This window comes from Onychostoma macrolepis, chromosome 25 (genome assembly GCF_012432095.1).
Source record: "Onychostoma macrolepis isolate SWU-2019 chromosome 25, ASM1243209v1, whole genome shotgun sequence".
NCBI classification, from domain to species: Eukaryota; Metazoa; Chordata; class Actinopteri; order Cypriniformes; family Cyprinidae; genus Onychostoma; species Onychostoma macrolepis.
In genome coordinates this window covers 20494015-20638193 of record NC_081179.1, presented here as the reverse complement: position 1 = coordinate 20638193, position 144179 = coordinate 20494015, and the positions used below count along the sequence as shown (strand labels likewise).

General features: G+C 36.3%; 8 protein-coding genes across 11 annotated transcripts in view; 3 read left to right on the top strand and 5 right to left on the bottom strand.

The window, feature by feature from the left end:
* Window positions 1-44273: 44273 nt before the first annotated feature.
* hic1l (hypermethylated in cancer 1 like) lies at window positions 44274-52089 on the bottom strand. 3 transcript variants are annotated; one of them, XR_009269419.1, is made up of 3 exons: window positions 51744-52089; window positions 47620-49280; window positions 44274-47501 (listed from the first exon to the last, which is right to left on the bottom strand). XR_009269419.1 is itself a non-coding variant. In XM_058767724.1 (2 exons), the coding sequence occupies exon 2, from the start codon at window positions 49247-49249 to the stop codon at window positions 47873-47875; it is 1377 nt and encodes a 458-aa protein (XP_058623707.1). In that variant the 5' UTR covers window positions 49250-49280; window positions 51744-52089; the 3' UTR covers window positions 44274-47872. The 3 variants fall into 3 exon arrangements, 2 of the variants coding, with proteins under 2 accessions (XP_058623707.1, XP_058623708.1); XM_058767724.1 differs by having other exon boundaries at window positions 44274-49280; XM_058767725.1 differs by lacking the exon at window positions 51744-52089 and adding an exon at window positions 51584-51737 and having other exon boundaries at window positions 44274-49280.
* Window positions 52090-53681: 1592 nt separating this feature from the next.
* Window positions 53682-77143, bottom strand: LOC131534850 (FYVE, RhoGEF and PH domain-containing protein 6-like). Its single transcript, XM_058767930.1, has 21 exons — window positions 76465-77143; window positions 71466-73308; window positions 68544-68643; window positions 67448-67509; window positions 67298-67328; window positions 65704-65855; window positions 63862-64018; window positions 63566-63653; window positions 60113-60163; window positions 59966-60024; window positions 59790-59861; window positions 59642-59710; window positions 58837-58920; window positions 58602-58681; window positions 57979-58081; window positions 57726-57872; window positions 55856-55964; window positions 55648-55748; window positions 54795-54923; window positions 54095-54237; window positions 53682-54021 (listed from the first exon to the last, which is right to left on the bottom strand). Exons 1-21 carry the CDS (start codon window positions 76475-76477, stop codon window positions 53985-53987), a joined length of 3630 nt encoding a protein of 1209 aa, XP_058623913.1. The 5' UTR covers window positions 76478-77143; the 3' UTR covers window positions 53682-53984.
* Window positions 77144-78831: 1688 nt separating this feature from the next.
* LOC131534048 (leucine-rich repeat-containing protein 56-like) lies at window positions 78832-97165 on the bottom strand. The gene is given in 15 exon segments (XM_058766675.1): window positions 78832-80165; window positions 80248-80464; window positions 80540-80712; window positions 80867-81009; window positions 81110-81174; window positions 81968-82096; window positions 82171-82192; window positions 82194-82361; window positions 85131-85328; window positions 89579-89675; window positions 90870-90930; window positions 91146-91233; window positions 91350-91535; window positions 91627-91725; window positions 93272-97165. Coding segments are annotated over 13 exon segments (1638 nt in total). The 5' UTR covers window positions 91497-91535; window positions 91627-91725; window positions 93272-97165; the 3' UTR covers window positions 78832-80035.
* LOC131534046 (uncharacterized) lies at window positions 85187-89552 on the bottom strand. The gene is made up of 2 exons (XM_058766672.1): window positions 89108-89552; window positions 85187-87668 (listed from the first exon to the last, which is right to left on the bottom strand). Exon 2 carries the CDS (start codon window positions 87662-87664, stop codon window positions 85823-85825), a length of 1842 nt encoding a protein of 613 aa, XP_058622655.1. The 5' UTR covers window positions 87665-87668; window positions 89108-89552; the 3' UTR covers window positions 85187-85822.
* Window positions 92689-118702, top strand: hrasa (HRas proto-oncogene, GTPase a). 2 transcript variants are annotated; one of them, XM_058766673.1, is made up of 6 exons: window positions 92689-92841; window positions 103562-103703; window positions 109505-109683; window positions 114002-114161; window positions 116296-116420; window positions 117834-118699. In XM_058766673.1, exons 2-5 carry the CDS (start codon window positions 103593-103595, stop codon window positions 116413-116415), a joined length of 570 nt encoding a protein of 189 aa, XP_058622656.1. In that variant the 5' UTR covers window positions 92689-92841; window positions 103562-103592; the 3' UTR covers window positions 116416-116420; window positions 117834-118699. The 2 variants fall into 2 exon arrangements, with proteins under 2 accessions (XP_058622656.1, XP_058622657.1); XM_058766674.1 differs by lacking the exon at window positions 92689-92841 and having other exon boundaries at window positions 103563-103703; window positions 117834-118702.
* A 2037-nt stretch (window positions 118703-120739) lies between these two features.
* Window positions 120740-123837, top strand: zgc:123278 (uncharacterized protein LOC641569 homolog). Its single transcript, XM_058766627.1, has 6 exons — window positions 120740-120969; window positions 121086-121173; window positions 122480-122545; window positions 122662-122825; window positions 122920-123010; window positions 123321-123837. The coding sequence occupies exons 1-6, from the start codon at window positions 120925-120927 to the stop codon at window positions 123422-123424; spliced, it is 558 nt and encodes a 185-aa protein (XP_058622610.1). The 5' UTR covers window positions 120740-120924; the 3' UTR covers window positions 123425-123837.
* Window positions 123838-124084: 247 nt separating this feature from the next.
* On the top strand, window positions 124085-138646 carry tsg101a (tumor susceptibility 101a). The gene is made up of 11 exons (XM_058766624.1): window positions 124085-124287; window positions 124400-124447; window positions 125480-125567; window positions 125635-125700; window positions 125771-125934; window positions 126031-126157; window positions 130794-130851; window positions 131039-131133; window positions 136582-136784; window positions 136883-137122; window positions 137254-138646. Exons 2-11 carry the CDS (start codon window positions 124406-124408, stop codon window positions 137341-137343), a joined length of 1173 nt encoding a protein of 390 aa, XP_058622607.1. The 5' UTR covers window positions 124085-124287; window positions 124400-124405; the 3' UTR covers window positions 137344-138646.
* A 1203-nt stretch (window positions 138647-139849) lies between these two features.
* ldha (lactate dehydrogenase A4) overlaps window positions 139850-144179 on the bottom strand; it is a 7232-nt gene continuing 2902 nt past the window's right edge. Inside the window, exons 3-8 of the mRNA XM_058766625.1 lie at window positions 143954-144071; window positions 141972-142145; window positions 141696-141869; window positions 141478-141595; window positions 141106-141229; window positions 139850-140480 (exon numbers count right to left, since the gene is read on the bottom strand). Of these exons, the coding sequence (XP_058622608.1) occupies window positions 140316-140480; window positions 141106-141229; window positions 141478-141595; window positions 141696-141869; window positions 141972-142145; window positions 143954-144071 (873 nt within the window). The 3' untranslated portion in view covers window positions 139850-140315. The remainder of the gene's footprint in view (window positions 140481-141105; window positions 141230-141477; window positions 141596-141695; window positions 141870-141971; window positions 142146-143953; window positions 144072-144179) is intronic.

Genomic DNA, 144179 nt, shown 5'->3' with positions numbered 1-144179 from the left:
ATTGATAATTTTTTTTATATTACAAAATATTTTTATTTCAAATAAATATTTTTATATTTACCAAAGAATCCTGAAAAATATTACTATTAATTATTAAATTATTAACAATATTAATAAAATATTTTTTTGTAATTTAATTATTATTAATTAATATTAATGTTATTGTTAATATTTAAGCATAATATTAAGCGTATTTCCACAAAAATATTAAGCAAGAATATTAACACAAACTGCTGTCAACATTGATAATATATAAATAAATAAATAAATAAATAATCAGAAATGTTTTGTTTTAGTAGTAAGTCATTTTAGAATATTTTCTGAAGAAGTAATGATGCTGAAAATTCAGCTTTGATCACAGGAATAAATTACATTTTACAATATATTCACAGAATTTTTTTAAAAGTCATTTAAAATTGTAATATTATTTAATAATAACAAAATTTTTACTGTATTTTTGATCAAATGAATGCATTCTCAAAATTTTTAAAAACGTTAAAATGTTCAAAAACCTTAAAACCTTAAACACACACACACATGTTGGTATTTGTGGTTTACGGGGACTCTCCACAGGCGTAATGGTTTTTATACTGTACAAACTGTATGTGCTATTGCCCTACACCAACCCTACACCTAACCCTACCCCTTACAGGAGACTACTGGCAATTTTTGAATTTCACAAAACACTGTTTTGTATGTTTTTTAAGCCTTTTGGGTTACACTTTATTTCGATAGTCCAATTTAGACATTCTACTAACTATAAGTAACTTTGTAACTACATGTCAACTACATGTCAACTAATTCTCATTCATTTGTAACTACACGTCTACTAACTCTCAGACTGTTACGGTAGGTTTAGGGTTAGTAGATTAAGTTGACATATACTTGCAAAGTTTCTTATAGTCAGTATAATCTGTGATTGGACTCGTTAACGATTGTTTAACGTTAACTCAAAGTTAACTTGCTCTTAATCTCCACGTCTCTGTACACAAGCATGGGTCAGTCGGTAAGAGACTCGCGCTGTCAACGCTTAACAACCTCATGCCTCCAGATCGCTCAGCTGCCGTGGCGTTTGTCATTTTCTGGCCGTCATGCCTCCGTCCTCGCACAGACAGCCACGCTACCCTCCCGGAGAAAGCTCGTTTGCATTTTCCCTCTGCTTTCAGAGGCGCAACGCTGCTTATTAGCTCTCCGCGCCTCCAAAGAGGCCTTTTCTCTGGGAGATTTGAGGCAGCGTCACTCTCTTATGAGCTGAAGGATAAAGCTACTGTCATGCAAATGACGAGTCCTGCTACTAATAGGGTCTTTACACCAAAGATTTTAATTCCCTTTTTCAGTAAATGGGTGCAAGTAGAAGTTTTCTCTTTTTTTCAATGGCCAAACAGGATAAATACATCAGTCTTTTGCGCTGAGGGAGAGGTTTGAAGGTGGCGGGGCTTGCATACTGTAGAGTGCAAATCTGGAATCTTTTGAGTTTGTTTAGGGGACGTTTAGGGGGGCATCGGCGTTTTGTGACAAACACACAATGAGCGTATTCATTCAAGGCTGTTTTCAACAAGAGAAACAACGTTGATGTCTAATATGATACAAGAAACATCTTGTATAGGTTCCTGGTCTATTACGAGTAATACGTGCAGAATATAAAGCCAAAATGAGGTTTTAAGGGAACGCCTCTTGAATAGTGTGAATACTGCGGTGGTACCATGGTACAGCAGCTAATGTTACGATATTTACATGACATACTACAGAAATAATATGCTTTAAAAGAATATACTTAAGTGTAATGTTTTCAGATGCTTAACTGCAATTAAATGAAATTGTATTATAGTCTAAATTGATATTCAGTGCAGTTTGTTGAACTTTAAAATTGCTTTTTTGACTCATAATGCATCTTTATATGTAATTTCATAATGACTTCTATTGTCTTTGAAATATGGTTAAAGTGTTTCTGCTGAATGTACCGACAAGCATCTATGATAAACTAAATTATGCTTTAATGTCATTTCTATTGAAACTTGTATGTCACAACGTACCAAAATATTACTTCCGAAATAAATGAATGAAAGAAAGAAAGAGAGTATCATGGTATTGTGCCCAAACACTGCAAGAGTACAAAATAAAACCAGATTAGGTCATCATTTACCATTTTTGTGTAACTAAATAGCTAAAATTATGGTAACTTTGTTCAATACCCAAATACTATTAAAAGTGTATATATATATATATATATATATATATATATATATATATATATATATATATATATTTATTTTTTTTTTTTTTCAGAAAATGACCAATCGTTTCTCTAGATAAGACCCTTATTCCTCAGCTGGGATCGTGTAGAGCCCTTTGAAGCTGCATTGAAACTGTAATTTGGACCTTCAACACATTGCTCCCCATTGAAGAAGCAAGTTCATTTCAACCCTTCATTCAAGTGCTCGGTTCACGCATGCTCATATCAGCGACTCATCGGTCTTCGGTCCGAGTCGAACTGTTTGCTCAGTTCAGTGACTGTTGGAGGAACTGAATCAGTTCATTCATATTTTGGCTAATTTTGAGTCAGAGTGACTGTCAGGAGTCTGAAAGTGAGTTTTGATTGAGTAACTTGTAGTTTCAGACACTTCAGTCTGATTTGCTGAACTGGTTCATCAGATTGTGTGTTCCTTGACATGCTTTTTGACTCTTAAAGTGATGGTATCTGTTGACTTGCATTATATGAATCAACCAAGGTGCACGGTTTCAGCTAAAAATCATCTTTACTGTCCTACTGAAGAAAAAAAGTCACCTACATCTTAGATGGCCTGAAGGTGAGTAAATTAACAGCAAGTCAGTTACATCAGTTTTGAGTGAACTCTGCCATTATGTCCACAAGAAAATCTGCTTCTAATCACAGGTCGAGAGCTGACGTTTTAACCACACTATGATTTGTGATGCTGTTTGAACAGAACTTGCGACCAACGAAACACACCCCTGGATGTTCACAGAGTTCACAGTGTTTGCATTTTTGTGGGAATTAACCTTAAGCATTTAAACATCTTGTGTAGTAAGAATAACTGAGCCACAAAACATTCGCAGGCTTAAGTAATTAGCGTGGTTCTCCTCACTGGAGTCTGGTAATGTGGATGTGGCGGGCAGGTTGGCTCATGCCTCATGAGAAGCGTTACGGATGGGGGTTTCTGGGTGGAGAAGGTTCCCGGGGGCCTGCTTTCGTGACTGCAGGTAACTCTGTTTTGCCTAAATTCCTCTGTGCAGTGTCTCGCTGGAGGGAGGAATCTCGTTCGAGAATGATAAATAATTCAGATTAAAGCCAAGTAAAGGATTTTACTCAACTTGTTCTAATGTAAAGCAATATTATTACATATAGAGCAAGACATAACAAGCAAGCGTATCAATTCTTGGATGATGCTAGTTAGTTGTTTGTGTGCTGGTTTGCCCAGAGCTGTGTTTAAGCGTGACTAATGAAAAGAATAGTTCACTGCTCTTCTAACCAAATGACAGCCTTTCTGAAGTGCGGCGTAGCTGTCCTGTCTTTCCTTTAGGTAGGAATTTGCTCCCTCTGTCCCTACTAAGGATTCCTGAATGATGGATTCTGACAGCTTTGTCAAGCAAAAGAAAGCTCTCGGCTAGCCTGATTAGCTGCTTCACCGGCCTACCGAGGTGACAAAACAGCAAGGCCTGGCCAACAGGGGGAAAAAATAAAAATACCGTAAAGCATTAAACTTCGAAACATAACTCGTTCCATTTTTCAAGGCAACACACACACAAACACATACACATTATTTACATGTTATCAATTATTATTATATTATTATGTCATCAAATATTGTAAATTTACACATATTACAAATGTAATTTATTAGTTCAAGTTTGGGATTTTTTTCATTCTAAGAAATAATACTAAAACATTATACCAAACTGCTAAAAATAATTATTTTGAAGAATTTAACTGTTTTAATGAGGCTTTAATTATTTAAAATAAATAAATAACTAATTAAATAATCAGAAATTAAACACATACCCATCATAGAAGATTGCCAACCTAGAAGATCAGTACACATTAAGTCATTATGTATATGACTTGCATTTTTTATGTATCCAGTCAAAAAAAAATTAATATTTAATTTAATATAAATATAAACTAAAATACATGTTCTTTTATTTGCACTTAACATACATTTAAATGTCAGAATACATTACATTCAGTTCACACTTAAGAATGTTCTTTTATATTATTTCCTTTAAAAATTGCTGTTTTTAAGCTTGCTAAAGTGTATTTCTCAGGAGTGTGTTACTGACAATCAACGGTTCACTGATTCTCATGGCTGACAGCCTTTACACCTGCAGGAATTCTACAGTTAGCAGTTTTCAGAGAAGCGAAAGGGCACGATCCATCCCAGAGTCAAGTTTGCTGGGAATAAAACCAGCGCTGCAGGCTAAACTCCTCATCTCCACCACTTTCAGCCTACAACCGTACTCCACCCCCAAACCACGGCAAACCTCACTGTCCGTCACTTCATCACACGGCCATAAGTCATGCAAAATGAAACATCAACATCCTGAATCATTCTGGCCATTTTAAACAGTTATTGGGAGAAGTGTCTACTTAAAACATAATATACAATGAATAATTATATAATGATATGTGTATTTGCATCAACGTCACTTTGATAAGAAAGGGTCCCCACATATCAATAAACTGAATCTCCATTCATACCTGTATCTCCTTCTGATTTCATCATGAAGTCAATGCTCATTTCTCATACATGGCTGAGGGCTGATGGCTGTTTAACGCTGACAGCAACTCTGCCATCCTGTATTTATTACTACACACCACAAACTCTGAAGCGCTGCATTGTGTGTGTGATGTGTTGTTGTAGTTTCAGGCCTAGAGCTAGTTATATATAGACTCAACAGTCTTTTCCAGACCGCATTCTGTTTCTTTCAACAAGCTGACAGCTTTTACTCACTAGATTACACAAGTACAACATAAATTAAAAATGTGTTTTTACGATCAAGTCTCTAAGATAATGTAGTCTCTATGAAATGAAGTTTCAGTTTTTTTATTGTGAAAAACATAGAAATTTAATATTACACCTCTTTTCAGCAAGCCTCACTATCTAAGGTATCAGTCGCATGGTGCATTTACTAAGTTTAGAGGTTTGTTCAAAACAGCAAAGAATGTTCTTATTGACTGCAGACGCTTTTCTATATTAAAGACATTGACTGTGTTGATGTCTGTTTGATAATAGAGCAGATCGTATCGCTACAGTAGCTCATTGCTGTCCAAAGTGACAGGACAGTGAATGAGACGTGACCTGGAGGGCAAGACAGAGGCACAGGAATGTGTTAATTAATACACTGTCAAGGCAAATGGGAAATAAACAACATGCATTTACATATGCAGTTTCCAGCTGAAATTACCACTAGTTGTAGCAAAACATCAACAAGTTGTATTCCTTTTCACACAAATTATGATTACAGGGGCAGATTAGTGATTAATAAAGATGCACTTTTCTTTGCCCAACATTATATTATGACCTCAAAACACTTTTGCCATAGTGCATGACTTTTGCATCACATAACCAGCTCTATATGTACAGCTTTTCCGAATTAGTAAACTTGCTTGGTAGTGCACCTGGTACAGCAACACTTGCGATGCAAAACGTTCAGATTTGATTGTTGAGAAACACAAAACACAATAAAAGCTGTAAGACATGTGAACACAAGCTAAAATTGCATCATTAGTTCAGAAAATGCATTTATGTCTCTTTTGTTAACACTATCGGTCAGTTTTAGGGTGCATTATTTTCAAACGCTACAGAGCATTAATCTTTTAGGGCCACTCATGGCCATTACATAACATATACGTAATATAATTTGGTTTCACTTTATTTTGATGGTCCCTTTAACACATTATGTTGACTATAAGTAACTTTGCACCTACATTTCTACTGACTCTCATTAGAGCGTTAGTAGTGTATTAGTAGACTGGTAGGGTTAGTGTAAGATTCAGCTGACATGTACTTGCAAAGTTACTCACAGTCAGTAGAGTGTATGTTGGGAGACCAACACAATAAAGAGTTAGCAGATATGAAGTAGACAGCCTACTAATACTCTAATGAGAGTTTGTTGACATGTAGTTGCAACATTACTTAGTGTAAACAGAATGTTCAAAACGGACCATCAAAATAAGGTGTTACCTATAATTTTGTTGAAATTAAAATTTGTACCACATGTGCATATTTCCTATGAGCCTAGGTTGGAAATAAAATCATGTTGTTTATTTACTGTAAATGTGAAGCATTTATTTATTTATTTATTACCTCTCAGATAGATCCTTCAAGGTATTTTGGAGGGGTGAGGTGTCCAAGTCTCAACATCTAGCTACAGGGGTGCCTCAGGGCTCAGTTCTTGGACCACTTCTCTTTTCTGTCTACATGGCATTAATAGGTTCTGTCATTCAGAAACATGGCTTCTCATATCATAAGCTGATGACACTCAACTCTACCTCTCATTCCATCCTGATGATCCGACGATATCTGTTCACATCTCAGCATGCCTAACAGACATTTCTTGCTGAATGAAGGACCATCACCTTCAACTAGCCAAGACAGAACTGCTTGTGGTTTCAGCAAACCCATCACTTCATCACAATTTCATCACCCAGCTAGGCGCATAAACCATAACTCCGTCAAAGACAGCCAGGAACCTTGGAGATGTGATAGAATTTCTGAATTTCTCAGACGACATTGCTAAAACTACCCTGTCCTGCAGATTTGCTTTATACAACATTAGGAAAAGCAGGCCCTTTCTTTCGGAACATGCTATACAACTCCTTGTTCAAACTCTTGTTCTGTCCAGGCTGGACTATTGCAATGGTCTTTTGGCAGGTCTTCCAGCCAGTTCTATCAAACGTCTACAACTAATCCAGAATGCAGTTGCAAGATTAGTCTTTAACGAGCCTGAAAAAAAGCATGTCACACCTCTGTTCATCAGATTGCACTGGCTACCAATAGCTGCTTGCATAAAATTCAAGACATTGATGTTTTCCTACAAAACCACCACTGTCTATGCACCCCTTTACCTAAATTCACTACTTAAGACTAAAGTGCCTTCCAAGCTTGCATTCTGAAAGTGAATGCCGTGTTGTAGTGCCATCCCAAAGAGGCATAAAATCACTTTCACTGACTCTTACCTTAACTGTTCCCTTCTGGTGGAATGACCTGCCCAACCTGATCCGAGTAGCCCGACTCAAGTCTTTGGCCATCTTCAAGACATGGCTAAAAAAAAATCTCTTCCATCTACACTTGACCCTCTAACACTAGCACTCTATATTCTATTTCTATTTTATCTACTTTTTTATATTTATTTAAAAAAATAACTCTCTAACTCTAGCGTTCTCCATTCTTTTTTTGTTCCATCTACTTGTTTTCTTTTTGCTTATAAAAAAATTACCCCTTAACACTAGCATTCTCTAATCTTTTTCTGTTCTTTTGACTTGTTTTCTCTATATTTATTTAAAATAATTACCCTCTAACACTAGCGTTCTCTATTCTTTTTCTATTCTATCTACTTGTTTTCTTTTTATTTATTATAAAAAACAAAAACAAACAAATAAACTTGTACTGTGTTAGACTAATCGAGACTTGTCACAGCACTTAAATATTATTATTGGTTTCTTTGGATAAAAGCATCTGCTAAATGACTAAATGTAAATGTGCAGGTCACCCATAAATGAAAATTCAGTCTCATTTGCTCACCCTCATTTTATTTTAAACCTGTATGATTTTTTTTCTTCTGAGGAGGAGCACAAAAATACATTATTTTGCAGAATATCCTTTCTGCTCTCTTCCATATAATTAAAGTGAATGAGCACTAAGGATGTCAAGCTCCAAAAATGTCCGAAAAGCAACATAAAAGTATCACAGTAGTGGTCTTTACAAGTTCTCACTTCTGTCACTGGTTCTCACTTCTTCCCCAAGTAACACTGATGTAAAAACTACCATGAATGAGAACTGAGAGCAATGTCAAATAACAGCTAATAAAAATTTAACTGTCAGGTCTGTTTGTCACGCAATTCTTTAGAAGACTTGGAATACAGCCAAACCAGGCTCATTTGGAAAAATGCACAAACGATAACATTCTCTACAAAATGCAAATGTGAGATGAAAGCACATTTGCTGAATCAACTATACCATTTTAGATTACGTCTAAAAGTCTTTGGGCTCTTTTATCGAGACTTGTGCCCAAGCACTCTACTTTGCAAATGCTGATGTACCGGGTGCGCTAACGAGCATGTTTACTACTTCAGAAAAGCCAAATATGTGGAGCTGGTTATGTGTTGCAAATGTGAAAATGTATTAGTTTACAAATCATGCACTATGGTAAAAGTTTTTTGAGGTTATAACATAGAATTGGGCAATAGGGGTGTGGGGAAAAAACTATTCTCATATGAATTGCATTTCTATCTTCTACCATTTTGAATCCATTCACATGTATCAAAAAAAAAAAGATTTTCTAAATGTTTGTTAATAGTATGATGTCGGAACAGAGAAGGTGGCAGTCAACTGTGAGAGCAGTACAGTACCTGGACAGTTTAAAGAACGCACAGGGCAGGATTGCAACAAGGAAGCGTTATGAATGAAGCTTACAGGGAACCGTACAAAAGTAAATCTGAAAAATCTCTTATTTTTACGATACTTTTTCGTCATTTTTGTATTTTGGCAGCCAGGAAGTTCTGAAATTAAATCTTTTTAATCTTGTTGTCACTGAGGAAAAAAGGTTGTAGTGGTTTGGAACAACAGGAGGTGAGTAAATGACAGTATTTAATTTCTTAGGTGAAATATCCCTTTCAAACATGTCTTTTTTCCATTAACTGATTGGCAAGTGTAATTTTAGACAAGTAGCTGTTTGAAAAGAATCTTGCTGAAATTAACCGTCTCAATCAGCTACACTGATAACTTATCTGTGAATCTAAATAACTGTAATGGGGCACGCATAGATCTGGGGTCAAATGGTGATCTTTGTTACCCTAGAGATGTGCCAAATTCCTTGTTAGAGTAAAGATCAAATGCGCTAGCTTTAGTTATGATTCCTCCAGGCGTCTACTCAATTGTAGTTATCAATCAGTGAGAGCATGTCAAAGAGAAATGACTGTTGATGGATGGCTTTCTCCTCTGCGCATACATTAATACTTCTGTGAGAACTCGGATTCGGTTGATTTATGTTGCGGTCAGGAAGTGCAGGTTTCTCATGCATAAACATACATTGTATATGTGAATAATATTATTATGTTTATAGTACAGGTAGATATGATCTGAATCCAATAATTTTCATGATCACAATGTTCACAAAATTGTTCAAAGCAGTTTTTACAGGTTGAACTCATGACTCCATCATATATGTAATCTTATTTTATGTCAGTTATTTACCTATTTACCCAGGCAACATTTATCAGTTCATTTTTAGGCTGATGTACTAAGTTGATGTATTAAAATAACTTAAACTAAAGACTAAAACTTAATTAAAAACTATATAGAACAAAAAAAGATAAAAATGACAAAAACACAACAAAATTACTAAAACATAAAATAAAAAATATAACAATAAAATTTAATTAGAAATTTAAAACTGTAATGCCTTTGGCCATTGAATTTCAATGACATTTTAGAACTTTTAATTGATTTTCCATGAATTTTACAAACCAGTGCTGTCTAATGTAACAGCTTACTGTAAATGCACAGCTAAAAATAAACTTTCCAAATGTTGATTTCTCTAGAATCAGTTTATTCATTTCAACTTCCTGGCCAGCCTGGCATAGCAACATCTGTTCAACCAATAGCGTGCGTTTTGGGCATGATCATTTGTTTGCCAGCCAATGGCAAATGAAGGGTGTGTTCAGGAAACATGTTAGGAAACAGTCATTCTCTTGTTAGGTACACTTCACTTATGATACTGAAAAATATTCTCTTTTCTGAACGCTTCATAAATTGCTTCCAGGACACACTGGAAAATGGTTTAATATGAATATGCACAGGTGGAGAATGCTCATGAGAACGCTCTTGTACAGTTGTCGCGTCTGGGCTACTTTTGTGCACTACTGCTCATAACATTCAACCCTCTGGCCATCCTCTGGCAGACAGCCAGTTGGGTGGAGACGGAGCTGTAAATGTGTGTGAGTGTTTAAAATTGCACTGTCTGTTAAAGAGAATGGTTTTTAATAGGTGTCTGTTATACTGAATGAATTACTGGGGGCAAATGCCTCCGAAAATGTTTTAATTTTTTTCAGGGATACACAGGATGACCTTTGTGAAAATCTGCCCAAGGCCAATATCTGTCATGAGGTGTAATGTATTTCAACTTTTTAATGATTTCTCAGCTTGGCTGTGTTGCTTTTAATGACTATGTTTAGATTGTGTGTTTGCTGTGAGTTTAGAGCTAATTGTAGGGCAAATCAATCACAAAACAAAAGTATGTTGATCTGCAAATCTTCTAAAAATGTTGATGCCCTTTCCATGAATATGGCATATTTTGGTATCCCATTATTTTTCAAAGCATTAGGGGTGCACAAAGTCCTATGTTTTTCCTTTTTCTGACATAAAATAACAATACGCTTGCTTGTCAATGGATCCTCTGCAGTGAATGGGTGCCGTCAGAATGAGAGTCCAAACAGCTGATAAAAGCATCACAATAATCCACAAGTAATCCACACAACTCCAGTCCATAAATTAACATTTTGTGAAGTGAAAAGCTGTGTGTTTGTAACAAATGTGTTTGCAAACTAATTATGGGCTAATCTTTCTCATCTGTAAAGATTAGACCAGCTCATCATATTTTACAGTGCTTGCCAAAAATGTTGGCAACCAATCAGAATCCACCTGACTTAAAGAGCTATTTAAAGCAACTGTGCAGACTTATAATAAACAGAACGTTATTGTCCGTTGGCTTGTATGTTAAAATATTTAGTCATCTTGGTATTTATCATTCATGGTGTGAACAGGCCTTTAGGCTTCTTTGTTTAATGCAGGATAAGTGTGCATCCGTCAAGCACAGAATCTTACCCACAATCCCCAAACTTCTTCAATATGCACAGAACAATTTGTTTTGCATCGTGTCACTGGAGGAACACATTGTGCATGTCAGCGAGTGCTTTGTCGGCAATGGGCGTTTGAGTGCAGTCAAAGCCAGAGAAGGTCACACAGTCAGCAGGGGGCGGAGCTGATCGTTGCTCCTCCCCTTGGCTGTGGGTGGATGGATGATGGTCCTGATGTGGAATGTTGGACAGATGGGCTTGGCAGAAAAGACAACTGACCTCTCTCCACTCCCCCTGTGGCCCTGAGCTGTGCCTGGGAAGAACGGATCTAAAGTTTTCCTCCATTAAATGCCGATTATGGGAGACAGACTGCACGGATGGCAGCTTGTAACAAATGCTCCCTTGACCTCTGAAGGTCAAGCTCAAGAGAGACAAAAACAAAGCCATTGCAAATACTACACAAGATGTAGGTATTGAGAAAAGAAATGTAAAAAAATGTATACGACATAAGTAGAGTCAGTTATTATTGGTGGAGTGTAAGATACAAACAAGAACAGTTTATATTAAAAAGAGTATTGTAGATACACTACCTGTAAAAAGTGTTTTTAATGTATTTCAAGAAGTCTCGTATGTTCATATTATTTGATCAAAAATACAGTAAAAATAGCAATATTGTGAAATATTATTGCAATTTAAAAGACTTTATATATGAATATATTTTAAAATGCCATCTATTCATGTGATCAAAGCTCCATTTTCAGTCTTCAGTGTCACATGATCCTTCAGAAATCATTCTAATGCGCTGATTTGCTGCTCAAGACACATTTCTGATTATTAGCATTGCTGAGAACAGCTGTGCTGCTTTATATATATATATATATATATATATATATATATATATATATATTTAAATTGTAAAGAAATGTATACTTTTATTTAGCAAGCATGCATTAATTTGATCAGAAGTGACAGAAAAGAAATGTATAATGTTACAAAATATTTCTATTTTCAATAAACGCTATTCTTTCTCATTTTTTATTCATCAAATTATCCTGAAAAAAAATTATCACTGTTCCTACAAAAATATTAAGCGGCGAAAACAGATTTTAACATTGATAATAATAATAACTATTATTCATAACTGAGAACCAATAATAATTGATAAAAACTGAGCAGTAAATCAGCATATTAAAACGATTTCTGAAGGATCATGTGACACTTAAGACTGGAGTAATGATACTGAAAATTCAGCTTTGCATCACAGGATTAAGATATATTTTAAAACTTATTAAAATAGTATTTTGATCAAATAAGTGCAGAAGAGACTTCTTCCAAAAACATTTAAAAGATATATATATATATATATATATTTATAACTATATTCCAACGTACATACTGTAAAGTTTTACAGAGCGACAATTACATTTAAACGGATTAAATTTAGAAGTGAATCCACAATTATTCTATGTGTGAATGGAGAACAGGAGCGACTCTAGAATGTGTGATGATTGACAGTGATATCTATTGGGAATATGTTTTGGAAATATGGATGCAAACAGTTTAGCTGTTTGAATTTATATAAATTAGTTTGAATTTATAAAAAAAAAAAAAAAAAAAAAGTAGTGTTAGTGACCAGAGATGTATTAATATCCAGCAGTTGTAAATAAACCTTTTGTTTTGTTCTTATGTGTGAGAGTTGAGCGTGTGTGTGTGTGTGTGTGTGTGTGTGCGTGTGCGCATGCATGTATAACATAGGCTTGTTTTATTGTGTGTGGAATGGCTGTGTTGGTTCTGGATTCAACAGATGGTCCAGACACATAAAGGAATCACCTCCTGGTGTGTCTCTACTGATGCTTATGGAATATTAACATTCCCTGAGCCGGTTTCCACACTCATCTGTAGGGAAATGCAACAGGAAAGGGTGGGATGGCAATTAATATATACTTTTTCTTCAAGAATGCCTTTGTAAAAAAAAAATAGTAGTGTGCTTAATTGTACTGAATATGTATTTAAAGTATGAAAGTAAAAAAAAAAAAAAAAAAGTATGAAAGATAAAAAAAAAATTTTTTTAAAGTGAACTTTGTAAAAATGTCACATTATTATTATTATTATTATTGGTTATGCTTTAAAGAAGTACACTTATTTTGAAATGTTGACTTCAAAAATACTTGATTATAATTTTAATTGTAGTGTTTTATTCAATATTATCATATTACATGAGTAAAACCAGACACATTTCCAGATACAGTGTCATTTCTACCACATTCTGCGATAAAAATGACATTTTTGCTAAAATGTTTGACTTAAGGCAAATTTACAAGTAGCATTTTATGTATTCTACTATCAATATGCACAAAATGAATAATATTTTTAAACCTGTCCATAATATGACAAGATTATAGCTAGTTTGGAAATTTCCACTACTGTTTGTCATGATCAGATGCAGGATTTCTACCTGAGCCTTTCTGTGCTAGTTGTGCTAATATTACCCACAACTCCTTGTACAACAGAAAAGAAGTTTGTGACAGTTCATTTTTGACATTTCAGTGGAACAAAAATTAAAACGAAAGCAAGTCTGAAGCAGTTTCTATATGTGTGAATCTTTAAGTATGCGATTTCTTATTTAGGGTAGTAAGTTTAGCTAGATGCTAAATGCTAATTCAAATGCTAACAGTATGCAGCAAAGGAGTTTGTGGTTTCACTTACTAATTTTATGACATTGTAGTATGTTACAACACTGCCAGTAATCTCACAATCTCATTGTACAATCTCACTATAACTCTGCTCAGATTTGCCAAGACGCTAAAATCTGCCTGCAAAAATCTGAAATTTCAATTATAGTAGACACTTCTAGACAAGACTGATTCTTAAATTTATCAACTGAGATGTCCGAAGTCTTGTGAGCGCTGAAAGAACAACCTCCAAGCAATAAAAGCTTCCTCTGGGCTATTGTCGTATGGCTGTTATAAGCAACCGTAAGTTTTAAAGTATTTCCCACTCACCCATCTGTTGGCTACATATGGCCTAGAGATGTGTGTGTCTAGGTGCATTATGTAAACTCCAGAAATCAAGTTCAGCATGTAGACAAGCATTCAGCCCATCCGCCCATGCCTGTTGGCCCCCGTCCCCTGGAAGAGACCTTCACAGGGCCGGCCTTCTCATGCTCCTCTGCCAAGAGATTGAGAGAGTGTGCAGTGTAGATGGTACCCAGCCAGGCAAGGCCCCAGAGGGCCCTCCCCGTGGAGCCCTTTGGGTTAAATCAATTGTTTGGCCCCATTGATCCTTGACTGGCCATATTGTGGCTCTGTGGGATGTCACACGCACAAAAGCAGCAGGCCGCATTGTCTCACACTCCAAATGAAGAAGTTCACTGGAAAGCAAAAAAAATCCGAGCTTGAGGATGTCAGAGGTCGGCCTGAGGATGTGTGTGTGTGTGTGTGTGTGTGTGTGTGTGTTTCTGGCCTAGTTACTTTTGAGGACATAATTGCTGAAAAATGTCTTCAACAGTGTTTTTTTAAGGATGTCATCATGGCAACTATTCATAAAGAGACTAAACAATGTCTTTATTCACTGCATAAAATATTTGGATTAGCCATATTCAAAGCTGTTGTTAAGTAGTTGTAAACAACCTGTAATTGGACTAATTATCTACAGAATTTGGTGGATGAAATGTTCAGTCGAATTATTATTATTCAATAATATTGCTGTTTAGTCATTTTATTAGGTTAATTTTAAGAAGTTACAATGTAATTGTTACAATGTAATATAAATTCACTAACTCTACTATAGGGTTAAGGTTAATCCCATGTGTTAAAGAGATTTTATTTGAATTAGTGTTTGGTTTAGGGTTAGTCACTTGGGTAATGCTTCATTTTAAGGTGTCCTTTTTACACATGTACTTACTATTATAATAACAATTAATTATGCATAATTACATGCAAGTAACCCTAAAACAAACCATAATCCTAACCCCTAACCATATCGTAAGCACATGTAATTAATTAATTTTACTCAGTACTTAAATGTATAATTGCACTGTAACAAGGACACCTTAAAATAAAGTGTAACCGTTTCTTGTAATTATACATAGTTTACAATTATTGGTATTGTAAGTACATGTAATGTGTCACCACGTCAACTTAAAATAAAATGTTACTATTTTATAAGAGTAAGGCCCTCAAAGCCATGTGTTACAGTGATTTTTAATAAGAGTTAGGGTTTGGTTTAGGGTTAGTTACTTGTAATTATGCAGAATACTGTTATTACTCTAGTAAGTACATGTAACGTGTGTAACAGTGTCACCTTAAAATAAAGTGTTACCTTTTATAAACTAAAAGTACTCAAGGCCATTTGTTACATTGATTTTACCAAAGAGTTAGAGTTTGGTTTAGGGTTAGTTACTTGTTATTATGAATAATTTGCCTGTTTACTAAATGCATAATTTACTTATTACTAAAGTAAGTTCATGTAACTTGTAACTACACTTTAAAATAAAGTGTTACCTTTTATAAGACCAGTGCACTCGAGGCCATGTGTTGCAGTGGTTATACCTAGTTTGGGTTGGGTTTAGGGTTAGTTACCTGTAATTATGCACAATTTACTATTATTGCTATAAAAAGTACCTGTAACGTGTGTAACAGTGTCACCTTAAAATCAACTGTTACCTTTTATAAAGGCAAGGTACTCAAGGCCATTTGTTACACTGACTTTACCAAAAAGTTAGAGTTTGGTTTAGGATTAGTTACTTATTATTATGCATAATTTGTTGATTTATTAAATGCATAATTTACTTATTACTAAAGTAAATACATGTAACGTGTAACTACGTTAAAGGGGTCATATGATGCAATTTTAAGTTTCCCTTTCTCTTTGGAGTGTTACAAGCTGTTTGTGCATAGATACGATCCCTGAAGTTGCAAAGATTAAAGTCTCAAAACCAAAGAGATATTCTTTATAAAAGTTAAGACTCGACCATGCCCCCCTAAAACGGCTCATTCAAACATGCCCCCACATGTCTACGTCACGGTGTGGGGAGATTTGCAAAACACCGCCCAAATGTACACACAATGAAAGAGGGCGGGACTTTTATTCTTGCTGTAGTGTTATTGCTGCCGCCGGTGCCATGTCCTGGAGAGGCTGTGTTTTGTTGTGAAAGCGAAACTACTTTGTTTGGGCTTCCAAAAGGGGACACAACTAGAAATCAGTGGTTAAGTTGTATTTACAACACTGTTCCAGAACAGTTCAACCCAAATATTCGAGTGTGTGCAGCACATTTTACGGAGGACTATTTCCTGAACCTGGGAGAGAGTAGCCTGCTAGCTATGCTCAAAGACTGTTTCTATAAAGTGGGGCAATTCCAACTTTGCAAGGACAGTCTGGCACTTCTGACTGTTGACTGTTGCACTGTTGACCCATCCCTTACACCTTAACCCACCCTTAAACTTACCCATACCACCAAACCTGTCCCTAACCTCACCCGTATCCAGCCTCAATAGCAGCAATAGTGTTTTGCAATACAATATGACCACAATAAGTACATTGTACTTATTTTTTTTTATGTAAGTACATAGTAGTTAAGGCCACCTAATATAAAATGTGACCAAAGAATTTGCCACTGACTATTCAAATGCGAGTTTTGAGCTGTGTAGAGTAGCGCTTGTTGTTTGTTATTTCTCCGATCACAAATGCAGACATGGTAATGTTTACGCGTGTGTTTGTTTCCCATGTGCTCCGTGACTTAGTTTCTCCCTGGTGTTTGATTGTTCATTGGTTTCAGCTGTGTTCCATTAATTTCCTCGTTTACTCCCTGGTTATTTAAGCCCTGTGTTTTCCAGTGTCTAGTGTTCAGTGTTAACGTCGATCTCCCCATGTGTGATTTTCCCCTGATCGAGCTGATTAACCTTGTCCTCAATTTAAAGGGTTCAGATTTTGTAGGTAGAGGAAGTAATGGGCCATCCTCATTCAACCCCTCCTGAAAACCATCGCCGGGACTGTCCCCATGCCCAGCCAATGGCTTTGACAACCCATATCCTCCCAGAACCATCCCAGTTCTCAGGACAGAAAGACCGGCCACTCAGCAGTCAAGCCTGCCGGCCGCTGCGCTCTCAAACCTGCTGGCCACTTTACTCTCCAGCCCAGAGAGGGCACCTGTTCCCACGTCCAGCCCAGGGAGGGCTCCTGTTCCCGAGTCCAGCCCAGGGAGGGCTCCTGCTTCTCCGTCCAGCACAGAGAGGGCTCTTGTTCCCAAATCCAGTCCAAAGAGGACTCCGGTTCCCAAGTCCGGCCCAGAGAGGGCTGGTGCTCCTATGCCTGGACCACGGAGGACCTCAGAACCCGAAATTTCCCCTAAGGAATTTTTTTTGGGGGCTATAGGGCTCCAGCTGTAGAGGCCGGGCCGAGCGCCGAGCACCGAGCCCAAGGCCACGGTGGCTGCTCCACCATGGCTCCCTGAGCTCCCTGCTCCACCATGGCTCCCTGCTCTCCATGGCCCCTGAGCTCCTTACTCCTCCATGGCCCCTCAGCTCCCTGTTCCGCCATGGGCCCCTGAATTGCCTAATCCGCCCTGGAGGACTTCCTAGTCTCCATCCTGCACCAGCCTCCAAGGCGCCCCCTCCCCGGTGGAACTGTTACGCCGTGTAATGTTACGGGGGAGTAATATCAGGAATATTGGACTGTCTGTGTGTGGTTGTTTCCCATGTGCTCCGTGACCTAGTTTCTCCCTGGTGTTTGATTGTTCATTGGTTTCAGCTGTGTTCCATTAATTTCCTCGTTTACTCCCTTGTTATTTAAGTCCTGGGTTTTCCAGTGTCTAGTGTTTGGTGTTATCGTCTTTACGTCTGTTTGTTCTCCTGAGTTGCTCCACGTTTTTGTTCCTGCCTGCCCTGTGTTACCCCTTGGATGTTATTAAAGACTGTTGTTTGTGGGTACTCCTCGTCTCCTCGCTCCCCGCTCCCCGCTCCCCGCTCCTTTGAAGTGTGACAAAGGCACTCAAGGCCATGTGTCACAATGATTTGACCAAAGACTCAGAATCTGGTTTAGAGTTAGTTACTTGTAATTATACATAATTTATTGTTATTACTAAAGTAAGTACATGTAACATGTGACTATGTCGCCTTAAAATAAAGTGTTACCTTTTATAAGACCGAGGCACTCCACACCATGTGTTACACTGATTTTACCAAAGAGTTTGGCTTTGATTCTGAGGTTTGGTTATTCTATAAAAAGTCAATGGGAAGTGACTATTCAAGTAAGCTGGTAAACTTGCATGTGTGTTAGCGAGGAAGAGTTTATTTACTCTTCTTCAGTAATACATCAACAGTTATTTGGTTACTCAGACCCCTCACTCAGATGAGTTAAGACAATATTCGAATCTGTAGGAACTTCCTGTTTGCGTGTACAATGTACTGTAAATCTACTAAAAATGATTTTTTGCATTGTGTTAGATTGTCAACAAAACTCTCAATATTTAATTGAGTAATTAAGTCACTTCTTTAAGTTTTTAATGAGTAAATATAAATGCAGATTTCTTGACAGTTCTTTTATTGGAGATTAGCGCAATTAACTTGTATCCACATTGCTAATTCAGTAAACGTTGCTTTACAAACAGCTTGCCCAAATTCTACACTGCATAAGGATCTGGGAAATGGGCATTTGCAGTGCACACAGTTGCACAGTAACATTATGTGTTTTGTACTTCCAAAATCCATAATCTTTAAACCAAACTACTCCACAATGCAAACCACTATCCAAGCCTTGTTTTCACTCACTAAAACAACTGTTTATAAACAGAAGTGTCCTTTGGAGTCACTTCACCTGTTGAGTTTCTTTAGGAATTCCACTGCATAACTTTAATTTACTTTATCATTTATTGTGCAGGCTGGACAACTGGAACCTTTTTAAATTAAATTCAGATTAATTGTCACATCTCACAGGGGAGCACGGGAACCAGGAGCGAGAAGACGAGGAATTAGCAACACGGGAGTTTAATATATAGACAGGAACACAGATCACAGGTAGGGTAGACACTTACGTAGACACTTAGGTTGACGTACAAAGACCGACAAACACTAACTGAAAGGACTGGGGTTTTAAAGACAGGACAATCAAGGAACTAAAGGAGACACACCTGGAATCAAATTAACCAATCAAGGGAGACAGAAACTAGGTCACAGGGCACACATGGGGAGCAAAACACACACAAGACAGTCCAGGGACGTGACATTACTCCCCTCCCGGAAGGTGCGTCCTCGCACCGTGGAACAACAGAGGGGGGAAACGGGTGGGAACCATGGCGGAGGCTCAGGAGGAGGACGGACCACCGGGAGGAGGTCGGCAGACAGAGACCAGGGAGGCAACGAAGGAGGGAGGAGCCAGGGAAGAGACAGGAGGGACCCGGGCAGGAGGAGCCTGGCGGACCCAGGCCACAGCCATGATGATGGCCACGGTGGAGCCGGCGGAGGGAGGAGCCATGGAGGAGGAATGGCCTCCGACTCCAGGGGCCGACCAACGCGGCGGAGCAGGTGGTGGAGGAGCCCGAGGCGGAGACGGAGAGCCGACGAGCCAGGGGAATGCCGAGGATCCGGGGGCCAGGTGGAGCAGAGTGCTCTGGCGACCGAGGCGGGCGGAGCTCCGGAGATCAGCGGGCGGGCAGGCGACTGAGGACCAAGGTGGAGCTGGCGGGAGGAAGGAGCCCAACTGAGCCGGTGGGACGGAGCGACGAGGTGCAGCCGGAGGAGCGGAGTCCTGAGGCGATGGCGGGTCGACGCCCGACCAAGGCGGAGCCGGAGGGACGAGGGAGCCTGGTGGAGCTGGAGGATCGGCGGGTGACGGTGGAGGCGAGGGAGCTAGGAGCCGAGGTGGAGCCGCTGGGTCAACGGGCCGAGGCAGAGTCCGGGCCGAGGAGGTTGGAGGCAGAGGTGAGGATACTCCAGCCCGGCGATGCTGGAGGATGGCAGTCCTGTGGGGCTCGCACCGTATTGATGGTGGGCTGAGGCGAGCAGAGGGGCTGCCAGGCGACAGCGGTGGAGGAGGCAGGAGCGGGTGGGAGGGTGGGCATTTGCGAGGGGCCGGCACTGGGGGCGCTCTTGAAGCGCGGACACTTGGGGCGCTCTGGCAGCGCTGGAGACAGGAGACGCTCTTGCAGCGCTGGAGACAGGAGGCGCTCTTGCAGCGCGGAGACAGGAGGCGCCTTCTTGGTGCAGGCACTGGGGGCGCTCTGGCAGCGCGGTGCTGGACGGGACCAGCGGGGACTCTTGGAAGCGCCGTGGCGCAGGCACTGGGGGCACTGCGAGGGGCCGGCACTGGCGGGCACTGCGAGGGGCCGCACTTGGGGCGCTCTGGCAGCGCGGAGACAGGGAGACGCTCTTGCAGCGCGGAGACAGGGAGGCGCTCTTGCAGCGCGGAGACAGGAAGGCGCCTTCTTGGTGTAGGCACTGGGGGGCGCTCGGGAAGCGCTGTGCTGGACGGAACCAGCGGAGACTCTGGGAGCGCCTTCTTGGCGCAGGCACTGGGGGCGCTGAAGCGCGGTGCTGGGCGGAACCAGCGGAGACTCTTGGGAGCGCCGTGGCGCAGGCACTGGGGGCGCTGAAGCGCTGTGCTGGACGGAACCAGCGGAGACTCTTGGGAGCGCCTTCTTGGCGCAGGCACTGGGGGCGCTCTGAAGCGCTGTGCTGGACGGAACCAGCGGAGACTCTTGGGAGCGCCTTCTTGGCGCAGGCACTGGGGGCGCTCGAGCGCTGTGCTGGACGGAACCAGCGGAGACTCTTGGGAGCGCCTTCTTGGCGCAGGCACTGGGGGGCGCTGAAGCGCTGTGCTGGACGGAACCAGCGGGGACTCTTGGAAGCGCCTTCGTGGCGCAGGCACTGGGGGGGCGCTCTGGCAGCGGTGCTGGACGGGACCAGCGGGGACTCTTGGAAGCGCCTTTGTGGCGCAGGCACTGGGAGGCGCTCTGGCAGCGCGGTGCTGGACGGGACCAGCGGGGACTCTTGGAAGCGCCTTCTTGGTGCAGGCACTGGGGGGCGCTCTGGCAGCGCGGTGCTGGACGGGACCAGCGGGGACTCTTGGAAGCGCCTTCGTGGCGCAGGCACTGGGGGGCGCTCTGGCAGCGCTGTGCTGGACGGAACCAGCGGAGACTCTAGAGGGCTCTTGCGAGGGCAGGCACTGGCGGGCTCTTGCGAGGGCAGGCACTGGCGGGCTCTTGCGAGGGCAGGCACTGGCGGGCTCTTGCGAGGGCAGGCACTGGCGGGCTCTTGCGAGGGGCAGGCACTGGCGGGCTCTTGCGAGGGGCCGGCTCTGGTGGGCTTGCCATACTCTCTGCCGGCGGGCTTGCCATACTCTCTGCCGGCGGGCTTGCCATACTCTCTGCCGGCGGGCTTGCCATACTCTCTGCCGGCGGGCTTGCCATACTCTCTGCCGGCGGGTTTTCCTGGACCGCGAACGGCGGCTGGTGAAGGGAAACGTTGACCTCCAGATCCGCTTTCCCAGTCCAGTAAATCCTCCTCCATGTCCAGCAGCCCCAGATAGATGATCAGCTCATCCTCAGCCGTGATGCAGGGGCGGAGCTCCACTCCGCTCACACCGCCCACGGTTGGCTCCTCGCGATGGGCACCGCCGCCGCTCGCACCTGATCTGACGTGTTGGGCTCAACTTCCGGGCGATCTTCCGCTCAGTCGCTCGGCCGCGCTGGCTCGCAGATCGCAGCGGCAATGGCTCTCCGTCATCGGTGGGCTCGGGCTGATGCTCCGTACCGCTGGGAGTTGGTGGGCTGGGCTCTGGGTCTGGAGTGGATCTGGCGAGATCATCCTCGGAAGAGACGGTGAGGGGTGATCCGTTTCTCACCAGCATCCACTCCACGAAAGCGGCGAAATCCTCTCGAGGACCATCCTCGGACGACAGCGCTCTGCACGCGGTGTTCAGACTTGCGTTGTAGAATGAGCAGGCGTGCCGTCCGGGTAGCTGGTGTCATTAGCTATCATCAGGAATAGTCTGGTGTGGTCCTCGAGAGATCTGTCCCCCTGCTCCAGCAGGAGGAGGAGGAATTCGGGCCGAACATAGGGATCCATCGAACACAACAGAAAGAAAAAACACTGGGTATAACGAGAAAACAAAACGGAGGGAAAAATACGGAGGTTACTGTATAGGTCGGTCTTTCTGTCACATCTCACAGGGGAGCACGGGAACCAGGAACGAGAAGACGAGGAATTAGCAACACGGGAGTTTAATATATAGACAGGAACACAGATCACAGGTAGGGTAGACACTTACGTAGACACTTAGGTTGACGTACAAAGACCGACAAACACTAACTGAAAGGACTGGGGTTTTAAAGACAGGACAATCAAGGAACTAAAGGAGACACACCTGGAATCAAATTAACCAATCAAGGGGAGACAGAAACTAGGTCACAGGGCACACATGGGGAGCAAAACACACACAAGACAGTCCAGGGACGTGACATTAATATTGCATGTCTCATTAAAGTCTCCTTCAAACATAGGATTCCCATAAATTCCATGGAACAAATTTAAGGTTTGCATGTATAGTTTGACTTACAAATACGTAGTACTACTTTACATATTTGATCTCACCGACCCTTACAAAAAAGAAGTTTATTAAAGTGTAATTAATAGAGTCTACAATTAATCTTTTGATTAAGATATGCTTAAGTATAATTAAGTATTTTAAGTGCAATTGGCATGTAGTTGTCTTCACTCTTTTGATGGGGTAGCTTATTTTAAACTAACAGTATACAAGTACACAAGTTAACTTGAAGTATAGTTCACAGTATTGTTGCAATACAAAATAACTTTTAAGATGTTTTATAGTTTACTTCTATTGCATTTAAAAAGTACACTTAAAAGTATATTTTATAAACTAAAAAGTGGGTCAGTTTAGTCCCAAGAAGTAAAAATAATACACCTACCCTACTACAAGTACACTACAATTAAATTGATATACTTTAATATACTAAATAAATAAAGTTTACTTGGAAATACTTGAACGTTACTTAAGTTTACTTAATTAAATGAACTTGAAGTTTACTTGTTTTGTAAGGGGAAGCTAATGGGCAGTTTTTGTTTGGTTTACATTATATAACACAGTAGAACAGTATGATCTGCTCAAAGATTCAATAAATAAATGTCATCTGTTTCTTAAAAGAAACATTCCCAACAGTATGGATTTCTCTATTAGGTCACAATATATCCAGTGGAATCCTGCCATTTATTTGATAGAAAACTGCAGTAACAGGTAGCGACTAGAACCACATATTAGGATTCGAACCCTTGCAGAATCGTTATGAAACTGATAAACAGTGTTGGGTAATGCATTACAAGTAACACAGGTTATGTAATCAGATTACTTTTCAAGTAACTAGTAAAATAACACATTACTATTAAATTTCCAACAAAATATTGGGTTTTTTTTTGTTTGTTTTTTTAAATAAGTAATGCAAGTTACTTTGTTTTTCCATTTATTCACTGACAGCTCTCCTGTGACCATGTTGATTGGTTTGCAGAGGCAGGGGCATTTCCTTCAGCCTGAGGCTTATTAATTTCACTTTTGGTGTGAAAGGGCCTTTACAGTTGCCAAAAATATAACTTTCAGGGTTTTTTGCCCAGCCCAGGTGGCAAAAAGTAATGCAAAAGTAACATTATGCATTACTTTGTAAGCGGTGTTGGGGAAAGTTTCTTTTAAAAGTAATGCATTATTTTTTTCTCTATAAAAAGCAATTAATTGCATTACTTAGTTGCTTTTTATGGAGAAACATAATATTGTAATGCATTACTTTTAAAAGTAACTTTCCCCAACACTACTTACAAACTAATAAAAGGGACGGATTTGGTAAACATACCTGCTCTTAATACATTTTAAAAAATTTAATAAACAATAAAAATACAATGCTAAATTGGCCCTTTAAATTGAATTAGCCTTTACTTAGGTTTAAGTTAATAAGAAGCTAAATGCTAATTAGGGGATAATGTACAGTCAGCCACAGAGTCTGAGGTATATTTTCCATATTTTAAAACATTGATATTAATTCAAAATGTGTTCTACATTTTGACAGGTCACAATCCTGTCCTTTTACTACTTCACAAGCATTCCCAAAGGATGCTAATATGGATTAGATGTGAAGAAAGTGTGATAAAATAATAACAGTTTGTCATATACAGAGCAGCATAACCTACAAACAAAGAGTTAAAACTCATATTTTCTCAACTATCACCCCTCCAAGCTACCTTGAGTTCACCTCACACTGGAATTTTCCGAACACACACACACACACACACACACACACACGCACGCTGCCTTGAAAACACAGTCTGATTAATCTGTTTGCCCTTAAATATCCAAGCAATGAGTCTTTTATGATTTATGTTATTACTCTTTGAAAAGAAACCGATGAAACTGTAGTTGGCGAATATCCAGGATAATAAAAAACTTTGCTGAAGGGGTTCAGGTGGGATATATGGAGCTAATGATATATCTTTAGATCAGTTTACGTTTCAGGGTCTTTGACTAGCCTAGCCTAGGGTTGAAGTAATTATGTTCATTTTTAAATACAATATCATGGATATAAAGGAAGAAACTCTTCAGTTTGACATAAATGGTGACTGAAAGCTCGTTTGATCTAAAAATGAGGCCGCAAGAGCCCTTAGGCTGCATGTTTGGTTTGACATGTATGTATATTTAACATTCCTGTCCATTCCTTGTTTATTAATGCTGTAAACTTATAATAGTTGTTTAGTCACAGACAAAACAGTGCAAATTACACTTCACATTCTCTGAAGAACATAATCAGGGCTCTTTTGGTGGAGTTGCTAGATGGTTGTCAGGGTGGTTGCTAGGTAGTTACTCAAGTCAGAAGAGCCCACACTGTAAAAAAAAAAAGTTGAGCCAACTTAAAATTTTAAGGCAACCAGCTTCAGCAGATTTTTGAGTTTGCTCAACCTGTCGTTTTAAGTTTGTACAACAAAAATTTGAGAATCTCCCACAAAAATAAAATTTTAAGTTGGCTCAACTTTTTTTTTTTACAGTGCACCTTCAATATTAGATGGTGCAAATTTTGAAGGATAAATACTGAAATAGCATTTTCTTTAAAATGTATACAGATATACTTTTATATATACTTTATAAAGTATATATATATATATATATATATATATATATATATATATATATATATATACACATTTTTGTATATATATATATATATATATATATATACTTAGTAAATTATAAATTCTTTGTATATACTTTTTAAAGAAAATGCTATTTCAGTATTTTTCCTTCAAACTTTCACAAGTATTAAGTTGCTGTCATTATTTGTTCAATTTAATAGCAATTTCTCAGAAAAAAAAATCGTTTTAAAATCATCCCTACATTACATTTTTTCAGTGTATTTTAAGCACTAGTAATGGCATGTCTTACAATTACTCATATGGAAAAATAAAAATTCTGTTAATATATTGTAATTAACATATATTGTTTAAAGTTTTACATAACAGTTTTATTATAATTATTACATATATTTATATTTTAAATATTCATCTAGGGAAGTAAATTGGAAAAATGTTTAGTCAAAAGTTTTTTTTTTTTTTTTTTTTACTAGTTTAAGCCATATATATTGCATAAGACCAAAAAAATATTGAAAATAATTTTTCAGTTTGGGTACAGTACCATATGATTGTATCATTTCATATTGTTTAAAGCTTTACATAACAGTATCACTATAATGTTTACATATATATTTTATTCATTTTGATTTTAAAATACACATCTAGGGAAGTAAATAGATAAATTATGTATAGCCAATATGTTTTTTCTTTTTTTTACTACTTTTATTGGAGCTTTTTATAAAAGACTAAAAAATAATTAGAATATTTTAAATAAATGTGCACTTTCAATACAGTACCCCATGTTTGTATTATTTAATCAGAAATAGAATCAAAATTGTAATTATTTTAACTGCAACCTCTGTCATATAAAAAATAGATAAGTGGTGACAAATCTTTAAACATTTCCCTATGCAAGGCCCTCTGTATTTTGTCTTTTATAAATGACTGATCGTTTCTGCACTTGTTTGTGTGTAAGATCTCGGAGGCTCTGAAAGTCAGACCTTGACCTCCGTGTCTTTGCACAGACGAGCCCGGCTAAAGCCTCACTTCACAATACACTGCACAAAAAAGAGAGTCTATCCCAAAAAGAGTAAGACTTGTCAAACAAAATGCTGCATTATCATCAGCCTAAACTCTCCAACACATATGCATAATATTGCCAAATTCCCTTATCTTGCCCTTTCAGTCGTGCAAAGCAGAAAAGAGGTGCCTGTGCTTTTTGTGTGTCCCATAGCGCCCCAGTGTTATTCCAGCGAGGGTTTTTGTGGATCGCTTGACACCCCCTCTTTCACCCCACGCCAATCCTCCAGTTTTCCACCCACCATTGTCCTCACCATCTTTTATTCTTTAACCAGATTCGTCATGTATGTTTTTGTAGGTTTGGGGGAGGATTTTTGGCATTTGAACAGCGTTTGTTGTGTCCGACGGGCCGTCCACACGAATCTGTCCATTAAAACAACAAACATCCAGGGTGCCATATGGAGCCGCTGTGCAATCGAATTACTCTCCTTGTTGTTGCTTCATTTCTTTCAAACAAGTTTTCAGTAAGCTTGAAGGAATAATGGTGACCTGTAACGGGGTCTCGAGGTGACCGGATTATGTCATTGCTCTAATTTACTAATGTAATTATGAGCTGGGCTCTTGGCTCATCTATCACCCTGCTGCTCGGCGGAAGATTCCTGCAAACCTTCAGCTTTTCTTCCTGCTTTCATTTAATCTAATAAACAAAAAGGATGTCTGAGAACTTCTAAGACCTCCAAGCATGCAAAATCACACAGGCTTGGTCTTAAAAGGTTATCATTAAAGCACAATGTTTTGTGTTGGAGGTTTCGAGATGGTCAACTAGATTTTTTAATTTTGTGAAAAAAAAAAATACTATTGCTTGCTATTGCAAAACTCACTACTGCTTAGCTAAGTTTGCTTTAAGCTTCATGTGATTTTAAGGGTGTTTTGGGGTGTTTGCAAGGATGTTTACAAAAAGAACTGTGCTTAATTATACTGAATGTGCACTTCTGTGTACTTTAAATCTTAAAAGTATATAAAAAATGTACTTGTAGATAATATTAATTAAATAAAGGCAACTTAAGTGTACTTAAAAATGTGATTTCAGCCGTCATTTACTCGCCCTCCACTTGTTCCAAACCTGTATGAGTTTCTTTGTTGAACACAAAAGAAAATATTTTGAAGAATATTAGTAACAAATGGTTGACGGCAGCCATTGACTTCAATAGTATGGAAAAAATACTATGGAAGTCAATGGCTACCGTCAGCTATTTGGTTAACATTCGTCAAAATATCATCTTTTTGGTGAACTAACCTGTTAAATATAGTTTAGTTTCATGATTGTTTCTTAACACACTTAAGTACAGTTTCATTACAGTGTACTTTGTTATAAATTAAAAATTTTAATCTAAAGTACAGCTTGAATACAAAAACAAATGCGAATCGTTGTTTTACTAATCTTTTTAGTGCTTTAAAGAAGTACACTTATTAATGTATTAATGACTAACATATTAAAACACATATAAAGTACTTGATGTTCATTTTAACTCTAATGTGTTATTTGATATTACATTTATATTTAAAGTTAATATATTTTAAAAGACTAAACTGCAACTTTATTAGAGATGCGTAAATACATGGCATACAAGTTTCAATAGAAATGACATTATTTCATATGTATATTTTAGTTCACCATAAATGATTGTCAGTACATTCAGCAGTGCACTTATAAGTAATTCTAACGTATTATATAAAGATGTACTTTAGTCCTACTTAATCGGGTCAAAAAATCACCGTTAAATAATTGCATTTAAATTGCATATAAACTTTCAGTTTATACTTCATTTTCAGTTAGTTTTAATTAACATGCATATTAACATACATATGAAAATATTACATTAAGTTTGCCTTTAAGTATATTCTTTGAAATTATATTATTTCTGTAGTAAGTTCTCTTTTTAAAAGTGTACTTCTTTTTCACAAAAGTTGCTTACTGCACTGTAAAAGAAATTCCGTAAAATTTACGGTAAAAAACCGGCAGCTGTGGTTGCCGGAATTCTACCATAAAAAATACAATAACAACATTTTAGTTTTTACGGTTTTAATTTAAATTTACAGTTAAATACCGTAATTTCATTAACTGATGTAATGTTAATATACCAACCTAATAAAGTACTGAAATCTGTTTTGTACCTTTGAAATACACTGATAACCACCAAATGCAGGTGGTGATGAGAAAGTCACATGATGAACCAAAGCCCATCACAAGCAGCTTTTAAATAATAACACACATAGACCGTGCACAGTGTCATTCACACAAGCACTAAACACCATCATGGTGAGACTCATTAAACTGAAATATGCAAATAAACATTAATTTAACAACATTAGATGTAACATAAAACCCTAATAAACATAACTGCTAAGAAAAAAACTAAGAAGAAACAGTCATTTCAAAGAAAAAACATCAAATTCAAACAAAATTTGAAATGCAACGCAGGGAATTCTGGGAACGTCAGTTTACAGTTTTTAATTGTAAATTACAGGAACTTACTGTTAACTATTTAACAGGTTTTTACAGTAGCATTTTCACAGTTTTTTACAGTTAAAATCACAGTCATTTTTTACAGTGATGGTAACAGGCGGCCGTTTTATTTATTTTATTTATTTATTTTTTCATTGACTCATTTACTATTCAACATCCTTCCTTAGATAGAAATAGCTATTTATTATAAAATGAAGATGATATTTAAATCAAAAGCCAATCAAAAGAATTCTCTCTGGCAGCCTTGTTTTCGTTCTTTGGGTCTCTGGAGGTTCTCCATGGAAACTCTCCTATCTGTTGGTTGGATGTGCGGGAGGGAAACTCTTGGCAAAAGGACGACATCCACGTGTGTGAAAAAAAAAAAAAAACAATCAAGAGAAAGCCTGGGTGGCCAATTACTTTAAGGGAAAGAAATACCTCTGTGTCACTAAGGAGAAACTGGGAGATTATTTTAAAGTCTAGTCTTTGTTTTCCCATAATTTTGCTCTAGCACTGTCTGTCAGCAAGCTATCAACATATTTATATTACCTTTTATTTGGTCTCTTAGTTTGTCCTGCTTGACCTTTCAAGTTAAATGAAAATCAAAATCATATTTCTTTTCACATTTTTATCATGCATACCTTTAACGTGATAATTTTGTAAGTCATTTCATTTTAGTTGCCAAAATGCATTGTTGCCAGCAGTAGTGTATATAAAATGCATGTTAAAAAGCCAGTGAACCCTGTATTCCCTTGATTCTCAGCCTGAATTGGTTCAAATGAGGTTAAGACTACTGTGCAGAAGCTGCTTGTCGTCGTACCACCTGAGGGCTCAGCATGTCTCTAATTAACAAACCTGTGAGAGCTTGTGGAGTTATCGAGCATCGCAGGGTTGAGAGGAGAAGACTGGATCTGCCCTGACGCCAAACACACGGGAAAAAGTCAGGGAGTAAACAAGAGCTATGACGAGTATGTGTGTCTCATTGTCTGAGAGCCAGGATGTGATGTCCAGAGGAGTATCGTTCATTGATAGCTCATTTTCTGGAGGTCCTAGTTTTGTTTTAAGGATCTACTTTGTCTTTAGGAGAATTCTTTAGGAAAAACAACAGTTAGGGACCAATTGGACAGTTGTTCCAGCAAAATGTTATCTTGAACACCAATCTAAGCTCAGTTTAGGACATTCTTGAGATCTCTTCTAAATCTTCTCATGAGATATGTGAAATTATTGGACTTTTTTCTCAGTAGGGAAAGATGGGATGCAGAAAACTTCAGCAAAAGTCTCCATTTGATCGTATTACTGTCTATGAGAAACAACTGAGATATTCAGAGATTTCTTTTGGGTTGTTTTGTTCTTAATGGTTGTGATGTGATATCTTAGAGAGAAATTGCATTGCTTAGAAGCTGTAGAATTAATGGTGGTCTCAGATCAAGTATCAACTTGGTCTGAGATGTTTCTCAAAAATTCCCTGGGATAAAAATAAAACTAAAACCAAATGGGATGAATTTAATGAGAAATATCTGTGTTCTTATTGAGATCTTTGATTTTTGCTTTTGTATCTTCAGCAAAAATCTGAGCTCAGTTTGAGACCTGGTCTCTTTTGGAGAGTACAGTACTGGGGATTTTATTTTCAATGGAAAATTCTGAAAATCAGAAGTAGCTAAGTATCAGTTTGCTCACGTAACAGTCTCTGAGAAGCAAATGAGATATTGAAAACATCACCTTTGGGATTTTACTTATAGGTTACAATGTTAACATCTCAAAGAGAAATATTATTGTTCAGGATAATTAGGCATTTCTCCTAAAATTCCTTCATTTGCAATAAATATAAACACTAACTGGGAAAAATTGATGAGAAATTTTGCGAAACGATGGTGTTTCCATTAACCGATGTTATGCAATTAAAACATATTTTTTTCCTCTTACGATAAGTCATGGCAACAGATGTTGGTAGGTTTGCATTTCTCGCAGCCATCGCACTAGTCATTATTTTTAATCAAAGGAGACGTAGATGTATCCTTAGCGAAGCAGCACAAAGAGTCGCTTCTGGGACGCTTTTGAAATGTGCCCTGGTACAGCTGGTAAAAACACAAGCATTGACTAGAGTGGCCATGTCAGAGCCGTAATGCAGTGTAAATAAAGGGTTATCCAAGCATCAATGGCAAGGCAAATCCCTTACACTTGACAGCGGCCACATATGACGTAATTCTTGGAGGTTTTAGTACATTAAAGAATGATCATGTGACTTTTCTGTACGCCAGGTGACCTGTAAATGCAAAAAAAAAAAAAACCTGTTTCCATTGCATGATTGCAATATATATATATATATATATATATATATATATATATATATATATACAGTCATGGCCAAAAATATCGGCACCCTTGGTAAATATGATCAAAGAAGGGTGTGAAAATTTATCTACATTGTTAATCCTTTTGATCTTTTATTTAAAAAATTCACAAAAATCTAACCTTTCATTGGATAATTAGAATTTAAAATGGGGGAAAATATCATTATGAAATAAATGTTTTTCTTAAATACACGTTGGACACAATTATTGGCACCCCTAGAAATTCTTATGAGTAAAATATCTCTGAAGTATATTCCCATTCATATTCACAATTTTGAGCACCCCAATTTTGAGCACCCCAGTTTTTCTCACCCACAATGAGAAAAACCAAAGAATGTATTTCTGATGTGCAGCAAAAGATAATTGAGCTTCACAAATTAGCGAAGTGGCTGTAAGAAAAGAGCTAGAGCAGTGAAAATTCCCATTTCCACCATCAGGGCAATAATTAAGAATTTCCAATCAACATAAAATGTAACAAAACTGCCTGGAAGAGGACGTGTGTCTATATCGTCCTAATGCACGGTGAGAAGGAGAGTTTGAGTGGCTAAAGATTCTCCAAGGACCACAGCTGGAGAATTGCAGTAAAAAGTTGAGTCTCTGGGTCAGAAAACCATTTAAAAAAAAAGATCAAACAGCACCTACATCACCACATGTTGTTTGGGAGGATTTCAAGAAAAATTCTCCTCGCTCATCCAAAAACAAACTCCAGCATATTCAGTTATCAGACACGACTGGAACTTCAAATGGGACTGGCTTCTATGATCAGATGAAACTAAAAAATTAGCTTTTTAGCAGCAAACACTCAAGATGGGTTTGGTGAACACAGGGATAAAAAGTACCCCATGTGGACAATGAAATATACTGCTGTATTTGTGATGTTGTGGGCCTATATTTCTGCTGGAGGTCCTGGACATCTTGTTTAGACGCATGGCATCATGGATTCTATCAAATACCAACAGATAAAAAATCAATAAGTGACTGACTCTGTTAGAAATCTTATAATGGGCCATGTTTGGATCTTCCAACTGTATAATAATCCAAACACAAACCTCAAAAACAACACAAAAATGGGTCACTGAGCACAAACCCAAGCTTCTGCTGGCCATTCCAGTCCTCTGACCTGAACCCTGTAGAAAATGAGCGGTGAACTGAAGAGAAGAAGCACCGTAATGGAGCTGTGAATCTAAAGGGTCTGGAGTGATTCTGGATGAAGGAATGGTCTCTGATCTCTTGTCAGGTGTTCTCTAACCTCATCAGGCATTATAGGAGAAAATTTAGAGCTGTTGAACTGGCAAATGGGGGTTTCAAAAAGTATTGAATAAAAGGGTGCCGTTAATTGTAGCCAATGTGTATTAGAGAGAAACATGATATTTCTCCCCATTTTAAATTCTTATTATACAATGAAAGGTTAGATTTTTGTCAATTTTTTTATTAAAAGATCAAAAGTATTAACCATGGAGATTAATTTTCACAGCCTCCTTTGATCATATTTACCAAGGGTGCTGATATTTTTGGCCATGACTGTATATACAGTATATTTCAAATTGCCTGAAAACCACCTCATGCGAGCGTAATAACTTTTTTATGATATTTGGGAGTCTTTGCATGCATTGGGTGCATTTTCAATTCGCAATTTCAATGTGTACAATGTGAAGGGTACTGTTAAGATCTGAAAATTCAGTGCAAGTATTTTCCTCAGGAAAGCAAGCTCAAGAAGCAAAAGCAATTTCTTCTACTTCTACCTCAAAAAGTGTAGTAATTAGTGAGTTTCACAATGCATCATGGGATGCCGTAACACATCAGCTTACGAGTCTGTTTCGTGTGTTTCCATAACAAGCCCTTTAAAATAGTCACCCATTCGGTTGCATCTCACGCTGGCGGTTGGGCAGCATGTGCAGTCATTTTTAACAAGCAAGGGGCCTCTTCGCCGTGAGTGCTGGATTGTGCCTGACTAATTTGTGTGTGGAGAGACGTGCTCAGCACTGGGCTGCGTGCGCGAGGGATCTTTGTGTCTGAGGCAGAGGACGAGGTCGACCTCGCGGGGCTCTGCTAGGGGCTGGAACAAAAGCCACGGCAGGATAATCCACCCTGGGACAAAGTGTGTGATTAACATGAGAAAGCGGCTCGGTTTGGCACCGCTGCCTTGGGCGGAGAGGGAGAGAAGAGGTGGTCTACCAGCGTTTGCGGCGAGAGACATTGGAGGCACAGATTAACGCACCGATGCGCAAACAAAAAGGCCTTGGAGGTGGTTCTGTTGATCTAAGATGTTCTCGGATGGTTGTCGGAGAAATCGTCCTTCTTAGTGTCCGAACAGAAAGTGGATGGATGCGGTTTGGTGGGAGACTCAGATCTATGACAAATCCCCAGTCCTGCTGTGATGACTAAACTGGCCCATTGAGCGGCCGCTGTCCTAAGCCCCCAGCATGTAGATTTGGGCCTTTTCACAAACTTTCTTGGTCCTGCAAATTAAGAGGATGAGCTGAGCTCCGCTATGTAAACCCCCTCCACCTCCTGGGTCTCTGGTTTAGAGAGTCACAAGTAGCATTTGTTTTGTCTGGGAAGAAATATCCTCTCAGTAAATCTCTTATCCTCTCGGTCTTGTCCGAGAGCATTTGATGGTGTTGAAGCACCCTATCAGATGGCCTAGCAGATGCTGCCATTTCAGTGTCTTCAGTAGCTCTTTTCTCCCAGTATCGTCCTAATTCGCATAAATAAGTTTACACGAATCACGGTCAGTGCATTCTAGATAGAAAAGTTAATCCAGAATTGACAGAAATTCAATTTTTGGTGGAAATTTTATTTTAATATATGTTATTTATGCTAACAAATACTGGTACTCAAAGGGGGTGGTAGAGTTCAAATGCCTTTCAAGATCTGTTATTCAGATAACTAACAATGGAAGCTTTTTTACATCATGAAATAAAAATATGAAAAAGGTAATTGCGACTCATCTCACAATTCTGATATTTTTCTCAGAATTCTGCATGTGTAATCGGTCAGGTCAGGTGTCGCTAGAATTGTGAGATGTAAATTCTGAATTACAAGGGAAAAAGTAATGTAAAAGTAAAAGTAAAAGTAGTAGAAGTGCAAGGTGTAAACTTAAATGTAAACATGGAATCCTGGAAAAAAGTCAGAATTGTGAGATGTAAACTCAGAATTTTGAGAAAGAAAAAAAAGGTAAAAATTGTCAAATGTAAATTTATAATTCTGTGGGGTGGGGTGGGGTGGGGGGGAATCAAAATTGCGAGATTTAAACTGAATTCAGAATTGTGAAATTTAATCTTGGAATTCCAAGAAAAAAAAATCAGAATTACAAGATGTAAACTCAGAATTGTGAGTAAAAAAGTAAGAATCGTGAAATGTAAACTCAGAATTCCGGGAAAAAAATAATTGCCTGGTGTAAACTTAAAATTCTGAGGAAAAAGTCAGAATTGTGAAATGTAAACTAAAAAAAAAAAAAAAAAAATCTGAATTACCAGACGGAAATTTAGAATTCAGAATTTTTAAAAAAAGAAAGAATTGAAAGATATAAACTTGCAATTACAAGAAAAATGTCAGCATTATGATATTTTATATTTTTATTCCGTGGTTCCATACCTATAAACATGTTTATAAGAACAAACTTTCTCAGCAAGATTCTCTTCAAACTATTTATTTGCGAAGTTGACATGAAAGAGAAAATGGACTGTAGACATTTTAATCTAATGCTCACTATAGCAGAATTTACATTCTGAATTGCAGTCTGAAGCATTTTAGAACGATTTGCTTTTGCCTACTTCTATTTTGCGCCTTAAAAGTATAAACTTCAGTGGTGATGGAAAAGTACTTTTGAGTGTAAATGCGCAGTGTTTTATAGCACCACATAGTGTCTGGATATGAAAGGCTCCTTTTATCACATACTGCTTGTGTTTGCATTAGCATTTAGCTGAATTCTGTATAGCATTAGCATCAAGATAAATAACACTAGGTTCATATATAGAATAACTGTTACTGGCCTCGCATTACTTGCCAAGTTTCTTCAGCTGACAAAGCCGAAAGAGAACAATTGCAAGCTACTCCTTTTCCATGAGGCAATGTTAGCAATATTAGCCAACAAAGTTTGAAAATCCACCATCATCCAGGCAATCGTAGATAGCACGCAAATTGGGACACAGGGTGTGTCTCTGTGTTCGTAATGCGTCAGTAATATGCAAATAATGACCAAATTGTCTTAAATCACTGGCATCTAGGGTTATCCAAAGGGTCAGAAGTTCAGCATGCTGCCGCCTTGACCAGCAATATTTACAGATGCCTTTTTTGTCTGGGGTTGCCACTTTGTTTTGGTGCGTGTATATTACCCCGTGATATTTTACGACTCCATTGTGTTCGGCCTTGTGTCTGCAGGCACTGTCTCTTCCTCTATTGGGGTAGAAAGCAGGTCAAAGCTTAAGCAAGACATCTCTGTTAAGTGATGCATTGTTTGGCTTTTGTCTGAAGGAAATAGCTGCTGAGATCACTATAGAAACCTTTGCTTGAAGTACAGTTACAGGAAGGCAACCAAATTCAGAGTGACAAAGAACTATCGGGCAAAGAAACAAAGCTTTTTTGAACTTTAGATCTCACAAAAGATGTCGGCTGATCAAGAGAAAGCATGTCTGGATGTGACTCATATATTCGCTCATTGTTTGAACATGGAAACTGAGATACTTAACACAAGCAAAAGAAACTTTAATTGACCTTTTGCCTACTATATAAAGTCAAAAGACAAGAAAGTGTTGGATGGGATAAGGGCATGTCGCGTGCAGGATTCGAACCTTAGTACTCTTGAGAGCAACAACAAAAACATGTAACCTACCCACTGTACCATAGATCTCATAAAAAGGCACATGCTTCAGTATTTTATTTTTTATTTTTTCCATATTTATTCATGTCTGCAATGCTAAACGAGTCTGCTTTCGATGGTCACAAATCAGGAACAAGGTCTAGGCTAAAAATATCCCCCCGCTTCCCCTTTCTTTCCCCTTTTTTCATCGGAGTGTATTCATCCCCATACCGGTGGGAAAAAGATGGCAGAATAGTTGATTTATTGAATGAGAGCAAGTATATATCTACTTTTTGGGGGGAAGTGAACAAAGTTTGGCCTAAAAAAAAATGGCATGATTCAGCAATAGATTTGAAATTAAGCAGTCAGCAATGAACTCTAGTGAGAGCCGACTATAGAGTATATAGTTATCTTAAATTGCATCAAATTACAGCAGTATAGTCAAGGTTTTAATGGGACACAAATTCTGATATTGTGATAAATATGGCCAGATATTCATGTTTTTGAGGAATAGTGAAATGTAGCTATAGGAATTTTCCCTCAGGAATGTGTGACATGTTGCCAGGTTGCAGTGACCTTATAACTACTCTTTAATTATTTAATAAATAGGCACTATAATAACAAACAATATTAATAATAAATTAGTATACACATTTTTTAAAATATCTTAACTAAATATTTAATACATAATTACTTATACTGGAAACATTTATTGTTTGATTTTTCAATGCAATTATCCAACCAATGTGAGATTATTATTATTTATTGACTTGATTAATATAATACATTTTATTACTGTTATCATTATTATTACCAGATTATAATAGATTAAACAAATCAATAAATTATTGTTATTCATAATAAGTTTTACTATAATGTTTGTTTTAAAATAATACATACATAATAATAATAATAATATTAATAATAATTGAATTGACAACAATAACAACAACAATAATAATAATAATAATAATAGTTATTTTTATTATTAGACCTTATTGTTTTTGTTGTTGTTCTTGTCGTCATCATCATACTCATTATAATAATAGAGTATTCAAGTCAATAAATTATCGTTATTCATAATAATAATTATATTTGCACAACAACAACAACAATAATAATAATAACAATAATAATAATTATTATTGCTATTTGAATTGACAGCAACCACAACAACAATAATAATAATTATTATTATTAGAACATTATTTCTTATTGATAACAATAATTTATTGACTTACATTATTGTTATTGTTATATATTTTTTACAAATAAAATATATGATTAGTTATGCACTAGTTCACATATTCAATCAATATTTATTCAATATTTACTATATGTATATGTCAGATGCACTTCATTTTTGTAATTAGCAATCATCAACCTGCATATTGAATCATAAGTTATTATACTCAAAACTGCTGATATATAATTCATTTGTATTGCTATTATAATGTGTATTATAAATTAATGTGTGTACAATGTGCATTATTGTAACTATATCTGCTGTTGCATGTTTTCCAGATATGACTGAACTAATGTACATGAAATGCCATATACCTCATGAAAGATACACACACACACACACACACACAGGGGAGGGCCAAGACCCCCAGATGGCTCAGGGTTTATGTGGTGATAGAGAGGCTCATTACTAACCATAGAAGAAGAGGAGGCCATAACACATCCTCTTCTGTGAGCCAGAGCCACATTCAGCACAAACACACTCCATATGATCTCACACTGTAACTCTGACACCATACGCAGAAGAACCTGTTTACACAGACAAGCAGCCACCCACAGAAATGACATGAGTATTCATCCACCAGGAAAAGTAGTCCCACCACCTACATGACTATTTACACAACTTTACAATCAAATAACACACTTTTTTTGTATGGAAGAATTAACCCTGTAACGCATGACATATAATTATTATATTATATATATATTATATTATATTATATTCAATCTATTTATTATGTCATCTATTCATTATAAACAATATAACAGAAAAAAAGGAATGTCCGGTTTCAGAATTTTTTATTTATTTTTTTGTAAAAAGTGTATAGGGTCACCAGTGACCCAAGGTATGTAATAGTGTATGTATATTTTCCCTGCGCATCAATAATTAAATAGCTAATGACTCAATGAGTGCAATTCACCTTTAGTCCTCACATATATGTGTGTGTATATGTATTATGTATATATAAATACACACACATGTATATATTTTGAAAATATTTACATGTATATATTATATTCATATAATTTATATTATATATAAATATATTTAATATATAAACATAGCATATTTTTCTGAAATATATACAGGCATGTGTGTGTATTTATATATAAATATACACAGTACACACACACATATTATGTAAACAAAACTTTTATTTTGGATGCGATTAATCGCGATTAATCGTTTGGCAGCACTAGTTTAAATGCAACCTCAGTTTCACCAATTTTCAACAATCAATATAAAAAATAATACAACACAAAGAACATAAACATGTACTATTACTAATATCACTATTAATAAACTTTAAGTTAAATATTTGCTTATACCACTTTGCTGCAGATGCCAAAGCAGTCCTTTCTGAGTATTTTTTTTGTACACAGCTTTGTTGGCTATAATGGGAGTCTTCTAGTCGTGTCACGTCACGTCAGTCACTCGCGGAGCAGACAGTAATGTTTGAGTTCAGGGGTGGATCCCTCCGGCCCCTTTGACAGCCTCAAACACAGAGAGGAGCTGGTGACCGTCCCGGGCCGAGGGGTGTTTTCGGAGCACCACTCCCTCCGCTGAATAGGCCTCCATTCCTCGCCGTTGTCCCGCTGAAGGGGAGGGTGTAGAGACGCAAACAAAAGCCCAACTCAAAACCAAAACCGCTACACTTTCTGCCTTTTCTTCTCCGTGTTCTTTTGTGGCTGTGCGCTTCTGACCCAGCTCCGCTCCGGCCGGCCGCAGGAATATTTATAAGCGAACAGACATGGCGAAAGCAGTGTGCTGATAAAGCGCTGTTTTTGATAAATGCGTCTGCGTGAGCTCGAGCACATACACAAGAGTATTCATCGAATGCACACACAGCACATTGCATTTATTACTGATACAGAAACTCATATATCACCAGGAGACAAGCACAGGGCCTTGATAAAGTGTAACGCTGCTCATTTGAGACCACACACACGTTGTGATTTTACTGCCAACATTACGTCGGCTCCTGTAATGCGCTTTACAATAAGCCTCATTGACCCTTACGCTGCCCTCTATTGTGCGAGCGCCCGTTACAGCATCATTTTTGTCTTTTCCAGTCCGTTTCCACCTTGCAACCTGGAATGTACTGGACAAAAGTGACATTCCCCAGTCCTTTGTGTGTTTGTGAATTGACATGCGCTGGACAGAAACACATACCGACTGCAGGGCACTTAGGAGACGCAACCTGCTTTGATTGTACAACACATTTAATTTATTTGCTCATTTCTGGCTCATGTTAGGCTCCTCAAACTGTTAAAGGTAGAGTTCACCCAAAAATGTAAATTTACTGAATGTTCACTCGCCCTCAGGCCATCCAAGATGTAGATGAGTTTGTTTCTTCATCAGATTTGGAGAAATGTAGCATTGCATCACTTGCTCACCAATGGATCCTCTGCAGTGAATGGGTGCCGTCAGAATGAGAGTCCAAACAGCTGATAAAAACATCACAATAATCCACACCACTCCAGTACATCTATTAACATCTTGTGAAGTGAAAAGATGTGAGTTTGTAAGAAACAAATCCATCATTAAGGTATTTTAACCTTAAACCTTCTAGCCAAACATGAGTACATAATTCATAATAACGCTTCATTCAGTGAAAAAGTCCATCTCCTGTTGTCTCTCACAGCAAAATCCACCCACATTTTTGTTTAGAGCTGTTTTGGACTTTTAAACAGTGCTTGTTCTGTGCAGAATTCTTTTTCACTGGAGAAAGCGTTACTATGGATAGAGGACATGGATTTTAGCTTGAAGCGACGGTTTGAAATAAAAACAATTCTTACAAACACATAGCTTTTGGTTTCTCCAGATGTTAACTGATGGACTGGAGTGGTGTGGATTACTTGTGGATTATTGTGATGTTTTTATCAGATGTTTGGACTCTCATTCTGACGGCACCCATTCACTGCAGAGGATACAGAGAAAGTGATATAATGCTACATTTCTCCAAATCTAATGAACAAGCAAATTCATCCACATCTTGAATGAGCTGAGAGTGAGCAAATGTTCAATTTTGGGTGAACTATTTTCTAATCGAACCATTTCTTCAGTAAAATCTACTTCACGGATCCTCAAATGTGGAAAAATATATTCATTCTAACCTAAAGGTATCTAACCAATTTTAACATATACAGTACATGCAAGTGAACAAGTATGTTTCTGGTTATCATTTATTTTTATTTAATGTGAAATGTAATATTCTTTCCAACATCTGAACTCTGCAAGGTTGAATCAAAAACAAGGCCTGTGTCTGTGCTTTATTTTATTTTGCTTTATGTGTGGACAAACTTCATATTTGTTCTAATCAAATCACCTGATCACGAATAGTTATTACACTCTTCTGTCTGTCTATCTATCTATCTATCTGTCTGTCTGTCTGTCTGTCTGTCTGTCTGTCTGTCCGTCCGTCCGTCTATCAATTCAATTCAATTCAATTCAATTCAATTCAATTCAATTCAATTCAATTCAATTCAATTCAATTCAATTCAATTCATATTGCTTTATTGGCATGACATACTTGGATACATATTGCCAAAGCATTGTACATAGCAGAATAAAAACAAATATACATCCATAAATAAACAAAACAAAATACATCCATATATATTTATATAAACATTAATGGTACTACTAATGCAGATGTGTTCACTCTTTACTTCTTAGTTTATGGTATTTATAAATATGTTGTGCTACCAAAGAGGAAGTAGGTCCTTCACCAAGTAATATTCCTAGTTTGTCATGTTCATGGAGTGACTGGAACTCAGGAATAATCTGCTGTATTTGACTGTACAGTACGCACTCTTAATGACGTGTATTTGTCACAGTGGAGGAGGAAGTGTTCCTCCGTCTCAACTGATCCTGATCTACATTCGTTACAGATTCGCTCTTCTTTAGGTAACCACGTCTTTTTATGTCGTCCTCTTTCTATGGCCAGCTGGTGGTCACTCAGTCTGTACTTCGTCAGTAAATGTCTGTGAGTTATATTCCTGACTGAGACCAGATAGTCAGCCAGACTGTACTCTCTGTTGAGTTTCAGATAACATTGGAGATGACTTTGGTCTTTGGTTTGTTCTTTCCAATGCTGTATGTATGTCTCCTTCTCTTCATTCATAATTTCTTTGATTCTTCCAGGTTTTACAGGGTTGGTGATATTGAGTGCTTTGTTAGTCAGATCTGACACCATTACGCAAAGATTACTTTTTTTTTAATCTCTATCTATCTATCTATCTATCTATTCTATCTATCTATCTATCTATCTATCTATCTATCTATCTATCTATCTATCTATCTATCTATCTATCTATCTATCTTTCTCTGTCTGTCTGTCTATCTATCTATCTCTGTCTGTCTGTCTGTCTATCTATCTATCTATCTCTGTCTGTCTGTCTGTCTGTATCTATCTATCTATCTATCTATCTATCTATCTATCTATCTATCTATCTATCTATCTATCTATCTATCTATCTATCTATCTATCTATCTATCTATCTATCTATCTATCTATCTATCTATCTATCTATCTATCTCTGTCTGTCTGTCTGTCTATCTATCTATCTATCTCTGTCTGTCTGTCTGTCTATATCTATCTATCTATCTATCTATCTATCTATCTATCTATCTCTGTCTATCTATCTATCTATCTATCTATCTATCTATCTATCTATCTATCTATCTATCTATCTATCTATCTATCTATCTATCTATCTATCTATCTATCTATCTATCTATCTATCTATCTATCTCTGTCTGTCTGTCTGTCTGTCTGTCTGTCTGTCTATCTATCTATCTATCTATCTATCTATCTCTCTCTCTCTGTATGTCTGTCTGTCTGTCTATCTATCTATCTTTCTTTCTCTGTCTGTCTGTCTATCTATCTATCTGTCTGTCTGTCTGTCTGTCTATCTATCTATCTCTGTCTGTCTGTCTGTCTGTCTGTCTGTCTGTCTGTCTGTATCTATCTATCTATCTATCTATCTATCTATCTATCTATCTATCTATCTATCTATCTATCTATCTATCTATCTATCTATCTATCTATCTATCTATCTCTGTCTGTCTGTCTGTCTGTCTGTATCTATCTATCTATCTATCTATCTATCTATCTATCTATCTATCTATCTATCTATCTATCTATCTATCTATCTATCTATCTATCTATCTATCTATCTCTGTCTGTCTGTCTGTCTGTCTATCTCTGTCTGTCTGTCTGTCTGTCTGTCTGTCTGTCTATCTATCTATCTATCTATCTATCTATCTCTCTCTGTATGTCTGTCTGTCTATCTATCTATCTATCTATCTATCTATCTATCTATCTATCTATCTATCTATCTATCTATCTATCTATCTATCTCTGTCTGTCTGTCTGTCTGTCTGTCTGTCTGTCTATCTATCTATCTATCTCTCTCTGTATGTCTGTCTGTCTGTCTGTCTATCTATCTATCTGTCTGTCTATCTATCTCTGTCTGTCTGTCTGTCTGTCTGTCTATCTATCTATCTATCTATCTATTTATCTCTGTCTGTCTGTCTATCTATCTATCTCTGTCTGTCTGTCTATCTATCTATCTCTGTCTGTCTGTCTGTCTATCTATCTATCTCTGTCTGTCTGTCTGTCTATCTATCTATCAATCTACTTATTTACCATTTTGTCAACATTCACATGTTTTATGTTGTTTATATTTTATCAGTATTTCAGATCAGAGAATTTATTTCTGGCGTCTTTAAGTATGCACAAGTATGTTTATTTAAAATCCAGGGAATAAAAACTTTGTGTATCATAAACATTTTTTTTTTTTTTGAAAGATTCCTTTGTGGTTTTAAAATTACCTCTGGTTGATCAAAAAATGTCCACAAACAACAAGATATGAGAACTGGCATCTTTAATCTTTTGAATTTAAGTTTAAAAGGTTAAAATAAGAAAGCAAAACGAAGTGGCTCACCGAACCATTAACTATGCAAACACTATGCAAAAGTGAGATAACAAGAGCAAAGTGAGCAAAGACTTCTTATTCAGCTGCTCTGAATGTTTCTTTCTCTGTGTACTTGTTGTCTATGTGTGCGCAGCACAAGCTGGCCGCTCTCTGATAATGCCACAATGGGGAATTCTCTGTTTGTAGATGTCTTAGTGCGCGAGTTCCCACCCTGCTCAGAGTGTCTGCTCTCTCTGTGTTCAGGAGCCGCACGTGGGACGCCGCCAGCTGTGCTATTCTCTGAGCGACCTGAGCCTGCCACTGTCCCGGACCCCGAGCCTGCACACCATCAGATAACAGCGCAGAAGCCCTCCGAGCCACTCTGCGCTAACAATACAGCCGTCATTTACATGTGAAAACACTGGGCCTTATCTTGAGTTCACTGGAGCTTAAGGACAAGAGGACTCAACTGGCTTGTGTGGGGATGCAGATCTGTAACAGGTAGGTGTCTAATGGAAGATGAAGGCTGTGGTGCAACAGAAAAACCTTCGGAATCATATAAAGATGCAGAAAAGAGAACAAACTTATATAGCTGTCACTACTATTAATTGGGGTGCAAAATGACGCTTAAAATAAAAGCATTCAAAGAAACATATCATTCATTGATGAAATATCAAATAGGCTACTACATCACCAAACTATAGGCCAAAACCTAACCCTGAAATATTTGCAAAATTCCCATTCTCGAAGCTCAAATTCCTTTAAATTATATCTCACAAAGCTGCTCAAAGTGAATAATGGCGATCGCTTTCACCTAGTTGTGTGGATTCTTGCCGCCACCTACTGGACAACATATGAAAGCACTGAAGCTACACTCAGAAAAAAGGTACAAAAGCTGTCACTGTGACAGGACCCTTTACCTTTAGGTACACATTTGTATCTGATTCACCCCTAAAGGATGAATTTTAGTACATTAAAGGAACCAAAATGGAACATATTAGTGCCTTTTGAAAAGATTCTGCCCCTTTTGTAGGCTACCTTTTTTTCTGAGAATAGTGCTCTGCAGTAGGCCTATATATACTGCATACTATTGTTTAAAATAGTATGGTATACAGTTTGCAATGATGAACATTTCAAACAGAAGTAGGTAGAACGAGTAAGACGAGGCAAGATGACCCACACACCTTCATGGACGTCTACGCCATTTTTAATTTATCACAAGCCTTTTTTTTCTTCAATAAAGTCAATAAAAAGCAAATGGGAGAGTGTAGTTATTTGATCAGCATTTAATTTTATTTCATGTCATAACTGAGAACAATGTTATATACAATAGGACCTTAAATTCTTCAAACAGTGAAAATGTGCTTTGGTTTTCATAAACAGGTCGCAAATACTTTAGCATCATCATTTCAGAACAAAGTACTTGACATTTCAAAAGCATTTGAAAACCACATCAAAACCATACATGTACACACACACACAAACCTGTACTGCAAATGCAAAGAGCTGCCGAACCTCCTGAAGGCGCATTGTGTCTGTTGTGGAAAATATTGAAACAAATCTAAATTAATAAAAAAAAAAAAAAAAAAAAAAAAGACAAATAGCTGCAAAAACATTGGTTAATGGCGCTTTATGGTTCAAAAAGTTAACTGGGACGTGTCCCTAAAATGTTCCCTGAGGTTTGCAGAGGATGCAAATGAAAGTGTTGTCACAGTTTTGAAGTTCAGTTTCAAGTCCCATTATGTATTAAAAAGTTCCTGAATATTCTAGAATCCTATTGATTTACAGACCGTGTCAAATAATCATCTCAATATAAAGCAAAAATAGAGAAAAATCAAGCACAAAACAAATCAAAGAGTAACTGAAAAGTCAATTCAGCAAATCAAATCTTAGGCTAGTTGATCTATTATTTAAAGTACCTCTTTTGATATTACTAGATCAGGCAAGCAGCTACAAAACAAATGAATACAACCTCAAAATTAGGTATTGTTTAAAAAGCCCTCCAGCATGATGAAAACCCATGTACAACATACAAAATACCCAACCAGAGGTAGTTTAAAACAAATATGGTGTAGAGAAATTAACACACAATAAGAAAATGATTTCATCTTTGAATAAGTAAAACTTTCAGTAATATATCAACTGATAATAATAATAACAACATGTCAAGATACCCAAAGATATTTACAGTAGGTATAGATTTTATGCTTTTGGTCTCGTTTCAACACTAAATGCGTGAATGCAATCTGCTAAACCTAACTTTTTTTTAAAAATTCATAATAATAATGCACATGCCACAAGAAAATATGGACAACATGCTGTATAAATTAAGCCATTGGTTGAAGCATTGGAATAAGAAAAAGAAAGAAAAAACCCAAAAGAAAAACCCTGAAAAAAGAAGAAAGACTTAATATAAACCTGAATTGAAAGAAACATAAATTAGACTTAAATATTTAGCAAGAATATAGATTTGGTTATAGTTTTACAGTATTTCTTAAGCATCTCAACATTCAATATTTCTTTGGAACTGTACATCAAAACACCCTAATTGCTCAAGCAATACTACTTCACTAGCTCAGATCGCAACCCTACAGTGAAGTATTACCTGACCCCCTGAAAAGTGTATATTAACACAGGCAGTGTGTTTTCCTCTGTTCTGAATCAGATGTCAGTTTAAGCTCAATAACTGAACTAGACAAGAGTAACTGTAATATGGAAGACACTGTGTAGTTTCTCTTCTCTAATATGTATTTGTAATCTCATACAGGCTAATCAGAGGGTTTGGTTTAATCTGAGGTAGCAAGTTTGTGTATTCAAGTAAACAACCCAGATAGCTTTATTACAGCGGTCTGTTTCTGAAGCATAAACTCTATCATGACTCCTAAATTACATTCGAGAGGTATCGCAAGTCACTGCTGTAAAATAACTGGTATCACCAGGAACATTCGGCTGTTTCAGTTCTGAGAGGATTACTAGCTATTTGAGGTATTTTTCATTTTAATCGATTAAACTACATCGCTAAGTGGATAAACTACTTTTTTTTTTAGCTACACACTAACAATAACAAACAATTCATGCACAAGAATAAGAAGGTATGAAGAAAGAGGTATAACAACAGGTATTGGCTGAAGTTGGCATTTTTATGCTTATCGGGGAATGGCATCGCCAAACTCTGTAGAGAAACCCTTCTGAACCCTAGATTAAACAACAAGGTATACAAAGTTTGAAATAATCTAGTTTTGAAAGAATGCCACAAATAGAAAGCTTTGGATCTTCTCTACAGACGTTTCCTTTTGAACTAGAGGAATCTTTGGAGAATTTGTGAATGAAAATGTTACCTAAATTAGGAAATCAGTACAAAATCAGTATGGAGAAGATACAGAGAATTTTTTGTTGAATTCTAAATGTGATGCAAACAGAATTCTAGAAAGTCTTTAGAATAATATAAAGATTCACTTAGATCTTCTCTAGAGGAACCGTAGCCAAACATGAACCTTAGAATAGACTACAGAGGTTTCCTTTTTTGAGATCACCTAGGGTTTTGTTTTGGAGAGGATTCTTCATTGAATTCTAAATGACTTGTGATCCAAACGGAATCCTATATTAGCTCGAAAGATAAGAGTGTCTGAAGAAAATCTAAATTAATCTTTATAGAATTCTAGAGGATTTGTGGCCAAGGTTTCTCTCTTGAATAGATTACAGAGGGTCTTAATTCTAAATCTTGAATTCTAATTATAGATCAGGGTTCTGCAAATCAGGCCGTTTATGGTTTTTTTACATTTTTCTTTTTAAGAGTTTAGCTCCAACCCTAATCAAAGACACCTGAAGAATTTAATCAAGGTCTGCAGAGTTACAGGTAGGCGAGTTTGATCAGTGCTTGAGCAAAACCCTACAGGGCCTCCAGGTCTGGATTTGAGTGACCCTGCTGTTGCAGGGCTACCATCCTCCAACCCTAAACAAACACACCTGAACCAGCTAGTCAAGGTGTTTCAAGTGTGTTGGAGCGGTTTTGGAACTGAAGCCTGCAGGAAGGTAGCCTTCCAGGTGCAAGGTTGACTACCCCTGATCTTGATCAGTGCTTCTCAAACCTGTCCACCACTGTGCATTTTGAATGTCCTCCTCATCTAACACACCTAATTCAACTCATCAGACGAGACTGCAAGACTTTGAAATTGTGTAGGATCCCAAGAAAAATTTGAGAAGAGATCTTCAGTTCATCTACTGCTCTAGATCTTCAGAGACTTCCATATTGAGCAGGAAGAATCTTTGTAAAATTTTCAAGGATTTGTGGGTGAAAGAGAACGCTAGATTTGTTAAAAAAAAAGAAGTCGCTGTAGAGAAGATCAAGTGGATTTTTGTAGCATTCTAGAGGAGGTGTGGCCCAAACGGAACCCTAAATTAGCTCAATAAGTAAACTCTGTGGAGAAAATCTAGAATCTTTGTTGGATGCGTTTCCAAAATAGTACCCTAGATCAGGGGTGTCAAATTCAGCTCCTGGAGGGCAACTGTCCTGCAGAGTTTAGCTCCAACCCTACTTAAACACACCCGAACCAGCTAATCAAGGTCTTCGGGATTACTCGAAACTTCCAGGCAGGTGTTTTGAAGCTACACTCTGCAGGACAGTAGACCTCCAGGACCAGAGTTTTCCTTTTTAACCTAGATGACTCTTTGCAGAATTGTAGAAGATTTATGGGTGAAACTAAACCCTTCATTAGCTCAAAAAAGGAACCCCCTGTAAAGAAGATCTAGAGGAATCTTTGTAGTGTTCTGGAGAACTTGTTGTAAAACTGAACCCTAGTTAAAAGAACCCAACCCAAACCAAAGCACTATGGAGAACTGTGGGTATCAGTGTTTTCCTAGTTTAGGGCTCTTTGACCTGTTCTAAGATACTGAGGTATGCATCCGCATATGACTAATGAGGTTTCTTTGTTGCGTAAATTTCCCACCACAGACCTGGCACTCATACGGTTTCTCCCCTGAATGGACACGCATGTGCTCAGTGAGGCGGTACTGCCTGGTGAAGCGCATGCCACACTCGTCACAAGCAAATGGCTTTAGACCGAGGTGGCTGCGCATGTGGCGGGTCATAGTGCCACGCTGCGTGAACATCTTGCCGCAAATATTGCAAGGGAAGGGACGCACGGTGTCGACATCTTTGAGGGACTTTAACGGACTTTGATCCAGGCTTTCGGGAGCTTCTGGCGAGACTCTGGTGACTCCAGTGTCTCCGTCACGTTCCTCTTCCTCCTCATCCTCAACCTTCACATCCAGATCTTCATCCAAATGGCTTTCCACATGGGATTTAAGACTCTCCGAGGAGGGAAAACCCTTTTCGCATGGTATACAAACGTATGGGTTGTCCCCTTCAGCTTCTTTGAGAAAGGTCTCCTTCTGATAAACAAAATTGGTGCTGCCATTGTTTGGTTTTTGGCCATCAATTTCATCTGTTTTCCCTCCAATTCCTTTCTCTTTCTTTACAGACAACTGTAAAGTGAAGGTCTGATTCTGGCTTATTTGACTTCCAGCCCTGCCAAGAGGAATGTAACCATTGACCTTAGATTTTCTTCGGGATCCCTCCCTTTTTCTTTCCTGAGCTCCGTCCAAAGGAATTATCCACTTCTCTTCCTTTGGAACACACTTCCCATTTATTCCCAGCTGCATATTGTTGGAGATGGGTCTAGATAGAAAGACTTCTTCCTTAACTGTTGTCTCAGAATTTGAATTTTTCTTAGACAAATCCAACCCCAATTCCTGCTTTTTTCTCGAAATGCATCTACTTGCAGCATTATGCCGTTTTTTGGGAGGCGTCATACACGTGTATGTTTCAGTGTCTGATGAGTGGTCTTCATACAGGCGAACTGAAGATTTGGAGCTTCCACGAGCCACGCTATTGAGGGACCCATTTTGGTTGATCTTACTGGAGCACAGGTTTGCGAGGTCATTGAGCTGGAGAAAGTTAGCTGTGGTAAGCAGAGAGCTTAAATCCACACCCTCAAAGGTCTCATCTGCCAACTTGCCGGTGTAAATGAAATCCAGAATTTGCTGGAAAACAACTGGATCCACCATGTCAGGGTCGAGGTGGATGAGGTTATCATGAAGGACAAGGGACTTGAAGTAGTGGCTGGTGGCGGCGAGGACACTTTTGTGGGCCCGGAAGAGCGTGTTTTCAACCATGATAATGACATCGCACAGGAAGCCCTTGGAGCGCTGCTGATTGAGCTGGAGAAGCAGTTGACTGGCGTAGTTTGGGAGCTCCATCGCCTACCCTTGATGTTTTGCATTGGTGTCACTGTAAGAAAGGACGGCTAGATGTTATTTTGGTGTGACAAACTCTCAAGGATAATCGCTTAAATCTGCATTGTTTTAAACAAACAAAAAACAAGGGATGACCAGTAGGGGGAACCCCCCCCCCAAAAAAACTTTATGCAAACGTTTTCACTGATAAGGTGCTTAGATTCCTTGTTGTCGTCATATGTCATAATTATAAAGTCACAATCAATAAATAACTGTCAATGTTATAAAGTCAATTGAGTTCAAAAGTGATTTCTATTGAGTTCTAGAATACATCAGTACTCAAATATTGATTTGAAGCAAGAAGTATTTGGCAACATAAAAATGAACATGACTGTGTACTTACAGTTCAACAGAAATGTATTGACATTTAGTCACTGATTTTAAGCATAAAAGTTGACGACCAAGTATTTAGCCTACTATTTTAGCCTACTAATTACTTACAAATTGTAGTATAGATTAGTAACGTTATCCAGTTCACTCATTTTAGGTAATGTATTCTGACAATTTAGATTACCTTTTTTCCCCAATGTGTTTTAAACTTACCATATTGATATATAAAAAAAAAAGCAAAGAGAAAGAAAATATAGCATTTTTTTTTTTTACATCAACATCATAAAATACAATCCAAAAAATACAAACATTACGTTACAACAGGGTTTCCCAAACTGGGCTTGATGCAAGAACTGCAGTGGGCTTGTGAATTGACAAAAAGCTAATAATTTAATAATGAAAATGTAAAATAAAACAAATTTAAACACTTGAACACTAAAAATATAAATATTTGTTTACTTGCATGTCAATGTGACCATTAACCCACATCAGAGAACTGTAAACATGCCAATATGTTGTTAAATTATTAGAAGTATTAACTTCCACAAAACAAAAAAGTTTCGGAGTCCCTACATTCTGACAAACATTAAGAAACGTGAAAACAATGACATGCCCAAAGTCTTCCAGGTGTGAAATATTTTTGTCCTGACTGCTAGAATCAATGGTTACTAAAGGTCACTGGATATGATGAAGACAGTGTTTCAGTGTGTTTAGTAACTTGCATCATTATTTGTTTCATACATGGTCTAATAGCTTGAGATGTGCTTGTTCCCCTTCAAATTCAGAAGCATGGTTTGCAAATTTATTTACACAACATTTGTGAATAGTCAAAGCTCAATTGTATGATAAAGTAGGATTTTAAGGAAATTTAAAAAAAAAGAAATAAGAATAATTAGGGTGCATAAATAAATAATGAACAATATACTCCCATTGTGTGAATAATAAAAAAAAGTAACTGTAATCTGATTGCGCATGTAATTACAAGTACTTACTTTTTGGAATCTGCTTATGTAATCCAGATTACATGTGATCAGTTACCACCCAGCACTTTTTACATACAATGAGTTACTATGATTGATTGCAATGCTTGTAAATGCTACTGCTAAACAATTCTCTGCCAATAACAAACAATGAAGGTGATTTTTACTTTTGCACGCTATTGTGGTTTTGAAGTTCACACAAGAAGTGATGTGAAGGCATTAAAAGCGTCTCTTACCAAAAAACGTAACCACATATTTTAATACTCACTCAAGTTATTGTTACGACAATAAAACAGCTGTAACTTTATATCAGCCAAGTCATCAAAAAAAAAAAAAAACTAAAACTAACAATGAAACAAAATGAAATCGATACACACTACAGTTTATTGTGATTTTACAGTATTGGCAAAAACGGCAGAAACCACAGCATTTCAGCAGAAGCTTTTTTAAAGACATTGAAAAACGGGCGATGATTGTTATTGTACTGTAATTATGACTATTATGCCAGTTTCTTATCGTGTTTTACTGAGCCTCAAACAACAACAATGTAGAACAAATAATGACTACAAGTTACAGATTAACAGTTTAAGATCCCGAAGACAGAATGCGCATGCGCTAATTAATTAGGGCTGGTCTTTGATCAAAATTGCGAAACGACACGCGTTTTAAAAATGTGTTTTGGTTTCATTTCAAAATGTTATCAAAATAAAAATCAACATTTGCTGGTCGAAAACAGCATGTAGTGCGAACAACCCCCGCCTGGGTTTGTTAAAACACGGTGGGTTTTAAGTACGTTAAATATGCACGTATCTGTCTTTATAAACGCGGAACTGCGGACTGATCGATTATATACGCGTCTAAATGTCAAATTTATTGTTTTATACTCCCTACCACGCCTGAATCCGACAATAAGGGTGTCTGCTAAGAGGTAGGCTAAACAATGAACATTTTAAAGATCGTTTAAAATGAAAACAACAGGAAATGATACCTTGCCAGGCTGCTGTGGGTTAGGTAAGCGGATCACGAAACGCGTTTAAAGCCGTTGCTGTTGTAATAATCACCACCAGTATCTCAATTCAGCGACGCGCCGATGTTTATATCATATTTATATGCGACAACTAACGCATATACATTGTATTTTCAAATACCTTTTAAACAAGGGCAGGGGTCCTCACTTCTCCCGTCGTCATCAAAACGCCATCTTAGGAGCTTGTGACGTAGGCAGTGTGACCCCTGACCCCAGTCGAGATCAGTCTCACCCCCTACCTGTCCTGCTGGAGGTATTACCTCAGGTTACTAACCCTAAGGCTTGATAATACTCTACTGATAGGTGACAATAGTAAATACTTGTATAATAGAGTCAACCTACAGTCAAACCAAAATTTATTCAGACACCTTCAACATTTCTCACATTAGATCACATGGTAATAAAACATAACAAGAACTCAGAGTTAAACTGTCGGAACAAATTCATCTTTATAATGTCAGATAATTTTCGATAGAAAGGCATATAATGAATTTTCAGCTCAGTCGTTCTTGAAAAGTGGGACAATGTCCTGTAACTGCTATTAGGTTTAAAAATAAAAATGTATATATTTTCAATTGTAAATGTTATGGGGATTAATAATAGAATGTATTTAACACAATTATCCCCTTCGGTTTAATTTTATAATCATTATTATGTGAAATTTATGACACTGTCTTCTCACTGCATCTAAAACAGTGAAGGGTTCAATCATTCATATGCTATAACATGGACAAAAATGTTTTTTAATGGTGAAAAAGACCTTGTTTTATCAAAAGCAACACTTATATCTCATATCAAAGCAAGGTTGTTTTTCAGCGACACATAAGGTGTTTTAAAGTTGCGTCCCCACTTTTGTCAACACTGCCAGACATTGATTAAAATAAAAGCAGGGAATATCAGGGGCAGCTGTCACTCTAAAAGGACCCCTCACCACAATCTTCCTCCGCAGAGTACATGATTGTCAGACATTTTAAATCATAATGTTAATATTTCTTGGTCACAACCATGATATGTCAACACCATCTTCCAGTTTCTGAGGAAATTATTTGAAATATTCAGATCATTTTATTCACCTAAAGCAGGTTACATTCGCATCTAGCATCAACAGAAAAACAAAAAACAAAATGGCTACTACATGAACTCCATTTGTTTTGTGAAAGAAATGCCCAATTTGTCAACACCATAACATGTTGTGTTCCAGTAATATATCAAAATACTTAAATGTGACTTGAATAAAAGCTTTATAAACAATAACATACTCACTGTTTGTTGTGTTTGTTTTAATACGGTAATTGATTGATTCAATGTATTTGATAGTTAAAATGACTACAGCTTCAGGTTTTCGTCACCACCGTCAGATTAATATTTTGATAATATTTCATGATGATATTTTATATTTGTTGATGAATTGTTGGTCACATGTGGAAGTGTGATCTGTCTGCTAACATGAGAATGTGTTTTGAAATGTTAAAACATCTTGAATGCTGTTAAAGATAAAGTTATATTACACAGTTCAAGGTAAAAAGCACATTTTGTAAAAAAAAAAAAAAAAGAGAAAAGTTGGGAGGTTGTATCAAAGCATAGCTCAGTATCTCAGTACACATAGGATACATAAATGTAGTTTAATTTGTCTGAGTACAAGGTATAATTTTTTTCCATTTTGCACCCTGTTTTGTCCCACTTCTCAGTGACTGAGCTGTTAAATTGAAGTACACAATTAGATAATACCAGTTTAGGTCAACCAATTACCAAGCAATGCTTAATTTTGTTCAGTCTGTGGTGTAAAAAGGTCACATTAGCAATTAAAGAAAAAACACTTAAGCAAAACATGGTCAGATCAAAGTGCTTGAATAATTTTTGGTCTCAAATGTTTATCAGTTTTACTGATAGTCCACTGTATAAATAATTTTTGGCTATGATTTGTCACAGTTTATTTTATTTTGCTATCCTCACTTACATGAATGAACTCAAGTGTCCTAGTAAAAAAATATCAACAATTATATCAGGTGTCTGAATAATTTTTGGTCTGACTACATTCTAAAATGAAAACATATTGAAATGAAATTGTATAAAAATACATTTATTAAATGCAACTGGTTACAGTGTATTTGCCATAAAGCATAAATATAACAGCATAATAAAAGAAAGTGTAGTATATTATGCAAATGCATTATCAGATGTGTTATGGAGAAGTATTTCATAACTAAAAACACTCATTTCACAACACTTAAAACAACTTAAGCACCACTTCATAGTAGCAACTGCACATGCAAATGTGGTGTGCCTTCATTTTAATCAGTTTTAATGTATGTGTGTGTCTGATGGTCTGATCTGGAAACGTCACAGGTTGAGGAAGAGAGGGTTAGAGAACCGTGGCTTCCTGGATCGCTTCAATCCATCTAGGAGAAAAATGATTGTGGCATTGAAATGGTAAAAATATCAAAAACATGAAGTGTTTCAAATGTCTTGTACCTGTCACAGATCTGGTTGTCACTTGCTCTGAAGATGTAGTACAAAGTGTCTTTGTGATAAAGTTTAAAATGCAAGGACGATTCTGGTTTCTCTGTCCGGACAGAAAATCCCAGAAGAGGTTGACTTTCCAAAGCTGCGACGTCCTGGATACAATAAATAAAAGCAGTGTAAAAATGCAATATAAATAAAAATGTATAATACTGTATAAAATATATTTATCAAATGCAATGAGCTGCCTGGTTACATATAAATAATACTGGATACATATGTGGTTATAAACCAGAAATATTACTGCATCATTTGTACTACAAAAAATAAATCTAAAATTAATTTAAAAAGCTAATTTAATGAAAAATCAAATTTACCTTTATCTTTTGATGAGAACAAAAATGATACTATAAAAACATCAAAAATGAAACTAAACTGAAGAACTGCTCTCTCGTGTGCTGTGTGTTTGATGACAGAAACCCGAACACATTAACACATGATTGCCCTCGTTTACACATCAATGGCTGTTTCTGTTTGGAAACTAGACCCACCCAGTCACTATCACTGATACGATCACTCCAAAACACCAGAAGCTCCAGCAATAAGAGTAGCATTTACCTCCTGATCATTTCAAACTGGCTTCAAAGTCTACATAAAACTACAGATGGACACTATTTACTTCATTTAAATGGCCCCGTTTATATATCCTCACCTCGCTTGCAGCGTAAGTGTACAGAACTTTGTTCATGATGACAAACCAGAACCGTTTCCACTGTTTTCTGTTGGCCTTCGTCCGCTCCAGGTAGCCACTCATCGAGGAGCCGTCTGTGTTAGCTGAAACCTGAAATAAACGCATGGATTAAATTGACTGACATGTACACAGGCAAAATCTTAACATATAAGACTTTCTGTAAAAGTATATTTAGCTCATTAAGGCAGCATTTATTTGACCAAAACTCCAGCAAAAGCAGTGATATTTAAAATAGCTGAATTCTATCTGATTATATTTTCTGGTTATACTATAACACTGGTTATAAATGTTTTATTGTCATTTCTGATCAATTTAATTCCACGCTGAATGAAAGTGTCAACGCCTTCCACAAAAACAATGATTGTTTTTGAGTGAGAACTGATCTCTGGATTTGCCTACGTTTTTTCATATATTATTATGTCTATTTTTTCCTCCAAATTTTGTTCTGCCTACTGTCTCGCCACAGAGAAAACACCCCTCGTTAAACAGGGTTGTCAAATGCTTCAGGAACCACAAAAATGTAATTATACATTGGTCAGAGTGTGTTTTTCACCTGCCATAAATGCTTGTAAAAAGACATAACGTTTGCATTGATAAAACAGCATCAATCATTACAGATTTACATATCATACGTCACATATTACACGTCTTTTAGATAGTCTGATCAACTGTACAAGAGGCAGCACAAGAAGATCTTCAATGGCTGGAGCAAGACAACCCTTAACAGACTGTAAACCTGAAACTGGCTTTATGATATTAGGTTAGATTCGGTTAGCTTTGACTGGAATATAAAAGACAGACTTTGGATCATCACCTCTTTAAGGGCTGCTGGTATTTTCTTCTGCTTTCTGAAGGGAAAGGCACCGGGCAACTTGCCAGTAGGTGACAGAGTTGAATTACTGGGTACTTGGTCACCTAATATTAGTAATCACACACACATAAAAATACGCTCTTATTACAAGTCAATATAGGTAGAGGCTTCAAACAGACAGTTTCTGTGTGAGTGTGTTTGTGTCATGAACCTGAACTATTTTGCTGCAAAGCTGAGAAGCAGAGATCACAAACTCGCGCAAGGTGATTCTTCAGATATTTCAGCGGCTGTTTGTTAGTTGAACAGGCCTGACACACAACCTACATGCCAAGAGAAAAAAAATGCATGCATAAGCACACGCAAACATCATGCAGTGAACAATTACTAGCTGACAGAGAGACTGAAAGAAATCTGGTGCATGTGGAAATAAAAATAAAATATTTAGAAAATGTCAAATACATCTGCCAAGTTCATGTTGGTTTGGAAAACTTTTACATAATAGTTTAAACTTATTGATTATTAAAGTGTCAGCTAGAGTGTCTACCAAGTAAAATAGTATTAATTACTTATTAATTCCTTACGATCCTTAAATATTTTCTTAAATTTATGTAAGGTGAAACGTATTTTCAAGTAATATGAATATAATCATTTTAATATGAATCAATAGTTCATAAATACTATATACTTTATAAAATGTTAAGGTGATACAACTGTCTTAATCACTTAAGACAGTTGTATCACCTTGATATTTTTTACTTTTTAGAAGCTTATGATTTAAAGATTTGATAGATAGACAGATAGATAGATAGATAGATAGATAGATAGATAGATAGATAGATAGATAGATAGATAGATAGATAGATAGATAGCCTGCTAAAAAAACAATAGAAGCCCAATAGAAACCATCACAGAAATTCCAATGGTTTCCATTAAAATACCATTATAAACCATTAGCTTTTTCCAGTAAAACCATTACAAAATTCATTTTTGTAGTGTGTTTTTGGCATTTTTCCAGTAGGATTTAACATCCCACCATTAGAATCCATCACATACCAGTAAACACCATTATAGTTTCCATTAAAACCAATACAATTCCCATTATAACCATTAAATCCATTACATTTTCTATTGTGTTTTGGGCAGGATAGATAGATAGATAGATAGATAGATATTATTTTATGTTCCAGCATCTAAGTATTACTAGCATACTTTCAGCATGTTTTAACAAAGCATATTTTAGCTTGTTGCTAGCATGCATGTTTCTAGAAGTTATGTTCTAACATGTTGCGAGCGTGTTTAAGCATGTTTTCAGCCGTTCCTAGTATGTTGCATATGTTTTAGCATGTTGCTAGCATGTGTCAGCTTGTTTTTGTTGGTAGCATGTTATAACACATTGCTATATGTATTAGCATGTTGCTAGAATTATCATACAATGTTTCCCCTCAACAAAAAGACAATTCGATTTTCCATTGCCTTTTGGATAATTGCAGAAAATAAGCCGTGTGACCAACAAAAGTTTATGATTCTTACACGTTTTGTTAATATACGATAATCTTCACAAATTAGCACAACAACTCTGAATTTTGTAGCCTAAATACAATCAGCAGAAGAAATAAGTTTAAGTTAGACTACAAACAAACTACACCACGATCGTACAACTTCAACGTTACCATTACTAAGCTTCCGACAACTCTTTCAATCTTGATTTAACATCTACAAGTTGGAAAGTTTCAGTTAAAATGGACTTCTTGTGTTTATATTCACACAAACTGTAAGTGGACTAGTAGTAGCATAGACTTTGTGGTCCCATTTTGGGGAAAGTTACTTTTAAAAATAACACATTACAACATACCTAACCTGTTCTGAAATAGATTGCTGTTTACACCTGGTAATAAATGAACAGTTCATCCAAACATGCTGTCATTATTCACTCGCTCACATTTCTCTCTAAAATTTAGACCTCGGAAAGAGGTGCAAGTGATTGGATCACATATTGGACATGTTTTACACTGATCGGATTACCCATGATGGGCGTTAATATCAGGTGTGAATGGAGTCTTTGTTAAGGGAAATCATCTCACCTTCCCACAGGCTCTGCAATGGTGGCGTCTCCAGGTGAGGGTGAACTCACAGGTGCAGATCATGCACATAGTGGCCCTCAGGTCTGGGATCCATATCGGGGCTTTGGATCCCAGCTGGGCCCCGCTGTCCAGAACATCTTGTGTTGCCTGGAAAATATTGCAAGGTGATTACAAAATTGCGCACATGAAGCATTATGATGATGAAGTTTATGATTTAAACTCAGTTACAGGTCATTTCAATCAGATGGTTTACCATCTCAGGGTTTCTAACTGAGGTGAATGTGGTCTCTTTCTTGGTGTAATCGTCGATTGCGGTGGAAATGGCCTGAAGCCACTCATCTCGACATGCAGCAGAGCTTTGAGGATAAAACCACAGCTTTGAGTGTATCGATCAGAAACATACACATTCAATTGTATGAATTACAAGTACATGGATTATATGGATTACAAATTGTATGGATTTCATGTTACAGGGCATGAAATAAATGTAAATGATGAATAATAAGAATTTGGACACTGAATATACTTTTTTTTTTCAGTTCACCAAAAATGGTCATTTATTGCATAACGTTCTTCTGTTGAAGAGAAGATATTTTGATTTTGATATGTATGGTTTTTTTTTTGTCCATTCAATGTTTTGGACATGACTGACTTTAAAGTTTCACCGCACGGGCAAAAAATGTTTACATATTCTTCAAAATATGTTTAATGTTTCCGAGAAGACAGTCCTTCATATAGGTTTGGAACAATATGAGGCTCAGAAAATGATGATTTTTGGGTGAACTATCGCTTTAAGGATTAAAAAATAAATAGGACAAACATTTGCATAACAACACGCATATTTAATATTTTAGCATTTTATGGAAAGATTCTCACCTGGCAGATAAAATAAAAGATCGTTCAACACTCTCAATGTTCAGCTCATTCTGATACCCCTCCTGACTAGGTTTACTGACCTGAGCGTAATACAGACAATGATAGAAAATAATAAGACATTCTGAAATGTATGTAAATATGCAAAAATATCCATGTAAAAACAAAACAAACAAAAAAATTAATAAGCAGGATTGCATTTTACTGTGACAATTTCAAAATAAACAAAAAATCTCACCTTCATCTCAGCCAATGACAGTATGTTGTTCAGTTTGAAATTACCCGTTGCTACCGGCGTGGTATACAGAAGACTATCGTTCAACTGTTCAAAAAGAAATAAGAAATACATTTTTCTAGAGCAAGAAATGGAAATTAAAGATATTTGAGGTTTTACGTCAGAAATATTAGGGAAAACAATCCACAAAAACAAAACTAACAAGTGTCAACATGAAATCAACAAACAAAACAAAAAACAAACAAACATAAAATCAAACAACAAAAGACAACACAGAATCAATAAACAAAATAAAAAACAAACAAACATAATATCATACAACAAACAAAAACAACAGTCACCATAAAAATCAACCAACAATAAACATAAAATCAAACAGCTAAAATGAACTAACAACAACAAAAAACAAAATCAACAATCAAAATTGACAAAAGTCAATATAAAATTAACAAATAAAACCAGTGACCAATCAAAAAAAAAAAAAAAATCAAACAAAACCGAGCAGCCAACAAAATCAAAACCAACAGAAGTCAACATGGAATCAATTTAAAACAAAATTAACATGTCAACATAAAATCAACAAAACAAACTTTTCAAAAACCTTTTCCATTATTTTCACTGTTTTTCAGTTAAAATAACCAAGGGAAAAAAATATACTAACCAATAATAGCATACTCTAACATCCAACTAAATCCTAACAGGTCAAATTAAGCCCCGCCCACTGAACAGAGCCTCATTACAGAAGTTGCATTGTGAATATTGTCATGTTCAATAAAACCGAATGAGCAGTGTGATGACCGTCACTTACTAAGAAGACCATTCGAGGCTGCATCCCTTTCCTGGAGAGCTTCATCAAGATCCCTTCCTTTAACAAAACCTAAAAAAACATACATGAATATATTACAAGCATTTACGGTTAAAAACAGTTCAACAGGAATTAGCAGTTGTAAATGTACCCTTCCTGGTTGGACGATCACATGATTCCCAGTCAGGCGGCACTGAACCTCATAGAGCTTCTGGCTGTTATCCTGCGTAAAAACCACATCTCACATTCCTCAAAATTTAACAAAAAGCATAAGATATTGTATGTATAGCTCTTTTAGAAACGAAAAAAAAAATGATTCTGAATTACCTCGTGCCTTACGATTTCATTCGCATGATTAGCCACCTCCTTTACTATCATTAGGGCAGCTGTAAACATGTATAAGGATATTGTTTATATATCATATAATGGAAGATTGAGATTTATTGTGTGCCTAATAAAACCATTTATTTTCACCTTCTGCATCTTTGTAGTCTGGCGATTCTTCATCTAGATTGTTCAGATAACCTAAGGAAAAATAGTACAGGTGTACAGTATATTTAAAAATATCTTAAATGTATACTTATACAAAAAGAACACTTTGGATAATAAACTATTCGAAGTTGTCATTAAGCCATTTCACTAGCTGATTTTTATCACATTTCCACTCACAAAGTTTATCTCATCAAACGTAGCTATGTGTTGCAAGTGCTGATTGTTTTCCATGATAACGGTGCCTTTAGTTTCTAACAATTTCATAAAGTTGATTAATGTAATTATGAAGAGCTAGAATAATCCTTAGTTTTAACACATTTATGTAATCAATGCATTTGTATTATTACATACATTGTTCACATTTTTTGCAGCATTAAGCCTGAACTGCTTACACAACACAAACATGCAGGAACATGCGGCTCAGACTTCTGCTTTCTCAAAGCTGATTAGGTGTAAAACTAATGCATACAACTGACATATCACACAAAAAATGCTCTTCTGAAAAGGTGTCGCTCTTGTGTTCAGATGTTTGGATGTTACCGGTCACTGAAAGTGAGTGTCTTTATTTGTGGTGTTTGCTGTTCTCTTGTTCTTAGTGATTTGTATGGCCAGGTATTCTATTCTGATTCACAAGCTCACACTTGCATATGAAATAAATTCTCTCACTGCCCTACCCTGGCAACCTACCTACCCTAGCAACCACCCACAATACCCTGGCAAATGTAATGTGTTAAAAACTACTCAGAACACCTTAGCAACCGCATAACAACATCCTGGCAACCACCCACAATACCCTGGCAACTGCAATGTGTTAAACTACTCTGAACACCTTAGCAACAGCATAGTCACACCCTGGCAACCACCCACAATACCCTGGAAACTGTAATGCAATAGAAAACACACAGAACACCTTAGAAAACACATAGAAACACCCTGACACCTGTAGCGCAATGGCTAAAAACTACTCATAACACCTTAGCAACAGCATAGCAATACCCTGGCAACTGTAATGTGTTAAAAACTACTCACAACACCTTAACAATCGCACAGCAACGCCCTGGCAACTCACAATACCCTGGCAACGTAATGTGTTATAATAACTACTCCTAACACTTTAGCAACCGCATAGCAACACCTCGGCAACCACCCACAATACCCTGGAAACTATAATGTGTTAAAAACTACTCAGAACACTTTAGCAACTGCATAGAAACACCCTGGCAATGTAATGTGTTAGAAAACTACTCAGGACACCTTAGAAACCACATAGCAACACCCTGGCAACCACCCACAATGCCCTGGGGCAACTGTAATGTGTTAAAAACTACTCACAACTCCTTAGCAACTTCACAGCAACGCCCTGGCAACTATAAATTCTCTCACTGCCCTACCCTAGCAGCCACCCACAATACCCTGGTAACTGTAATGTGTTAAAAACTACTCTGAACACCTTAGCAACCGCATAACAACATCCTGGCAACCACCCACAATACCCTGGTAACTGCAATGTGTTAAAAACACACACAGAACACCTTAGCAACCGCATAGCAACACCCTGGAAACCACCCACAATACCCTGGCAACTGCAATGTGTTAAAAACACACACAGAACACCTTAGCAACCGCATAGCAACACCCTGGAAACCACCCACAAAACCCTGGCAACTGCAATGTGTTAAACTACTCAGAACACCTTAGCAACTGCATAGCAACACCCTGGCAACTGTAACGTGTTAAAAACTACTCACAATACCTTAGCAACCGCGTAGCAACACCCTGGCAACCACCCACAATATCCAGGCAACTGTAATGTTCTAAAACACTACTCAGAACACCTTAGCAACTACATAGCAACACCCCAGCAACCATTCATAATACCATGGCAACTGTAATGTTTTAAAACACTACTCAGAACACCTTAGCAACTGCATAGAAACACCCTGGCAATGTAATGTGTTAGAAAACTACTCAGGACACCTTAGAAACCACATAGCAACACCCTGGCAACCACCCACAATGCCCTGGGGCAACTGTAATGTGTTAAAAACTACTCACAACTCCTTAGCAACTTCACAGCAACGCCCTGGCAACTATAAATTCTATCACTGCCCTACCCTAGCAACCACCCACAATACCCTGGCAACTGTAATGTGTTAAAAACTACTCAGAACACCTTAGCAACCGCATAACAACATCCTGGCAACCACCCACAATACCCTGGTAACTGCAATGTGTTAAAAACACACACAGAACACCTTAGCAACCGCTTAGTAACACCCTGGAAACCACCCACAATACCCTGGCAACTGCAATGTGTTAAAAACACACACAGAACACCTTAGCAACCGCATAGCAACACCCTGGAAACCACCCACAAAACCCTGGCAACTGCAATGTGTTAAACTACTCAGAACACCTTAGCAACTGCATAGCAACACCCTGGCAACTGTAACGTGTTAAAAACTACTCACAATACCTTAGCAACCGCGTAGCAACACCCTGGCAACCACCCACAATATCCAGGCAACTGTAATGTTCTAAAACACTACTCAGAACACCTTAGAAACTACATAGCAACACCCCAGCAACCATTCATAATACCATGGCAACTGTAATGTTTTAAAACACACACAGAACACCTTAGAACTACATAGCAACACCCTGAAACCACCCACAATACCCTGGCAACTGTAATGTGTTAAAACTACTCAGAACACCTTAGAAACCACATAGCAACACCCTGGCAACCACCCACAATGCCCTGGGGCAACTGTAATGTGTTAAACTACTCACAACTCCTTAGCAACTTCACAGCAACGCCCTGGCAACTATAAATTCTATCACTGCCCTACCCTAGCAACCACCCACAATGCCCTGGGGCAACTGTAATGTGTTAAAACTACTCAGAACACCTTAGCAACCGCATGACAACATCCTGGCAACCACCCACAATACCCTGGTAACTGCAATGTGTTAAAACACACACAGAACACCTTAGCAACCGCTTAGTAACACCCTGAAACCACCCACAATACCCTGGCAACTGCAATGTGTTAAAACACACACAGAACACCTTAGCAACTGCATGAAACACCCTGGCAACCACCCACAAAACCCTGGCAACTGCAATGTGTTAAACTACTCAGAACACCTTAGCAACTGCATAGCAACACCCTGGCAACTGTAACGTGTTAAAAACTACTCACAATACCTTAGCAACCGCGTAGCAACACCCTGGCAACCACCCACAATATCCAGGCAACTGTAATGTTCTAAAACACTACTCAGAACACCTTAGAAACTACATAGCAACACCCCAGCAACCATTCATAATACCATGGCAACTGTAATGTTTTAAAACACTACTCAGAACACCTTAGCAACTGCAATGCATTTTAAAAAAGCATTGACATGAACTCATAAGTGGATCCTCACTGGTAAGGAGCAGCTGATACTGTGGAATCCTCTGGATGGGTTTCAGCATGTAATGTTTCACTGCCAGGTTTGCACAGCATGGAAGGCTCTGTATCAGTGAGAGAGAAAGAGAAAGGCAGATGATGGCCAGAGGGACATTTTCAGAGAAATTGTTAAGAATGTAAAAAAAGAAAAATACAAATCAACCCAATAGACCATTCACATCATTACAAAGACTGCCGTTCACACAAACTAGACCATCTTGGTTACTACTGTCTGAAGTGAACTGAACAAACAGGTCAGAGTGGTTCTGTCACCTCAAACTCTCGGACGGCTTTGGCAAACGCTGGGTTTTTCCGGCAATGCTCTTCTAGAAGGGCCACATTCTTGTCGAACTCGCGGATATAAGTGGAGTACATTTTCAGATAAGGGCCTTTCTTCACAAATATGTCTGCTACACCACAATGCTCATTCCTGTTTGAACAAGGAAACATCTCTAAATAGTTCACATAAAAATACTCTCTGGCATCATTTATGCTGTTCCAAACCTGCATGATGTTCTTTCATCCGTGGAACACAAAAAATATATATTTTGAAGAATGTGCTGGTTGCTCTTAACGAGAAACTGATCAGTTCAATTTGTGAACGAATCATTCAGACAGAGTCATTTGATTCAGACTCAAAAGAACATTGCTAATTGTCAAGAAGGGCTACTGCAGATGTCAAAATATACAGTGAATAACAAGTTAAATTTCAGGATGTTTTCCATAGAAAGTTATGATATTGCTTTAGAAATTAGGAAAACAGTGCAAGAATCATTTAGACTATTTCTATGATATTTTATTGCGCATTTGGTTCCTTTTTGAAGCTTGAAAGCTGCAGTCCTTTTCATTGTAACTGCATGGAAAGGAGCAATTAAAGTTTCTTATTTTGTGTCGGAAGAAAGTCATACGAGTTTGGAATGTGAGTAGATGTTAAAAGAATATACATTTTTAAATATTAACATTATTAAACTCTTGAAGTGTTATATTTCAGTAACTAGTCAAATCTAGTTTTCTGACAATAAAATTAAAATGATAAAATTAACCCCAGATATTATATGGGTCAATGATATGATGTTTATATTCTATTACAGCATCTATTAAATTGATCAATACATACACTGACTTTAAAAAACACCTGTTCTATAAAGACAGTTTAAATTTTTTAAACAATTTATTATTATTATTATTTTTATTAGTTCAGGTTGTTAAATGTAATGTAGTGTGACTTTAAACATGATAATTGTTTTTAAATAAATGAAAATACATTTTACCTTGAAAAATGTTTTTTTTGTTTTGTTTTGTTTTGTTTACACCACATCACATTTAATAAATTGAATATTTATTACATATTTATTAAATATTTTAATTAATATTTTAGTTAATTTATCTTGAATATGAGCCAACATTAGTACAAAGAGTACATTTCTAAAACTTGACACATTTGTTTTAAACTGGATTTTAAATGTCACTCTTATATCTGAACCACAAAACCAGTCATAAGGGTCAATTTTTTGAAACTGAGATTTATATATCATCTGAATAAATAAGCTTTCCATTGATGAAAGGTTTGATAGGATCGGACAATATTTGGCAGAGATACAACTATTTGAAAATCTGGAATCTGAGGGTGCAAAAAAATCAAAATATTGAGAAAATTGCCTTTAAATTTGTCCAAATGAAGTTCTTAGCAATGCATATTACTAATCAAAAATTACATTTTGATATATTTACGGTAGGGAATTTACAATAGGCTATATCTTCATGAAACATGATATTTTACTTAATATCCTAATGATTTTTGGCATAAAAGAAAAATCGATAATTTTGACCCATACAATGTATTGTTGGCTATTGCTACAAATATACCTGTGCTACTTATGACTGGTTTTGTGCTCCAGGGTCACATATGCCATTGACTAATAAAGCAAATTCCTTTGTCTAGCTTAGCTATTACATAAGTATCAAACATAAATTTATTTATAGTTCTACAGTGACATTTTCCATGAAACTGTGACCTATAAACACACTGTAGCTACTGACTTCCCAGCATTTCAATATAAATAAGAAGGTATGCAGAACTGTTACTTTCTGATGGTTTGTTGATGTTTTTATTACCAGTGAGCAACCCGTTCCTCCAGCTCTCTCAACAGGTCACAATTGAGCTCATACAGCTGCGGCAAATAACACAAGATCTGGTTCAAGACTCGCTCGTCGATTACAGGTTTCCCCGCCTGACAGGAGGCCTTCAGTACCGCGTCACGAAAATCCTGCAGGGCAAAAGGAAGTGATATTAAAATTATAGAAAATGAAACCATTATTTTAGATGCTATTACAAAGACCTTTTACCATCAGTAAAACCAAAAGCTCTGATAATTGCCAAAGTCTTTGTAACTTAACACAATAAAGGTATCATAATAGTTCAAATTAGCTCAATTAATTGGAGCCTGGCAGACCCAGTTCCCATATTTTTCTCATTATTTTACTAGTATATTCCATATTGGTTCCCCTCACACAAGAAGAAATACACTAAATTCATACGGGTTTGGAATGGCACGAGGGCGAGTAAATAAGGGTGAACTCTTCCTTTACGAAAACAATGCCTAAACTGGTTTTATTTACCCAGAACTGATTTGTACCTAACAGACTCCACACAAACCTGCTTCAAAGTTATTAGCATTGTTGCTAATTAAAATGGGCTGCTTAATTCTACAGGTCAGAAAGAGGGTGGAAATGCCCCCTTTTTGGTACATCTTGGCAGTACAGTGTTAGAAAAACAGAAAAGGTGCTTGTAATTTTCTGCAAGGAAATATCAGTCAAGTTTACAGACATTTCCTTTAACCCTAAAAATGCAACAATTAAATGCATAATTCAAAATACGGGTCGTGAATAATTCATTCCTTCATATTAACACAGTAAATGTTGCCCTATTTTACCTTTCTTAGAGTGTATATATGTATACATTTTTTTATTTGAATTAAAATTTTATATTTTAAAATGTAATTTCTTTCCGAGTCAGCCTTCAGTGTCACATGATCCTTCAAAAATCATTCTAATGTGCTGATTTGCTGCTCAAGAAACATTTCTGATTATTATCAATGTTAAAAACACTTTTGCTGCTTAATTTTTTGTTAAAACTGGGATTTTGTTCGTCAATTTTTTTTGATGAACAATAAATTTGTAATTTGAAAATTTATTCAAAGCATTTTTTTTTGTAAAAATGTAAGTTTTTACTGTAATTTTTGATCAAGTTAATGTGTCTTTCCTAAACAAAATGATTTAATTCTTTTCTTTTTTTTTTTTTTTTTAAATCTTCCTATCCCAAACAGTAAAGTATGTTCATATAAATGTATATGACTCTTGCTGTAGCAGTTGTGTAGCAGCCAATCAGATAAAACTAGTTAGTCTACTCTAACAGCTGAATGAAAAAAGCAGCTTGCTACTTTGATGCTACCAAAAAATGGTGACAAAAATACTGAGAAACTAATATATTCATTGCATTAATGCTACTGCAAGTCAGTCTGCTTTCACTAATAATGTGTAAGAAGCAGATGAAGCATTAAAAATCAGATTTGGAAAAGAGCCCATGTGACTGATTTACTCACATTTCATGAAACAGGTGCAAATGCAGGGCTTTACATGGGACATTACGTAATGGCTGCTACTTAACGTGATTGTGCCTAAATCAACTCAAGTCATAGAGAACACTTACTACATGGAGGAGCTTCAGCACTTTCACAAATCTGGAAATAAATAGAGAAAAAGTACAATAATGAGAATTTTAAGAAAGAATACAAATATCAAAAGGAAGGATTTATGCAAATAAAACTTAAGTTATTGAATTTTTGCGAACAAGATTTACATTTTCTCTGAAGACGAGATCTCATTTACAATGTGTGCAGCCTTGGTTTTCTTCGCTTCAGTCTAGACAAAAAAATAAAAACATTACCATCAAAAATAACTATTTAGCTCTGATTAAATAAGTAAACTATGTATAAAAAGTGTTTATATACTTTGTATATCCTGTTCTGTAATATTTCTATAAATTTATATCTTTTTCCATGAATTTGGGGAATTGTTTCTCATCTCGGGCTCAAATCTCCTACGGTGTTCCGCAGGGCTCTATTCTGGGTCCTCTCCTTTTCTCCTTATATATGCTTCCACTCGGTTATATTTTTCAGAAACATAATTTAGCATATCATCTCTATGCCGACGACACTCAACTTTATTTTCCATAAACAATAACTGTTATATGTCTAATCTGTTTGCATGTCTTCAGGACGTTAAATGCTGGATGGACTTGAATTTTTTTTTACAGTTAAATAATGATAAAACTGAAATCATGGTTTTTGGTCCAACAGCTGTGTCTTCTGGCATTGTCAAGTAGCTTGGCCCCCTGTCATCAAATGTATGCGACTGTGTTAGAAACCTTGGTCCTACGTTGTCTTTTGATAAATCTTTTGGTTGTGCTCCCCAGTATATTTGTAATCTCCTCATTCCGCATTCCACCTCTAGATCTCTTCGGTCGTCTAGTCAATTTCTTCTCTCAGTCCCTCGTTCACATTTTAAAACTAAAGGCGACTGGGCTTTTGCTGTGGCAGCTCCTAGGCTCTGGAACAGTCTTCCCTTCCACATAAGATCTTCCCCTTCTATTTCTTTGTTTAAATCCTCTTTGAAAACCCATTTTTATTCTGTATGTTTTAATTCTGTTTGAGTGTGTAAAATTTTATTTGTCCCTTTGTTTGTCTTGATTGGGTATATATTTTTTTTTACTTTGTTTTATATTTGTTGTACAGCACTTTGGTTGCAAATCCTGTTGTTTTTAAATGTGCTTTATAAATAAATAAACTACACTATACTAAACATATAACGTTTCTTTTTTTAGGATCAATGAAGTGTTATATCTTATAAAGTGTTAGTAGAATTCATAACATTTCTTAATAATGTGAATACAGTACCTGTTTTTCTCTATTGACACTGTTATCCTCATCTTCTGAGCTGCCTTCATCTTCTTCTGAATGCGTATCATCCACTTTCTGCACTTCTTCCAACACATTTCTGGAAAGAAATCAAAAGGCCTCTCAGATTTTAAAGGAATGTGAGAGGAACTGAAGAGCTGTCATGAACACATCACCAAATTTCCCCTCTTCCCACCATAACTGCTACAGAACCAGAAGAGTTGATAGTAAAGACTCAGAATTTGTAGTATGCATTAGATGTAGGTCAAATGTGAAATCATTCAGCAACACCTGTTCAGAATGCAGTGGCCATTCTTCAGATTCCATGTCGAATGGGTGCGTCACATAAACCAAACAAAAAATGTTTTCAAGTTCGTATCGACCTTATGTTTTGTTGGTGCTGTCAGCCAGCAAGTGTCTAATTATTGCAGTGTAAACAAGAAAGACAGTCCTAAACCGAATTTGACCGTCTGTCAAATTATCCCTGGCTAATGTCCAGTTAATTTTTGTGATTGATATGAAACTTTAATTAAAAATTGGGTTATTTTAAAATCAGATGGGTGATAGTGATTTTTTAATATATTAGTTTATTTTGTATTTAAAAAAATCTATACAAAATAATTAAAGAATTGTCTCCTTTTCAATTCATAAGTGTGAAATTTAATCTAATTGGATAAAACCCAAAGGAAGTGGAATTGGCGTTTGAATAACTGGAATATGAATTTACTAAATATGTTGTTAAAATATTTAGTAAATATGATTATATATGTAAAATAACTACAAATCTCCATCCCTGTAAACATCAATATTTCTTTAACCTTTTCGCAAAAAAAAAAAAAAGAAAATCATCAATACAATCAAAGATTATCTTGACAAACTTAGCTTTACTAGACAGTTTTAACAGTTGATTTGTTTAAATTTCGGTTAATTTTAATTCTACCTTACATTCAAAATCAAATTGCAATTCTGCATACTGTTTAAAGGGGTCACATGACATGATTTCATGTTTTCCTTTGCCTTTGGAGTGTTACAAGCTGTTCGTGCATAGATAAGATCCGTAAAGTCGCAAAAAGAGATATTCTTTCTAAAAGTTAAGACTCATCCACGCCTTCCTAAAACGCCTCATTTAAACACGCCCCCACAAATATACGTCATTGTGTGGGAAGATTTGCATAAAACCGCACAAATGTTTAGGCAAAGAAAGAATGCTTAACTTTTATTCTCACTGTAGAATTGTTGCCGCCGCCGCCATGTCGTTAAGACGCCGTGTGTTTCCAAATATGGTGAGGGACATTTCTGTCACGCGCTTGAGGTATTCAGCCAATCACAATGCACTGGATAGTTGGTCAATCAGAGCACACCACACTTTTTAGAACGATGAGCTTTGTAGGAATCAACGTGCTTCAGAAAGGCGTTGTTTTTTTAACTGTAAACCACGTAAACACATTGCATTACACCAAATACACAAAAATAATGTTCTTTTTAACAATGTCATATGACCCCTTTAAATTAAAATTCAGGAATCAAATCAAATCAACTCAATTCATGAATTATTCGTGCAAAAATTTAAATATCTATATTTCATACTGTACATTATAATGTTGTCATGTCTATATTCAAGTATCGCAATAGTTATTTAACATTGACAAAAAAAAATCTTTCAGTTTTTAATTTTTAGTTTCTATTCTGTGTTTTCACAAAATAAAAAAATTGGCTATAAGTTCAAACATAAATATAATTGGTTGACCTGCATTGGACTTTTTTTTTTTTTTATGGCGGTTTCTGACTTTAGAATAGGACAGTGTAGAAGTGACAAGAAGCGAAGTGAGAGAGCAAGGGGGGCAGGATCAGGAAAGGTCCTCAAGTCGGGATTCGAACTCGGGACACCCGCAGACATTGGACAATTTTTAATTAATATCCATGTAGGGGTGTGCGATATATATATATATATATATATATATATATATATATATATATATATATTGATATATGTCGTAATATAATAATTGTTGTTTTAACGATGTGCGATTTGACATTATCGAGTATTTTGCAAAAACCAAACAAAACGCACCTACAGAGTGCACGCATACATTACGTGATGAAGTCTAGACTAGTGTGGATACGCATTTACAGTGTGTTCTTTCACTGCATGATTCAAATCTATTAAAATACATTTAGAATGATCACAAATTCAAGACATACGTTTTAGACACTATATTTCCTGTTTTTGCGCTATTTCGACAACAAAAGTAATTCCAAACACAGCCACAATGCTGTTTTGCATCTCTGAGCAACATTATGGTGTTTCGTTCCTGAATAAATCAACCGTTTAAATTATTTGGTTTAATCGCAAGGACTCACTTATTAACAGTGACTTGCTGCCACCAACTGGCGGTTTTAATTTCACATTTAAAGTATTTATTCAACGTTTTATGATTAATATATCAAAACATTATTTATTCATTTGTAATTGCAGGTTAAATGCATTCATGTCTTGTATTAAACCGTAGTGTGTAAATACATCTAAATGCCACTTCAGATACAGCGTCTATGTTTCCTCTGCATTGCAAACATTAATTTTGTTGATACTGATTTCATTTGCTTGGTAATAGCCCAAATGTCTTATGATTAAATGTAAGAATGTGACTCAAAAGATAATGGACACTTATAGAAAAATGGCTTTATAAAAGTAAAAATGCCCATAAAATGTAAAAATCAATTTAAACTCATTGGAAAAGATTAATTTCTATTTGACCACCACACTGAATATGAAGAATACCAAAAACTTAAGCAAAATATAAGTTAACTCAATAACACACTCAGCAAAATATCGTCTAATTATCGTTACCGATAAAATCCCAGAAAATGTAGAGATATTATTTTTTGTCAATATCGCACACCACTATATTCATGCATACTAACCTTTCAAGAAACTGCTGCTCTTTGGCATCTACGCAGTGTTCTGGGAACACATCAGGAACTTCATAAATACAATCGTCCTCATATTTTGAAGACTGGTATTGGTATTTATTGGCATCCTGTGCCTTTGCAGGGCTAAAAGCAGGCAGGTTTTCATATTCTGCGATATCTTCATATGCATGGACATCATGGATAACTTCATCAACCCTCTGCTCAATTCGTAATTTGTTCCCATTCACTGCTTGCCTCAAATTCAGTCCATCTGGGAGTCCATTTTGCAGTGGCATCGGTTGCTGAGAGCAGATTTTGTGCTGCCTTTTCTCTGTGTCCATTGACTGTTCGTTCATAACCGGAGCGAGATGGACAGCCTGTCCACTCTTGATGGATAACTTAGGCACCTTTTTACCACGGTCAAGGTCCATGATCCTAAGAAAGGAGGTCTTCTTGAGGCCATCGGGTTTACGGTTGTCTGCTGACGATAAGGACTTGGATTTCGGCTTGAGAGTCTTCTTGTTTGGCACATGACTTGCTTGCTTCTTCTCAGCTGCAAGAGGGAGATGTCCTTCAATGTGACCATCCTTTCTTAGTGGAGATTCGGACGCTGGTGTCTTTTTAGGAAGCCTATCTGCTGAAAGCTCTGTAGCCCCGATGTTGTCGTGCCTGTGGCCATCAGGTCGAAGTTTTTGGGTCGACTTCTTCACGTGCTTATTGCTTGATACCAAGATCTCAACGACCTCAGGGGTTACATCCAGATTCTGTGCTTTCTTTCCAGTCCCCTGTACACCAACATCCTGGGTTTTATTATGTTGCATTCCAGGGGTCTTCTGGCGTGGGGCAGGTGTTGGAGCGCCCTGGCTGGTGCACTGGGTGCTTTTCGTACCCCTTGAGGCCTGAGGATCTTTGTTCTCTCTAGAAGGTCTTACAGCATTGATGTTAACCTTTGGACTTTCTCTCCGTAATGGATCTGGATTGTTTACATCAACAGGTAAGACGGTAAATTCTTTTTTGGTGAGGCCTGTTGACTCCTGAAGAACAATGCTGGATTGTTCCTTCATAGTTTTGTGCTGCATGGCTACTGGTGGTGCTTTTTTAGGTGGCTTTGTAGTGGACAGACAATATTGCGCACTACTTATGGCTTGTTGACATTCTAGAGCTTCTGGATCCCTATCAGCAGATGAATTAACACTAGAGACAATGTTGTTTTGGTGCTTCCTGGTCATTTGCATCTCTAAACCTCTCTGATGTGCCTTCAAAGGCTCTGTGTTCTGGGATGTTTTCTGAGGTTTTTCAGTTGGATGGAAATGATTATTATTGGATGAACTGTGTCCGGAAATACACTTTGACAAAGTAGGTGTCACTAAATGCTTCTGTTCTTCTGGTGTCCTCAAGGGAGGTTTTAATGGGCTCTTTCCGGGTCCTTCGGTTTTGCTCGCCTTATACTTATCAGGACTTTGTTGACGAACATTTTGGTTGTTTTCCTTCGGTGAGCAATCGGCACAGTTTCGGTCATTGCATACGCAGATGGGAATGATGTAATCCCACTCTGGCTTGTTGCTAGTGTGAGTTTCATTTCTGAAATTTAAAGCACCAACGTTCTTTGTGATGTCAGACTTTTGTTGTGAAACAGCTTGATGGCCAACCTTGGATGTGAGGTGTTTCGGACTGAAAGCAGGAGGGGGAAGTTTGGAGATGCATGGCTTTGGTGCCACATCAGGCTTAACTTTGCATTTAACAGCTGGTGAGGTATGCTGGTAAACACACAGTTTTAAAGCAGGTGGATGTTCTGTTTGCATCGGTGCTGGGAGAACCTTTGGTTTTGGTGCCAAAGGTGGTTTCTGATCACGGGCTGAGAGGAAAAAGAAAAGCACATAGAGAAATATGAACAAGGAAAAGAACTCTTTAACATTAAAGGAACACTCCACTTTTTTTGGAAATAGGCTCATTCTCCAACTCCCCCAGAGTTAATAAGTTGAGTTTTACCGTTTTTGAATCCATTCATCCGATCTCTGGGTCTGGCGATAGCACTTTTAGCATAGCTTAGCATAGATCATTGAATCCGATTAATGAATCCGGCGGAAAATGAAAATTGCGATTTTCTAGGCCGATTTGGCTGGAACTATACTCTCATTCCGGCGATTATTACGCTGGAATGAGAGTATAGTTCCTAGCCAAATCGGCCTAGAAAATCGCAACTTTTCATTTTCTGCCGGTCTTAGTACACGATATAACTACAGAAGAGTCAAGTTTTAAATAGGACAAATGTCAAAACTCTTTGGTCATTTTTGAACGCGATGCTACTGGTCTAATCGGATTCAATGATCTATGCTAAGCTATGCTAAAAGTGCTATCGCCAGATCCAGAGATCAGCTGAATGGATTCAAAAACGGTAAAACTCAACTTATTAACTCTGGGGGAGTTGGAGAATGAGCCTATTTCCAAAAAAAGTGGAGTGTTCCTTTAAGATTTAACATATATCTCACCACAAAGAAAGAACAGGCCTATACTTTTCGGAAATGTGATTTTTATCCAGGAGAGTAATGATGACACTTTTAAAGGTTCAGTTTGACCCCAGCAAGAACAAACAACTGCATATATACTGCAGTGTAAACCAATCAGAAAATCCAAGTATGTAAATATCAATTGCATATTTATGCGTTGTTTTTTCTTTTTTTTTTTTACCTGAAACGTTATATTTTACCAGTGTTGGGGGAAGTTACTTTTAAAAGTAGTGCATTACAATATTGCTTCACTCTATGAAAAAGTAACTAATTGCGTTACTTTTTGTCACCTGGTCTGGGCTTGCTTATTTGTTTACATATACAGGTAACATCTAAAAAAATTAGAATATTGTGAAAAAGTTTTATATTTTTTTGGTAACTTATTTCAAAAAGTGAAACTTTCATATATTCTAGATTCATTACATGTAAAGTAAATCATTTCAAAAGTTTTCTGTTTTAATTTTGAAGTCAAAAATCAGTATCTCAAAATATTAGAATATTTACATTTGAGTTTGAATAAATGACCATCCCTACAGTATAAATTCCGGGTATCTCTTGTTCTTTGAAACCACAATAATGGAGAAGACTGCTGACTTGGCAATGGTCCAGAAGACAATCATTGACGCCCTCCACAAAGAGGGTAAGTGACAGAAGGTCATTACTGAAAGGTGAGGCTGTTCACAGAGTGCTGTATCAAAGCATATTCAATGCATTGTGAGAGCTTCACAAGGAGTGAACTGAAGCTGGAGTCAGTGCATCAGGAGTCACCACGCTCAGAAGTCTTCAGGAAAAGGGCTACCAAACCACTTCTGAAACAGAGACAATGTCAGAAGCATCTTACCTGGGCTAAAGAGAAAAAGAACTGGACTGATGCTCAGTGGCCCAAAGTCCTCTTTTCAGATAAAAGTAAATTTTCCATTTCATTTGGAAATCAAGGTCTGGAGTCTGGAGGAAGAGTGGAGAGGCACAGAATCCAATCTGCTTGAAGTCCAGTGTGAAGTTTCCGAAGTCAGAGATGATTTGGGCTGCAGTGACGTCTGCTGGTGTTGGTCCACTGTGTTTTATCAAGTTCAAAGTTAATGCAGACATCTACCAGGAGATTTTGGAGCACTTTATACTTCCATCTACTGACAAGCTTTATGGAGATGCTGATTTCCTTTTCCAGCAGGACTTTAGCACCTGCCCACAGTACAAAACCACTTCCAAGTGGTTTGCTGACCATGATATTACTGTGCTTGATTGGCCAGCCAACATGCCTGACCTGAACCCCATATTTTCAAGAGAAAGATGAGAAACAGTTGATCCAACAATACAGACGAGCTGAAGGCTCAATAGTGCCTCAGCAGTGCCACAGGCTGTCGCTTCCATGCCACAACTCACTGATGCTGGAGTTTGTGCTAAAGGAGCCCCGACCAAGTATTGAGTGCATAAATGAACATACAAAAGAACTTGAACATTTCTGTTTTGCAAATCCTTTTTTTGATTGATCTTAGGAAATATTCTAATATTTTGAGATACTGGATTTTTTTTTTTTTTTTTACTTTCGTTAGCTGTAAGCTCTAATAATCAAAATTAAAACAAACATTTTTTTAAAAAATGTTTTACTTTACATGTAATGAATCTTGAATATATGAAAGTTTCACTTTTTGAAGTAAGTTACCAACAAAAAAAACTTTTTCCACTATATTCTAATTTTTTGAGATGCACCTGTATATATACACACAACAAAAAGCCCAAAAGTTACTTCAAGTTCCTTGACATGGGGACAGGAATGATGTCAGTGAATAAATGGGAAAAAGTAACTTGTGTTACTTATTTGAAAAAGTAACTCAGATATTTCATTGTAAATATAAAAGTAATGCATTTTAAAGTAAAAAGTAATCTGATTACATATTTTGTATTATTTGTAATGCCTTACCCCCCAAAAATGCATTTTAAAATGTTTCAAATATTATATCTAAATATTCTTTAAGTTGTTAACTCTTAAAATTAGGAAATGTCATTAAGTGTTACATTAGCTAAACATTAAATATGCTTGGAGTCTATCAAATCCCAAAACAGAAAGTTGTTCTCATAAGCACCTTTAAGATGCTGTCATTTCCGTTTCTACATTGATCACTACATTCCAAGAATGTACTTCTGTAGTGTACATGGAAAGTCCCCAACTTCAATGGAAGTAAGTGAGAATTATAATGCATATTCTAATATTTAACTTCGTTAAAATAACACTTAAAAATCCATCAAATAGCTACATATGGTAGACTGGAACTGTAGCTGTCATACTTTTTAAAAAGTGAATTCAAACAAGCATAAAATAAACAAGTGGTGAGCTTGTGATATCCTTTTCACATTTGTCTTTTAAATGACACGTTATTTAAATAACCCATCAGTTTATTGTATAATTAAAATAGTTGTAGTTGTGACTTGGTGTGTATTATGTGTAAATAAAAATAAAAATAATAATAATTAAAAAAATAATAATAATAAAATAAACACGCACTCACCTGCTCTCTTCATCGTCCCACAATATTCACTTATTCAATACATTTATGTGACCACCAGCAAAAGTCCGCTGTGCGATTGTGTTTCCAGGCGCATGTTTTCTAGAAGTTTAACGACACAATCCAAGGCGATGTTTCAGTCCAGTTTAATGAGGAAAGACTGTGATCAAATTCTTTAAAAGGCTCAGGGAGGGCGGGTTACATCTGTACACACGTGCTTTTGTGTGTAAAGTAATTCAGGTTCCAGTAATCTCTTGCATTGTTCGCCTGCTCTGTTGATCTGAGTTATTAATGCGTTCATGGTAAAGTTAAAAGTCCTATATTGGCGTTAATACAGAGAGCATTACACGGAAATACAACTCCATCTATTTCTGTGCTGAATGTATCCATGTTGGTAAAAGGAAATAAATCTGTTATTGATAAGCATCGATCAAATCTACTCACAAAGACGTTTTCAATCACATTTGTGGATGCTAAACCCAACATTAGGCATTTTTCAGTCCAAAATCTAGCCTAATTGTTGCCTAGTGCATATGAGTAGCTAATATGTTGGCTAAATGTGAAAAAATATTTAGCGATAAATTGGATCCCATCTATGAATCCCAAACTCCTTGTTTACATTTTGCATGGATCTCCACATGCGCCCCAATGAACAATAACGCGATTTGTGAACGAATCGATTTTTGAATCAGATTCACAACCGCAACCGGTCTGAAAGATTCAGTGAATCAGTAACTCATGATTCATTGAACTGCCTCGTTTATGTTTATTAAATGAGCCGAGAAAGAGTCGACGAGAAAGTAACTTTGTAATGTAGATTATCCCTGTGTCCCAGTGTGCATAGCCTACTATCCACCCTATCTGCCCTAAATAGTATACTAAAATTACTAATATCACATAGAATTTAGGATGGATTGTGTGCACACTGGGACGCAGGCATGGTTTTATTTGGAAAGGTTACAGCATGCGGATGTCAGGTAGTGGTGTTTTTGAACGAATCACTTGATCGTCTGAAAGGACAAATTAAAGACCTAAATGCAGAACGCTATGGGCGTTTTCAAACCTGGGCGTTTAGAGGTGGACCTCTATATTTTAAAACAGGATAAAAACGCCCCTATTGGTTTGAATACCGCTACTAAAGTAGCGTATATATAGCGTTTATATAGACGGTTTTAACGGCAACAACATAAACAAACGTTATTGCGCATGCGCGCTTTTGTGGCCCTAACTTAACCTCCGGTAGACATCCAAATACAATCAGTAACAACAGCTAAGTCCCTCTAGAGTAGATTATGTTTTGATAACAAGCAAAATATGTTTGCTGCGTAAATCATACGGACTGAGATGCAGCGATAACTACTTGGACAGACTTATTAAAAATGCAAATTCATTCTCTGCCAGCAGGAGGCGCTTTAAAGCGGAGAGCTAGAGGTTTCCCCGGAAACGGCTGTTGGGCTGTACGTTACACAAAGCAGCGCTGAGCTTACAAACGCTGCTTTATCAGGCATATAACATGCAAGATGAAATGAAAATGACATCGAACATTTTCTAAAGACAGTGTTCCTTCAGAAATACAGTGATATAAAAACACCTGCACCTCATTTTGAATTTTAAACGTGCGTTACGTGCTCATGTTTATTCATCGAAGCCTTTTGGAAAATCGGTCAGTTTTGATATCGTGGCGGTCGCCACAAATAAGTAAATGTATGTGAAACACATCCCACAGCACAACAACCTGAGCCCAACTTCATTACTCTTAACTTTAACTGTGTTTGTAGCCGGCGCCACTAACAAGACAGATAAACAAACACAGACCGGAAGTTAACTTGAGTCCAGGCGCGTGCGCCCGATGAAACCCTTTTTTGTTCTACAAAGAAATGCATGCAGCATCGATCATAAAAATAATAAGTCTTCACCTAACTGACAAGACAATTCTAGGCGACAAAAATCTTTAATCCTTTTATTATTTTTTTTTTTCAGTTTGTCTTGAAGGATTTTATTAGATTTTTAATATTGCTATTATGCTGTTGTTTAATTATTTAATAGAAACTCAAGATATAAAACTAAAGTTTGTAATACATCTCCACGGGAAATCACAAAATCAACTACATTGTTCCAGATAGACTGTCAGGTTGTGTACTATAGTGTTTTTTTTCTCTTCAGGTAACATTATTATGCCAAAAAATGGCGACTGTCTTTATGTGTATCTTAACATAACCAGAAAAACTACAGTTACATACCAAAATTATATAGTGGCGTCCTCTAGTGATTGAGAAATACAATGTCAATTTCAGCAAAGGTCAAGAGTCTGTCAGCAGTATTTCAGAACATTTATATACATGTACTGAAGTTTGTGTGCTATACATTTTAAAATCACAATACAGAAAAAAATATGTGTATTATAAAAAATATATTATAAAATATAATAAACAAAATGTGTTCTCTTTGCACCATCCAAAAATATAAATGTTAAACCCGTGTTTTGATGTGTAGACAAAGACACCTCCTTAACTGTCTGAAACCCTGTAAATCTGCCGTGAAAATGGATGACCTACTTAATTAGCATAGAAATGTATTAAACAAGTAATATGTTATGAAGTATTAAGTTTATGTTCAAAACTAACATTACTGTCATATGCTCAAACTATTAACACAAAAATTTCACTCCTGATAATGGCACCACTGGGTCCACCAAAAAAATATTATCTAAATTTAGAAATAAATATAATATTCAAGCGCTTTTATGACAGCAGAGAGCAGCGGCAGGAACTTTGCCGCTGATTTCTCTGAACGGGATGCACTGAAATATGTTCTGAAGTTTATTTAAGTTAAAGTTGGGGGCTGAATTTTTTATTTTATTATTTTTTAATTACATTTTATTTAATTATTATTTTAAAGCATTTTAATTTTATTTTATTAATATTATTTTAAATAACTATCTTATGCTTACTAAGGCAGCCATTTAATGCAATTTAATGCATTCTTGCTGAATAAAATAAAAATGTATCTTTTTTTTTTCAATCTTACTGGCCACAAACTTTTAAATGGTAGTGTACATTTGTTCTTTATTATAATATAGGATATTCCATATATTCAATTTTTTCATTCGCTATTTGCCTTTATTAACAATTTTCCATCCTCCATTTTCCAAATATTAACAACATAAATCTGGATGTGCACAAAAAAAAATCTTACAAAATTCTGTCCAAAATGGATAAAGACTGGGAGCCTGTGGAGATAAATGCTGCGGTGTTTGTCAGAACGACTTCCAGAGACGCGTGGAATAACAGTCCTGCACCTGCGTCTGCAAACACTGAACCTGCAGGAGCAGACATGTTCACGATCCGCTGCGCTGCTGGAGATCCAGTCTGCATCAGTGATCACATGACATCTGAGCACGAACACGACTGAGACTCTCCTGTCAATCAAAGCTGGAATACTTCTGAAATACAGCAGAGACAAGCAGCAGGTATCATGATGCAGACGGCGCCCTCTAGTGACTCAGTAACAACTTTAGATCAGGTCTGCACCTTCTGAAAGTGTGCAGACCTGATCTAATCTGACCCACAATGCATCACTTCAAGCGGGTGTTTCCGGTCTGGGAGTCTCTGGCTGTTTGTGAACGTCTGGGTGTCAGTTTTTCAGAGTGTATTACTGGTTTATGTTGGATGTCTGAGTGTCGATGATTCCCAGCAGCTTCTGACCTGAATCAGGAGAACACACTGTCGTCAGAAATGTGTTTGTTAAAGTAATAAAATCAGATTTGACAGGAATGATGGGACACACCAGTGCGCTCTAAGAGCGGAGGCCGCAGGACCGGAGGAGGGTCTGTGAGGAGTCATGATTAACTCTTTACTGCTGTCTGGATGATGAGCTCTGAGTCTCCGGCGGCGGATCTGTGTGATCCTCCGGCCCGCAGGGGGCGCTGCTGCTGCTCTGGGTGGAGGAGACGGAGACATGGAGCAGCCCGAGGAAGAGCTGAGTCTCAGCATCTCTGCAGATTCTGACAGAAAGAAGCAAAGAAACATGAAGAGACTCGTGAGCATCGCTTACATACGAGAGAGAGAACCTGACGCACCTGCTGAGGGAGACTGAACCGACCAATCAGGAGAGCTCGTGTCTCTAGTGATGTCATCACTGCTGAAACTATGACTGCCTTCATCATCATCATCACCTTCATCTTCATCTTCATCGCTGTGGCGGATCCTCATCACCTGCGGCTGCCGCTCCTTCTCCATAACCAACAGACGTCTGTCAGGAGAAAAGCAGACTTTAACAGGAAGTGTGTGTGTGTGTGTGTGTGTGTGAGTGTGTGTGTGTGTGTGTGTGTGTGTGTGTGTGTGTGTGTGTGTGTGTGTGTGTGTGTGTGAGTGTGTGTGTGTGAGTGTGTTTGGAGGTCCAGTACTTGTTGTGCTCAATCCTCCAGTTTCTGAGTTCATCAAGAACATCTCTGTGGTTCCTGTGGCTCGTCTCTTCGCACTCACGCGTGTGTTCAGGAACGAAACTGAGTCGAGTGCTGGGACGGGTTTGAGATCCAGAGTTCTGGAGCTGGACAGATGGACAGATTTTTGTTTTCATGGGGTGATATATAATATACATATATAATTATATTGGTGTTCAGTATTTGGATCAGTTTGATGAGATTCACCTGTATTTTCTGTCTTCGTGCTCGAGCAGCCTGCAGTGGATTCCCACAGAGAACTCGACCAACACCTGAGCAAACATCAGCTTCACATATTACTTCCCAATAAATGTGAAAGTAGTAGTAACAAATTTCTGTATTATTTATAACAATAACTGTTATTTAAAATATAATAATAATAATTGTTAAAATAAAAATAAAATGTTAAACCAAATAAGAAACATTATTAAAGTTTTATTTTATTAATAATCTTAATATTTACTCCATGTTTACGGTGCTTGTAGGGCTGCACAATTTGGCCAAGATTTTGATTCTATATCAATACAATAATAATAATAATAATAAATTTAATTAAAATACAATATCAATAATTATTGTTATTTTTATTAGTAGTAATATTATATTAGTATTATTACTACTGAATATTTATTATATTTAATTATTAGTTTTATTATTAATTAATATTATTGAATAAAACATTAAGCAATTATCATTATTATTAAAATGCTATACAAAATGAAAACTATTACTATTGTAATATTATTAATTTATTAATAATAACAATAATAATTATTAATTGATCAAACAAAAAGAAATATTACAATTATAATATTATAAATGTATTATAATTAATAATTATATTATTATTATTAAAAACATTTAACAAAAGTACTACTGTAATATTTCATTGTAAAAATGAGTATTTATAAAAATATAAAAATAATAATTCCATTTTTACAGTACACCTGTCAAATCATAATATTTATGGCTTTCTTAACTGCTTCATTTGAAGCCACATTGTGATTGTGTTATTATTTGTGCAGCTCAAAGCGTCAGAACAGCGTGTGGTGAATATGAGTTTACCGTTGGTCAGATCACTGGCCTCGTGGTTCAGGACGGAGATGTCGGAGCCGGAGGAGAGAGGTCTGGCGCTGTCTGGACGGCTGGAGAGACTCGTGGGCCGGGCTGAAGCAGGTCTGACAGAGCTCTCTTCTGATGGAGAGACCGGTTCTTAAACACACGGAGTGCTGCTCAAAGCGTCTTCAGAAGCTGCTGTTTGTCTTTACCTGCGAGCTCCAGGCCGTCACTGACCGAAGCGTCTCTGATGGAGTCTCTGAGCAGAGTCCCTGAGCAGAGTCCAGTCCTGCAGTGAAGCTCTGCAGCGTTGAGGTTTGTCCTCTTCAGCAGGAACGTCATCGAGGAAGATCAGCTGAGGGATCAGCTCACGCACCGCAGACCGGAAGCTGTAGCCTGAGACCTGCAGCACAAACCACATGTCAGGAATCTGTCTGATTTTGTGTTTTTCTAGTCAAAACACTATAACAGCCATGAAGCTCTTCAGAAAATCTAGCTTTATTTATTATTATTATTATTATTTTCTATCGATTTTTGCAGCAAAGGGCTGTAAAGTACAATATTTCATTACTAAAGTATTTTTAACTTGAATCTGTAGTGTTAAACTTTGAGAACGAGTGGAAATTTACCAGATATTTGCCTCAGGAAATACTATATGACACATGGTTGGACAACCATTTAATTTTAAACCTTTGGGATTTAAAAAAAAAAAAAAAGTCTGACACAGGTTGCATTTATTTGATCAAAAATACAGTGAAACATTAATATTGTGAGATATTATTGCAATTTAAAATAACTGCTTTATATATAAATATAGTTTAAAATGTAATTTATAGGCTGGATTTTCAGCATCATTACTCCAGTCTTCAGAGTCACATGATCCTTCAGAAATCATTCTAATATGCTGATTTGCTGCTAAAGAAACATTCATTTTTGAAATTTTGCTCAGTTGTACTATTTATTTATTTATTTTGTGGAAATCATAATACATTTTTCCAGGATCTTTTGACAAATTTTTTTGACCGAAAAACAACAGTATTTATCTGAAATAGAAATCTTTCATAACAATGAAAAGGTCTTTACTGACACTTTTTCAGCAATTTGATGCATGCTTGCTGAATAAAAGGATTCATTTCTTTCCCAAAGGACCCTGAACTTTTAAACAAGTGTTCATCTATATCAGTTAAACCTCACTTGTTGCTGTGAAAGGAAATGCTAAGCCTGGTAAAGGAAGTGAGTGAGAGACAGAGAGAAAGCAAATGAGGGCATCCTTCATTTACCACTTCATGAATATTCAGTTTGTTCCCTCACTGAACACTCGCCCCAGATTTGTGATTCCTGACACAGTTTGACTGAAAACAAACTGAAAGAAATGAGGGGATAACAATCAAATTTTAAAAAGGTGCTGGTATTTTGTGAAATAATGCGGGATTTGTTTTTGTTTTTCAGTTTTGACCTTTTTTAGTCTTTGTCTCCTCTTAACTTAAACTAAAAATAAAATGAAAACTGAAAATATAAAATTAAAAGCTAATTCAAAATATTAATAAATGCTATAATAGTATATAAATACTAAAACAACACTGTTTTATATTGGTCTCTATCTCTATGTACAGTATTTATGAAATGATTTCTAATATATAGAAATTGAATAAATAAGAATGAGATAATTAATATTATAAATAAAACAAACAATCAAATAATACTAATGGCATTTATTATTATTGACTTTTTTTTGTTTTGCCTAAACATAAAACCTAAGGACCAAAACTGTAATTCATCTAACGGGGAAAGTTCTCAGAATTTGTTTGCAAAAACGTTTTGCAAAGGTTCTCTCAATGTTACGAACAAATGTTATTCCAGTAACGTTAGTAGAACATTTGTTCAACATTATCTGGTTTTTAATAATGTTCTCAAAACACTATTTATACACTGTTTTTCTGAAACAGTTTAGTTGGACGTTTTTATACGTTACTACTTAACTAGATAAAGAAAGTTTGAAGACAAACTTTAAGTTGGCTTGCAAAAGCCTATAGCCAGAAAGTTTGAAAAGCTTTAAGTTTGAAGGTTTTCAGTTTGAAGTAGTTTGAAATTTAAAATAGTTCTAAAAATTTAAGTTTAAATGTTTTGAAGGCAATAAAGTCTATCAGAAAAACAAAGAGGGTAAAACTTGCAAACTTTTAGCTGGTTTTAATTGGTTTTAGCAAAATCAAAAACTAAAAAAAACAGCTGAAACCAATTAAAACCATCTAAAAAACAGCTAAAACCAGTTAATTTAGTGAAAACCAGCTAAAAAAGCTAAAACCAGTTAATTTAGCAAAAACAAGTTAATTTAGCGTAAACCAGCTAAAACCAGTTAAAACTAGCTAAAAACCAGCTAAAACCAGTTAATTTAGTGAAAACCTTTTTAAAAAGCTAAAACCAGTTCATTAAGCGAGAACCAGTAAAAAAAAAAAAACAGCTAAAACCAGTAAAAACAGGTAAAACCAGTTCATTTTTGCGAAAACCAGCTAAAACCAGTTCATTAAACAAAAACCAGCTAAAACCAATGTTGCAAGCATGAATTAGCATATAGCTAGCATGATTTAGATAGATAAGAAATATTAGATAGCGTGGAAGCTTAAATGAGTTTGAATTTTAAATGTTTTAAATTACTTTTTCAAGCCAACTTAATAATTGTTTCAGAACGTTCAGAAAACATTGAATAGCAATGTTCCCATAACGCTTTCAAAATTATAAAATGGAACGTTTTTTAATGTTTTCTTCAAAGTTGGAAATAGCCAAAATAAAAAAATAAAAAAATAAAAACCTGGATGATTTGAATATTCAGAGAACATTTAGAAGTACAGGTAATGTTTCCATATCTTAATGAGATGTTAGCTAAATGTTCTTAGAGCATATTTTTGTTAGCTGGAAATGCACTAGCACCAACCTTCATATCAATCATTTCTCTTATCTATTTCAGTTCTCTAACATCAAATGTATTATTGTGTCATTTGTGTAATGGATGATGTGGGGCAGCATTACATTTAAGTGCTCAAAAACAAGTCATTGTGATATAATGGGCTTTATGGAGACATCGTTATCTGTCTGGACCATTAGTCTGCTCAACCAGAGGCTAAGCCTCATCGCTCTCATGCTCTGTTCCACCGGCCGCCATAAACCCTTCATGTACCTCAGGGGCTCCTGGAGCGGGACGGGTGCACACAGGGTTTCCTTCCAGTGAAAGTGTCCTGAGCTTCACACAACAGCCCAAATACCACAACTGAGCCAGATCTTCAACCTCGTTCTCCTCCAGATCAAGCAGCTCCAGATCCTCCAGAAAACTGACTGGACTCAGGTCTGAGATGCTGTTGAAGGCCACATACAGCTCCTGAGCAAAAACCAGGAACATTTATGACTAGGGTTGCAAAAGGGCGGAAAATTTCTGGTAAATTTCCAGAAAATTTCCATGGGAACTTCATCTCGGGAATTTTGGAAATATTCCAAGTTGGAAACTTTACAGGAATTTATGGGAATTTACGGGATTTTTGTTTATTTAGAAATTTGGGGAAATTCACATAAAGTATATACAACCATAAACATTTTGTTTGGTCATAAGCTAACATGCAAGCTAACTAATGCATAAATGACATTTTTGACTTGAATTTAATTGTAGTTAGAACTTTCATTAATTCTTTCATTGAGCAACACAAAAGCATAAATGTTGAATGAACAAAAATGCCCATATTTCCTTATGCTTGCTTTAAAACGAAAGTAATCCGCACCCTTCCCCTTCCAAAAAAAGTCCCAATCAAAATTGAAATGAAAGCATTTTCTCTTAAGCTTCTTAAGTCTCTGGTTTCTGCATTTTTCCTCTTAATCTATTCAGGCCTCATTGGCTTCTTCCTGGACCTCATCAACATCCTCCATGTCTGCTTCCTCGACATCTGACTTGTCTTCACCTTTGGTGTAACTGTCCAGCCTTGTCGAGGATGGCTCTGTGTCAGGCTCAAAGAGCCGTAGGTTTGCCCGGATGGCCACCAGTTTCTCAACGCTAGCATTCGTGAGCCTGTTGCCAACCTTTGTGTGTATGTTCCCAAACAGTGACCAGTTGCGCTCAGAGGTGGCTGATGCTGGTGGGATTTGAAGGATGACAGCTGCTACAGGTGCAAGGGCCTCAGATCCACAAAGTCCTTTCCACCAGGTAGATGCAGATATGTGCTGGCATGATTGCCATATCCCATCCCATTCCCAAAGGCCTTGCTTGGTACGGTACTTTGCTAGACTGCCGAGAACTTTGCCTTCATCAAGACCAAGACGGTGAGACATGGCAGTAATAACGGCGTAAGCACTGCTGATCTCTTCAACAGAGAGTATGCTTTTCTCATACTTTGGGTCCAGCACGTATGCTGCTGCGTGTATTGGTTTCATGCAGAACTCTTGGTGCTTCTCAAGTGATTTGACCACTGCAGTTTCCTCTGCTTGCAGCAGCAGGGAGGCGGGCAGGACAGTTTGTATTTCTTCTTTGAGCTCAGCAAACAGATATTTAACATCTGACAAGATGGCAGTATCACCTTCTATCTTGGCAATAGCTGCTGCTATTGGTTTGAGGATTCTCAGGCTGCTAGTCACTCTTTCCCAGAACATATCATCTAACAGGCTTCTCTTGATGGCACTTTCAATGGCTGCAGTCTGGGATATGGCCATCTCTTGCAAAGACTCCTTCCCGTCTAGCAGACTGTCGTACATGAAGACAACCCCACCCCATCGAGTGATGCTGGGGAGCTTCAGTGTGGTGCTCTTGTGTTTTTCTTTTTGCTTAGAGAGGTAGATTGCTGAGGCTACCTGTTTGCCCTTCACATATTTCACTACTTGCTTCACTGTCTTGTAAAGTGTGTTCATTGTATTCAGTGCCATGATGTCCTTAAGGAGAAGAATAAGAGCATGGGCAGCACAGCCAATTGTTGTTATGTGAGGGTAGGTCTCCTTCACGTGTGCCCAAGCAACCTTCATGTTTGCAGCATTGTCAGTTACAAGTGCAAAAACCTTCTCAGGTCCAAGATCATTGATGACTGCTTTCAGCTCATCAGCGATGTAGGTACCTGTGTGTCTGTTGTCCTTTGTGTCTGTGCTCTTATAGAAAACTGGTTGAGGGGTGGTGACAATGTAGTTGATAATTCCTTGTCCCCGGACATTTGACCACCCATCAGAGATGATGGAAATGCAGTCTGCTTTATCAATGGTTTGCTTGGCCTTTGCTTGCACTCTGTTGAACTCTCTATCCAGCAAATGAGTAGATAAAGCATGTCTGGTGGGAGGTGTGTATGCGGGGCGAAGAACATTCAGGAATCTCTTCCAATAGACATTGGCTGTGAGCATCAGAGGTGAGCCAGTCGCATACATTGCTCGAGCAAAACATTCATCAGCATTTCTCTGGCTATGTTCATCCATTGAGTCAAAAAATCCTCTGATTCCAGAGTGACCATGAGCTGACGAGAGGGTGTCTGAATCTGAATCATTTTCACATCGAATGGAAGCAGATGAACTCTTGTCTGGGGTTGCTTGTTTTGAGCTCTGGGAAAACTTTGGGCACTTGGCTATATGCTGCTGCATCTTTGTGGCATTCTTAACATAGGTCTTTGCACAGTATTTGCAACTGTACACAGCCTTTCCTTCCACATTGGCTGAGATGAAATGTATCCACACATTAGATGGTGTGCGTGGCATTGCTCTGTAGAATAAGATTAGAAAAAAGATTGTAAAAACACTTAAGCAATGCATATATATATATATATATATATATATATATATATATATATATATTACAGTTGTGCTCATAAGTCATGCAAATTGCATGTTATTTTTTATTTAGTACTGTCCGGAAATAAGCTATTTCACATAACAAATGTTTACATATACTCCACAAGACAAAATAATAACTGAGTTTATAAAAATGGAATAGCTTATTAAGGACATTATTAAATTAAAAAAAACAAAAAAAAAAACATGCAATTTTCATGATCCTTCTCATTTTGTTTCAATTAATAACATTTTGCACATTCTGCAAGGGGTATGTAAACTTATGAGCACAACTGTATATATAAACCATTTTAATAAATATTTTACAATCGATGCAAATGAATAGATATAGGCTAGATTAATAAATACTCCTCAATCGGCATGCTTACTAAAGCAAACTATAACCTAGTATATACTGTACCAGTCAAAAGTGAAAAAACTTTTTATGTTTTTGAAAGAAGTTTCTTATGCTCATCATTCAAGCAAGCCTGCATTTATTTGATCAAAAGTGCAGAAAAAAACAGTAATATTGAGAAATATTTTTACAATTTAAAATAATGGTTTTCTTTTTTAATATACTTTAAAATATAATTTATTTCTCTAATGCAAAGCTGAATTTTCATCAGCCATTACTCCAGTTTTCAGTGTCACATGATCCTTCAGAAATCATTTTTATATTATAGTGATTTATTATCAATGTTGGAAACATTTGTGCTGCCTGATATTTTTTGGAATCTGTGATTCTTTTTCCAGGATACATTGATGAATAAAAAGTTTAAAAGAACAGAATTGATTCAAAACAGAAATCATTTTTTAACAACCTTTTCTTTACTATGACTTTTTTATCAATTTAACACATCCTTGCTGAATAAAAGTATTAATTTCTTTCAAAAAAACAAAACAAAAAAACTGACAACTGCTTCCAATATTGATAATAAATCAGCATATTAGAATGATTTCTGAAGGATCATGCAACACTGAAGACTGGAGTATTGGCTGATGAAAATTCAGCTTTGCATCACAGAAATACATTACATTTGAAATATCTTAAAACTTAAATTGTAGTAATATTACACAATATTACTTTTGATCTGTTTTTGATCAAATAAATGCAGGCTTGATGAGCATCAGAGACTTCTTTCAAAAATTATAAATAGTAGTGTGTCCAAACAATTTACCAGCAACCTACTGTACTTCTGTATGATAACAGAAAACTGGCTAGCACATGATATCTAGCCTCATAAACTAGCTTACATTTAGCATACTTGATTTACTGCCTAGCTAGCTACTGTAAAAACACAATTTTGTATTTGCTAGTTAAACTTTAACACTATAGATCAAATTTTTTACTAAAGTAATAGCAAAACTTACTTGAATGGATGTAGTCTTTGGGTTCAAATGCAGAACTGTGGCTTCAATATTCTTGTGATAGTCGGAGCCTGGAAAATGGGGAGGAATTCCCCTCTTAAGTGACTAAGGGAGGAGGGGAGTGTCTTTTTTTTTTAAATGATCTCACCTAAATGTTTGCTCAGTTAGTGTATTTGTTGAAACAATGGTAAAATGTTTGGTGCACAATAGCTTACACACTGCACAAGAAAGCAAATTCCCAGTTTATTCCCAATAATTCCAGTTCATTCCCATGGAAAGTTTCCAGCCTTGAAAATTCCTGGAATTTTGCATTCACTTTATTCAGTGGCTTACAAAACAAACATAATGTAGCTTAAGATAAGTAATAGTGTAATCTGTTTCTCCAATTAAAATACTTCCACATTAGAAAAACAAAAATAGTTTTTTTATCAATTCAGTCTCTGTAAGCCTTTGCCTCTGGATGTTGTTTGATACCTTTAAGGAGGAAAGAGCAGAAATCCCCTCCAGGTCGGTCAGACCACATCGAGCCAGACATAAGACCTGCAGGTGGGAAAGACCGGTTCCCAGATCCCTGAGGAAATACTGAGAATAATAAGCCATCATCGCCTTTCTCTCCAGCAGCAGCTTTATCTGATTCACTTCCTCTGTCTATATTATTACATCTCGATGCATCTTCTTTATCTATTCTTTTTTAAATTCTATTTGTTTGGTTTTTGAGGATGAGGCCTGTAACACAAGCTGTTCATGTTGGCACCTGCCTACTTTGGCTTTTATTTGTATGGACTACATTTATGGTGTTTTTTAATAGTGTTTAATCTTGATACCAAAAAGCCCGTGTCCACCGCAGGAACTTTCCCCAGGAACTAGGGACTTTGGGTGTGTTTCCATCGCAGGAACCAGAATCTAAATAAAGTTCCGGGTAAAAATTTGCCTCTCGGAAAGTACCTGCTCGCGAGGTAGTACTTTTCAAAGGTCCGGAACTTTCGGGGGCGGGACTTGGGGGCGTTGAACACACTGATTGGTTGAGTTCACACGGCATTGTATTTCAACCACCATTTATTCACATAATTTTCTAAATATTACTGTTATTGTGTCATGAAATGTAGTTTTAAGAGTATTTCAGGTGAGAATGTAGTTGTTAAAACTCAAATCTGCGGTTTATTTATAAAAACAGCGCCGATTTAAAAATGTGCTTCGCTGATTTCGCAGACGTGAGCTCGAGGCGATCACCGGGCGCTCAGTGCTCATGCATCCCGCTGAGAGCAGCCTCACCGCAGCTAGTCCTTAAGACATTTGCCGCTGGCTCTGATGTCTCTGTAGTGGTTAAACATGAGATATAATCATTCTATCATTCTATTAATATGTTCAAATGAAAATAGAAAGAGGCGATGCCGTTTTCCTGGTGCTATTAATAGCTTATGTTTAACTGAAAACGAAAAGAGGCCGTGGTGTTTGATATCATATTTCGCCTTATTGTAAATACAGTGACAGAGATTGCAGTAGCCAAGGTGAGCTGACTGACGTTATCAAGTACGCTGCTCTTCCATTTGCAGAATTACCGGACTTGCGTTGTCCCGAAATGTGCATACTTGGTATTGAGAAATGGCCCTGGACTTGGAGGAGCAGTCGCGCACAGTCGTACATCTGCTAAATATCTTCTGTTGTGGTCCACAAAAGAAAGCCATACAGGGTTTGAGTAAATGATCACATATTTTCATTTTTGGGTGAACTGTTCCTTTATGGATGTAACAAATGAAGGTCTTACCGCACAGATGAGATCAAACTGTTGTTCATTTTCAGCTGTGTAAGTTTGGGCAAGTAGGTTCCTGTGAGACAAGACGACAAAAACACAAATATTCACCAGATTTGAGAGACAGTGTTGTGTTTATTCAGTCACTTCAAATCACATCTGGACCATTACTGTTCCTCACAACGTGAAAGTCAAAGTTTTATGACAAGTAAAAAGTGATTTGGCTCCCCAAAAATTCTTATAACCAAATTAAATAAAAACTGAATAAGCAGTTATTGTAAGAAATCTGACCGAAGTTGTCCAGAGTTTCCTGTCGCGTGTCAACACACATCTCCAGTGAAGTCACTTCGTGTAAATCGTCTGATCCAGAAATGATTTTCTGAAAAAACAATTAGCCTAAACCTCAGAATTTATTTTTTTTTTCACTCCTGTTGCTCTTTATTTCAGAAATAATTTTGATGAGTTTGATGTTTATTCTCCTCATCGAGCTCGTACCAGTTTGTGAGGAGAGAGACTCTGATCGAGCAGATCTTCTTCAGGATCAGCAGCAGGTTTGGGGTTTAATAAACCAGATCCACTGAACTCAGTCACGATGGACAGAGCTGAGCCTGGTCTCTTCTTTATCGACGATTCACTCGACATCTGAACCTTTATCGCATCTGCCCTGAATAAATGTTAACGCTTTTGGAGAAATAGGCAAATTCCAGTAAACTGTTGAAATAGCATACAGTATATTAGCATTGTATTTCATAGAGTTTAACTATTTTCTTACCTTCTGAGTCTAATTAACGTGATATTCAGTGTAGCATTTATGTTCTTCCTAACTGGCGACAGCGAGAGGATAAGTTTGCTTAGCAACGGGATCTACTTCCTGGATACGGGAAAACATGGGATTGGTAGTTCATTAAAAAACGTGACATTGTTTAAAATAATAAAAATGTCTGTAGTAGATGAATGTTACATTCACACTGAAGTTATTTATTGACTCAATAATAGACAAAATATTTGCGTTATTAAGATGCTTTACAGTTTAGTTCTTATTATTGTATGTTCAGTTGTTGTGGCACCCCTAGATACTATATATTCCCTAAAAACTGAGATAAGCAACATCAGCAAAAAGAAAAAAAAAAGGCCTGCTCAAGATATTCCATCACTAAAAATTACAAAGACTTGCCAAAATATTCACAAAGGTTTAAAATGTCTAAGTACATGAATTAAAATTAAAAAAAATATATATATTTACCAGTAATGATACAACTACAATTAAGTAATATAATTATACCAATTACAATTATCAGTAATAGTGCTAACTAATAAAAAATATTAATGGATACCTATTCGATTTTTTTTTTTCTAGAAGGCATAGGGACTCATAAACAGTTTTAAATTAATACAAAATCTCTACGATTGTGGCCCAGTTTAGTCATAAACTTAAACAATAAGTATTTGAATTACACTGTAAATAAAAACACAAGAAGTGCCACTTGCTCATAAATCTTTTGCATAATCACACGCGAAAAATAATATTTGATACAGTACGTTTGAACGGCTCTGTGCAAAACAGAAGATCCGTATTCTGGCGGGTGTGGATTGCACTAATCCGATTGGTTGTTGTGTTTTTGGAGGCGGGACCAAGCCTTGTGATTGGCTGTGTTCTCGGTCGATCAGCCTCCCAGGCGCTAAATGAGCCACTTTTCTGGAATCGGCGAAAGATACCGTGCAACGTCACCAGGATCTACTTAATATTCATGAGCTGAGCATTTGCCGTAGTACGATTGGTGACTGGATTGAGGGGCGGGGCTGTGTGTCGTGTGGGGCTGGGCGTAGGCTGTGCTGCGCACACACACACACACATTTACACACACAAATACACACTACAGCGGAGCACATTGTTCACACTGGACTGTCTGCTACATCTAATGCAATCCAGGAAAATCTCGAAATAAACGAAATCTCCCGGAGAGTGACTGTATCCGGGGAATCAGAGGTGAAGTGACAATTTTTTTTTGTTATTTTAAGCATAATTCGTTAGATTGCAGTGTAATATTGTAAGGTGACCAAGTGGACCGACTCATAGTGGCAAGTATTGTTTACCTAAAACACATATTTGTATTAATTTACACACACAGTTAGTTGATATTTGTGGCGATTATTGGTGCGTTTTTATAATTGCATGGAGAATGTTTACATTTGTGTGGACGATCAGTCATCGATGGATTCCAGCACTATTCTGTACTTTTAATAATCAGCGTTTTATTTTAAATTATTGGATGGAAATATAAATAAAAAATCATATAGTATTTATTTAATTAGATTATTTTTTATCCACCCGTCCACAACGAAACCTGTTAAAGCATCTAAACACTGAATCAGATCAGTTTACACTGAATCAGACTCTAGTAATCGATCAAACTGACCGTTGCTTCTTTTCCCGCCAGCTTGTCTTTACCTGAAAAGATTTCTCGTCTGACGCTGAATGTAAACATGTTGTCTGTTGTCTAATTTGTTAAGTTTTGGTGGCATCCATGTGACAGTTATGAGCCTCTCTGTATAAACTCGGGTGACGCCCCATAGTACCGGACGAACAATTGCAAATTCCTACTATGACAAAGACGAGCTCATGAATATTAAGTAGTCCATCCCGAGTTTGCTCCAATGGCGAAGGACCGTTTGCTGAATACCAATTAGTTTCCGCTGACGTCGCTTGGTAGCGCGCCAATAGCAAAGGCTCCGCTTATGAATATTAAGATGCCTCGGCATAGTAGGATTCATAATTTCTGGACGATGAAGAGCAGTGCGGAAGTTTAATAATCTGTTTTAACGGGGGTCAATCAAGTTAAGGTCGTTTAAGTACAAAAGTTTGATATTTTATTGCACCTGTAGTAGATTTTTATACTGTAGCGAGTGTTGTGGATTTTAATACTAAATGAAAGTATGTTCTTCTGAAGCCATATAAACTGTTTACTGTTATTTAAGATGCTGTGATTAGGTAGGTAATATTATGCGATTCAATTTTGTCAATTAATAGTCGATTAATCTGTATTTACAGGCTCTTTTCGTTGTGAAGGGTACACTAAATTGACATTATGCAACTGTAATTGTTATGCTTATGTGTCTGTGACTGTGCATCTTAAATATGAACCAGAACCTGCTGAAAAACAGGTTTAAGCAGGTCTAAGATGTTTCCTGGTCTGCTGATCTCTTAGTCAGGTCTGTTGGCTGGTTTTAATGCGGTTTTGGGCTGGTTAGTTTGAGAAAGACTAGCTAAAGACTTACCAGGTTAAACCAGTTAAGACCACCTTAACCACTTGGATAGTGTTATCTAAAACTAAAACTGAAACTGAAACTTTTTTATTTATTTATTCTTAATTGAAGAAAGAAAAATCTGAAATAAAATAAAAATATTAAAAAAATATTAAAATGAAAATGAAATGAAATATAAATGAAAATTACGCAACAAACTAAAATAATAATTTAAGAAAAAGTTTAGGTTAAAGTGCTAAATTAAAATAAAGCTAATTAGAAAAAAACAAATTAAAATGACTTAAACAATAAAATAAAAATGACAGTCACCTAGCAAAATAACTAAAATATGAATTAAAAATAAATGCTAAAATATTATTGAATACTATAATAGTACATGAACAATACTAAAATAACACTGGCTAAGACCAGAAAACCAGCTTGTGCTGGTTTATGCTGTTGTTGTTTTTTTCCCCAGAAGGTAGGAAGAATGTATTTGCAAATGCAAACACCAGCAAATGAACACATAATTATATTTATTTGAGAAATATTGTTGCATCATGAATTATTTAATTCACTGAGTTTGAGATGAATGTGTTCATATGGATGTGTTCCTATTTTTGTTGGTATTTTATGTCATTTTTCTCCATACCGTGCAGTAATGTCTTAAAGTGTGTGCAGTGTAGGGCAGCACATTTAGGCTAGACAGATGTAATGATCTGGCCAGTGCTGGTTATTTTGGGGGATGATGTCAGTCGCTCGCTCAGCCTGGATCTGTTATGGTTCCTCAGTGTTCGATTCCTTCGTCTCCCATGTGAGATTCCTTTTACTGTCTGAACCGGACTGGAAATCACTTAGGCCTGCTTCTGTTATAGGGTTGCGGCTCAGGGAAAATTGATACTTCGTATTCTGTTGAGACCATTTACTGGTGCCATAACATAATGTTTAGCAATATGTGATTTTAAATTACTCTAACTCTCAGATCACAATGATTAGGCAAATCATTTTAATTTCCAATCCTAGCTATTGGATGTATGTCAGTGTCAGTAAAACGCAGAGCTGATAGTGTCAGTAAGTTTATCCTGAGCATCCAGAGGGACTATAGGGTTTCATATTGGCCGCTCATGGTGACAGGGTGTATGTATGCGGCTCTAAAGTCTTGGCAGATCCCAGACCTGATGTCTAGTTCTTGCTTTCAGCCCTGCCTGTAGATTTTCAATGATAAATCACATCGCTTGCTGATGAGAGGAATGCTGTTGCTTTCCTAAGCAATCACACTTACCATATTCACCTGACAGATGATAAAATGGGTGAAAAATTATCTAGACTTCCACTAAAGTAGGAACCGAGTCGTAACTAGACCAGAATATCACTCTAGGGATGATTCAAAATGAGATATTTACAGAAACACAGAATTTGAAATTAGTTATAATTTAGGCGAAAACCAAAAATAAAGTTTTGTTAATAAATCTCGATGATTGAACCGCTGTGCCTGTGAATCTTTATAAATCTGAACCTGAAAAGCAGGTTTAAGCAGGTCTAAGATGCTTTCTGGTCTCACAGGCGGTCTGTTTGCTGGTTTTAAAGCGGTTTTGGGCTGGTCAGGTTTGGAGATCAGCTAGACTAGCCAAAGACCTGCCAGGTTAAACCAGTTAAGACCATCTTAAACCAGCAAAGGCCAGTGTTGAATATTATTTACTAAAACTATTACAAATCATTTTCAGTAATTGAAATAAAGCTGAAATTAAATCAAATAAATTAGGGTAATCAGTAATTACACAATACTGATCTCATGATGTGATACTCCAAAATAGTTACTGTAAAATGGCATGTTTTTTAATTATTACTTTTAACACAAATGATAAATTGTCAAGTATTGTGCATTTAAAATGCTGAATTTGTTATTACATTGGGGGTGAACTTGGGGATATTCATAATTAGCTTAGCTAAAAATACAGAAACCGTGACTACATGAATTTAAAATGTTTTAAATATTGTATTTTATTAAATAATATTTTTCTTTTACATTTATTAATAATAATTAATAAACAGGGAAGCTCAAATGTGTGACCTTCAGGATTTAGCATATTTGATGTGCCAAATCTGATACTAAATTAAAGGGTTAGTTCATCCAAAAATGAAAATTAGTCCATGTTTTACTCACCCTCAAGGCATCCTGGGTGTATATGACTTTCTTCTTTCAGACGAATCCAATCAGAGTTATATTATAAATTTTCCTTGGTTTATAATGGCATGGACGGGTGTTTTTGTTCAACAGTCCAAAAGTAGTCAAATAAAGCGCATCCATCCATAATAAAACGTGCATCACACGGCTCCGGGGGTGAATAAAGGCCTCCTGTAGCAAATCGATGTGTTTTTGTAAGAAAAATATTAGGGCTGAGAAAATAAGTCGATGCATCGCGAATCGAGAAACGATTCAGCATCGATTCTGAGATTTTCCGAATGCATCCCGATTCTTTCTCGAGGCCGATTCTGAGCTTAGTTTTGAACAGTAGATGGCTCTGCATGCTTTAGAAACAGCCGTACTCTGCTTGTTTCCAAATCCTTACACACACTTGAACCTAAAATAATCATTCATAAAATTCGAAAAGGTTGAAGCGAATTACAAGGGCGTTCACAGTGGGCTGTGTTTACATTAATCTCGCGTCATAAAAGCATTCTGAGCCAAGTTGAAATTACAGACTCAGCCGAACGCAGCACTCTTCAGCACTCTTCTTCATGAGCATTTGAGTGTGAGGATAAAAACTAGAGTAGAGTGCCATCTGCTGTTAAAATCTAAGCTCAGAATCGATTCCAGAGGAATCGCGATGCATTCTGAAAATCTCAGAATTGATCCAAGAATCGCTTCTGCATGGATATATCGTCCCAGCCCTAGAAAATGATACATGTTAAAACACTAGCAATGGATTAAAATGTATTACCAAAGTGTTAAACCATGGTAGCAGAATGCCAATTTCGGTTAGCAATGTGCTTAATTCTGTCAGCAGAATGTTAAAGGGATACTCCACCCCAAAATGAAAATTTTGTCATTAATCACTTACCCCCATGTCATTCCAAGCCTTTAAAAGCACACAATTTAAGATATTTTGGATGAAAACTGGGAGGCTTGTGACTGTCCCATTGACTGCCAAGTAAATTACACTGTCAAGGTCCAGAAAAGTATGAAAAACATTGTCAGAATAGTCCATCTGCCGTCAGTGGTTCAATCTGAATTTTACGAAGCTACAAGAATACTGTTTGTCAGCGTAGCACCATGTGTGGGCCTTGACAGAGTTATTTACTTGGCAGTCAATGGGACAGTCACAAGGCTCCCGGTTTTCATCCTAAATATCTTAAATTGTGTTCAGAAGACAAACAAAGCTTTTACAGGTTTGGAACGATATGGGGGTAGGTGATTAATGACAAAATTGTGCTAGAACATGTTAATAATATTTCCTTGACTTTGCATAAAATCTTTAAACTTCAAGCTTTTCAAAGTTATTTCCAACTTTCAAAGAAGGCTTTGTCAAGCCAATATTAAAGTTTGTTTACAAACTTTGTTTACTCATGTAGTTGTGTTTGCTGTTTTGGCTGAATATTTTTGGTTGCTGAAATTTCATTGCATCACTAATTTAGTCTTCGGTTGGAAAGTAACACCCTAGAAACCTCATACCCAAAAACGCCTTAGCAACTGCATAGCAACACCCTGGAAATACACTTAAGACATTGTTTCACTGCAGGACACCCAAGTGTTGTCTGAGGTTAGACGGTTTATTCCCAAACAGCTCAGGGCTACGGGGGCTCATTAGGACCCTTTTGAAGCTCCACGGCACTTTGGCGCTAATTATGAGTCTTAGCAAGTGTGGGATGGAGATTCCCTGATGGAACCTGCAGTCTGTCTCTACTGATCCAGTGTTCATCCCAAACAACATGTCACATTGACAGAAGGTCCTAATCAAACTTTCATTGCTCTGTGTGTTACTCATTCATCCTCCCCTTTCTGTGCCCTAGTTTAGTTGGAGAGCTTATTCAAATGATGGCCTATATTTGGGCAAACTTTGTTCATCCGTGTTAAATGAAAGTGGCGCTGTCTGTCACTCACCTCCAGGTTTTACAAAACTACAAACATCAGAAACACATAACACACTTCCTTGAGAATGATTACTGGACTTTCAGTTTCTAGTGACTTGCTGATATCAACAGGCTTTTTAACCACAAATTATGACATATTTACTTTCTTAATAACAAATGACCTGCGTCTTACTGTGCGCAATTTATCAGTGCATGGAATTTTAATAAAAATATTATTTATCGTAATCAAATGTAATGTAAATGTAATAATGAAACAACATTTCTTGTGATGTAACCAAAAGCACGAGGGTGTGGCAAAAAATATTAACCAACGATATTATACCACAATGCAGTAAAATCCTGATTTAGTAGATGTTTTTGTTAATATTTTAATGTGTTTTTGTTGTAAGATTTTCTGTTTTCTTGTTAATTTTAAAGTTTTAGTAAGTTTGTTCTGTTTTTGTCATTTTCATAGTTTTTGTTGTCTTTTAAATATGTCTAGTTTATTTATGTATTTATTTTGAAAAATGGAAAAATGTTGCCTTGGAAATTAGCTGAAATAAAAAATTTTTAGTTTTCAAAGTTTTTTTGTATTTTATTTTATTTACATACATACATTACATTTAGTCATTTAGCAGACACTTTTATCCAAAGTGACTTACAAATGAGGACAATGGAATTATTTCAAGTTGTTTTTGTTTTGTTTTTTTAAAAAAAAAATTCAATTTTTTTTTTATGGTTTTATCTATAATAACCCTGGTCCCACCCAACATTATTTATAGTTGAATATTCTGTTTCACAAAAGGTGAATTTGTCGCAATTTCTCGCAAATGCTTTTTAACATATTTCAAACCAGTTTTCGTCGTGTTAACACAATTATGATACTATTTTTTTATGCAATGTTTGTTTTTTCTTTAGTCTTGATTCTGTCATCATTTACTCACCCTCATGTTGTTCCAAACCCAATGTATGTTCTTTTTCGGAAGAAGATATTTTCAAAGAACATCGACTTATATTGTACGGACAAAAAAACTGTTGTGTTTTTGCTTAATGTAATTTATGCTTCTTTTTTTTTTAATACGATTATATGAAGAAAAGTTTACATTTAACACCAATAACTCTAAAAATGTCATATGGTATAACCATCAAATATATAAAAATTATTAGAATTACTTGAATAAACTTTGTGTGTGTGTGTGTGTGTGTGTGTGTTTGTGTTTAATTTCTAAATTAAAATTAATTTTGTCAAAATGTCAGTGTGGTACAACTGTCCTAATGTAATAATGAAGAAAAAAGCTTCATTAAAAGAATATTATTATTATTATTTTTATTATGGTAGTTTGGCACATTTTATATTGACATTTCTTAGAAGAAGAAAAAACTGTTCATTGCGTAAAAAAAAAAAAAATTCTGTTGTGCTTCAGAATTCAGAATGCAGAAACCGAGATTGTACAGCTAGAAGCATCTGCGTGCGTTCATGTACTTACATTTTTCAAGCCTATAGTGAACTTTGTTATTGCCTGTCTAAGTTATCAAAGTTACTGTATGATTTTCTCATGGTGGATGATAAAAACAGGCAAAAAAATCCCATAGATTTTCATTGAAGTCCATATCTAGAGACCAGAATATTAGAGACTTGAGCGTGGGCTAAGTTTGATTTTTAAGCCTTTCAGTGTAAAAATGTAAATATGTAGTTATTATTCGTAGGTCTTTATTTCTTCTATTGCATTTACCCCAATGTTTTGTTTGGCTTTAAATTATTTAAGGCAGTCATACACATACGAGTGTCTATCATGTATGAACTCCATTCCCTTTGCCTTTAATAGCTTGTGTGTGTGAGAGCGTGTGTCGGGAGTGTGTGTGGAGTTACTCATTAATCGTCCAGCACTCAGAGATACACTGCACTGGAATCTCATAAGTTTCAGTTTCCATAGTACCAAGAAACTTTGTGTTTTCATTAATCATTAACACTGCAGACACACCTCTGCTGATCTTGAGCTATGTTTAAAGCCCAGTTGACGACAAATAGATATCTAATAATATAACCCCACACCCTGGAACTAATATACGTCTGTCTGGTGATGTGCTGTCATGGATGCTCACCACTGTTGTGTCTTAAAGTGAACTCTGTAGTGAGTTATGTGGTATGTAGCAGGGTCAATGACAAATAAGTGTGTTTGCAATAAAGAAAATACAAAATTAAAAAAGAAAGGTTAAAGCACAAAGTTTTTAGAATCTTAATACTATTCATGTAATAATTTACTGTATTCATGTTGAGTATTGTGTATTTTATATATATATATATATATATATATATTTATTTATTTAAAATGTCATACCAATTTCAAGAAAAGTTAAAATTTAGCACTAATAACACCAGAAGTGTCATATGGTGTACCCATCAAATATGGTTAACCAGCAAACCAGAAAAAATTCATACACATAATGACTTTAATAAACTTTTTATATTAAAAGTAAAATTTATTTTAATATTATTTGGGGGCATAACGTTAAAAATCAGGGTGGTGCGACTGTCCTAATATAATAATGAAGAAAAAATTCTCATTAAAATAAATTCTTGAAAATTATGTTAGTTTGGCATTTTTTTTAAATTAATATTTCTTAGGAAAAAAAAGTGCTTCACTGTTATTGATATTCTTTCACTAAATGAACGTCATGTGGTAAGACCAACATGTGGGGGTAAATGTTTCTATTTACTTAGTTATTTTTAATTAATTGAGATCAGAATATTGTTGAATGTATTGTTTATGTATGTATTGTTGTTGAATGTATTTATTATGCACTTTAGCATCATATATGTAAATTTACTCATTAAAGGGATAGTTCCCCTAAAATAAAAATTATTATCATTTACTCACTCTGATGTCATTTCAAGCTTATATGACTTTATTTCTTCTGCGGAACACAAAAGAAGATATTTTAAGAAATGTCTGTTTCTTTATTTTATTTTACTTTTCTTTTTTTATCTATACAATGAAGGTCAATGATCTCCAAAAGTTTGGACCCCATTGACTTCCACAGAAAAAAAATAAAATCAAAAATCAAACAGGTTTGGAATGACATTAGGGTGAGTAATTGAGTGAACTATCCTTCATTGCGGTATTTGCATTGTGTGTTAAGTGTTTCATCTTCCAACAAATGTAATTGGAATGTTTTAATGATTCGTTTGCTGGTTTTAGTTCAGTTGTAGCCTTGTTGTACTAATTGATTCCTTTGTTTTAGTTAAATCGTGGCCATGTTTGAACTAAAATAAGGGTATAAATTAAAAAGTTGTGGGAATGAATGCTTAATTTGTAATGACGTTGACTTGTCATTTACAGGAAAAATGAATAATTCCATTCAAATTAGGCAATACTAGATACTGACTTGCATTTCTCAGGAGCTGTCTTTTTCGTTGGAAATGCAGTTGTAATGAAACCACAGGACCTCACAGTCAGGAAAACAACATCAACCACCCGAAACCAGCAACATCCAGCCTATGATAATAAAACCAGTGAGGGATGGTAGCTGAAGCACATTCAGAGTTAATGTTGTTTTAGACCATGTTGAAACTTGAACCGAAACCCACAAAATGATCGGTTATCAGATAAAAGCTTGGAGCGCTGCAAGCTTGGGTCTTATTTCAAGTGCCAGAATGCTTTTCATATTTCATAGTTTATCTTCCTTGCAGTTCTGTGCAAGTTTGTTCACTGAATACTAAACAGTGGAACATGAAACAGCATTCCAGATTTCTTTAGGATAAATTCTCCACGATTCTTGGTCTTGGTGGACTAAGGGGGTGTTTACACGACACCGTTTTCAACTAAACACTGAAACGGTTTTATGTCTTTTGGCCGTTCTTTTACACAACAACAGCATTTCCCCTATGAAAATTAACCAGAGTTTTATTATAGTGAAACTATAGTAAGAGCTGTAGTTCTACCCCCACAAGATTGCTATACTGTTTGCGAATATTTGTTGGAACTATTGTTTTGTTAAAAACATCAAATTGTTAAACTATGTTGCTAATGAGGGAACTTGCGATCATAGTTGGCAAACAATGCTTTTAGGAAATCCCAGATTGGCTGTTCAGTATGGAAGCCCATTTTCGCCACTGAATAAAAATAAATTTAATTACGAGTTTACAACTCACAATTCAGACTTTTTTTTTTTATCAGCATTGCATGATATAAACTCAAAATTGTGAGTTATAAAATCAGAATACCAGGATATAAACTCGCAATTGAGAAACTTGCAATTCTGACTGTTTTCTCAGAATTGAGAGATATAAACTCAAAACTGCAAGTTATAAAGTCTGATTCTGAGGGGGAAAAAAGACTATGATAATTCTGATTTAATAACTTGCAATTGTGAGAAAAATTGAGTTTACTTGAGATTAATTGAGTTTCACAATTGAGTTTATATCGCAATTCTGACTTCAGAATTACAACTTTTTTCTCAGAATTGTGAGACGTAAACTCAATTGCGAGTTATAAAGTCAGAATAGTGGGATATAAACTTGCAATTGCGAGTAATAAAGTCATTATTGCAAGATAAAAACTTGCAATTCTGACTTTTTCTTGCAATTGCGAGTTTATATTATGCAATACTGACTTCATAACTTGCAACTGCGAGTTTATTTGTCAGTTCTGAGAAAAAAGTCACAATTGTGACATGTAAACTCGCAATCGCGAGAAATAAAGTCAGAAGTGTGAGATATAAACTTTTATTTTTTATTCAATGGCGGAAACGGGCTTCGCGAACTAGTACACAAGACGAAAAATCGGTGAAAGTGACAAAGTAAGCAAAATACGCAGCGCTGCTTTGTTTATAGTTTGTATATTCGCAGTCCTAGCACTTACAGTTTCCTTTTTTAGAGTGATGCATACAAACTACTGCCACCTACTGGTATGGAGAGTAATTTCCTCTCAAGCAGGTGCAGAAACATGCATGCGTTGTTGACTGTAGTCTTTGTGTTGTGTTCAAACATAACCAGTTGGCCGAGATGTAGTCGACATGCGCTTCATGTCCAGTCAGTGACACCACAGTCAGCTTTCTTCACTGCTAGTTTGGTTTGCTGTATCTGGTCCTTAATATGGATGAATAACTACAGAAAAAGCACCAAAGTGCACCAGCTTGTAATAATTTGCAGGCTTTAGTTGAAATGTAAAAATTTTAGTCATATAGTAGAAGATTTGAGAGAGTGAGACTTTGGACTTCTTTTATGCTAATTTCAACAAAGCACTGCTGACAAACATATTGTCTTATGAATCCTTTCCTAAACATACCTTAAGGCCTGAAGAGGATCTTTGCCGTGTCTATAATAGAAATCAGTGAATCTGGATGCAGTGGGAGGTTTGTCTGTATTGATGGTGCTGCTGGTTTCTCCTCAGGTGTGGTGAGAGGTTGAAGAGGAGTGAAGGAATGACTGAATATAAGCTGGTGGTGGTGGGTGCTGGAGGCGTGGGCAAGAGCGCTCTCACCATCCAACTCATCCAGAACCACTTTGTGGATGAATACGACCCCACTATAGAGGTAACACTTGTGTGTGTGTGTGTGTGTGTGTGTGTGTGTGTGTGTGTGCATTGAGTGATTTTATCCAGTAATATATATATATGGTATCAGCTATATATAAAATATCAAGGCATTGTGGTTGATATCAATAACTGTACTTTTTGTGTTTTTACCCTGTCAGCTGCAGCTGTTAGACAGTTGTAACTGTTGTTTTTTTTGCCAATTTTATTTGCCAATAATTTTATAATTTATGAAATGTGATCATACTAATGATAATTAGGATAATTAGAAACAACATCATACAATAGTACAGTGCTCTGTATATCATTATAGTATGTCATTATAAAGGTCAGCAATGCTGTTGCAGCTAGTTACAGTATTTTGTCCATACAATAGGAGTTATTGGGGTTCAGTGTTGTTTTGACCCCATGTTCTATGAAATATCTTTTTTTTTTTATTGTAGCTGCTGCATTGTATTAGATTATTAGCTATACATTAGCTGTGTCCCAAAGCTAAGTGTACACACTTTGGAGTGTACGGACTTCGAAGGCCACGCCTCCGAAGTGCACGAAAGACCCTCCAAAGTGCATGAGACGCTCCGCCTTCGCAGAATTTCATATTTGCGCCACCAGGTGTTCCCGATTGCGGCTCCTGTCGCGTAGCAACGGTGCGAGATGAGAGCTGCCATCCTGACAGGTTGTTTAAAAAAAGTTATGGAGCCAGCATTCCACATATTTATTTTTATATTTTATATTTTACTGGAGGAGATGGTGGGAACGTTTCAGCCCCGGCGGCGCCGGGTGATGTACCTCAGGCTTAGCCAAGACCGTGGCCGGGTAGCTAAATTTTATTGTTTTGCTGCGTCCTTGCTGGATTACAACTTTTAATGCAGGCATTGCGTTTGAACTGACTTGAATAATGTAATGATACATATGAAAACATACAAAATCATGCACACGCATATATAGCAGTTCAAATGCTGACTGATATGTTACCAATGTGCGATTTTATAATAGTTTATTGTCTTGACCATGGTGAACATATTTTGAAAGGTTTGCAACCCTGATTTTACGCAATTAAGTAAACATAAAAATAAAACTGAATAAATAAAAAAACAAATTATGCATAGTTCAGCGGCAGCTGTGACAGCTGAACAGTGCCCTGTACGGCCGGTCCGATTTCTTCACATGCATCCTTTGATATAGTTCGTAACAATTTGTCAATTTTCTGTCAAGAAATGTTATTTTCATTTTCAAAATAATCAGTGGTGGACTGTAAGGAAGTACATTCGTTAGGTATTCTCGTACAAATGTGAAGTAATACGTTTTTGTTTTTTTTTCCTCACAGGACAGTAACAGTACAAAAATGTGATCTTGTACAACATGATGCATTGTTGTGGAGTAAACTACCCAACAGTTTATGAAGTAGGCAACTTTAAATTGAACAACCTTTAACATATTCTTAAGTCAAATGCAACATACACAGTATGCAGCAGTAATATTAATGCCAAACCATCCTGACAAATTATTTTTTCAGAACAATACTGTATACCTTTACTTTTACTCTCAATACCTTAAGTATATTAGAGTATGCAAAATAATAATTTTACTTCAAGGATAGTTCACCCAAAAATGATAATTCTGTAATCATTTACTCACCCTCAAGTTGTTCCAGGTTTGGAATTTTCATTTTTGGGTGAACTATCCCTTTAACTAAGGATTTAAATATGACTAGTAGTTTTCCCCCAATGTAGTTCACTAAAGTACCTCAATATTTCTTTTACTAATTACTTTGTCATAGCTCTGAACAATTTCTCTTTTCCTTCTTTCCCTAAATCAGACCAGACCCTGTACTGCAGGATAAAGCTGAATGTGCCAGCACTGGACAGGTTTTTAATGGTTTTGGGCTGAGCGTGGAGGCCCTGACAGCAGGGCTTGAAAACGGAAAAAAAATCGGTTCACTCCGAGCAGAATCATAGTTTAACGTTTCTGTTCCTGCGTTCTTCTATTAGTACCGTTCCGAAACTGGTTCGAATAGAAAAAATAACGGTTAATATCTATTTTTTTTTATTATTGTCTTTGCCTATAATAATAAAGTACAGTGTTTTCTTTACACAAAAAGAAAAAAAAACAAGAAGACCATAGACATAATACCTGCTGTGCTTAGTCACAGCCAGCATCATCTTTTTTAGATTTGCCTAAATGTAGGCTACTAAACAAAAGAAAAAAAATCTATTAATGCTTTAAAGACATTAAAGTATTTTTTTAAAAGATATTTAAAAACGTTTGCTGCATTGTTAAAAAAAAAAAAAAACGCTACTTGTATAAAATTGCGTTTTGAGAAAAAAAAAAACATATAGTCATCGCCTTTTACTATTACATTCAGAAATGATGTAGGCTAAAATGGCAGTAAATCAAAATGTTTACAAACATTATAAACACAGTTATTAGTTTCTCTCCACAACAAATCCTCTAAACTTAAGGATATAGCCTATACTATAAAAAGTAAATCAAAAAACAAATTAAAGGTGAAACTGATGCCTACCCTTGGCACGAATCCAAATGTTTCCATATTCGCGACGTATCTGGATGCTAAAATATTATTTATTATAGGCTTTGTACTTTCATCTACGTAAAACATCATCCTTCACATCGGCTAGCCTATATCAGCACAGTGAGGCGGTGGTCACGCTGAACGCAACAGATTGGACAACGGAGCACTGTAACTTTTTATACATTCCTTTAACTGTATTTTATTTTGATAATGAACTGGCTGCAATGTCACAAAAATATGTTGTGTCTTTGTGTGCGTGAGGCGCCAGTGCGATATGGCTATACCAACGCTGGTTGGTTATAAAGATGCAAGATATCATTCAAAACTGTAAAGCTTTTGCAAAACAAATAAAATCCGCCGTGTTCTTTGAATATGGTAGGATGCGAAGTGTCCATAGATGTACACTTCATTTTCCTGAGAAACGGAGGGCGCATTTGAAGTCGCTTTTGAATTACGGGAGCTTTCGTCGTGACGCAGTCGGCCTTGGAATGCGGTCTTCGGGGGGCGCATTCTGAATTGGGACAGCTTATGTCGCGACGCTGTGCTGCAATCGCACTTCAAATACAGACTTTGGAGTGTGTACACTTCACATTGGGACAGTCTCAGTAGTGTCGGTGTGACGCATTCGCACTTAAAATGCGCACTCCGAAGTGTGTACACTTAGCTTTGGGACACAGCTATTGTGTCGTCATCGTCTTTTTTTCCATTTCATGATGGATGGCAGTCAGTGTTAAGGTGCAATACTGCCACCTACTGTGTTGGAGTGTCAACCTGGCACTGGGTTATTGCGGATAATCATACGATTGTTTTTGTATGTGAAATATTAACATCAATATTTCACTTTTTAAATATCATGGTTATCATCATTGTGACATCCCTAATCCACAGTATATCATGCTTTCTCGCAGGGCTGTAAAAATTCGGTAACTCTTTTCAAATAGGTTTTCATACATTACCATTACTTAATTACATTAGTTAACACAAACCAACAACAAATACTACTAAAGCATTTATTAATTTTAATTTTAACTTTTTCAACAGTTATCAAATATCTGTTTATATTATTTAATGGACCTGAGGTAATATGAACTAACAATGAACAGCTGTATTTGTATTAACTAACAGTAACAAAGAATTTAATTTATAAATACTGTAAAAAAAAAAAAAATTCTCATTGATCTTAATGTTAAAAAATAGCTGAATATTAACTCACCCTCAGGCATTAAGATGTAGATAAGTTTGTTTCTTCATCAGATTTGGAGAAATGTAGCAGTGCATCACTCGCTCACCAATGGATGCTCTGCAGTGAATGGGTGCCGTCAGAATGAGAGTCCTAACAGCTGATAAAAACATCACAATAATCCACAAGTAATCCAGACAACTCCAATCCATCAAAGCGTTTTTAACTTCAAACCGTTCTTTCCCGCTAAAATATGAGTCCATAATCTATAATTTTGCTTTCTCCAGTGAAAAAGTCATCTGGTCTGAAACAGGAGATAAATCTGCACAGATCAAGCACCATTTACAAGCAAAAACAGTCCAAAACAGCTCTAAACAAATATATGGGTGGATTTTGATGTGAGAGACAACAGGTGATATGCGTTATTATGGATTACGGACTCATATTTTAGCCAGAAGCAACAGTAAAGTTAAAACGCCTTAATGATATATTTATGGAGGCTTTTCGCTTCTCAAGATATTAACTGATGGGCTGGAATGGTTTGGATTATTGTGATGTATTTATCAGCTGTTTGGACTCTCATTCTGACGGCACCCATTCACTGCAGAGCATCCTTTGGTGAGTAAGTGATATAATGCTACATTTCTACAAATCTGATAAAAAACAAACTAACCTACATCTTGGCTGGACTGAGGGCACATTTTTGGCAACTTTTCATTTTTAGGTGAACTATCCCTTTATGTGAGTTAATGAATGTTAAAGGGATAGTTCACTCAAAAATGAAAATTCTGTCATTAATTACTCACCCTCATGTCGTTCCAAACCTGTAGACCTTCGTTCATCTTCGGAACACAAATTAAGATATTTTTGATGAATTCCGAGAGCTCTCTGATAGACAGCAAGGATATTACCACGATCAAGGCTCAGAAACGTAGCAAAGACATCGTTAAAATAATCCATGTGACATCAGGGGTTCAACAGTAATTTACGAAGCTACGAGAATACTTTTGTGCGCAAAGAAAACCGTCAGTTCATCAGCTTTATTCAACAATTCGTCTCCTCCGTGCCGCCCTATAGCGCCATTTTGGAGAGTATCACACGTAAACAGCACATGCATCGTATGTAAGTGGATACTTTGTTTTCGTTCAGATCAAAGCATATCTGCGTATATACGATGTATATGTTCTTTACGTTCAGTGGATACTCTCCAAAATGACGCTATAGGGTGACGCGGAGGAGACAAGTTGTTGAATAAAGTCGTTATTTTTGTTTTCTTTGCGCACAAAAAGTATTTTCGTAGCTTTGTAAAATTACGGTTGAACCACTGATGTCACATGGATTATTTTAACGATGTCCTTGCTACGTTTCTGAGCCTTGATCGTGTAAGGACCCTTGGAGCGACATGAGGGTGAGTAATTAATGACAGAGTTTTCATTTTTGGGTGAACTATCCCTTTAACTAATGGAACCTTTTGTTTGAGTTGATTCTGGTACATCCTTAGCTTTCTTGTACTGTAGGTTATGCTTTATTAAATTGACCAGTGGTCAGTCTCTTCACTATATCTCACAACATCACAGGGCAATGAACAAACTCCAGCCCCACCATTCACTGATTCAGTCTGTGTTTCTCTGCACACTCAGTGTTAAATAAACCGCAGGAGTTTCCCCTCGGCCTGCGTTTGCTCTCAGCATGAGGGATGTGTGTGTGTGTGTGTGTGTACGTGCTTCTACACGTCCCTCGCTCTCTCTGTCCTCTTTTCCCGCCACGCCCGTCTCTGGACAAACAATGTCCTTTTTATGGCTCAATCGCTGTGCGCTAACACACATGAGCACAGAGACGCGTGTTTATGTGTCTGACGGGACACAACTCAACCATCTCCAGTCTGTTTACTGTTTCAGTCCATGTTGCTTTGTCCCCAAAGTCTTTTATTTGGCACATTTAAAAAAAAGAAAGAAAGAAATTTTAAAAACATCAAATCATGTCCATGTGTGTGAAATAACTAAAGCTTATTGGCTACTGAGTAAGAAATAAACAAGAAATGGTCTTACTGATGAAAGCAGGCTTGAGTTTGGTGTTGATTTGTCTGCAGGACTCCTACAGGAAGCAGGTGGTGATTGATGGGGAGACGTGTCTCCTGGACATCTTGGACACTGCAGGTCAGGAGGAGTACAGCGCCATGAGGGATCAGTACATGAGGACAGGAGAGGGCTTCCTCTGTGTCTTTGCCATCAATAACACCAAGTCCTTTGAGGACATTCATCAGTACAGGTGTGTGTTTGAAAGTCAGCTGTCAGGCTGAAACCGTTTCTCTCTGTTGGGAATTTGTCCTCAAAATATCCCTTCAGTATCCTTTGCATTTCTTCAATTTTATCTTGAAGCAAGAAAATGGATATCAGAAACAATTTTGGTTGAAAAAACATTTAAATTTTTTTTGCTGTGGTAACTTTAAGACTTCTATATGTAAATAATTTCTGTTATGATTGGCTAACCTTTTCAATTGCAAGGGCAAATGTCATTGTGTTTTGGTTGTGATCATGTTTGAAAATGCTGTTTAAAAGTGATCAATTTCAGCTACATTTTTGTAAGCAAAACAGGTCCATTGCCTTTGGCTAGCAATGTTTGAAGCACAGGTCACAGAAGTCATATTTAAACCAAGCAGCTTTCTATTGGTCATTGCGACAAATTTGCCTGACAAACTATTGCAAAATCTGAATTTCACATGAAATTTCTAATTGCATAGTTTTATATAGAGATTACTGGATTGTGCCCTTGAAAATGCACTGAAATTTTCACTGTAAATGAATAAAAAAAAATGGTCTGTTTATTTACACATTGCATTAAAATTATTTCATTTTTTAAAAATCGCATTATCCATGATGCAACCTGTCAACAATAAGTTCAGGTTGTACAGGTGCTGGTCATATAATTAGAATATCATCAAAAAGTTGATTTATTTCACTAATTCCATTCAAAAAGTGAAACTTGTATATTATATTCATTCATTACACACAGACTGATATATTTCAAATGTTTATTTCTTTTAATTTTGATGATTAGAGCTTACAGCTCATGAAAGTCAAAAATCAGTATCTCAAAATATTAGAATATTTACATTTGAGTTTGAATAAATGACCATCCCTACAGTATAAATTCTGGGTATCTCTTGTTCTTTGAAACCACAATAATGGGGAAGACAGCTGACTTGGCAATGATCCAGAAGACGAACATTGACACCCTCCACAAAGAGGGTAAGTCACAGAGGTCATTACTGAAAGGTGTGGCTGTTTACAGAGTGCTGTATCAAAGCATATTAAATGCAAAGTTGACTGGAAGGAAGAATTTGGGTAGGAAAAGGTGCACAAGCAACAGGGATGACCGCAAGCTTGAGAATACAGTCAAGCAAAGCTGATTCAAACACTTGGGAGAGCTTCACAAGGAGAGAACTGAAGCTGGAGTCAGTGCATCAAGAGTCACCACGCTCAGGCGTCTTCAGGAAAAGGGCTACCAAGCCACTTCTGAACCAGAGACAACGTCAGAAGCATCTTAACTGGGCTGTGGAGAAAAGAACTGGACTGTTGCTCAGTGGTCCAAAGTCCTCTTTTCAGATGAAAGTAAATTTTACATTTCATTTGGAAATCAAGGTCCCAGAGTCTGAAGGAAGAGTGGAGAGGCACAGAATCCATGTTGCTTGAAGTCCAGTGTGAAGTTTCCACAGTCAGTGATGATTTGGGCTGCCATGTCATCTGCTGGTGTTGGTCCACTGTGTTTTCTGATGTCCACAGTCAACGCAGCCATCTACCAGGAAATTTTAGAGCACTTCATGCTTCCTTCTGTTGACAAGCTTTATGGAGATGCTGATTTCATTTTCCAGCAGGACTTGGCACCTGCCCACACTGCCAAAGGTACCAAAAGCTGGTTCAATGACCATAGTGTTACTGTGCTTGATTGGCCAGCAAACTCGCTTGACCTGAACCCCATAGAGAATCTATGGGGTATTGTCAAGAGGAAGATGAGGGACACCAGACCCAACAATGCAGATGAGCTGAAGGCCGCTATCAGAGCAACCTGGGCTCTCATAACACCTGAGCAGTGCCACAGACTGATCGACTCCATGCCACCGCATTGCTGCAGTAATTCAGGCAAAGGAGCCCCAACTAAGTATTGAGTGCTGTACATGCTCATACTTTTCATTTTCATACTTTTCAGTTGGCCAAGATTTCTAAAAATCCTTTCTTTGTATTGGTCTTAAGTAATATTCTAATATTTTGAGATACTGATTTTTGACTTTCATGAGCTGTAAGCTCTAATCATCTAAATTAAAAGAATTTGAAATAATAAACATTTGAAATATATCAGTCTGTGTGTAATGAATGAATATAATATACAAGTTTCACTTTTTGAATGGAATTAGTGAAATAAATCAACTTTTTGATGATATTCTAATTATATGACCAGCACCTGTATTTCACGCCAAAATCAAAAGACAAAAATAAGAAATTCTATTTTTATTAAAGAAATTGAAGCATATTTTTAGACCATTAAGATTTGTCTCATTATTTTCATGATATGAAACACCAAATTTTTTTTTTTTTTGCCATAATGCACAAGATCTCTTTCTCATCACTGAACTCTGAACAAAAGTAAAGCTATATTAGTTAAAAAGTAAAATATTCATACATCACGGCAATATTTGTTGTGCTGCTTTGAATTAATTTAAAAAGTATTTTATATAATTTAAAAAATGTGTGTGTGTGTGTGTGTATTATATAAAGTATACTTATTTATTTTATATATCTTACACGTATATGATTTAAATTATAATTAAAGTTGAGAGAAGATATGTCATTACAAAGGAAATTATTTTGATTAAAGATTACAAGGGCACATGAATTAAAAAAATGAATAGTGTGCATGAATAAATCATTTATAATAAACAATATACCATACAATTAAGTATATTCTTTTGTGATTTCTTGGTGACTTTAACGCTATCTGTCTGTCTGTCTCTTTCTTTCTTTCCTTCCTTATATCTTTCTTTCTTTTAATTTTGGTGTGAAATATGACCTGGAATACTTTTTAAAGCCAAGAGCCAAAGCTGATGTGTTAAACTGCAAATTACACCGAGAAGTGTGAGCCCTGTAACCCTGTGACCCCTGAAATCATGTTAGCATTGATTCTGATTCCCACTGTCACCTCTTAGTCTTATTTATCAGCACGTTTGACGTCACAGCAGAAACACAACATGGATTACACGTCAGATCCTTAAATTGCATCTTTGACTGGGCATCCGTCGATAAATATTCAGTATTTGTGCTTGAGAGGACAGCAGAAAGTGAGATGGAGTATGATGGTGCAGTACCAGTGAAATCGATCCCGACTCAATTAGACTAAAGGAGAGAGCTTTCAAGGACATGAAAGGAGAAAGCAAAAGGAGGATAACTGGATTACATCAATCCGTTTGTGGGTAATGGGGTCTAGATAATGTATTTTTAATACATGAAGTATAGTACAACATGGGGAATAGTAGTGCACTGTTTAATATCAGATGCAGATGGCAGTTGATAATCAGTTTGCATTATATACACTATCAGTCAAAAGTATGTAATAGATAAGATTTTTAAATGTTTTTGAAAAAAGTCTCTTATGCTCATTATTAATAATGGGCACCAATCAATATATCAGAATGATTTCTGAAGAACCATGTGACATTTTAACATATATTCACATAGAAAAGTAATTTTAGATTGTACAAATATTGCTGTTTGTACTGTATTTTTGATCAAATAAATGCAGCCTTGGTGAGCAGAAGAGACTTCTTTCAAAAGCATTAAAAAATCATACAGATTCCAAACTTTTGACCGGTTTATTCTTCTCTTTCAGCTTGAAAATGTAATGTTTTGGAAACTGACAAACTTGCAGGTTATTCTGTGTAGAGTCTTACGTTATCAGTGTGATGTATTGCTATTGGATGCCTAGATTTATATCTCACATTACATTCATGCATTTGCCAGACATTTTTAGTCCAAAGTAACTTTACCAGTTTATTCATTCGCTGGGATTCGAACCCATGACCTTGCAAACTAAGAGCGAAGGCTGAGCACAAGTGTCTTGTACAAACCAGGCAATGACTTTAGCGATTGGCTCTTTTCTTTGGAAGGCAGGACTTAAGGACCGTTCACACCTAGAATGAAAGCTATGATGATAACTGTTTAAACATCCACGCCAACAGACAGCAATATTGTGTTTTGTAAGCGCACACTGCAGTTTTGTGTGTTTTGTTGCTTTAAATACTTGAACTCTTTACAGCCGGATGGATTCTGATTGGCTGTCATTGTTTTTATTATTTATCAACTGGAAAAAAACCAAACAAAAAACCACTTTGAATGTGATTTTAAAGTGTGTCATTATCATTATAGTTTTTGTGTGGATTTCGCTATTCTGAAAGAACGATTTTTAATGAATTGGTCAAAACTGTGTCTTAGCTAATTGTTGAAATGAAGTCAAGTTTCTCCACATTTTGTTTACGATCAAATGTCCGCCCACAGTCTGGTTGTGTTTGACCGTGACATTTTGTGTTGGCTCTCAGGGAACAGATCAAACGGGTAAAGGACTCGGATGACGTGCCCATGGTGCTGGTGGGTAACAAATGCGACCTCCCGGCCCGGACGGTGGACACACGGCAAGCGCAGGAGCTCGCGCGCAGCTACGGGATCCCCTTCATCGAGACCTCAGCCAAAACACGACAGGTGAGTCACAGTTTCTGACAGTCAGTTAAAGATGAATACATTTTATTGATCTATTTTTTTTATTTTTTATTTATTTATTTACTTGCAGCAAAACTAGTGAGACTGTGTCTAGGGTCAAAATTTCCTAAAGTATAGTCATCTGAGTAAACTGTGCCCAAAATAACTGACCCACCTACAATACAGCATTTCTGACTCGGTTTATTGCAAATCTTTTTTTTTTTTGCTTTTGCTTTTCTTTTGTTTTGTTTTGTTTTGTTTTTGTTTGAATTTCTTTACTGTTTTTTTTTTTTTAGCATTGCTTTGTTTTGTTTTGTTTTGTTTTGTTTTGTTTTGTTTTGTTTTTGTTTGAATTTTTTTACTGTTTTTTTTTTTTTTAGCATTGCTTTGTTTTTGTTTTTTTTAAAGCTTTGTTGTGTTTTTGTTTGTTTGTTTGCTTTTTTGTTTTGTGCAGAAAATGTAACTTGTACAAAGTCCTTAAAGAAAGATTTCACCCAAAAAATAAAAATACTTTTATGATTTATTCATAGAAGTAATCCTTCCAAAAGAGATCTACTTCAGACAGGAAGGTTTTCGGTTCATTTTCATTTTTGGTTAAAATGTTAGTTCACGTGTTTACAGGCCTATTCACATGTCCACTGTTTTTGCATCACAATTAGTTGTTATTATTATTATTAAATACTTAAATATCAAATATTAAATAAATATTTTTTTTTTACAGCACAGTAGTGATGGGAGAAGCAAAGCTTTTCGAAACTTTGAATCAGTTGAAGCAATTGCTTTGCAAAATGATTCACTTTTTCGAAGCGCTCAAAACGCTTTTATTATACAAATGTCTGATTTAAAAATGTCTACGAATTTATAAAATTAATCCGAGATCAGGTAAATACCATAGACGCTGGTTATCGGGTTAAAGACAATCGCCTCCTCCTGTGCTGAACCACTGAAACTTTGAAACATTTCGAAACAGTTGTGACGTAAGGAAGCCTCATTTACGGACGTGACGTGACTTTGACAGTTTCACACGCTGTGAGTCACTGCTTCAAAACAAATGATTCACAAAGGTTTCGAAGCTGAAGCAGCGTCTCGAAAGTGGTCATCACTACAGCACAGTAGTATTATTGCAATAATACTATATTTCTTTTTTTAATAATATCAAAATATTTGTAATATTAAAAAAATATTCTTAATAATAATATTTTAGCAATATTTGAGGCACTATTACACTTTTAATATTTAGACTTTGTGCATTTTCTGTTTTCAGTTTGATTTTAGTTCAATTATTTTACTTTTTAGTGAAGTGCAAATAGTTTATTATTAGTATTAATTAGTATCTCGGTTTTAGTGAAATGCAAAATAATTTTTTATTTTATTTTTTCTTAAATACATTTTATTTCAGGTAATGTTTATTTTATGTCAAATCACCCAAAGTTGTATTTGATTTTGATTTTTATTAATGTTTGTAGTTCTAGTTAACTATAATAAACCTGCTTCAAACTAGTAAAAACAGATTACTTCAAAACAATATTTTAGTATGTGTGAAGGAGATAAGATATGCCCTTAATTTTAAAAGTTTGCAACATTTTGTGTAAATAGAAAATCTCATTTTTAAAAAGACTTGTGAAGTACTGTACACAAGTGCTGATTGTTTCTTCTTCAAGATTTTATAGTTTGTATCTTTCAAGGACAACATTTATGATGGATGTATATTTTAGCTTCCTGAGTCTCAGGGGTTTTATAAGTTTTTTTGGTTCTGGAAGATTCTTTGGATTTACAGTATTTAGTGCAGTAATTCTCCTCACGGCCACCTACACACACACACACATACACACACACAGAGGGTGTGTTGTATAACACTGCAGGGAATGACTCACTGCCGCTTTGTGTTTTGCCCATCTGACGAGAGCTGCAAGGAAAAGACCAAGAGCACACATTTACCCTCACATTACTGCAATATGTCTGTCACTTTTACTGGTTTCATCACTAGCTGCAGGTTCCTGTGCAGTTCTGTGCATAGAAGTGTTACTCGGACCTCGATACTGGTCTGGTTTGTTACTGATCTGTGAGATGTTTGTGAGTTTCCTGAGTCTCTCGATAGCACCAGCATTGCTTGGCGTTTCTCCTGGTGTGTGTGCAGGGTGTGGAGGACGCGTTTTACACGCTGGTGCGAGAGATCCGTCAGCACAAGATGAGGAAGCTGAACCCGCCGGACGAGAGCGGACAGGACTGCATGAGCTGCCGCTGCGTCGTGTCGTGATCCAGGTGCCAAAAAACCCAGACTGACATGACACCGTAAACATACAGACCGCATGAATGATATAACACACTGGAAATGAGTCAAAATAAACAACTGCAAATCATAACTAACAATCACAGAATTGCTGAGAAATGCCTCTTGAAAGGCCAGCACTTTTGAGAGATATGTTATATTTATGTATTTATTAGTGGTGTCTGCTAAAGTAAGCTTCACTGTTACTATTATTACTTTTTTAGTAAAAAATATTTTATAACAACATGTTTCTTTCATGTACATGATGGGATTTATGAACACCGGCATTCAAAAGTACAATTATTTTAAATGTTTTTAAAGTCTCTTCTGCTCACCAAGGCTGCATTTATTTGATCAAAAATACAGTGAAAATGGTAATATTCTGAAATATTGTTACAATTTTAAAAAGGCTGTTTTTCTACATGAATGTATGTTAAAAAGTAATTTATTCCTGTGATGCAAAGCTGAATTTTCAGCATTATTGCTGATTTGATTTGTTTTCAAGAAACATTTCTGCTTATTATTTGACAAATAGAAAGAACAGCATTTATTTAAGAACAAAAAAGGGACACTATAAATGTCTGTAATTTTTGATCAATTTAATGCACCCTTTCTGAAGAACTTGATACTTTTATTAAAAATAAAAAATTCTACTCACCAGAAACTTTTTAACTAAAAAAACTCACTTCACCTCAAGTCTATACATTTTTAAATATATATGTAATTTTTTCAATATTAATGATGTTATTGTATTTGTGTTTACTTATTTAAAATGAATAATTCTTAACAGCAATAATAATAATAATAATAATTATTAGAAATAGTAGTATTGTATAGTCATTTGAAAAAAACAACAACAGGTTTTCCTTCTTTTTTGTCTTTAACTGATAACATGACTGTAATAAAAAATAATAATAAAAGGTAATACATTAATTCAGCATCCAAAAAAAAAATCTGTTTAACTTTAACATTTTGTGAAATATGAATTAATTATAATTATAATTTTTTGCCATATCATATATGATATTTACTGTTTATTTCTCTAAATAATATAATATTTATATAGAGACTTTTATGACAATTACCAACAAAAATCTAGTTTTTATTACTGTAATATATGCATATTAGTGAATTTTAATTTTACATTTATTTATAAAAATAGATATAGATATTTGTAAACTAAAAAATTATTTTGTAAAAAATGTATTGCAATACTGGAAAGAAAAAAAACTAAAAAGTAAAACAGTCAGACACATTATGATATTTTTTTGTCATTATGTTAATGAGAATTGGCAGCAAAATGCCACAAATTGTATTGGTACAAAAAAGCAAAATATAATTTTTCAGTTGATTTTGCAGTGAAATATGACACAGATCTTCACCTCTTGCTGTTTTCTGGTCCTCAGCTGACGGCGCGCGTCGGGAGAAGTTTACCCACGGTTCCGTGCGGCAGACTGGACCAGAGAGGCAAGATGTAGCGTCTCATCTGAAAGCGACTGTTAACGAAAGCGCTCCAGGCCTCCTGCGTAACGAACATTAGCGGCAGGACCGGTGACCTCTCTGGACATCCACGTCTGCCTGATAAACACCACTAATGACTTACCCCCTTCTCCTCTTGATTTGTAACCCCAGTTTGATAATGCTGGGCGCCTCTGTGGATGTCTGCTAAATTATTGTTCTTGAAGTCTCAACACTGGTCTGAAACGGACTCGGCACGTCACATGACCTCAGCGTCACACACAAACCTTCCTCAGCTCCGACGGACAGACTGGACACTAGTGACCTCATCCCACGACCCCCTCCCACTGCAGCCACACCTCACAGAAAGCATATATATATATATATGTATGTATGTATGTATACATGTATATGTATATGTATATGTATATGTGTTCATGTCTGTCGAAAAGAGCGGAAACTCTGTAGAAATAATCAGGAGGGGAGTTTTTTGCTTGATGTGCAGGTTGTTTTAACATAATGTTTGTGGAAATCAAACGGGAGAATTAGTTCTGTGTGCTGGTAAATGTGTATGTTACGAATGAGCGTTTCCATTAGAAAATTAAACAGGCTGACTGAACTTTCCAAAATAAAAACTCTCAAGTAGTTTGAAGAAGCTTGTGTTTGTTTTGAAATTCTGTCTGTGGAAATCTTATGATATTTAAAAGAGAGTTCCTAACAGTTACCTCAATAAACGTAAAAAAAACCTTTACAATGTAGAAACTAGTGCTGTCAAACGATTAATCGTGATTAATCGCATTCAAAATAAAAGTTTTTGTTTACATAATATATGTATGTGTACTGTTTATTTATTATGTTTATATATAAATACACACACATACAGTATATATTTTGAAAATATTTACGTGTATACATTTATATATTTATATTACTATATTATATATAAATATATTTAATATATAAACATAGCATATTTGTCTTAAAGATATACATGCATGTGTTTGTATTTATGTATACATAATAAATATACACAGTACACACACATATATTACGTAAACAAAAACTTTTATTTTGGATGCGATTAATCGTTGACAGCACTAATAGAGATAACAGCACCCCCGTGTGGCTGTGTTTTAGTGGATGGTTAACGTATTATTTAATAATTACAGGTTTTTTCACCTGCTTGCACACAAAATCTTTACTTGTCACACAATTTCTGAAAGCTGACACTCAAACAGCAGAAGCACACACCAAATCTGCAAAACCATACACTAATTCTCGGCCTTTGACTCCGTTTTCAATTTCATAAAACATTTTTGCAATGTAACACAAAAATCTAACAGGAATTAATTTTATGGCAAAGCAAAGGTGTTTGCAAATGTTTGCTTTTGAGATGTGTTTGTGATATTTTGAATGCAGTACTTCATTCAAGAGATGCGAGGCATTTTGAGTGTGCAATTCTTGGATTTGTGTGTAAAGTTTTGAAAAAAAGAGGCAAAGTTTTGAAAATGTGTGTAAGCAGTAGAAAAAACTTGAAATATTACACTGTCAGAAGTTGTTTGTTTTTTCCCTCTTTTTTTGAGTCTCTTATGCTCACCAAGGCTGCATTTATTTGTTTAAAAATACAGTAAAATTGTGAAATATTATTACAATTTAAAAGAACCACTTTCTCTGTGAATATATTATAAAATGTAATTTATTCCTGTGATTAAATCTGAATTTTCAGCATCATTATTCCAGCCTTCAGAAATCATCAAATAAATGCAACTTTGGTGAGCAGAAGAGACTTATTTTAAAAACATTTAAAAAATCTTACTGATCCATTTGTGTGTGTTTATTAATTACATCAATGATCACTACAGCAAAAAACATCCATAAGCTCCCGACTCACTGCTGACAGACATTAATGCACCGTGAACTTTGGTCACTAGTGAAGTTCTTACTTTTACAGTTTCATCACTTTAATTGTAACAGACATACAATAAAATGTTAATATTTAATGTTAAAATTAAAATTTTCCCGTAATAGCTAACGGGTGCGGTCTGGCTTCTGGTCTCATTCGCTTCCAGCTGTTTTTAGCTGTACAAAACAGCTCGTTTTGCTGCTTAATATTGCAAATTGGTTTGTCTTACCATATTATTTTAATAATATTTACCATTTACTGCACTTTCTTATTCTCCTCAATCTCTTTTCATCATTTCCTACAGCAGCTAATGAACCAGAAGTTCACAGAAGCTTCCGCCGTTTTGAAAAATAAGGTGGATAAAGGCCTGATAACATTTCCAAATCTCAAATAAAAAATGACAATGTTTTGAAAATGTTTTCATTTTGTTTATTGATTTCTTAACTCTTCTTTAGTTAACATAGTATTGCGTTGTCTAAAAACGAATAAACGTCTGAAAACATGCCATCTTTTTTGCAAAAATTATCTCAAACACACAACTATAAATTGTAAATCTTGCAGACAAACTGAGAATTTTTCCATAGCTATATACAGTGCGTGCATAATTATTATGCAAGTTTATATTCTGATGATATTTTTTTTCCAAGCACATTTTACCAATTCCAAACCACATCAATCTTAATAACTACTATTAATTTGGGTAATATAATATTAATAAATGATTAAAGGCAAAATGAATAATAGTTATATATCTGTATAAGTAGAACTGTACATTGCACATAACAGAGCATCAAGGCAGCTCTTCAGGAGTTAATGTTGAAAACAGCAGGTTTGTTTATCAGTCTGAGTGTGTTTGTGTGGCTGTACATCAATCATTGACCTGGGTAACTGCTTCCTTCCACGCTTGTTGTCCTACAGATAAACAGTCATGTTTATGTGAAGTTTATGCACTGAAAGACCTTTAGCTTGTAGATCACAGTTCATGAAAGTAAATCTCGCTATTGGCTGTTTCTGACAATGACACGGTTTATTGGGCTGAAGCGAGGATTCTTATGAACTTCACAAACATCCTGTTGTGAAAAACACTGTACAGTCTTCAGGAGCGAAACAACACTCTGTCCGTTTGATTTGAAGTCATGACAATTACACCAGTCCGTGATCTGAGGAGGATCTTACCTAAGGTACAACCTTGAGCGATTCTGGTGGAAATGTCTTCTAATTTGTCTCTCTCACATCTGATGGCATTAACACGAGTCTCAGGTGAATGTGTGCTGAAGACGTGTGTGTGTGTTTTCAGACGTATGATCACAGGAGACAGGTCCTGTCGGAGATCTCTACGGTTTTGTCTCAGCATCAGTACCTGCAGCCAGTGCTGGACAGATATGGTGAGCTATTAATCTGTCAGCAACTCTATAGGTTTACTCGCAATATATATAATATGCATATAACTTTCTGTTTTGATGCAAAACAGTTTTAAAGGTTGATGTTGTAGGAGAAGCTCTAAAAGATCTACAAATAACATCTTACTCTGTGTTCTGGTGCTTTAAATATAAATAATAATCACTTAATTTATTACAAAATAATTATATAATAATTTACATAATTAAAAATAATGATTATAATTTTAAAGTAATACAAAATTATTACTTTTAGCACTTTTACAATGGCAACAAAAAGCTTCTGTTAACTTAAATTTACTGTAATGAATAAGTGACATGACAGTTTAGTAGCCTACTATTTGATGATATGTTTTATGTAAATATAATAATTTTATTTACAAGTCATGTGTTTATGATTCAGTGCTTTCCTAGTGAATCATACTTTAAAAAAAAAATTTTATGCTTTTCCTGTTCAGAGCTTTCTCACATCAAAAGGACATTTGTGACCCTGGACCACAAAACCAGTCATAAGGGTCCATTTTTTGAAATTGAGATTTATACATCACCTGAAAGCTGAATAAACAAGCTTTCCATTGATGTATGGTGTGTTAGGATAGTGCAATATTTGGCCGAGATACAACTGATTTGAAAATCTAGAATCTGAGGATGCAAAACAATCTAAATATTGAAAAAAAATCACCTTTAAATTTGTACAAATTAAGTTCTTAGCAATGCATATTACTAATCAAAAATAAAGTTTTGATATATTTACAGTAGGAAATTTACAAAATATCTTCATGGAACATGATCTTTACTTAATGTCCTAATGATTTTTGGCATAAAAGAACAATTATTCTGGTGCTTTAAATACTACTACTACTAATAATAATAATATAACTGTAATTAGTACAAGTAATTATATAATAATTTTAAAATAATGCAATAATACAATATTTTAATAAAAAATAAATAAACAATATAAAACGTATTTTTACTTTTTTCTTTTCTTTTGTTATTTTATTTTTACATTGACAATAAAGAGCATGACTTAATTTGAATTTGATGTAATTAATAAATTACTTTTCCTGAAATATCCTGAAAAATATTACATGTAAATCACATTTTAGTACTGTTTTTAAAATATTTTAACAGTGATTTGTCAGTTACTTCATATAAAGAAAAGTTTAAATGTGTTAGAAAGAACCACTGACCCTTTTTAAAAGTGTGTGTTTATAAATACGTTCATAATACATAAAATGTACTTATTTCTTTGAGGAAATCAGTTTGTATTTTTCTTGTAATTTCCTCACAGTCTTTAATGATGGCAAAGCGAGGACCTTGGTCAGTTTGACTGGAACTATTGAAGTGTTTTATGAAGGTAAGTTACACCATAAAGATAACTGGCCTTTGCTTTTGCTTTACAGTCAAGAAAGATTATTATTACATACGTTTAAGAATGCAGCGAACAAAACACTTCTACACATTGTGCTTTAGGGAAACGCTACAATATTCCAGTGAGATTGTGGCTGAAGGAAAGTTATCCACGCACTGCGCCCATCTGCTTTGTGAAGCCCACACCGGAGATGGTGATCGTGACCAGCAGACATGTCAACAGCAATGGAGAAATCCTGATGCCTTACCTGGACGAGTGGAGACATGTGAGTCTACAGACTGAGCATGCTACAGTAGTCTTGACCTGCCACAATTCTCTGTTTTTATGAAATTATTTACTTGTTTGTGTTTTTTTTACAGACTCAGTGTGACCTGCACAGCTTGATTCAGGTTATGAAGGCCGTGTTTAGTGAAGTTCCTCCTCTGCGTTTGCGTCTTTACCCAGAAGATTGTGAGTATAGTTTCCTATAAACTCTTCATATCTGTGTAGAGCAGCTTCACTCCTGAATCCCTTCTTCTGTCCTTGTTACTTCAAGGAAACAGATGAACAGGCAGTTTAGACCTAGTTTAGGTGATTTGAAACACGATAACGTGTCCAAAGGTTGATGTGATTTTATGTTTTGATCAACTGGAAATTATCATTGTGCACCGACACTGTAAAACAACAGAAAAGCATGGTATTTTTACATGATTGCTGTATTGTTTTGTTGTTGTATTTGTGTGGATATTTAGGTGAAATTAAAATGTATGTTTCTTTACAGCAGGTTCCGCTTATCAGAAATGCTCAGTTGAGGAAATCTCACATGTGACGCTGGACAGAAAGGACGATCTTCCTTTCTCCGAACATAATGAAACCGTCTGTTAGCTTGCTAGATGTATTTACAATTTGATTTTACAGTTTGTACATATAGTTTCTTGTTAAAGTAGACACTTGCATGTTTGTTTAAAAACAATAATTATGAATGTTAAATTTGAGCAGCATGAATGTAAATACTCCATCTTTTTGTACATTCTATGTAAATATGAAGCAGTGTTTTCCTGATACATGCTCAGTTTATTCTCAGTCAGTGTTTTTTCATTTATTCATATTTTGACCTGTATCATATCCTAAATATCCCTAGATATCATATCCCTGTATCATATTTAATCTTCCTAAATATGTAAATATGCAGATATAAACAGTGGTAAACAAAGATCCCACAGCAGATAAACAACAATAATCAATCATCGTCATATTCATACTCAAATTTTATATTAAAAAAGACTCTTTAAAAATTAGGATGCTTTTAAGTTGTATTCATTAAATTGCCAAGTGTTGGTTTTGTCTATGGAGGTTTATGCATATGGCAGGGGTTTAACAACCTTAACTATGAGAATGACAAATGAAAGATGATAAAATAGACCTTAGGCATTATGTAAATTTTTAAAATACGTATCATAAAGTATAAATTGTAACGTATGAATGCTATGCGTGTCATTTATTATGTTAAACAGAAACTACTTGTCAGACTTTTATTTTGAAAATTCCAACACACTCCCACCGGAAGAGAAACTGCTGGTGTGACGCTCGCTCGCATCGTCTTGTTTATTTTCCTCGAGATGAATGCTAGTCGACTTTACCTATATTTATTGAATTCTCATTAAGCAGCTTTTATTTGGACTGTGTTAATGAGTTAGTAAGGTGTTTAGAGTGTATCTGTGTCAAACAGCAGGCATTAATACGACTGTGTAAGGGTTTGTCGGAGTGTTTTGGCCTGAGCTCACACACACTCGTATATTTCATATTTCACACATTCTTTTATTTCTCAGGAGTTTAGTGTCTTTATTTATATTTGTGTAGTAAATCATGGCTGTTGTCAACGAAGGAGCTCTTAAAAAGATGCTGAAGGTCAGTATCGTGCCTTTTGCTGTTTATTCTTTTATTTGAATAACGTTGGTTACTTATATTGAGTGGGGAAGAATATAATGAGCATTTGATATTATAGTGTCAAAATGAAAAATAATCTCATATATATATATACATTGTAGGCAGATTATTAGTCTGTGTTTATATACTGAGATATATGTCATGTAGGGTTTGGGTGATTTCATATGTTTTGCATGTTAATACTTTTTAATAACTTTACTTTAACGTTACACATATAACGCTTAACAGATCATTACTGAATGTACATTTAAATAATTTTATATATCATCTTGATTGAATATATTTTCATACAATTGTGATGAATACATAAGGAATTATAAATAAGAATTTTAGAATATTAAGAATATTATTTACATAAAATAGTTTTTAACATCAAGATTTTTTTGTATATTCTTATTTTTATTAATGTAAAAATAATTATCAAGGATAAAGTATGTTTGTACCATATTTAAAATATACAGTGCTATTTTAGTATTACTTATATGCCGTATTATAGTATTAATTAATATTTTGAATTAGCTTTTATTTTTATAATTTTTGTTTAAATTTTAGTAATTTTGTTGCATACTTTTTTTTTTTTAATTATGCTTTATTTTAGTTTTAGTTTTTTTTTTTTGGTGATTTTATACTTCGACTTCAGCTTATTTATTTTAGTTAGTTGCAAAGGCTAAAATTGTCATTTTTGTTAAAGTTCGGTAAAGATGTACTAAAATAGTGGTCATACTGGATCTTGGTGATTTCATATGTTGTTTTTTCAGCGTTTCAAAGTCAAAAGAATTATATTAATATTTTATAATAACTAATAACATGAGCAAACTTTTTTTATGTATATAACTAAATGGATTATTATCAAATGTACATTTAAATAATTTGATATGTCATGTTGATTCAATGTATTTTCATACATTTCATTGTGATAAGGCTTTATAATGGAGGCAGTAGTTTTTTTGGGAGGGGTTATTTATATAAGCGTTTTTTTTTTTAATATTCCAGCAATACAAATACAGAGATCTCACTGTCCGAGAGATAACAAACGTCATCTCTCAGTACAAAGACCTCAAACCTGTTATGGATGCATACGGTAAGATTCTCTCATTCTGTCTGTGTTTCCTTGTGTTTTCCATGAATAACTGATGTTTCCTTCTCAGTGTTTAATGACGGATCATCCAGAGACTTGATGAGCCTCACAGGAACTGTTCCAGTTAGTTATAGAGGTGAGTTAGAGAACTGTTTATAGTGTTATAGATAAAGGAAGCATAACCATGCATGTTTTTCCTGTTTCAGGGAATGTGTACAATATTCCCGTGTGCTTGTGGCTGTTGGATACGTATCCCTACAATCCTCCGATATGTTTTGTGAAGCCCACCAGTGCGATGATGATCAAGACCGGCAAACACATCGACGCCAACGGCAAGATCTACCTGCCATACCTGCACGAATGGAAACATGTACGACTCAAAATTATTTCATTCTAATATCAAGATTTGTCTCATAGAATGAAAAGATCATGTTTTATGCTGTTTTCTTTCCTCCTGGTTCCTCAGCCTCAGTCAGATCTGTACGGGCTCATCCAGGTCATGATTGTGGTGTTTGGTGAGGAGCCGCCTGTTTTCTCCAGACCCACCACACAACCTCCTTACCAGGCCTTCCAAGCAGCCGGACCCCCGAACCGTAAGCACAGCTTTTCCACAACACAACTGACAAGAATTTTCCATGAGATATGGACAGTTTAAAATAAGAAATTATAATATTTTAATAAAGAAAATGAAGCTTGCTTTTAGCATCAAGATTATTTTGTTATTGTAATGATATATTATAAAGTACATTTGTAACATATACAGGTGCTGGTCATATAATTAGAATATCATCAAAAAGTTGATTTATTTCACTAATTCCATTCAAAAAGTGAAACTTGTATATTATATTCATTCATTACACACAGACTGATATATTTCAAATGTTTATTTCTTTTAATTTTGATGATTAGAGCTTACAGCTCATGAAAGTCAAAAATCAGTATCTCAAAATATTAGAATATTTATATTTGAGTTTGAATAAATGACCATCCCTACAGTATAAATTCTGGGTATCTCTTGTTCTTTGAAACCACAATAATGGAGAAGACTGCTGACTTGGCAATGATCCAGAAGACGAACATTGACACCCTCCACAAAGAGGGTAAGTCACAGAGGGTCATTACTGAAAGGTGTGGCTGTTTACAGAGTGCTGTATCAAAGCATATTAAATGCAAAGTTGACTGGAAGGAAGAATTTGGGTAGGAAAAGGTGCACAAGCAACAGGGATGACCGCAAGCTTGAGAATACAGTCAAGCAAAGCTGATTCAAACACTTGTGAGAGCTTCACAAGGAGAGAACTGAAGCTGGAGTCAGTGCATCAAGAGTCACCACGCTCAGGCGTCTTCAGGAAAAGGGCTACCAAGCCACTTCTGAACCAGTGACAACGTCAGAAGCATCTTAACTGGGCTGTGGAGAAAAGAACTGGACTGTTGCTCAGTGGTCCAAAGTCCTCTTTTCAGATGAAAGTAAATTTTACATTTCATTTGGAAATCAAGGTCCCAGAGTCTGAAGGAAGAGCGGAGGCACAGAATCCATGTTGCTTGAAGTCCAGTGTGAAGTTTCCACAGTCAGTGATGATTTGGGCTGCCATGTCATCTGCTGGTGTTGGTCCACTGTGTTTTCTGATGTCCACAGTCAACGCAGCCATCTACCAGGAAATTTTAGAGCACTTCATGCTTCCTTCTGTTGACAAGCTTTATGGAGATGCTGATTTCATTTTCCAGCAGGACTTGGCACCTGCCCACACTGCCAAAGGTACCAAAAGCTGGTTCAATGACCATAGTGTTACTGTGCTTGATTGGCCAGCAAACTCGCCTGACCTGAACCCCACAGAGAATCTATGGAGTATTGTCAAGAGGAAGATGAGAGACACCAGATCCAACAATGCAGAAGAGCTGAAGGCCACTATCAGAGCAACCTGGGCTCTCATAACACCTGAGCAGTGCCACAGACTGATCGACTCCATGCCACGCCGCATTGCTGCAGTAATTCAGGCAAAAGGAGCCCCAACTAAGTATTGAGTGCTGTACATGCTCATACTTTTCATTTTCATACTTTTCAGTTGGCCAAGATTTCTAAAAATCCTTTCTTTGTATTGGTCTTAAGTAGGGTTGCAAAGGGGTGGAAAATTTCCGGAAACTTTCCATGGGAACTTCGTCTGGGGAACTTTGGAAATATTCCAAATTTGAAACTTACCAGGAATTTATGGGAATTTACGGGAATTTTGGGGAATTTAAGGGAATTAATTGGAAATTTATAAAACCGAATCATATACAAACATAAATATATATATATTTTTGATCATAGGCTCACTTGCATGCAAACTAATACAAATTTGAAAAATGACATCTTTGGGGGGGAATCTGTGATGCTTTTTTCAGGATTTATTGATGAATAAAAACTTATGAACAATTTATATATTTTATATATATTTTAAAACAGTTTTATATTTTCTAACAATATAAGTCTTTGCTACTACTTTTTTAAAATTAATTTAACACATCCTTGTTGAATAAAAGTATTAATTTATTTCAAAAAGAGAGAAAAGATACTGACCCCAAACTTTTGAATGGTAGTGTATTGTTAAAAAAGGATTTCTATTTTAAATAAATGTGTGTGTTTTTTTTTTTAACTCTTTATTCATCAAGGAATCCTGAAAAAAGAATCACAGGTAGTAATAATAATAATAATAATAATAATAATAATAAATATTAAGCAGCACAACTGTTTCCAAAATTGATAATAAATAAGCATATTAGAATGATGTCTGAAGAATCATGTGACACTGAAGACTGTAGCTTTGATCACAGAAATACATTATATTTTAAAGTATATTGCAACAGAAAACCATTATTTTAAATTGGAATACCGGCAATACTGCATAATATCACTGTTTTTTTTTCTTCTGTATTTTTGATCAAATAAATGAAGGCTTGATGAGCAAAAGATATGCAATGTTTAAAAACATTAAAAATAGTAATGTGTCCAAACTTTTGACCAGTACTGCACTTCTGTATGATAACAGAAAACTTGCTAGCAGAAGGAGCATCACAGCTTGAGCTATATAGCACATAGCCTACCTCATAAACTGTCTAGCTACTGTATAAACACTTTTTGGTATTTACTAGTTAAACGTGAATCCCATAGATCAAATATATTTAGAATATCAAAACTTCGATGTAGTCTTTGGGCTCAAATGCAGAAAGTGTGACTTCAGAGAAAATGGAGGGGAATCTCCCTCTTAGGTGACTAGAGAGGATTGTGTGTGGGGGGGAGGGTCATTTTTAGACTTTTGTTTTATTATTATCTCACCTAAATGTTTGTTCAGTCAGTGTATGTGTTTTTACTATGGTAGCCTAATTTAGTTGCACAGTACATTACACACAGCACAAGGAAGTTTTAAACATTTTTTGTAATATTCATGTAATTTATATGAATACTTGCCAAGATGGACATTTTGATATTTTGTGTGCAGGATTTAAGAAATGATATGTGCATGTAATGGTAGATAAGCACAATGCATGTAGAGGGCGTGGCCTCGATAGCCCTGCAGTAAGCAGTGTGCTGTGTGCAATTGAGCAATGTGTAGAGTAGAAATTAAACTGAAATTGCACTAAATCTGTTTGTTTTAACCAAGATTATGCTGCAAGTTTTTGTTCTCAACCACATTTAAGTTCCCAGTTCCTGCAATTTAGCAAATTTCCAGTTTATTTCCATTAATTCCCGTTAATTCCCATATATTCCCGTTAATTCCCATGGAAAGTTTCCAGTCTTGAAAATTCCCGGAATTTTGCAACCCTAGTCTTAAGTAATATTCTAATATTTTGAGATACTGATTTTTGACTTTCATGAGCTGTAAGCTCTAATCATCAAAATTAAAAGAAATAAACATTTTAAATATATCAGTCTGTGTGTAATGAATGAATATAATATACAAGTTTCACTTTTTGAATGGAATTAGTGAAATAAATCAACTTTTTGATGATATTCTAATTATATGACCAGCACCTGTACATCAATGTTATTTTTGTATTTCTTATATAATGTTATATTATTTATTAATGAATGTATTATTTGTTAAAATAAACTAAAATATAAAAATAAATGAATTCAAAATATTATTTTTATCTGCATATTATATTTTAGTTTATTTTATATTTTCAGTTTTCATTTTACTTTACAATTTGAGTAATTTTGTTGTTTTTGTCATTTTTATATGGCTTTTGTCATCGTTTTTATCGCTTTCGTTTATTTTATTTCAGATTTAGTTTCTACTTGACTTAAAATTATTTCATTTAGATTCAGTTAAATTGAGAAATTATTATGAATTTAAGTTTCAAATTAAGCTTTTGTAATTATATATATATATATATATATATATATATATATATATATATATATATATATATATATTCATCTTTATTTCAGTTAACTGAAATTAACTGTAATACTTTAGTTAATAGCAACACTTATATGTGGTAGAATATGTGCTGAATTTAATTAATGCTTAATTAATGCATGTATGTATATATATTTGTTAATTTTTGGTAATTAATATTTGGGGTATTATCAAAAAATAATGTCAGTTCAAAAATCTTAATACTAAAAATAGACTTAATTATTAACTTTTTTTATTTTATTTTTTTTTACAAATTTTAATTGCTTATTCTTTTTTCTTTTGGTTTTTGCATTATCAGATAATAATGTCACAGTGCAAAAATCTTAATACTAAAAATAGACTTAATTATTAACTTTTTTTATTTTATTTTTTTTACAAATTTTAATTGCTTATTCTTTTTTCTTTTGGTTTTTGCATTATCAGATAATAATGTCACAGTGCAAAAATCTTAATACTAAAAATAGACTTCATTTTTTAATTTGTATTATTATTATTTTTTTATTTAATTGCTTATTTTTTCTTTTGGTTTTGGTAGTAGGACAGAGACACTTCTTGACATGGAGAAACTGTACGTCCTTATAGGATGCATTGTTGTAAAACATAGAAACTTCAATCTGTTATGAGGATATTATGTCCATGTATTTTGGGCACTGAAAATATTGACTTTCATGTGACTTAATTTTTGTCTCAGATTGCTCATATTATATAAGGTTTTCATGATCAATTGACCATTCCCAATTTTCAAAGTAATACCTGTTTTAAACAGCAGATGTCTCCCTGCACCAGCAGTTCATGTATAAGTGTTTGTTTTGTGTCCTGCTCCTCCTTCCAGAGTCCTATATGCCAGGAATGCCAGCTGTATCTCCCTACGGGCCCAACCCAAACCCCTGGTAATGGCTCTTTCAGTCTGGCCAAAGATCACATGCAACAGTCTGATCATGTGATTTTGATCATGACTTTTAAAGTCATTTGTATTTTTTTCCAGCACTTATGATATGAAAACACTTTGTATAAAAACCTGTGTTGTAATTACAGAGTGTGATTAATTGGTTATGTAATGATTTGTGTCCGCTCCAGTGGTTACCCAGGTTACCCTTACCCAGGAGGTAATGCTTATCCTGCCACAGGCGGTCCAGCACATTACACTTCCCAGACTCCTGTCACTACTGTGGGTGAGTTGGCATGTTTGCCTTTGGCTCAGTTTTTTAGTTACACTACATCATATACAATTATACTGAAAATCGGATTCCATTTTCAGTCCCAGGTTGTAGGCCCGAGATCTCATTTTTCAGGTTTGTTCTTAGCCCTCTTTCCATCTGAATTGGCAAAATTTAATCTGCATCTGTATGGATGTGAATTTGCAATGTTCTGTCTAAATCTGAGTCTGAGTTCTTTTGAAGTGGCAACACTGAGTATGAAAAAGTGCAGTACTCAGTTTGAATCAGAGTCATTAAATATGAACATGGGTTAATCTGAATCATCTGAACTGAAGTAGATTCTAAATTCATTTGAACTGGCAACGTTCAGTCAGTTGATCTGAATCAGCAATACTGAATCTGAGTCACAGTTAAACTGAACTGCTAGAATTTACTTTGAATTTGAATTCATTTAAATTGGCAACAATTCAAGTTTATCTAAATTGATTGCATTCAGTATGAGTATGAATTAATCTAAATTAAAGTGCCCCTATTATGGATCCTGCAAAGTTTTAAATCTGAAAGTGCACTGTGTATAAAGTTATTGTCTCTCAAAAGAAAGAGTCGACTCTGAATCATTGAAACAAGTTGTTTTTAAAATGAATCACAAGCCATTTCATGTTGACGTCAACATGAAACATTAACATACTGCCCGCCCACTTGTTGCGCGCAACGGCCCTGAGAAAAACTTGATTTTCACGTTGGTCTGAATGAAAATGCAAATTCATTCTTTGCCACTAGGTGCTGCCTTTGGAGCATTAAAAGCTCACAAACACTGCTTTAAATTAAATCATGCAAGGAGGGGTTTGGAAAAATGAATCGTTAAACGAATCGTTGAGCAAATAAGGTAAAAGTAAATGCATATTATAAGAAAATGAAAGTGTTTTTTGACCTTGCATGCATGTCAACCTGTTGGGGACTCCCAAAACCAAAATATGAACCTTTCATAACCCATAATTCGGGCACTTTAACAAACATTATGTCTTAATGTAAGTTAATCTGAATTGACAACACTGAATCGGAATCAGAGCAATTGTTAGCATTCAGTTTGAATTTGAATTCATTTGATTTGGCAACGTTCAATCTGAATTTGAGTCAATCTATATTTGTAGCATTTACTCTGAATTTATATTAGTAACATTCATTCTGAATCTGAGTTGATCTGAACTGGCAACACTGAATCAGAATCAGAGCTGAACTGAAATGGTAGAATTCAGTTTGAATCTGAATTCATTTGAATTGACAAAATTCAGTCTGAATCTGTGTTAATCTAAATTTTATGCATTCAGTATGACTATGACTCAATTTTAATTAGCAACATTCTGTCTAAATCTGAGTTGATCTGAATTGGCAACACTGAATTTGAATCAGAGCTGAACTGAATTAGTAGCATTCAGTTTGAAACTGAATTCACTTGAATTAGCAACATTCAATCTGAATCTGTGTTAATCTGAATTAACAAACGTTATGTCTGAATATACAATACTGAAGCATTCAGTTTAAATCTGAATTAATTAGAATTGGTAGCATTTATTCTGAATTTGGTTTATGTGAATTGGTAGCCTTTGGTAACAATCTGTCTGAATTGGAGTTAATCTGAATTGGTAACATGTACAGAATGCTTATACTATATTCAGTTATTCTTTAACTAGACTTTCACTCAGTTGTCAAGAGTGTATCGCTGTCTTGAGAGTCTAGGTCTAAAATAAGAAAGCATATTGGACAAGACACAGATGACACGACACGGCGTGTTAATGTCAGACTCAGAAAAGCACACTCTACAGCCCGCTTCACCCTTCATATTCACTCGTATTCGTATTCATATTCACAATTCACCCGTCTGTCTCTGCTCTGTCGTGACCCTGACCTCTGGTCTTCAGCCTGGCTGTGTGTCTGCTTTACAGTGACCTCGTTGGACTGCTCTGAAAGGTTGGGTCTGTAACTAGATTCTGAGCTGCTAAAGGTCAAAGGACTTCATCCAGTTCATCCCGTTTGACAGAGAGGGTGCTGGGTATATTTAGAGTGGCAAGAGAGGGAAGAGGATCTCAGTCCTCAGGGAACTTTCATCATTAGGTTTGAACCATGACATTAACTACAGTGCTATGCAGAACGTGTGAGTCTGTAATCACTCCGAGTGTTTCAGCCGAGCTGCTCACAGACAGCAGATGTTCTCAGGGGCAAAACTTACATAATATGGGAGGGAAAAAATCACAGTGGAATATTGAAAATTAAAAAATAAAACCTATTTATTTTGCATATTTTTTATTAGTCGCCAGACTTTATGGGTTTTTCAGTAGGGGTTTGTCAATAGAAAATAAAAACAATTTAATCATAAAATTACTATTGTATCACATTAATAAGTGCAGTTATAATATTACACGTTTATTTTTTGGCAATGCACATACAGCACTGAACTCGAGTTGGGAAGCATACAAAATTTACTTTTATTAACAACAGTAACATTTTTATATGAGAAAAATTATATATTCTACTCTTATTAAATGTACCATTATTCTTCTATAGTATTATACTGAACTGACCAACAACTATAGAGATTATAAAAGGAGCACTTTACTTGCTTTATGTGCGATTCAGTTGAAAACAGTGTTGGGCAGTAACTAGTTACTAGTAATTTAGTTACTGTAATAATATTACTTTTTGCAGTAACTAGTAGTGTAACTAATTACTAATAAGATTCCAGTAATAATATTACAGTTACTTTCCATAAAACAGCTTAGTTACTTAGTTACTTTTGATGCCTCAACCCCGCTGATTTAAAATCTAACAATCAAATCATTCCTAGATTTATTTTCATAATTTTCATGACTCGCACATGCATGTGATGTCTCCAGTGCAGCAGGCAAGCTCGGAATATGGAAAAGCTTACATTCAGCAGATAGAAATATTGCATTGAATGTAACAGGTAACAGAATGGGTAACAGAAAAATTACTTAAAGCTACACATGGCAATTAATGAGATTAATACAACACTTCTACTTGAATGCCACTATTAATCATTATTGAGTGTTTTGATAACTTCTGACTGCGATCCAATGTGGATTTTGGTCAAACAATGAGGCAGAAATATGTTGTTAGTAACATTTCTAGAAGAATTTTATCTGGAAGATACACAGTTACAACTTCTGTGGGGCGTGAAGAAAAAGTAATGTAACTAGTAGTGTAATTAATTACTGTTGCCAGAAAGTAAAAAGTAAAGTAACAATATTACTTTTGAAAGGAGTAACTAGCCCAACACTGGTTGCAGATTGAAGAAGTTTGTTTTTCAAAGCACTTTGTGACTTGAATACACAAAAAAGTGCAAAACTTTGACCAACTTGATTTCTTGATGATTTGATATTTTATAATAGTGATTTTATGATCTCAAAATACAAAGCAAAAAAGTGGAAATAAATGACTAAGCCAATAAGTGCTCCTCTGCTGTCATCTACTGGTAATTTGATGACTTTTTAAATTTTAAATACGTATAAAAATACGTTTAAAAAAGTATATTTTGGTCATCCCATTAAAAATAATAAAAATAAATTGATCATTTTTAGAGTTTTAAAGTGCTGGAAATAGTAGTGTGAAATACTTGAAAGCCATTGAAAAGTGCTTGAATTTCTCTCTCAAAAGGTTGTACAAACCTTGAAATAAATAATGTAATAACATTTAACTGTTTCTGCCACAACACCATGGTTATAGTTAGCATATATGGTTCGTGGTTATATGGTTATAGTTAGTTAACTTCTGGTTTTCTACGTCAGCTAGGACTGTGATGGTGGCAGATTTTTATCACAGTGGTGGTAATGGACCAACTACTGTCGGTGACATGGTGTCGTTATATTTATGTAATTTATATCAATTATATATATATATATATATATATATATATATATATATATATATATATATATATATATATATATATTATGTATATGTGTGTGTGTGTGTGTGTTAGTTTGCTTAAAAGTATCTATGGATTTGCACAACAAGCACACCATCTGAACGACTGTTCAATGCGGCTGGAAACATCGTAACACTGGACAATGTCAACATGCGTAGGCCTGATAACATTTAGTATGTAAACATAAATGCTTTAAGCCTACCTTGGATTTTCTATAAAGATTAAACATTTTTTTGATGGAAAAACGAACATGTTCATATTGTCCAGTGTTACGATGTTTCCAGCCGCACTGAACACTCATTCATGATGGTGTGTTTGTTGCGCAAATCCATAAATACTTTTTAGCAAACGTGGCTAATAGAGGGTATCTTTCCAGCTATGTGTCCATCCACCTATTTTTATGCACATTTTGGAATATTGCATAAAAATAACGATGGATGGAAATGCCAAGATGCGCATAAATTCTAAAAATGCACATAAAAAACTTAGGCACACAATTTATCCGATAAGAAAAAATGTGCATAAACTACAGTGGAAACACATTTACTGAATAAATTCCACCATGCAAAAAAAACTTGAAAAAGTTAAGTGACTTTGCACAATGCGACAGGATAACTTGACTAACCAGTGGACCGATCTCGTTGCACAGCATCTGAAATGTTGTTTTGGTCATTCTGAAATGCCCGAGCAAAGTCTGTCATCAAAGTATTTCTCTATAATTGTCTTATACGACAGCGTTCCCAAACAGCAGGCTTCCACCTCCGAAAGCAATGATCAATTGCCTCCTCTCGCAAATAGCGCGTTAACTCCTTGTCTGCACGTACTCTCTTTGGAGTAAGAATCGCGGTCTATGTTGCCACATTTCTTGTTAGCATCTTCCATTGATCGCTGTCTCGTTTATATTTGGCCAGTTTGGAGAAAGCCTTACCAATACCTACCTTACAAGCCAGGTGTTTGCAATCAGGGGAACTTGAAGACACTTGTACAAACGTAGATGGGTGCCATAAATGGAGATGGCTCTTGTAGTAGTCTTGGTTTTCCCAAGAAGGTCCATCGTTCAACACAAAATTAATTTGCTGAATGCAGAATAAACTGGAATTTGCCACGCTCAAACTAAAGGAAACTGTGTATGGCGTTTCAGGTCATTTGTGATAGTCTAAATAAAACAATTTACAGCTAAATGGTATATGCTATAAATACCGAATTCTATTGCAACTGTTACTATTATTACACTTGTATACAAAACTTTGTATTTTATGCTTGTTATGGAGTGTGTGCCGTCACATGCACTACTGCGGTTGGCAACAGACCACCGTGGTGGCACGGTTGTTATGGTGACCGTCACAGCCCTAACGTTAGCGAAGTTTGTCCTGTTTATAACTGAGACTTCTGTGCAGAATTTGAATGCTTCTCACTGGATCTCGCAGCACTGTGCTGTAACAGTGTCGCTTTTCATTGACCATTTTGCTTTCAGTTCCCCAAATCACCGGCAATAAATTTGTCTCGTCTTCTACTTCCAGGTCCAAGTCGTGATGGTACCATCGGTGAGGACACCATCCGAGCATCGCTGATCTCAGCCGTGAGCGATAAACTGCGCTGGAGAATGAAAGAGGAAATGGACAGAGCGCAAGCTGAGCTGGACGCCCTGAAGAGAACCGAGGAAGACCTGAAGAAAGGACACCAGAAGCTGGAAGATATGGTGTCCCGTCTGGACCAGGAAGTGGTAAGGACATTTGCTATTGCCCTATAGGTTGTTCTCCATTGAGATCACACTGTTTTTGAAGAAGCATGACGTTAGATGTGTTTTTGTGCCAATCTTAGGCTGAGGTGGACAGAAACATTGAACTTCTCAAGAAGAAGGACGAGGAACTGAGCGAAGCTCTGGAGAAGATGGAGAACCAGTCGGAAAACAACGACATTGACGACGTGATCATCCCAACAGCCCCGCTCTACAAACAAATCCTGAACCTGTACGCAGAGGAGAACGCCATAGAGGACACCATCTTTTACCTGGGAGAAGCCCTGCGTAGAGGAGTCATCGACCTGGAGGTCTTCCTCAAGGTTTGTTCGTCCCTCTATTTCTCTCTTTTCAGAGAACAATGCAAGTTTTGGCCCAAACTTGGCATTTATTGTACTATTCTTAGTAATGTTATGTTTGACATCCCCATTCGTCTTGTTTTTTTTGTCCTCAGCATGTGCGTCTGCTGTCCCGCAAGCAGTTCCAGCTGCGAGCGCTCATGCAGAAAGCGCGAAAGACGGCTGGACTCAGTGACCTTTACTGACCCCGCACTCCAGCTCTGATCACACGTGTCAGACTCGGATCTAGTCGCTCTGTGGTATGTCAGTGGGAGTTCAGCTGTTTATGATCTTTTACTTCTGTGAGAGTTTTAGCTACTGTACCTGACTTTATTTTCTGGATTTGGAAAAGGCATAATGGGTACGATATTTGAACGCTAAAAGGTAAAAACTAGACCGGAGCATTAGAAGTAAATGAGACGTAATAGACTTTTTGTTCCTTCTTTCATTTGAGCTACTCGTGTTAAACTGGCAGGCGTTTGGGTCTTTGGCTTTAGATACTACTGTTATTAACCGTACAGAGTGATAACTTTTCAAATGTGACGTCTGCAGGAAGTGCATGAGGAAATTTCTCTCAAATGTGGATAGCAACTCCTGTTTTCATTCAGGCACTGTTACAAAGTGTTGTCATACTCCATAACTATGTGAATCTCACAGGAACATTCACCTCAAAAGAAATAAAATATATATTTTCTGCAGAAAAAAATGGAGGACTATTAAGATTTTTTACATTGTGTAAAATATTAAGTAAATTTAAGTAAAAAGTTTGGGAAAATAGGTACATTCCCCCCGAAATTTCTCATTAAAGTTATAGGAAAAAAAGGTTTTTAAAATATTAAAACCAGCATAAATTAAATTTAGTAAAACAGGTCAGATATTTAAAATATATTTTATATTTAAATTTTTCTTTACAATGAGAATTTGAGGGAACGTGCTTTATCACAATGCAAAAAAAAAAAATCTTTATGCAAGTTTTCTTTATGCAAAATATTACTTTTGATTTTGGGGTGAAATGTCATTTCTTGATGCTTTCTGTGAGATTCACCCAATTTATGGAGAACAGTGATGACTTGTGGCTCCATATTTCAATTTTATGACATTTATTTTGCTGAATTTATTATTTATCTCATTGCAATTGGGAACTATTGTTGTTCCAGATTTATTGGTATGTTGTTACAACTGTATATCATTTCGCTGTACAGAAAGTTTGGTTTGTGACTAATAATGTTTGAAAACTGAAAAGTTATAAACTGTTGTACTGTACTTTATTTTATTTTTTTTGACTTATTCTTCCAGATGTTTTAAAAAAATTAACAATTCTTACCTGTTGCATTTCAGGCAGTTGTTTTAATGCACTTTTGGGATGCGAGTTAGATTTTTAAGACTTGAGTTGCTGTTTCTTAGTGAGACTTTACCCCCTTATCTGCTAATATTTGTACCAGGCTGTAGATTATGATGTCGGGCAGATCAATAAAAGAACATGATCTTGAATCATGATAGATTTGTGAATGGTCACCTTGCATCATGTTTTCACATCAAGTGTGTGTAATAAATAATTGGCAGATGCCATTGATTTATTACTCAACTTGTATTTTGACCTTATTGAACTCTAGACAGGCCAGATATTGATGCTATATAACTACATGCACCTGAAATACACTAGTCAACTTTTGACACAGATTTTAGACAACATGGTCCACTAACCCAGTTCTGTACAGCTGTTATTTCTATTCAGCCTACCGAAACAAAGAGACAGATAGAAGCCTTTGTAGTTAGTCACAATGTTTATTCAGTCGTGGGCTGTGTCTCAATTCTACAATCACACGCTTCAAGTAACAGCTATAACCGTTGCTGTGTATCACCACATGGCTGGGAGTGTCGTTGCTCTTATGAACCAACACTGACATAAAAATACATTGACAACAGCATTTTGTTTCCAGCTGATACATAAGGTGAACACTTACACAAATTACAAGTAGATGGATTATCTAAACAACAAACATTCAACACGATATTGTGTTATACTATAATTTATAATGAATTTGAGAACAAATTAAGCCATTGTAAAAGGTTTTACTCCAAGATATTTATGTAAAAGAGCTTTTTCCGTGGACAGTCAGTGCACTTGTGGTTGACTCCCAGTATAGTCATGCAAAGTCAACTTGGGTTATCGAGTAGGTTTACGATGTTAAAATGTCTTAAACTGTAGTCTGCTCATGAAGTCAATTTCTCTTTGCATGTAAACAGTTATTTGGATTCGGTCATGTTATTAAAATGGACCATTTAAATCATTCATAAAGCCATCCTTATGCAAATAGTTGCATTCAATTAAAGATTAACCCACATTCAGTGTAACGATTTAAAATTGATTGTTAAATTAAGGTAAACTGTTGCATTCCATTCAAGGCAACAATTCAAAATCATTCGTTAAACCGCTCTTACCAGTTTAAGTTCTTGTAGAAATTCAAAATGGCTCATAAAACCACGCTAAAGTAAAACAATCGCATTAAATTTAACGTAACAATTCAAAAAGGTTCATAAAACAGTCCTTTTAAAACAGTTCCAAGTTAAATTGTTGGAACATTCTTTGCAACGGTTTAAAATTACATCCTTGCATTAATTGTAGCATTTAAATGTAAAACAATTCTAGGGTAAGTCGTTGCATTCATCTCGAGGTTTATAAAAAAAAAAATAAAGATTTTCCAGCATTGGTAGTTTTCTGAGCTGATTTTTAATGTATAAGTTTTATTGTACATGTGAATACACCATGATATTTCATAAAACTTATGTTGTAGCTTTGGTTTTACGTGTTGGTCTTGTTGAAATGATCAATTGCGTGACGCAGGACCCAAGTAAGGAATGCTAGTTAACCTCAGAACGAAATAAAATAAGAGACTCAAATTGCACATCATCTTGTTCACAAGTGCTTCTTTGTTGAATATACACAATAGTACGCACAGAGACAAACTTTTACAAAGGCTCATGATCTTTGTCAAGACAACAGGAATAAACGATTTCTCCTCTGCAGCTAAAATAAGGAGTGTTGCAATCTGAAGGTCTGAGACTGGCGTGGAGATATCTGATGGTTAAAGGCAATGAGATTTGAGGTCAGGAGAAGGATAGGCAGGACTCAGAGGTTTGTAATTTGTGACACTGGCTACATTTTGGAGACCGCAGTTCACAGGGTCAACTCCTTCTGAACACCCCACAGGGTCTCAGCGCTCTTCACCAGCTGTTTCTCCTCTTCTGGCTTGAGGGTCATGTGGACAACATCTGTCAGGCCGCTTTTACCCAGGATGCAAGGCACGCTGAGGAAGACCTCTTCATTCACACCATGCATTCCCTGCGAATATGCAACAAGTGTCAGATAATTGTGCTTTGTAGTACAGTTCCAAAACTTAGCAGGCTAGTCACCCAACCAACAATTTTAGATATCATAGGCTGTTCCAAATGAAATTCTGCCTTATTAGATAACGTCATTTTGGCCTAATAAAGCAGCGTCATATGAACATTTTGAATATAATTCAATTCCGTCGCAGTGAGTTTCATCCAAAATAGCGGACAATCTGAAGGTCTTTTATGCATTTTACGTCATGAGCGCTAATTGTGCCACGTGCGAGTTGCTATCCCTGAAGAGTTGTTCAGATCAGGTACTCAGTACATAAGATTGTTAGCTTAGCAACATGCTAACATAAGGTCCAACGGTTAAGATACTGGAACCATCTGTGAACATTAGTCAGTTCTGTGTGCTTTAAGTTTGCGTTGCATAGGAGTTGCTCCCTCACTTGGACCAGGATGTTGCCATAAAAGGTAGCTGCCCATGTAGTCATTAGATGGCGGTTTGGAATAGACTTTATTATATATACACACACACGCATTTGTTCTGACTCTCGGTACTAGAAAAATGGGTCACAATATTTGGTTAATGAAGATTGCTGGTCACGCAGAAATAAACAAGAGAATCTCACCTTGACCAAGGTTGAAACTGGATGACACTTGTGTAGGTTCTTCAAGATGCTCTCACACAGGTCAGCTACAGACATACCAATAGCCCAGGAAGTGTAGCCCTTCAGCTTAATAACCTCATATGCACTGCCAATACAAACCAGATTTATGTTAAACACAGATAAACAACGATGAGTCCAGACTAAATGCATTCACACAGGGACTTGATTTATATGCTTTCTAATGGCAACACAGTACACATCTATTAGAGTTCATATACAAACAAAGGAAACGACTTGGCCTCTCTCCCTAAAACCTTTCTATATGTTGTCCTACGGCGATCATTAGTGTACTAAACAACTATATGGAAGTCTAGTGGGTTACAAATTCTTCACCTGTCAACCACCAACTTGTGGACGCTCCTCCAGTCCTCCTTGTCTTTATCGGTTCCCATGTCAGGGTTCAGACCCTGGAGGGACACTCCAGCCACATTGACTCCGCTCCACACAGGAACTACAAAAGAAAGGATGTTTACATTTTATGAAGAAAAAGATGTGCTTCAAGAGCACAATGAACACCAATCAGTGCTCCCAGTTATCTTTGCAGTCCTCACCGCTGGAGTCTCCATGTTCTCCAATGACCCAACCGTGGCAGCTAGATGGGTGAATGCCCAGCTTCTCTCCCATCAGGTGACGGAAACGAGCAGAGTCCAGGTTCGTGCCACTGCCGATCACACGGTTCCTGGGCAAACCACTCAGCTTCCAGGCCACGTAGGTCAAGATGTCAACTAAAGAGAAGATGACATTGGTTTACGGTCTACATGACGTCAACTGACACCTTTGAGCACAAAAGGACATTCAGTCGTAATGTCAGCCCAGGTATGACATACCTGGGTTTGAGACCACCAGAAGGATGCAGTTGGGGCTGTACTTGATGATGTTGGGGATGATGAACTTGAAGATGTTGACGTTCCTCTGGACGAGGTTCAGGCGGCTCTCGCCCTCCTGCTGACGGGCTCCAGCGGTCACAACGACCACTTTGGAGTTTGCAGTCACACTGTAGTCTGGAAATCACATGGAATGATCAATTTTGGAAAGATCCTACGTTCCCTTGGTTTCTACATTCCTGTCAAACCCTCTCTCAAGGCCTGTTCAGACCAAGCTTAAGTAGATCGAAGAAACCACTGGCACAATTGGTCTCGATGGTTTGATTATGCTTGCAATGTTTTTGGAAAATGCACCCAAAGACTGAATAATTGCAAATATTTGTTTTTGACCAGGGTGCCCAATTCTGTTCCTGGAGCTGTACCTCCCTGCAAAAACATCACCTCTATCCCTGATCAAACAACTGAACAAGCCAATAAGATCTTCAGGAGCACTTGATAATTACAGAAAGGTGTATTGGATCAGGGTTAGAGCTGAACTCTGCAAGTAGGTAGATCTCCAGGAACCAGGATTGGTCACCCTAGGTCTTCAACCCTGCTCCTGGGGACCCACGGTCCTGTAAAGTTGGTTTCCAACCTGCTTCAGCTCACCTAGCCTGTGATTAAGCAATCCTGAAGACTGTGATTGGCTGGTTCAGGTGTTGATTAGGGTTGGAGCTAAACTCAGCTGGACAGTTGGTCCCAGGAGCAGGGTTGAAGACCTAGGGTTTAGACTTCATACTAGAACTCCTACAGACCAGTTTACACTACATTGGCAAAAATGTATTATTATTATTATTATTATAGTAATGAAAGGTCGTGGTTTAAAGCAAATTGTTGGAGCTGTTCTTCATTTGGAAGGAAAAAAAAAAAAAATTCAGGATCAGAGTGCTTTTTTTTTTCTCTTGCTCCTAGTCTGAATAGACCTTTCGCCTGCAAGGTTTCATTTTGTTCTTGGTGTGAATAGACATTTATAGTACATTGGCTTCAAAATTATTTCTCAAGTTAGTAAAATTTATGAAATCATTGTTAAGGCAGGGGTCAAACTCTAAACTCTGCGGCCCTCCAGGAACGGTTCCAACCCTGCTCAACCCTGCACGATTTTCAGCTGTCCCAGACGAAAGATTGGCATTGTGAAACAATTGTGGTGATTTCTTTGATCGTGGTTTCTAATCGGTCGTCCAATGTCATACAGGGAGGGAGGTTCAAAGACGGCCGTTGTCATGGTCTTGCGACCAAAGATAGCCCACGATACAGCATGCATCAACACACAAACCATGTAGTTTTCAAATAAGACCAAAGGATGTGACTAGCTGGATGAGGTGCGTTTAATTATGGTTGGAGCTAAACTCTGCAGGGCTGTGGCCATCCAGGAATTGAGTTTGACACCCCTGTGTTCTTTCAGAATTGGCCTTTTAGAGGACGGCACATGCTACCTATGGTTTGACAATGGTAAACAAGTGCAGCTTTGGTCTTAGCGCTTCCGGTTTCCCTTGTTAAATGAAACTACTGCCACCTGCTGGTATGGAGTTATTCTCTCTCGCTAGTTGGCCGTAGGCTATAGACTTTGCATTGTTCAAATGCAACTTTTTAGACCAGATGCTACCACTTTGATCGGTCTGTTGTGTCTGGGCATTTAGGGGGACATTGATTCTTCTAGCTCATAGAAAACTGGTAAGTTACTCATCACTTTTGTTATTAAAGAAAAAAATAAAAGTAATACTTTTCAAAACACATACATATATCTCTGATTAAGATGCAGTTCCCATTTAAATAACTGAATGCTGCTTTTAAATTTTTATTTTCACACAGTCAACAATTTTGTAATTCCATTACGTAAGGTACATTTGCTCACCACTAATCAAACGGTCTGCTCCTTATCGTCAACCATTAATTCCCCCTCCCTCTCCCTTCACATTTTCTTTTAACGGTAGATTATGAAATCTGACCTTTATCCGCCACTATCTTGTGCGTCTTGAGAAAGAGGCTTCCATGCTGCAGGTCCATAGCCTCTCCTTTCAGCTTATCTTCCATCACATCCACTAGGGCGAGTTCATCAGTCAGATCCTGCACAAACACATGCATCGACATCAACACTCCTCCACTAATAATATACTCCTATCCACCTCTTAATGGCCAACAGTTTTATTACCCGTTCAATTCAAAGTAAAATTT

Coding starts and splice junctions, on each gene's coding strand:
- hic1l (XM_058767724.1), bottom strand. CDS start 49,249: ATGGAGCTCCCAAACTACGCCAGTCAACTGCTTCTCCAGCTCAATCAG.
- LOC131534850 (XM_058767930.1), bottom strand. Junction 68,644..71,465: donor GAGCAGCAGTTTCTTGAAAG/GTTAGTATGCAT, acceptor ATTTCTTTCCAG/AAATGTGTTGGAAGAAGTGC. Junction 58,921..59,641: donor AGCCTCGAATGGTCTTCTTA/GTAAGTGACGGT, acceptor CTTTTTGAACAG/TTGAACGATAGTCTTCTGTA.
- LOC131534046 (XM_058766672.1), bottom strand. CDS start 87,664: ATGCCACGCACACCATCTAATGTGTGGATACATTTCATCTCAGCCAAT.
- hrasa (XM_058766674.1), top strand. CDS start 103,593: ATGACTGAATATAAGCTGGTGGTGGTGGGTGCTGGAGGCGTGGGCAAG. Junction 103,704..109,504: donor AATACGACCCCACTATAGAG/GTAACACTTGTG, acceptor ATTTGTCTGCAG/GACTCCTACAGGAAGCAGGT. Junction 114,162..116,295: donor CCTCAGCCAAAACACGACAG/GTGAGTCACAGT, acceptor GTGTGTGTGCAG/GGTGTGGAGGACGCGTTTTA.
- zgc:123278 (XM_058766627.1), top strand. CDS start 120,925: ATGACAATTACACCAGTCCGTGATCTGAGGAGGATCTTACCTAAG. Junction 120,970..121,085: donor TGAGGAGGATCTTACCTAAG/GTACAACCTTGA, acceptor GTGTGTTTTCAG/ACGTATGATCACAGGAGACA. Junction 122,826..122,919: donor ACCTGGACGAGTGGAGACAT/GTGAGTCTACAG, acceptor TTTTTTTTACAG/ACTCAGTGTGACCTGCACAG.
- tsg101a (XM_058766624.1), top strand. CDS start 124,406: ATGGCTGTTGTCAACGAAGGAGCTCTTAAAAAGATGCTGAAG. Junction 124,448..125,479: donor CTCTTAAAAAGATGCTGAAG/GTCAGTATCGTG, acceptor TTAATATTCCAG/CAATACAAATACAGAGATCT. Junction 137,123..137,253: donor ACCTGGAGGTCTTCCTCAAG/GTTTGTTCGTCC, acceptor TTTTGTCCTCAG/CATGTGCGTCTGCTGTCCCG.